Consider the following 114,415-nt stretch of genomic DNA (forward strand, 5'->3'; position numbering starts at 1 on the left):
GGTAAGCTGAATAGACAGTTTCTACGGCTTTCCGCAGGGTGCTGGACTCCACCAGTCTAGCTGAAAGGAAGAAAATGTGTGGTGTTTTTTAATTAGAAGAAATTATGAAATCCAAATTGCTTTATTAGTTCCAGTTCAGCAACTTTATCAACCACAAAAGCAGTCTATATAAAACTATAACGAAAGAAACACTTCCACATAAGAATCACACCACTGTCCCTCAATCTTTTAACCAAGGAGCTCCATCAGATGCACAATTAAATTCTAAAACTAAGTGCAGTGCCCATTTTAAAGGCTAAACTGGCCAATGGAGCAAGTCACAGTCACACCTGGATTCCTGCAACAAGCACACCCATGCTATTCCCCCTGTCAACTTGTGGCAGATGTAGTGGTTTGCAGCTTATTGTTCAGGCTTCATGGTGAAGTATCCAGTTGCACAACAATAAAGATTACTAACTGCTATTTTTTTAAGGAGCACAACTGTCTTGGTGTATACCTTTAAATGAAAATGGTACTATAGCAATAGATTTACAGTTCTTTGGTTTTTCTCCCATTCACCATTACTGAGGGAAGGCAGTTTTAAAAGCCATTTCTGTATATAAAGTAATGCTTCATGTAAAGAAATATGTGTGTATAAAACTGTGCATCCGATGTAGTATTACACACATACACCTTGTACGTTTATAACTTTACCAGAACTGAGTTAAAGTGTCAGGGTTGAGAAGGGATCTACACTTATGCATATACTTTTGAAAATATGCATATATATGTGTAAAATAACCCAGACAAATTGTGTGTGGAAAAGAGCAGGAGATATAAATAGTTCCACTTTGAAAATTACCCCAAGGAATTCAAGTACATACTTTTGTTCTGAAAATTCACCAGTACCCTAAGTCATCAACATTTCTCACTCATACCTAAGAAATAAAAACTAAGGTATGAATTTTATTTTACTTCAGAATCTTGTATGAGATACAACAACAGCAAGTGCTCAAGTTCATCCCACCAGTTCCCTGAGCTCTTTTATTACCTACCCAAAGCCCCCAAACCTCACATTTGGGGCAGGATGTTATCTTCCTATAGCATCCAGATAGGTCTTGCACAAACTCGGGAGGGGCCAATGGAGCATCACTGCTGTAAATCAGCTCAAGCTTTTCTGAATTTGTGGGTCTCAGCCCAGGCACGGGTGAATATGGAACCGAGGCAGCTAATCTAAGCCAGGGGACTCATCATGAATCCAAAAACATAGGCAACGGAACTATGCTACTGACCCCTGGCTTGTAGCAGAATTGATGATTTGCACAGGACCAAGCTCTTGCCTGAAAACTTTCACATACCCTCACTATTCCAGCAGCATCCTCTTAAGTACAGGCTTACGTGTTTCTTCATCTGTCAGCATCACAAAGATGAAGAATTTTCACTCCTTCCTTCAAAGATACTAAAGGTCTTAATTTTATAACAAGATCAAGGTCCAACAAGTTACTTATTTTAAACCTATTTTACAAAGACAATGTAGGCGCCTATTTGTTTTCATAAAATAGGCTCCCAGATCCAGCCAAACAACACACAAATTTACATCTGTTCCAAAGAAGGTGCCAATATCACAGCCCTCCTTCCGCTCAGTCCAAATCACACCCAGGGAAGGCCTACATGCTGATCGTGTAAAAGTAGGTGCACACTTTCATGGCATGTACATTTTATGTGCTCATACAATTTTACAAAACCCCTTTTTCTACATGTGAAATAAGTTTTAAATGCAGAAAAAAAATCAGCTTAATAAAATTACTGCCACATAAGAAAAACTCTTTAAAACATAGGTTCCAATATTACTATAGAAATCAGCAGGTACAGAATGTCTTTAGTATAATACAGATATTTCAGTTGCTCACATTGGTGAAAGTATTGTGTATATTTTTCACTCCCCAGCCTTTGCAGAATTTTCAAAGTAAAACTACTTGTATCTTTCACTTTGAAAATTATTCCATGAAAAAGTACCTGTACATATTTACAAAGGATTTAATTTTTCAGATGAAAAATATGCTCATATTTTTAAGATTGAAACATATGCATGCATTTCCAAGCCTCACTCCCAAAATGCCTCTCCCTATAGCAGGTAAAAGTCCTCGCAAAATGGAAAAAAAGATTCATATTGTTACTTCCAGGTAAAGCAGGAAAGTTTTCTGTGAGTAAATTACTTTTACCAACAGAAACAGCTTTGACAATTACACTCAACACTCTTTGCTAAAGTAACCTTATAAGGAGAAATAACCACCCTACAAATGTCTGCCAACAACATCGTATGAAACTCTGCCTAGGAGGTCAACTATGCTCTAGTATTATGAGCTCTCAGCCCCTTGGGAACTACCCAGCCTTTCAAGATATAAACCAAAGCAATCACTTCTCTAAGCCCCGAGCTATTGTATATTTAGAGGTTGCTTCCCCCTTTTTTCGGTGACCAAACAGTTCAAAGTCTAGAGCTGTACTGAATAGCCTATTTTACTATTCTGCTGAATATGAATAAAGAAAAATATTATTCAGATGAATACGAATACTGAATACGAATAATAGGCATTGAGCTTTAACATAAAAAATAATTTAAAAAGCAACATAAAATCAGAGATCAAGTGTTTATTTCAGTAGGGTTTAGCACAGTAGAGCCCTGGATTATTCATATTCAAATTTAAATCAGTATTTGGCCAAATACGAATAATGTATTCGGGGCTGAATCAAATCAAATATGAATATTCGGTACAGTCACAGTACAAACAGATGATCTGATATGTGGACATCATTTGTCTCCTTTGTATAACACAAAAGCAACCTATGTACATACAAAACATGCAACTTACGAAAACTCTCACCACAGTCCTTCTTCCTGAAGCACAGCAAAGCGACCACCACTTCAGGCTAAAAGGATGACACTGTATGGAAAGAAACCCCGGCATCCTTAAACTGCAAAAATGGTTCTGTACAGGACAGTGGCTGAAATTCAGAAATCCAACATGCCAAACAGACTGGCAGGAAAACCGGCTTGAGTTAGATCCTTGAAGGAAGCTCAGTTCAAGGGCAAAGACACCGTATTCAAAACCAGATTGAAATCCAAATTAGGACACAAGCTATGACTTAGGGTGCACAAATGACCAACCTCTTTTAAAAAAACATCTGCATGCATAGCAAACAAACACCTTGAATTCAACCTCAAAACACGCCAGTGCAGACATCTAAATTTAGTCAACTCCTGGCCCAGCCTTTCCTGAGGCCATGAGAAACCTCAGTGGGCTAATTCTATAAACTAGGCATTAACAGTTACATATGTTAATGTTTACAACAACATATATGTGCACATCACTGCCTCTGGTGATCACTATCCTGGCAGCATACTGCTGTTTCTCCTGCGCTTCCTGGGTATTGCTACAGTTTCCCCAATTGTGGTCGCCATGCCGAGAACTGCTTGAGCCACTCAGGTCCATCTCAGCATCTGGATTTCCACCGTCCATCCTAGTCTCTCTTCCCTTTTCCTTCTTACCCTGTTCTTTCTCCCCTATCTAATGTAATTGTAATTGATTCTTCTGTGCATTGTAAGCCACTTTGCGTCTGCTTCAAGTGGAAAAAAGTGGGGTATAAATGTTCATAAATAAATAAATAAATAAATATGCATATATATGCCAGCATATGACCTAAGTGCTATTCTGCAACTAACCGCTTAACTTTTGCAAATATGTGCTATATAAGAGGGGCATAAATACTGGCAGGACAAAGGTAGGGCTCTCACTTAAGTACATAGCTTACAAAACACTAAGTTATGCAGGTACTTGCCGAACTCAGGTGCTCACACATACACTAGCTCTATGGCTAGCCTTAGTGCTTACGCCTAAATGTTAGGCCTATATATACCCAGATACACTAGTATTCTGTAAAGGGAAATGGGAATCTACTTTCCTTTACAGGATAGCCTCCCATCGTGCACCCTTCAGATGTTTATTTCTAGGTACCCAGATACTCCTCTCCCCAAATCAGGCTTTGAAGTTTGAACACTCTCCAGACCCTGGTGTATGCTAGAGATATGGATCTCTGTCGTGCCTGCAGCAGTGTAGTGATTACTTTGGCCAAGTACTCCTTTCACCTGAGCCAAGCCCTCTCAAATTCCAAGCCATAAAATAGAGGTAGTTCATCCAGGAATACCTGTACCTACATGAGAAGACCTCTTTGGTGGTGGTGGTGGGCTGGGGGGGTAAAATCTCAGACCCTCCACAACCTTGCATCTGACCAAATCCACATTCCATGGCCTCCTGGACCAATTGGGTGCCACCAAAATAATGAGCCCCTGATGTACCACAATTCACTTCGGGACTTGGTCCAGAAGAGATCACAAGGATACACAGAGCACCTAGGCCAGCTGATCCCCACTCCTTCCTTTGACTGAAGAACAGGGTGCCTTCTTGTTTGAATCAGCAAGAAGGCCTCCTTAAGATAGCTCCCACTCTCCTGGATCCAGGGCACGGTGGCTCAAGTAGTCTGCCTAAATGTTTTTCCACACAGTATGCCCATTTACTGCCTGCTGGAGACAAAGAATACTGAGTAGCTGTCGGTTGAATGGTGCTCTATAAGGGCAAGTTTCACAAGTTTCTAGTCTCTGTCTCCATCTGCTAGTAAGGTTGCAAAACCCATGCATTTGTACTGGTCTGTTAGGATAGTAAAGAAGAGTTTTAGATCTATTGACTCTTTTTGTGTGACTTTCAGACAGTCTTAAGCAGATTATGTAGTTTAGTGACAACATTAAACTGACCTATAACCAGGACAGATCTGTAATGGCAGGAAATGAGGCTCAGATATCCCCTAACAGTACTGGAATAAAAAGGGTGCAGCTCAGATAAGGGCTGAGATAGATAACAAATGTGTGGAACAGAGACATCCCAGGGTAGAACTGCTTTTTTCCTCACCTCAGCTGAGCATATTTGCATAAATAAAAGTAAAAATAATTCTCAAAATCTCATTCTGGCACAATATATGCAGTAGCATTAGAAGACCTTTAAAAAATGAGGAAAATGTGCTTCCTCCTTAATGGTACATTCTATAGGGCACAAAAGAAAGCAGAAGTCCTTTCCAGTTACCCAATCTTGGTTTCTACTTACAGTTGATGAAGAGGAGAAAAATGCATTTCTTCACAGAATAGTTGGCATTGGATATGTAGCCCTTCATCCTGAAAGCTAGCTTTGAATCTTCACAGGTCACTTCAATCAGTTCTCTGTTGGAAAACAGATCCATAAATAATCAGACTGGTTTTTTTTTTTTTGGGGGGGGGGGTTAATGGTCAACTACCCCCAACCTGCTTCTCATACACATTTTAAATAGACCTTGCTTGATCCTCCTCTAAGCAGGCTTTGTAAGGCAACGCCACTAAAAACATATGCACAATTCTCGCTTTATTGGAGCAAATTGCTCAGCAGCGGAAAGCCTCACTACTTATCAGCTTTGAAGCCAAAAAGGCCTTTGATAGAGTAGACCGGGGCTTCCTGCAAGGGTATTGCATCATTATGGATTTCAGGGTTTTTTTTAGGGATGCAATTATGGCCTTGTATCATGAGCCCAGCAGGGCTTGTCTGCGAGTGAACAGGAGATTGTCTACTCCATTCTTTATTCAATTAGGCACTCGACAGGGCTGCCCCTTATCTCCATTTTTGTTTGTGCTTACCCTGGATCCTCTTATTAGAAAACTTTTATCTTATCCAGACAGCTAGGGAGTCCGGATAGGCACATTTAAAATGTCCACATTTGTGGATGATGCATTGATTCATCTCACACATCCTCTTAGTTCATTGCTTACACTATTAAAGAGTTTCACGGAGCTTGGCGACTTTTCGGGGTTTAAATAAATTATAAATAAGTCTGTAGCACTACCAACAGATGAAACTCTGAAACATCATTGGGATGGGGGTTTTCCTTTACAGTGGGCAACTGACAAATTTATATACCTGTGTGTTCAATCGACTTCAGATTTGAAGAATCTATATAGTTATAATATTTCCCACCTTATGAATTCCACAAAGCAACAATTGGCTATTTGGAGATCTCTGCCTGTGTCTTTAAGTGGTAGGAGACAAAACACCCAAGTTGAAGTCTGGGTCCTTAGTGGAGAATTGGCATCATGAAGGTTTGGGTTTACTGGATCTCAAGCTATACAACTGGGCTTGTATTTTACACCATCTTAGAGACTGGGTCCTCAGTAGGGAGGAGTGTACTCCTTTGTTGATAGAGAAGGAGCATTATGCACCATTACATCTTTTAAAAAAAAATCTATTACAAGCTCCTCAGTGTCATTTACAACCACATATTAAAAACAGCGTACTTCTGAGGCTCTTGCAAGAGGCCTGGCATTCACTATTAAGTATCTGGGGGCTGAATCCTTTTTCCACAGACTTGCTCACTATAGGAGGGAATTTAGATTTTGTCCCAGGCATGACATCTGACGTGTCGATGGGCTGCAGGGGGTATTAGCTTATTAGCTCACGTTCTAAAAGGGGAGGATACTATGATACCATTTAACACTCTTGCTAAAAAATTCCCAAGTTTGTCAAATAGAGTTTTATGCCTATATTCAGATTTCTCACTATGTGCAAATTTTATGGTGATCAGCTCTTACTAAAGATGTTGGAAGCAAACTTAATGACTTCTTTAAAGCAGATGAACCTGGTAGATTGTCCGCCTCCTTGTTACAAAAGGCTGTCTGTCAGGTTGTCCCACCTAAAGGATATAGAGTGGTAGTTCATACTTGGAATGCAGAATTATAACTCTGAATTTGACAACAGTAGACATTAGAAAGGCTCTGCGTTCCATTCCTGGAGTGGTCCAAAGTGCAGCTCTGAGGGAATGTTATTTTCACACAATCACTAGGGCTTACTTTAAAAGGGAAAAATCGTTATCCAGTTTAAACAACTGAATAATACCTGTTCCATTACTGCGAATTTGGTTGCAGTTGATTGATATCGGAGTAGCTTTTCCCCAATATCAGTCGATGAAGTTAGTTCATTATTACAAAAGGTTTCTCATTCTTTTTGTACTTTAGATACTTATCCTGTTAATTTGTTTCCATCTATGCTACTGGTAATTGTTAATTGGATTGTGTCAGGTATAAACAATTTATTGTTGTCAAACAGTGCTTGAGGTCGACAGGTTATTCTATTCCAGTTCAACATTTCTACCACTTTTGATATGGTGGATCATGGATCACAAGCTGCTGTTGGAAAGACTGAGTGGGATTAGTATTGGTGGCCCTGTTTTTAATTTATTTTTATTTTTGTTACATTTGTACCCTACGCTTTCCCACTCATAGCAGGCTCAATGCGGCAGGCAATGGAGGGTTAAGTGACTTGCCCAGAGTCACAAGGAGCTACCTGTGCCGGGAATTGAACTCAGTTCCTCAGTTCCCTAGGACCAAAGTCCACCACCCTAACCACTAGGCCACTCCTCCACTCTAGTTCCAACACTTTTTGGTTAAGTTACTACATCAGGAAAAATAACTTGCTTTCTCAGTTTTGGTCTCTTGGTTGTGCAGTGCTCCAGGACTTTCCTCTGTCTCCTTTCCTTTTTAACTTTTTTATGTCCTTTTTAGGATGTATTAAGTTGAATGAGGATGAATTTTTGCTTTCATATGCCGATGACATTTTGATGTTGATACCTAAATGCGCACTATTGTCTGACACTCTTAAGAGACTGGCGTTTGGTTTTGATAGAATTCAACATTGAGCCATATCTAATATGCTGAAATTGAATGCTAATAAAACTAAGGTCTTATGGTTTAAGAATTGTGGCACCAATGTTCCTAAACTATCCTGTTATCATCGGGCCAATTCTACCGGTTGAGGAGAAATCCCAGGTGTTAGGATTTGTTCTTGATTATTCCCCGACTCTGGAATCTCAGGTGAAACATTTATGGCAAAGAACTTTTCATAAATTAAAACAGTTACACTTGGTTAGATCTTATTTCACATAAGCTTATACAGAAGTTTTTTGGACAAACCCATGTACAGTACATTACAGTAATCAAGGTGGGATAGAATAAACATCTGAACTAAAGGGCAAAGGATGCGTATGTGAAATAAGATCTAACCAAGTGTAACTGTTTTAATTTATGAAAAGTTCTTTGCCATAAATGTTTCACCTGAGATGTCAGATGCCGCTGCCATATTGAAAAAGATTACTGATGTCGATCTCTAACCTATGAATGCCTTAAGGATAAAGAGTTTTCTAAGTTTTTCAGGGACCATAACATTTTTTAAGAGTGGGATTTAAGAAATGCTCATATTAATCTATCCTCTTCGCAGAGACTTCTTCCCTGATGCAGCTGAAGGCAAAACAAAGCACTATGTGTTTATGTAAAGAAGAGGAAATTTACGAAAGTTATGTATCTTAAAAAATATGGATATATATTTTTTTTTAAATGAAGAGTTCCATATATTTTGATACACAAGTAAAACGAGATGTATGACAGTGAGTTATAAAAATTATATTATAAAATAAACAAGAGATAAAGGACCGATTAAGAACATAGGTGCTGGTATTGGAACAAATATTGAATCCTTTGAACCCAACTTCTGAAGATCCATATATCTATAAAACTACTTCAGATAAATGAAAGATTTTTCAGAAATATTGTCTGTAATGGAGACATCAAGTATTTTTCCATGCTTTCTTTAGACCTATCACTTATCCTTCAGATGAAAAATAATCTGATATGCCTTAGATGCTATTTTGGAGAAAGATAATAGGTACACTACAGCATCTTTCAGGGGCTGCTCTTTTGTATGTGTAGCCAAACCTATTTTAGCAGCAAAAATGCAATGTTGCAACTGTATCCATGCTTAATATTGAGTTGTAATGAGAGACTGTGGAGCTGTGAGTGGCATGTTTTGTGAAGGGAATGTGCTGGCGTTGGATTCCATCACCCCTCCTTCTCAGCTGAAACTTTTGTGTGAATTTTTCCTTTATTTTGGGTGTTAGCTATCTAATCTTGTCTCTGGAGCCAGTGAACTTGGTCAAAAATGTTATTTATAGTCAGAAAATAATAATATTGCAGGTCAGGTATTTGATACAAAAATTGATAGGAAATATCCCTAATGTTTATGTGTGGCACATGCCAACACATAGCTGCTCTGATCCTCCTACCTGTGGTGCAATGACACAGACAAACAGAAAGTAATTGGAAAAATCCTGAGTCTAAAAGACAACACTTGCTTTATTCAGTTTTAAGAGGCCTTGAGCACGGACCAGGTACATAATATTGATGTAAACAATCACATCTGTTGGAAGGAGATTTCTCTGCTTCATGCACCAGGGCCCCATTTTCTTCTCATCTTACTGCATGTCCTGCTTTAAACCCGTAAAAAACAATTAGCATTTGTGAATTTACCACAAAAAAAGTATACAGTGCATTTCTCCTACCTGCTCACAGCATTTCCAAAAATGGACCGTATATTGTCCACAGCTGTTGCATTTGAAAGGGTTCTAACATCTGCCACCGTTTCACCTTGCTGGAATTGAATATAGATAGATGAAATTCACAGAACTGAATGGGATGTTACTAATCTAGCAGCTGTATGTATAATTTAATTACATTTTTGAAAAGTTCTTAACAGCATTGCCGATGCTAGGAATATGCACAGGCAAAAATAAATTTGGTTTGTTTTCATTTTTTTCATGAAAAATTGGTTAGTTTCACACATTTATTTTAACACTTATTTTTCCAATACATGGTATGGCATTATACGTTAGTGTGCACTAAATCAGTGCATCAAAATTCTTAAAGGTACCTAAGCCCCCTTTTATAAAACTGCACTAGTGTAAAAGGGGGTCCAAAGCAGCACTAATGAATGCATATCCCTAGTAGATGCCAGAAGATAACCACTTGGATTGTTCATTGTCTCATTACTCTTTTCCAAACATTGGGAATACATGCTATCTGCCAGCTGTAGAAACTTGACCACTTCTGAGAATGTGTGTGTGTGTGCTGGGGGGGGGGGGGGGGGGCATACGATCACACAAAATCCCACACTTAATCTAGAACCTGAACGCCCTCCCCTCCCAATATTTTATCACCAAGCCTTATAATAAATCTAAATAGCTACTGAAGCTGTTGCCCCAACCACCAATATCCACTTGGTACGGATATGGAGTCTATTTTCAGTTTTAGTTTGGATAATTTTATGCATGTAAAGAATGCACACTTTCCCCCAAATAATTTACAAGGTCCTCACACTTACTTTCAAAGCATTCAGTTAGGCCATCTTTTATACCCATCCAAACTTACCACCCCTTACTCCCCAACACATCTTCTCCACTCACTCAATGACCACCGTTTCAGTCTTCCCATTCCCCGTTTCGCCCAACTGGAATCCAACCAACACTGAGCCTTCTTTTTTGTGGCCTCTTCTCTCTGGAACTCCCTACCACTCTCAATTTGTGCTGAACTGTCTTTCAAAGAGTTTAAAGTAGCATTAAAAACGTGTTTTTTTCGTCAAGCATTTGACACCGCATGAGACTTCCCTATTTTTCATCATTGTTCCTACATAATCCTTTTCCTTCCCCCTCTCCCTGTCCTTTAAACCTGTTGCCCACTCCCCTTCTAATGCAGCTGCGTGACTGAATCTTTCCTATGAACATTGTAGTTCTCTTCTGTCTTTACTTTGTTTTTAGAATTGTACAAAGCTGTGATCTGCAAGTTAATTAACAATGGTATAACAAACTTGAATAAACTATAATTCTATAAATGGCTCTTTAACTTGCACATGCAAATTTGGGGGCACAAATTTACATACCTGGATTTACGCGGGTCCAAAAAGGGGGAGTATATATGGAAGAGTTGTGGATGGATCAGGGGTGTTCTTTTAATTTGTGCCCACTGTTACAGAATAAAAGGGTTTCCGTGCCTAATTTAGGCCCCAGGATTTACACCAGGGTCTAGTTGGTGTAAATCGTCATGCCTAAAATTCGGCTCAGTTCCCACTGAAAATGCTATTCTATAAACGACGCCTAACTTTGAGCACCATTTATAAAACAGAGCATTTTTTTTTAGTCAGCTCTGATTTTTCGGTGCCATTTATAGAATTCACCCCTTAATCAATTTTGCATTCATATAACTTTCAGATTAATGCACTTAAAGTTGATTTACATGTGTCAAAAACTTTATTTGTGTGAATAAAAATTTCACATATAATTTTTGGAAAAGTCAAAAATGATCAGATAATGAACCAGAAAATTTTTCCATGCACATCCCTACCACCTGGTTGGTTTCTAACACATCAGTTAGGAACTGATAAAGCTTATAAGAGAGATACTAAGATTAAGAATTATTTTGCTGACAGAGGCTCTTACAAATGAAGTCCCTCTTCAAGCGACATAACCTTGAAGAAAAGATGCAGACTAGGCTTTCTGGATTTTTCACCCACTGAGGACAATTTTCTTAGGCATTTCCACGGGTATAAAACATTTTACCCAGATAAAACTGGCTATCTAAAAACTGGCTACCCGGTGTATGTGTACACTCCAACTCATGCTGTAGTAAAGAGTTCTTGGGTAGGGTAAAGTTGGTGAACAAAATTAAATATGTTGATTTTGTCACAAAACAGGTGAAAACTTTTGCAGGTACTTATCCCTTAGGCCAGTGGTTTCCAACACACAGTCCATGAGCCGCATGCAGGCCCAGCAGTCCATCCGTTGCAGCCCTCAAACACCCCTCTTACTCCATCTACCCACCTCGGCTCTCTGAACGTGCCTCAAGTGCTACATGCCGTCTCTCCCACCGCCTGACTCCTCTCTGCAGTGTCTCGCCTCCTCTGACACAACTTCCTGTTTCCAGGCTGATGTTATGGAGAGAGATCTCGGGCAGTGGGAGAGGTGGAATTCCTTTGATAAGGCAGCACCTGAGGCAGGTTTGGAGGGCCGACGTGGGTGGGTGGACGGTGCAAGGGGGGGGGGGGTGGTACTTGAGGGTCGAGAGTAAGAGAAAGCAGACCGCGGGGGGAGGGGACAAGAATGCCAGAGGGGAAGAGAGAAAGAAGGGAAGAAATGGTTTCTATGGAGACGATGCCCACAGGGATGGGGCAGGAATGCTGGAGGAGAGGAAAGAAAAGGGAGAAATAGTCACTATGGAGATGGTGCCCTTGTAGAGGAGGGGAAGGGGAGAGAAAAGGCTGAAGATGGTGCCCATGGAGGGGAGAGGAAGGGAACAGGAGGGGAGAGGAGGTGTTCGTGTTTATGGATGGAGGGGAAGTGAAGAGATGGAAACTAGATAGATTTCAGAAGGAGGAAGACAAATTGAAGAAAGTTGAATGTGAAAGATGGATATAGGGCGGGAAGCAAAGGAGGAACAAAATGATTAGAAGGATAAAATCACCAGACAATAAAGGTAAAAATAATGATTTAATTTCTTATTTTAAAAGTTAAATGTGTAAGCCTGAAATCGGTTGGTGGCCCTCAGAGCTTTCTTGTGATCACTTTGCAGTACTTTACGTGAAAAAGGTTGGAGATCTCTACCTTAGGCTATTTTTACAGCGAAAGAACATAGGTACTTTCACTCTGAAAAATGAAGCAAAGACCACAGGTAAAGGGAAACTGCAGACTTTGCAGCAGTATGGGTAATTTGAAAACTGCCCCTTTCTAAGCATATAAACCCCCTCTTTTTTACCTTATTTGCTAAAGTATTCATTTTCAAATGTCTGTTTTCTCTTTTAAAATCGCCAAGGTGAAAAAAATACCCACAGAGATCTGTACTTGTTTTTTCTGCAGGTGTTGGATAAACCATATCATCTTTATCTGCCCACATTTTACTAAGTTTCTAAAAAACATGTGGATAGGTTTAAAAATACAAAAAAAAAACCCTTTACCTGTTGATGTCACACCTCAACCTAACTCTGCCTCTGAGCCACCTGCTTTTCCCATAGGTAAGCGTGCACACGTTCACTACTGCAGTTAGTTCTACTCGTGGTCAGAAGGCACAGGGTGACAGAGAGAGAAGCCAGTCTCACAGATATAAGGGGTAATTTTATGAAGTATATAGACAATATAGACAGTTCCAGAAACAGATAAAAACTTATTTAAGAAATTTGTATTGAATCATACATGATTCAGAAGGTTTAATCAGTCTGTTTAAAATTAATCATTTATGTATTTCCTGGAAATGTCCACTCTTTAATGTGATCCACGTTGAACTGGAAAGTATATAGCAGAATATAAATTTTATTATTATGTTATGTTATTTTTGGTCTGTAAAGCATGTTTTACACATAGAAAAGGTCTCTTATAAAATCATACAGGACTGTGCATGCCAACAAAAAGCAGGCATACTTTTACAAGATCTGGGAATAGGCATTTCCAGGGGGTCTAATTTGGTGCAATATTCAACGCTGCAGCACAGTTTACAAACATACACACACATAATTTACACCTTGCTAATAGGGATACTTCTGAGAGCTGACTCTATAAAGGCATGTATACTGCCTTAAAAAAAAAAAAAAAAAAAGGTATTCAGCCAGCAGCTGAACTGTATGTAAAAAAGAAAGGGGAGCCAAGACATGATTGCATTATATTCGGATTCATGTTATTGCAGGGTGCGTTATATTGGGGTTCCACTGTAGCTTCAAAACACAAATGGCTAGGTATGTTCTGAGCACTGGGTTGAGAACCCTTATATATTATTGTGATATGTTTTTCCCCGCATCTCTCTGTTCACCCTTTCCTCTCCTCCTTGTCTCATTTTTCTCTCCCATTCAATATTCCCTGTGATAGCTCAGGCATGGCCGTCACCACTGACTAAAAGTACGAGACTACTGCTACTACTTAGCATTTCTATAGCGCTACTAGATGTGTGCAGCGCTGTACACTTGAACATGAAGAGACAGTCCTTGCTCGAGAGAGCTTACGATCTAATTAGAACAGACAAACAGGACACATAAGAGACAATACTCTCTCTCTGGTACCCAACAATACTGCAGTACAAACAGTAAGTAACACTACTCCTATAGCACTCCTTGCTCCATGACTCCAGGAAAAGTTAGTATTGTGGGCTGGACTATGCACCCCTAAATACTGATAAGTGTATATACAAGTACTAAGCACAACTGTCGTAGACAGAAAAGTGAAGGTGAGCTAGACAGAAGTTGGGCTGGGTGCATGAATTTTTCGTGTAATAAGATTTGTATATAATTTTGTGTTATGTGAATTTGATGGTTCAATTATGTCATACATCACCCAGAGCAACAGCAGTGTTAACAGTCTGATTAAAAAAATGTAAAAATAAACTTTGTTTGAAGGAACAGATTCTTAGTACTTACCTTTTTAACTGAGAAGCTAATTCCCGAGTTGTGAATAGCATACCTATATTCCAAAAAAAGAATGAATTTAAAATGTATTTCATGAGAAAGATTACTGGCATTCTCCTACACCTGTTCTTAATTTCACAAGATCTCCCCAAATAACCTCACCCAGTCTCTTAACTGACACCTTCTAATGTTAATGACACACCTCTAAAGGCTACACCTCATCCTGTCCTAGTTCACAGAAATATTAGGTTTCATAATCTCTGTAATGCCCACAAATGCCTCTTCCACCATCATTTCAAATTATACATGTCAAAAAGCAAGCTTCTGAAAAATTCACCACCACAGTTAACACACCACTAAGACTCAGTCTCCCCAGTCCACTGCCTTGGAGTAATGCTCCATTCCTCCTTTCAATCCATCATCAAATCTTTCTTATTCCAGGACACAGTTTGGACATAAAGCACTTATCTGATCTTTGATCATCCTTTACACCTCAGACTTCTGCGTTCTCTCCAGTGTGTTCACTTCTCATAGTGATCCCTTCTAACCTATCCAAAACGCATAAGCTGGTATCGGTATTCCCTTTAACAGACCTACCTCTGCCTTCATCATTCAGCTGAGAATCCATTTCTTCACCCCTTGTAATAAATATTCCAGTCCTCTTCTTCCTCAGTTTTAAGATAATAATGCTCAAAACAGCCCATCCAGGTGCAAAGCTCATGAGAATGTATTACTATATATATTTTACGTAATTCACTTAGGAGGTCTTTACTAAAGCTTAGCTTGAATTATCTGCAGCAGGGCCCATTTTATGCCTAAGCTTTAGTAAAAGACCCCCTTAGAGATTGTGAATCATAGGCAAAACATCAAACTAAAATAAACCAGTGGACTTTGCACAAATTTTAGAAAATAAAAGTGTGCGCACTTTCTCTCTGAAAACAGTCCATCAGTACAACTGACCTAAAAAGTGTGAGTGCTGTTGTTGTTAAGGATATCTCACCTTAAGATGGAGGCCCTTGAAACTCAACAACAGTAACTAAAGATTTTTTTAATTTTCTTTATTCATGTTGTTGGAAGGTTTTGAAAATTCTAGTCTACGCAATTCTTTCTTCTACCACGGCCTTCTAAGGGATCTAACAGTGAATGCCGCGCTAGTGATTCCTGCACGACAAGTGAGAGGAAGCCCATTCAATTCCTATGGGCTTCCTTCTCATTTGCCGCACAGGGATTTCCAGTGCAGCTTTGTAAAAGAAGCCCTAAGTACTTGGAACAAACACTTGAAGGAGGGCTGGCTAAGATGACTTTTCATGTCCTAGAACCAGATCAGAACTGGAAAAAATAGTTGTTTTTCAGTCATAAGGACAATTTGTTGAGTGTTTCCTGATGTATGAGGCAACACAATCTAAGGGACATCAATTTCTGGTGATGCACCAGGAGATGGGACTGATTAAGTTGGCCACTGAAAATTTAACTTTATGAATCCTAAATAACTTAGGATTTGATTTTTAAATGTGTTATGTGCCTTTTCCAAATCAAGGCTTAAAGCAAGTTATATTTAGGTACAGAAGTTTTTCCCTACTCAAATGGACTCACAATCTAAGTTGCCCCCAAACAAAGGAAGGCTGAAGTGACTTGCCAAGGTCATCAAGTGTCAGTAGGGAATATGGGATTTGAGCCTTGGCTTCCCTGGTTCACCACATGCCTATGATATGAAGCAAAACAGCGAAGATGACTCAAATGCAATGGATGATGCTTCAGAGGAGAAAAACTGTTTATTAAGGATGATGGAGACTCGACACAGCTGTGTTTCGGCCGACTAGGCCTGCATCAGGAGTCTCTTGTGTTAAAACAAAATCATGCACTTGAGATATTTGTCATCATTAGTGTATCTAAACAACAAGTTGAGGCGCTCTGTGCGCCAAAGTAGAACAAGAACTAATGCAAACAGTAGAACTTCGAGAGTGAACCCGCAGACTGCTTTCCATTTTGGTGGGCCACCTGCGTGGCTCCCTCCAGCGCTCCGAGGCACCCCACCAGACATGCAGGTTGTTTCCTTGCTGAGGCCTCTGGCACTGATTCCCCTATTGTGACCTAAGATTTAAAAGACCAGTGGCGCGAAATTTACAGGACGCCAATGGTGGCATCATGAGCTGGGGCCCTTATAAGGGATCTTGGGACTCTTCTGTACTGCCTGTAATGGGTCTCCTAGCTTCCGCTTGGTGTGCTACGCTGTTCCTGTCCTTGCTTAGGCTTCTCCCTGCCATTGCCTGCCTTGTTCCTGCTTCCTTCCTTGGATTGACTTCTTGACTTTGACCCCGGCTTGGCTTCTCTACTCCTCCTAGTCCTGCGCCTGCCCCGACACCAGGTTGCATAACCGTGCCTTGATTGCAACCTGACCTCTGGAACTGCTCGATTTTCCTGGCCTTTTTCCCTGGCTGTGTTTCTGGACTTTCTTGGGCCTCTTCTGTACCATCGGTGGTATCCGCTGGTGTTTGCCTCTGTTACAGTACTTCCAGCCTACCTGACCAGTGACTCTTTAGACTTGAATAAACAACACAACAGCAGCAGCGATCCAGGGAAAGAACAGTGGGCAAGAGTTCATTCAAACAAGATTGGAAACAAGACTCGACCTGGCCAAGTTTCGGACAGACCTTCATCAGGAATCACACAGGTTTCCAAACCAAATCAATGAGGCATAAAGCAGGTGCTTCAATTCCTGCGTGAACAGTTCTTCAATAAAAATGCCCAAAAACAGCTGAAGCCGTTCTTTCCATGGATCACTGCTGCTGTTGTGCCATTTGCTTCTATTCTTCAGTGGGCTGTCTCCTGTTTGTTTTCGTTTTAGTCTTTAGACTTGGCCATCCTTGATTCTGCTTTGGTGTGACTCACCTGCTACCAGTCAGGGCCTACCTAGCCTTCAAGTTAGTTAGGCAGCATAAACTCAGCTGTGGCCCAAAGGCTCACTCTCCACGCTCGGTGACAATGCTGTAACTACAGGTGCATCAGGGAAATATTTGGCAGTTTCTCTTGTTTTTTTTTTTGCTTTATTATGGGGCTCATTTTCAAAGCACTTAGACTTACAAAGTTACACGTGGGCTCATTTTCGAAAGAGAAGGATGCCCATCTTTCGACATAAATAGGAAGATGGACATCCTTCTCACAGGGTCGTTCAAATCGGTATAATCGAAAGCCGATTTTGGACGTCCCCAACTGCTTTCTGTCACAGGGATGGCCAAAGTTCAAGGGGGCGTATTGGAGGCGTAGCGAAGGCGGGACTTGGGTGTGCCTAACACATGGACGTCCTCGACCCATAATGGAAAAGAAAAGGGCGTCCCTGACGAGCACTCGGACGACTTTACCTGGTCCTGTTTTTCTTACGAACAAGGCACAAAAAGGTGGCCAAAATGACCAGATGACCACCGGAGACAATCGGGGATGACCTCCCCTTACTTCCCCAGTGGTCACTAACCCCCTCCCACCTTCAAAAAACATCTTTAAAAATAAGTCTAAGTGCTTTGAAAATACGCCTCCACAAGTTCTAACATGTTTTTTCTACAAAGAGTCTTCCTTTATGTTGTAGGCTAAGGGAGTGTGTTGTGCATAATGATTTTGTTTGTTTGATTTTGTCTGCTTATGACCTGTTATTGTAAAAAGCTTCTTTTGCAAATGTACCCCATTTCAATGATTAAGCATCTGTCTACATTATTGTATAGTATGAATAAAGTGAAAAAAGTGCACACTTACCTCTTCTCCATTTGCAAACTCATGCATGTCTTTTTGGGGACTGAGTGTGAAAAATCATGGTGGAGTGTGTTTCTTAGGGTGATGGGGTTGTATGAGGCATGTATATGTTTGTCTTTGCCTGTGTTTGTTCATTTGTATGCATACGCAAAAACAGACAGAACCTAATTGGCACTATTTTGGGGGCAAAATGCGCCTAAAAAGCAAAAAGAAAATGCAGTGTATGCATACTTTTTTCCTAAACCTGCCCAAAACACTTCCCTCTTCCTGGGAATTTAAAGGTGGACAAGTTTCAGACAGCTCTTTTACCAGGCTAAATCTGTATTCTTCTATATAAGCAGGAACTGAGGATAGAGTTCTTCAGAGAAATGAAAGTCTCTAAAAGTCTGTGCGTTGCATACCCATCTCTTCTTCCCACTCAGATTTAAGCTCTTTTTGGAAGCAGAGAATTAATTTACCTCATAACTGTGTGCTTCTATTATGCTTTACAGCTTGTACATGGCTGCTAACACTATCAGCTCCACATAAAATTATAAGGAAAAAAAATATCTTACCTGCTAACAACATCTATTATTTTTGAATATTCTTCACTTGCACTTTTCAAAGCTTTCCTCCTTGTGGCCACATTGTAAAAGAGGTCCTCCACCTGCATCAAAAAATGCAAATTAGTCTGGCAAGGGAATGATGGGATCTGTAACAGATACTGTCCTATATTCTCACTGAAAAAAATCAAATTTACAGAGACTATAAAAGAACATCTGTATATTCAAACCAGTGCACCCCTTTTTTCCCCCCAAGTTACTTAAAATGGTTTTAAAATGTGAGGCTCTAAGTGTACAATCTCATATCTGCTTTACAAAGGGGAGGGGGGAAAATAAAACAAACTAGGGGTATATTGGGGGGCAGAATATAGGAAGGGAGAAGGAAAGGGAGCTTTGGGACAGAGAACTATGGGTCTTGTTAGGAGATAGGGAAAAAGAACTGGGAGAGAAGAGAGGCCTGGGGTCTTGCTGGGAGGTAGGACGAGAACAGGAGCAGACAGGAAAAGAAAGGTGAAGGTGCAAAAGGGAAAGAATCACGAGGCAGAGAGAGGTTGAATCTGCCAGGAGTAAGAGAGATAGCTTGAACCCTTCCTATACTCTGTTAGAGATAGAGAAAGCTAGGGAGGGGGTAAACCTGAAGAGAAGAAAGTTGGCATTTTGGTTGAGCTTTTGGGCCAATGGGGGACTAGAGCTCAGTGTGGTGAATCAATGGCCCTCACCTGAGCTTAGATTGTAAGCTCTTTGAGCAGGGACTGTCTTTCTTCTATGTTTGTGCAGCGCTGCGTATGCCTTGTAGCGCTTTAGAAATGCTAAATAGTAGTAGTAGTAGGGTAGTGGAAATAACAAGCTCTGTTTCTGGTCTTTTTAGGTCTCTGTTTCGTTCTCACTCTTTTGTTTGCCTTTGTATTATCACAGACTACTGTAAACTGCCTTGACATCACTAATGTAGGCTGTATATCAAATGCTATTAAACATTAAAATACCCCAGGGCCATTATGTGGGTTAATGGGTTTTTTTTCTCAGTCCTTTAGAATCCATCAGGGCACACACCAGAGATGTCCTTTATCTCCTTTACTCTTTGTTTTGGAAACTGATCCCCTTGTTAGGGACATTTTAGTAAATCTACTACTACTACTTATCATTTCTATAGCACACGCAGCGCTGTACACTAAACATGTAAGAGACAGATCTTCAAGACAGACAAATAAGGGATAAGAGAATTACTTAAGGTGGGAATGATAGAACAGACATGGATACTGAACAAGTGAATAGGAGTTAGGAGTTAAAAGCAGCCTGAAAAATCCAGATATATTGCAGGAATGACATTTAAAACATCAGAATTTAAAATTTCTGTCTTTGCCGATGACTTATTGGTACATTGATCTTACTAATCCCCAGCAGTCATTTGGGGCATTCATAGACACTTTTGAGGAATATGATGATTTTTCAGGTGTCCCTGGAGTTGGCCTCTTTGGACACGGTTCAACAGGGTTAGGAGCCCTTGCGTTGGGCTAAAAATTCTTTTTAATATTAGGGAATTCAACTCTTTATGAAAATATCAGCTTTATATTATCGCAATATTTCCCATTTACTGGACTCAAACTGCGGAAACCTTATCGGACTGGCAGAATACACCTTTTTAATATGGTTAAATTCGCAAGAAGGCGATATACTTTCAAATGCTTCTTCTTAAACTGTTGAGGAAGGATTTCTGCAATCTCCATCGACATCTCTCCCATTTCTGTTGGGGTGGGATAAAACCGAATGCTCCTATACCTCGTATGGGAGGTTTGGGGTTACCGGATTTGTACATGTATAATCAAGCCTGTCTTGCTCAACGCTTGGGGGACTGGATCATGAACAAAGAAGACTATACCCCAATCTGGCATTTTAATTTTTTATTACAGTCACCTGGGAAAGCACAGTTTGCAGGGAAGAATTTTGTTACGCTCTTTAAGGTATTTATGGCAAGATCTTACTAGATACAGTGGTGGAAATAAGTATTTGATCCCTTGCTGATTTTGTAAGTTTGCCCACTGACAAAGACATGAGCAGCCCATAATTGAAGGGTAGGTTATTGGTAACAGTGAGAGATAGCACATCACAAATTAAATCCGGAAAATCACATTGTGGAAAGTATATGAATTTATTTGCATTCTGCAGAGGGAAATAAGTATTTGATCCCCCACCAACCAGTAAGAGATCTGGCCCCTACAGACCAGGTAGATGCTCCAAATCAACTCGTTACCTGCATGACAGACAGCTGTCGGCAATGGTCACCTGTATGAAAGACACCTGTCCACAGACTCAGTGAATCAGTCAGACTCTAACCTCTACAAAATGGCCAAGAGCAAGGAGCTGTCTAAGGATGTCAGGGACAAGATCATACACCTGCACAAGGCTGGAATGGGCTACAAAACCATCAGTAAGACGCTGGGCGAGAAGGAGACAACTGTTGGTGCCATAGTAAGAAAATGGAAGAAGTACAAAATGACTGTCAATCGACAAAGATCTGGGGCTCCACGCAAAATCTCACCTCGTGGGGTATCCTTGATCATGAGGAAGGTTAGAAATCAGCCTACAACTACAAGGGGGGAACTTGTCAATGATCTCAAGGCAGCTGGGACCACTGTCACCACGAAAACCATTGGTAACACATTACGACATAACGGATTGCAATCCTGCAGTGCCCGCAAGGTCCCCCTGCTCCGGAAGGCACATGTGACGGCCCGTCTGAAGTTTGCCAGTGAACACCTGGATGATGCCGAGAGTGATTGGGAGAAGGTGCTGTGGTCAGATGAGACAAAAATTGAGCTCTTTGGCATGAACTCAACTCGCCGTGTTTGGAGGAAGAGAAATGCTGCCTATGACCCAAAGAACACCGTCCCCACTGTCAAGCATGGAGGTGGAAATGTTATGTTTTGGGGGTGTTTCTCTGCTAAGGGCACAGGACTACTTCACCGCATCAATGGGAGAATGGATGGGGCCATGTACCGTACAATTCTGAGTGACAACCTCCTTCCCTCCGCCAGGGCCTTAAAAATGGGTCGTGGCTGGGTCTTCCAGCACGACAATGACCCAAAACATACAGCCAAGGCAACAAAGGAGTGGCTCAGGAAGAAGCACATTAGGGTCATGGAGTGGCCTAGCCAGTCACCAGACCTTAATCCCATTGAAAACTTATGGAGGGAGCTGAAGCTGCGAGTTGCCAAACGACAGCCCAGAACTCTTAATGATTTAGAGATGATCTGCAAAGAGGAGTGGACCAAAATTCCTCCTGACATGTGTGCAAACCTCATCATCAACTACAGAAGACGTCTGACCGCTGTGCTTGCCAACAAGGGTTTTGCCACCAAGTATTAGGTCTTGTTTGCCAGAGGGATTAAATACTTATTTCCCTCTGCAGAATGCAAATAAATTCATATACTTTCCACAATGTGATTTTCCGGATTTAATTTGTGATGTGCTATCTCTCACTGTTACCAATAACCTACCCTTCAATTATGGGCTGCTCATGTCTTTGTCAGTGGGCAAACTTACAAAATCAGCAAGGGATCAAATACTTATTTCCACCACTGTATAGGAGCTTGCCTCCTCATATCTCAGCTCTTCTACATATTCGGGGGAATGCAGACTTTCTACATGGAGTAGAGAATGGGACATTTTGGAGGTGGGAGGGCTTAGGAGTTTCGTGTTTGAACATGTGCTGCAGCCGAATGACTTATTATTGTCATTGCAGACTCTGGGAGGGGGTTCTTTCATTCAATTGACAGATGTCTTCGCTTATCATCAATTGCACCATTATGTTTCCGCCCTGGACAAGTCTGCACTGTCTGGTCATTATAGATCTAAACTTAATTCCATTTCGGCTCTGAAAGATAAAACCGTTTGTCAGTGTTAGTACTCTGGAGTTCTCCCCTCTGAAAAATACATCAACATTGACAGACAAATGGGGAGCAGATTTAAACAGATCATCTGCTTCTTTCGATTTTAGTAGTTTGATTGCTTGAACCCAAAATCTGACAACAGCTATGGTAGGGAAGCCCCGCCCAGCGACTCCCAGGATGCACTGGACAGGGCGGGGTGCCACCATGTTGGAGGTGGCAGTGTTACTCCCTCCTCAAGGTACATTGGGGGGCACTGAACTACCAGGGTGGGTGGGGAGTAGGGTTGCCCACTGGGCCACCAGGGGTCAGTCTTTTGTGGTGTCGGGGGGGGGGGGGGGGGAGAGGAGGCCACTGGGCCACCAGGAAAACAATTTAAAATTACATGTGTAAGCCTAAAATCTTCTGGTTGCCCCCGGGGCTTTGAGTCCACTTTGTGACCCTTTATATGCAAAAGGTACATTTACCCAGTATCGTCCTACTTGTCTCCATCACTGTTTTACTTTCAAGAAAGGCAAGTTACTTCTCATCGATGTTTCTTCTTCTATCCTTACCTAAGTCACTTTGGCTTTGTATCTATCATGAAAACTGATATTCTGCAGCACCTGTTTTCCAAACAGATTGTTTTCCTTTGGAAGCTTGACTTTTGAGTACTGCTGTTTGGGCGCCACCGGTCTGGCACCCATGACTTTTGGGCAAAGCTGTATTGGCACCAGTCTTTTGAGCATCCAAACAGGAAGTCTAAAAGTCCTCTCCCTCCCCCGCATTGACTGTGATCTCAGCCAGGGGCCATCTGGACCAGCAGAGAAACAGTGCTGCAGGCGAGGTGGTCCTCGGCGCATAAGGAAATTAAAGCTGTCCCAGGCAGTGCCTGTGAGAGAGGACTGAACAGCCAGCATCCTCCGTCACAGGCATTGCCTCTCTCCACCCCCGGCTATTAGTCCTAATTCCAAAACAACTCACTGTTCACTCCACACTGCAGTCCTAACATTGCAAAACTCCTCTTCAATAATCTACTAATAATCATTCTGACTTAAGGGTCCAGTCTCTGGGAATGTCAGCCCAGCTCATCCATCTCTGGTCTGGAACCAAACCTCATCCTTTCCAGAACACTCCCCTTACTTCCAGATGGGGCCAGAACTTTCCTAGCTGGGCCCCCTTTCTTAAAAGGGAACCTATTCTACTCCCTGACAGGCCCCCCATATCTGTCAACCTTAGAAGTGCAAGAACATTTCCTATGAGTTTAGGAGTGGCCTAGTGGTTAGGGTGGTGGACTTTGGTCCTGGGGAACTGAGTTTGATTCCCACTTCAGGCACAGGCAGCTCCTTGTGACTCTGGGCAAGTCACTTGACCCTCCATTGCCCCATGTAAGCCGCATTGAGCCTGCCATGAGTGGGAAAGTGCGGGGTACAAATGTAACAAAAATAAATAGTCCTCCACCATTGTAATCAGAGACACAGAGCTCCCCCTGGTGGCATTCCAAAGACAGGACATGACCTATGCCCATCACTCAAGGCTATGTGTAGAGTTTTCCTGGTGCAATTTACAATTATTTCATGTTTCTTCCTGTCAAGCTCTAGCCAACAGGAAAGCAGCGGTGGCTACTCTGGAAAGGTTATGGGGCTTGGGGTGGTAATTCCTCTAACAAAAGAGAACGGCACAGACTGATACTCCATCCAAATGGCAAATGAAATTTAATGTGGACAAAAGTAAACTGATGCACATTGGGAAGAATAATCCAAATCATAGTTACTTGAGGCTAAGACCCACCTTAGGAGTCAGCACCTGAGAAAAAGATCTAAGTGTAAAAGCAGACAATATGTTGAAATCTTCTGCCCAGTGTGTGGCGACGGCCAAAATGCAAGGATGCTAGGAATTATTATGAAAAGAGATGGTAAGTAAGACTGAGAATACTATAATACCTCCGTATCACTCCATGGTGCAACCTCACCTCGAGTATTTTGTTCAGTTCTGGTCGCTGTATCTCAAAAGAGATACAGAGGAATTAGAAAAGGTACAAAGAAGGGCAGTCAAAACAATTAAGGAGATAGAACTCCTCTCATATGAGGAAAGGCTTAAGAGATTAGGACTCTTCAGCTTGGAAAAAGAGATGGCTGAGGGGGGACATGATGGAGGTCTACAAAATATTTAGTGGTATAGAACGTGTAAATGCAAATTGATTTTTTTTAACTCTTTCAAAAAGTACAAAGACAAGGGGACACTCAAGAAAGTTACATGGCAGTCTTTTCAAATGAACAGAAGGAAATATATGGAGTGGAGGAGTGGCCTAGTGGTTAGGATGGTGGACTTTGGTCCTGGGGAACTGAGGAACTGAGTTCGATTCCCGGCACAGGCAGCTCCTTGTGACTCTGGGCAAGTCACTTAACCCTCCATTGCCCCATGTAAGCCGCATTGAGCCTGCCATGAGTGGGAAAGCGCGGGGTACAAATGTAACAATAATAATAATTTTTTTCACTAAATGAATAGTAAAGCTCTGCAACTCATTGCCAGAGGATGTGGTATCCGTGGTTAGTGTATCTGGGTTTAAAAAAAGTTTGGACAACTTCCTGGAGGAAAAATCCACAACCCGCTACTGAGACAGGCATGGGGATCAGCAGCATGAATCTTGCTACAATTGGGATTCTGTCTGGTACTTGTGACCTGAATTGACCACTGCTAGAAGCAGGATTCTTGGCTAGATGGACCATTGGTCTGAATCAGTATGGCTATTCTTATATTCTTATTTTGTTGTCCAGAAGGAAGGTTCCTTTAGACCTATTCTGGATCTGAAGTGTGTGAATCCGGCACTGTGTATACCACACTTTTGAACAGAGACATTGTGATCAATGATTTCAGCAGTGTGCAGAGGAAGTTCCTAGAGGCCTTGAACCTCAAGAAAGTGCACCTCCATATACCCATTTGTAAGGCTCACCAGAAGTTCTTGAGATACGCAGTTCTGGGCCATCACTATCTTTTCCAGGTTCTGCCTTTTGACTCCTACAATAATTCCCATGCTGTCACGCTAATTTTATACCTGCTCTGAAGAAGATGCAAACGTGTGTATCGATGCACATATTTTGTGAAGTACATATCTGCTGTCATTTACTGTGTTACTTTGTAAATGTCGCAACCTCATCCAAATTCCAAACTACATCCCGGGGAATGCCTACGTGTGGTCCACCTAAAAGCTCACATGCTCTTGCTGGCAGACGTACTTGTATGCCCCTATACACTAGCGTGATTCTATGAGCCACGTTCTGTCTGTAAAACATGTTTTCCATGCAGAAAATGCTTTATAAAATTAATGTTATTTTGAATAAATAATATTTTACACTTCATGGATTGTTCCTGTATTCGCTAGAGTATGTTGGACTAGATCAACTTGTTTGGCTTGCCAGCACACCTGCGTTGCAGAGTCCAATGATAGAACTTGTTGTCCTCCACAATTTACAAAGGATTTCTCCTCTTTCTGGCCTAAATGTTATGCACGTAGAAAGCACCATACCAAAAGCTGTGCGAGCATATAGCTGCATTTGACACAAATATGGAGGGGAGCAAAAAAAAAGGTGCAAGCCCACCCTCTCTTCTCACTGGTGGTGGCGAAGCGAGTATATGGGGTAGGAGGGCACTAGTGGATGAGTCACACAGGATCAAATTATAGCTCGGTAATATCCTGCACATAGGTATCAGGCCCTTAATTTTTTAGCAACAGATCAGGCCTACCGTGATCTGAGTGCCTTGGTTCCCAGCACAAGGTTTAGGTGGAGCTTTCAGTTTCCCATCCGAATAACTTGCTCTAAGAAGGAAAACCAAAAGACTTTTTAGCAACAGCAGGTTTCCATTAAATAGAAGAAAATAATGGTGGTGTGGCTTCTAATAGAGATATTGCATGAAAATCAGCAAGACATCATTAATGAAAAAAAAAAAGAATAATGTTTCTAAGTTGAGGTCTTTATTTTTTTTATCAAGAACTACAAGCTCTCTATAATTCTTCATACACTTATTTTAAAGGTCTTAAGCAAGAAGCTATCAAGCTGCAGTAAAATGCACGCTTTTGACGTGCCTTGATTTACCATGGGAGTCACCAACCTGTGGTATCTTAATATTTCAGGCTGCAAGCCCTGTGGTCCTGGGGCACATCTTAAAGGGGCTACATTGTGCTACCCAACCTCCCACAAATCAAACTGCCCTCCTGATACCCCCAAATTAAGCCCCTCTAAATTAAGCCTTGCCCCCAACTAGAAGTTTCACTGACCCACACAACCAACTCTCCCTTCAAAGTTCACTGGTGTCTAGTGGGATAGAGCAGGTGTGATCCCTAATCATTCCTGCCCTTGCTAGTGATGGGATTCAAAATGGTACTACTCTAGAGTTGGGGACAGGGCTCAATTTTGGGGAGCTTCAAGAGCACAGCTTGATTTGGTGGGGTGTTATGATTGAAGAAGGGGTAGGGGTCTTGGACAGCACAACGTGGCCCCCTTAAGATGAGGCATTAGGCCAGCTTTGTGGCCTAGTAATCCTCGGACTTTAAAATATCCCCAGCATTTCGCTGGCATTACTTTTCCTTGCAAGCCGCATTATAGAACTTACATAGCAATGAGCTGGTTTATATACATTTGCATGTTTTGCATTTCATTACTATGTACCCCACGGTGACTTAAATAATGCTGGGTTTTGGCAAGCAAACCTGCATTAGTGCCCTTTAAGTCGTATTAAGGGCAAATAACAGGTTATAGCCCCAATGCAGCTCCCCCCCATCTATGCATTATGTTTGAGCACAATGCCACGTTACAGTTAGAGTTAATTCACTTATGGCCCGCTGTTCCCATAAGCAGATTACAGCAAGATTCTAGAACACAATAGTCTAGGAAATTACAAAGTATGATTACAAGATGTACTTAAACAAACAGTATCATAAGAGAAAAATAGATAATAAAGGCAACTGCAAACAATTGTTTCTTAGTCCACACATATCTGAAACAATAATGTTTTAAAGGCTTTCTTAAACATAACATAGTTAGCAATAAGTTGTAAATTAACTGATATAAATTTCCAAAATTTAGCAGCTTGAAAGGCAAATAGATAATTTAAAATTTTCTTTGAAGTAATACCTCGGGGATTCAGGAAATCAAAAAATGCCAACTTTTGAAAGATATATAAATAACTCAACAAATGAGTAATGCACAAGAGAAATCACGTGTAATGGAACTTATCCAAATGCAATTTTCTATAACAAATAAGTTCACAATGCCACATAATAAGCAAGGCCTCCAGCGAGAGGCTGCAATAATTTGCATTGGTAAGATCATGAAACAGATGAAGCAGTGGTGGATGCATTCTGATCTAGGCGGAGAGAAGGAGGCAGGAAGCAAGAAGCAGCCTGCATTGAAAGATTACACAGGAATTGCTTGAAGCAGTGGTTCTCAAGCTGTGCGCCATGGCACCCTGGTGCACCACAGCAAATCCCAACCTCCCTCCCACCACCACCCGAACTGCTACTGCAGACAGCAGCAGCGGCGGCGGCAAAACAAACAAAAAAAAAAAAGCAACAGCAGGGCTGCAGCAGCCTTCAAGTATGTATTGTCAGTTCTACTGGTCCTCTGCCCCCGGAACTAGAAGTTGACATCAGCCGGGGCAGGGCATCAGCAGAGCTGACAGCGCATGCCTGAAGGCTGCTGCAGCCCTGCACTTGCTTTTTTTTATTTTGTCATGGCCACTGGGGACACAGGAGATGGGATGAAGTAAAAAAATTGAAGCCAATAAGTCAGTCTATGTTTCCCCTTCCCATTCAAAACAAAGCAAGCAAACCTATGAGCTGCTGCATCCACGTTGTCATTCTTTATTGTTGACAGCATTTTTAATTTAATCTCACTTACATTTTCAAACATACTGGCTCGTGCAGCATACAGATGTACACAGAGGAAGTATAATAACGAAATAACTTTTCATAGGTAGAGTAGTAATTTATTATAAATCGTAATCAGTGTGTCATTTGGAGGGACTGATTATAGGGACACCCTAGCACTGTTATATTTGTGCAGAGAAAAAGATGGAGACAATTGCTCCTCAAGTTCTGTAGTGCGATATGTTATTTCTGTTAACACTGACTCTAAGCTCGCGAGCTGCTCCAATAGTTTACCGAATCGTGGCTCCATGGCTTTGCATACTGCTTCTGTTAGCTGCTGTACTTGCGATTGGGCAAACAGCGGAACCTCGGAGAACTCCACTGCCGCCATCTTTGTTTTGATAGTTCACGTCTCGTCTTTCCCTGATTTTGAGGCTTTCCAGGCATTTTACCCTCCTTTGGATTTAAAATTTTTTACATGTACCGGGCGCCAACCGTTATGGAACAAGTTCAGCTCAGTTAGACCCCCTTTTACCTAAGGCGCGCTCACGTTTTCAGCGTGCGTTAAATTTTAGAGATGCCAATGCATTCCTATGGGCGTCTCTAACATTTAGTGTGCACCAAAAACGTAAGCGCGCCTTAGTAAAAGACCCCCTTAGTTTTGGGTTGTAATTTCAATGGCAACAGAGCGCAGGACCTCAGAGAGAATCAGACTCGCGTCTTCACCTCTCAGCACATCACGTGATCTCCTGTTAAAATTAATTATAAAATCAAAAATATGTTATTTTGTGAATCGCCTAGAGGTTGATGATATGTTTACTTAATACATTTATAAACTAACCATTTCCCCTTCCTTCTGCAGGCCTCAGGCATATTTTCATGTATTTTAAAGAAGTGAGTTGATGTCTAAAAAAGCAAGCTTCTTAACACAATTGACATAGGTTTTTGACTACTAAAAGGTGGTAAGCCCTAATTTGCGCTTGGTAAAACATGAAAATGCTTACCACAAAGCACGTTAAAGTATTTTACAGTAAGCAATTTGTTTGTATGCGCTAAGTGTGCAATAGTTATTTGTTTTGTATTTACTTTCTGGAGGGGATGTCAAGGGCGGAGAATGGGCATGGACATGCTATCCAGCTAGCATGTTCTAATTACCACGCATTAACTGGTTAGCACGTCCATAATGCGAGAGCCTTAAGCATCTCCAAAATAGGAGTCGGTAAGTACTCCCCCATCAATTTTTTTTGAGGTTATGTGTGCTAATGCGAACATTAGTGCACGACCTGAAAAAGAAATACTAGAAATTGCTCGATTCCTAGGTGCACTAGAAATAGGCTTAGTGTGCAGGACAGTCTCACATTAGCACATGCTAAGCCCATTTGCTAGCACACTTTAGTAGACATACCCCATAATTTGATCAGAAGTCAGCTAAATAAAATTGGACTGTTACATGTGCAGTTTCAGTGAGGTATGCGAATAGTTCAAACGCCTGCCTCGACTCTGGCGAAGCTTTCTCCACTGACGTTGAGGGAGTGCCGGCTTGGGTGGCAGTCAACACCGGTCCTGCAGGCCGCACCACAGGCTGAGGACCAGGTGGGGCCACAACGGGAGGCAGAGTAGGCGCAAGCACCCCCAATGCCGATGCACACCGTTGCATGAGGCCATCCAGCAGCTCTCTAGAACTGAGCGATGTGAGGAGACAGTAAAAAAACATGCCCTCTCCTCACCACGGAAAAAGAAGAACAGAGGAGACCGCATTCTTACGGCGGGCGGGAAGGCACTCAAACATGCGCAGTGGAGTGCGTCTCGCACTGCACAAAGCTCTCATTTAGCTTTGGAAAATTCCAGACCGGGCGATGCGGGTCGGTGTCACTCACTTGTGAGAATTATGAGCCTGCTTGTCCTTGGAGGAAATATTCACACCTTGCAGGAAACTATAACTTTTACAGTATTATTACAGTGCTCGGGTATAAAAAATGCAAAATTTTCCTTTGATAGAAATAGTATCAGCTTGGGAAAATATACATGAGTCAGGTTTTAGGACACTACATTTTGTGGAGGTGCAATATAAGACAAGAGTTTTTAGTTAGAAACTGTTAATTGCTGAGAAACATTCTGAATGATTCCCCATTCTTTTTCTAGATGGTTTATTTATTTATGGTTCATTTCTACCCCACATTTTCCCACAAATGCAGACACAATGTGGCCTCCATGAATTAGGAGGGATAATTGCGGGCGGACTGTAAAAAGTGGTATTTTTAAATTTTAAAAGCATGATTTGATAGGGAATGGGAGGTTTAATTGGTATAGAAATTTTGGGGTGATTCGGATAAAGTTTTATTGGGTTTTTATTTAATTTTATTATTTTTCCATTAGTTTCTATGGGGTTAAAATGGGGATTTTGCACTGCTGGCCAGAATTCCGCTGGTCAGCAGTGAAAATTAGAATGTTGGTAATAGTCAGGGATTGGCTAAAAGGGTCTTGGAACGCAAGCCAAGGCTGATTTGGAAGGCAAGCTGTGGTTGCTTGGATTACTGAATTTTTGTAACTATTTTAATTGTATTCTATGAAATCTACTTTCATAAGTCACTTTGGGAAATCCTTCACGATTGATAAAGTTGGCTAAAATATAATACATCACAGAATACTTCAGTTAAACCAGTTATTTGTGACAATTGATCTCTTTACATAAGAACTAACTGCTTTCCCACCTGTTTATACAATTTTAAAGACCAACTGACAAAACAAAAAAAAGCAAATACAATAAAAGTCTTCCAAACAAAAATATTTACAATCATTCCAATTTTAAGGAAAATGTTATACAATTTTCTAGTGTCACTGCACATCAGATGCAGAATAAGCATCGTACTACTCCATACCTGTAAGCGCACTTCCCGTCAGCTGTTTTAGTAGTTATAGTAACATGGGCCACATGACTGATGCTCGCCAATGCCTAGAAGGGGGGAAAAGTTATGCTTGTTTCAGGAAACCTTGTTGAAAAAAACAAGCAAATAACGATCTATGCCAAAATACTGATTTCAGTTCTGAGTTCAATTTTCTTTATTGACAGACACTGATCAGTCAGAATTATAAATAAGTTAACACATATGCATCCAGTTTGTCCCACTTAGAAAGGGTATTCATAGTCCAAATGATGTACATGTAATTATCCTATAGGTAAGAGATTTCTGTAGTTTGAGAAGTCTAGAGATTTTATTCCTAACTGTGAACAATAAAAAAATGTCCGGGTCGATATCCAAAGCAATCTAACCAGCCAGAAACAGCTTCTGGTCAGTTAAATTGCCTGTGTGGGGCAAATCACTAATTTTCAGCGGCACTTAACCATTTAGTGCTGCTGAAAATAACCAGTTATCGCTGAACTGAAAACCAGCTATTTTAGGGGCGTTCCTGGCCGAGTCAGGACACATAACTAGCTATGGGGCACTGCATAAAGATAGGAATGAGTTTTTAAGTGTTGAATATTGCACTTAATCAGTTATGCATTAGCCAGCTCTGGAAACTTGGAAATTCAATGCCACTGCCCAGACATGGCCCAGCACTAAATTTCTGAGTTGAACAGCAACGGTGCTCAGAAAAACGCCGATTGCCGCCAGCTGAATATCAGACCTGTCAAGTCTTACAAGTCTAATATCTATTCCCACCATTAACCTTGACTTTAGACTTCTTATTCATGGGATCAAGTAAGCTTTGTAGAGTAAAACATAAGACGACTGTGTGATTGAAGCTGATGAAGTGTGCAGTGTCATGTATTCCAGGTCTGAGGATCTAGAGGATATTCCAATTTGTTCTGTCCCCATGTTTTTTCAACCCCGATATAGAAGTCCTGCTTTAATGTATTTATAAAAATTTGAACCCACCTTTGGAAAAGATCCTAGTTTGACTATAAGCTCTCTCAATATCCACTCTTCTCTCTGTTAATGATATCCTGCTTCATTTAAGAGAGTGAATTAGCTGGCAGATTATAGTCCCTTTGCAGTTGGATGAAGGATCTCACCTCCAGTTGTGGAGAAGGAGACATGTGTTTTGGGTTTTTGTTTATTTTTTTTTTTTTTGGGGGGGGGGGATGCTGCTGAAGCTTGTTTCTCTATTTATTTTATGGATAGAGTGAGTGCAGTAATTACCCTTTGTGGTAAATGCTGGGCAGATGCTGGGCACATTCCCTGCATGTACTGCTCAAGCTTTGCACTTAACTTGCATTATGTTTTGCACCAAACTCTTACTGCTCTTTCTAAAAGGGCCCCATGAACAGCCTAGGTAGCAAATCTAAATCCTCACAACCATCTGTTAGAACATGTTCATTCCCCATTTCAGAAAGGGAATGAATGTCCACCTATATGTTATACTCACCCAAAACATGCCCAGGCCACGTCCTCTGGGAATATGGATGTTCTCCAGTTTTAGAAATGTATGCAATATGAACTTCTAAATACCAGTTTATATAGTAACACAGTAACATAATAGATGATGAAAGATAAAGACCTGAATGGTCCATCCAGTCTGCCCAACAAGATAAACTCCTAGTACATATATATGATAGGATAATATATGCATACTTGATATCGAACTGCCCTTGCTATTTTCAGGGTACGGACATAGAAACATAGAAGCAGAGGGATCTTGGATTCTCTACAGGAAGAATTGTTTCAGCAGTGGGTGACGGAATCGACGCAGGATGGAGCTATTCTAGACCTAGTGCTTACAAACGGGGACAATGCTTCTGATGTTATGGTGGGAGATCATTTGGCATCTAGTGATCACCGAATGGTGTAATTCAATATTAAACAACCAAACAGCAGCAGTGATCCAAGGAAGGACAAACACTGCAAGAATGTATCCAAATGTCAACTTTAATGGAAACAGGATCCAGCCTGGCCAAGTTTCGGAAAAACCTTTGTCAGGGGTCACATAGGTTTCCACAATACATTCACAGATTTAATGCATGTACAGTGACTGACTTTTGGAACTGGACCAGAGCTTTTGCTGAGCAGGTATTGGTCCTAGGGCTGGCTCTTTTTAACATCTTTGTGAGCGATATTGCGGAAGGGCTGTGTGGTAAGATCTGTCTCTTTGCAGAAGATACCAAACTCTGTAATAGGGTGGACACCCCAGAGGGAGTGAATGGCATGAAGAAGGATCTAGCGAAGCTTGAAGAATGGTCTGAAAACTGGCAACTAAGATTTAATGCTAAGAAATGCCGGGTCCTGCCCTTAGGTTACAAGAATCCAAGGGCACAATACAATGTAGGGGGTGAAGTGCTCCTGTGTACAAAACAAGAGTGGGACTTGGGGGTGATTGTGTATGTTGACCTTAAGGTGGCCAAAAAGGTAGAAAAGGTGACGGTCAAAGCCAGAAGGATGCTTGGGTGCAAAAGGAGAGGAATGATCACCAGGAAAAAAGAGGTGATAGTGCCCTTGTATAAGTCTCTGGCGAGGCCCCACTTATCGAGTACTGTGTGCAATTCTGGAGATCGCACCTACAGAAAGATATAAATAGGATGGAGTTGGTCCAGGGGTGGCTACCAAACTGGTAAGTGGTCTCTGTCATAAAACATACAGTGATAGGTACGGTTAAAGAAGGTAAAGTTTGAGAATGGCTGTACATTCATTTTGTACTGTTTGGTTGAAATTGGTTGTTAGCATTGGGGTGAATGAGATTGTGTAATTTGTGGGGATCTCAATAAATATTTAGAAGTAAATGGGAGGGAGGGTCGGGCAAAATTGCTCAAAAATAATTGATGATGTAATCATTATCTTATTCGCACTCAGATGGATGTTAACTATGTTTTGGTATATTGAATGTGGTGATTGTTCATTTTGTTGATTCATCAATAAATAATTGTTGGAAAAAACAAACAAACATACAGTGATAGGCTCATGAACTTCAACATGTATATGCTGGAAGAGAGGTGGGAGACAGGAGATATGATAGAGATGTTTAAATACCTCAGTGGTGTTAACGTACAGGAGGTGAGCCTTTTTCAAATGAAGGAAAACTCTGGAATGAGAGGGCATAGGATGAAGTTCAGAGGAACAGACTAAGGAAGAATCTAAGACAATACTCTTTCAAGTATTGGGTGGTGGATGCGTGGAATGGCCTCCTGGTGGAGGTCGTGGAGATGAAGCCTGTGTCGGAATTTAAGAAAGTGTGGGACAGACTTGTGGGATCCCTTAAGAAAAAGATTAGTTAGTGGTTACTGTGGAAGGGCAGACTGGGTGGACCATTTGGCCCTTATGTGACGTCATGTTTCTATGTTACATAGTAAATGTCAGCAGATAAAGGCCTACATGGTCCATCCAGTCTATACGAAGAAGTATGGCCAGCACTGGCCTAACTTTCAACTACTAGAGTTGCCGTTGAAGTTTGCTCCAGTCCAACCAAGTCTATCTAGCCATAATCGAGACAAAGACTGTAGAAGTCTGCCCGGCACTAGTTTTACTTCCCAAATACTAGATTTGCTGCTTAAGCACAACTAAGCTGTTTTGATTCCATTCTCTTTTCATATAGAACTCCTTTGTGCTTAGCCCACGCATTCTTGAATTCTGTTACCATTTTCATCACCACCATCAGCTATGGAAGGGTTTTCCACGCATCCACCACCCTTTTCGTGAAAAAGTACTTCCTAACATTACTCCTATGTTGACCACCCTGGATGTCTATAACATGAATAGCGCTTCTAAAATAAGTGCCATGGGTACCTATGTCTTTATATAAAATAGCAGCACTAAAAAGCAGTCAAAATTATGGCTATACTGCAGCTGTGTATGTTTACATCTGCCTGGGAGCTGGTGTAAATATATGTGGTTGAAATATATGGATAGGTGCATATTTTATAACCTATATGCATATTTTGTGACTCTGCCAGTCCATCAAACTGTCAGTGTGAAAAATTATGAACCAAATGCTTCAAATCCGGGCTAAAGGCCTACCTGTTTGATGCTGCTTTTAATTCCTAACTTGTCACCTGCTTGTCACCTTATCTTGTCTTCCTCTCTTCAATAGTCCCTTTTCCCTATGTGTCCTATCTGTCTGTCCTACCCTTATCTGTCCTGTCTGTCTGTCCTGATTTAGATTGTAAGCTCTTTTGAGCAGGGACTGTCTTTTCTTCATGTTCAATTGTGAAACGCTGCGTACAACTGGTAGCGCTATAGAAATGATTTGTAGTAGTAATGATGTGTGCATTGGGCTCAGAACACAATCAGAAGAATAACAACTTATCAGTAACAGTGGGAATGAGCAAGAAGGAAGTGTCTTTCAATCAGTGTTTCCCAGTCTGTCAGGTTTTCAGATATCCACAATGAATGTGCAAGAAAGAGATTTGCATACAATGGAGGCAGTCTATGCAAATCAATCTCAAGTATATTCATTGTGGATATCTTGAAAACCTGAGTGGCAAGGGGGTACTCCAGGACCGACATGGGAAAGGTAAAATTATGTATAATCATACCTGATAATTTTCTTTCCATTAATCATAGCTGATCAATCCATAGACTGGTGGGTTGTGTCCATCTACCAGCAGGTGGAGATAGAGAGCAAACTTTTGCCTCCCTATATGTGGTCATGTGCTGCCGGAAACTCCTCAGTATGTCGATATCAAAGCTCCATCCACAGGACTCAGCACTTAGAGAATTACACCCACGAAGGGACACTCTGCCCAGCTCACCACCGCCGAAACGGGGGAGGGGAATTAACCCAGCTCATCCCCACACAAGTGGGGGAGGGGAATCCGTCCAGCTCATCCCCGTGGAGCGGGGGAGGGACACCACACCCGCCGATGCGGGGGGATCTGGCTTATCCTGCAACCGCAACCGCGGGAGGAGCTGACTGACCCGAACACCGCCGAAGCGGGAGGGGTACAAAACTGCCCTACAGCCGCACGAAGCGGGAGGGAGTGCCGGCAGAATTATAAGTCTCAATCCAGCCCCGTAAAACGGAGGGGAGAGGAATGCAGCAGCTCACTGTAACACAAACTCGTCTTAACTCTTGAAGAATCCAAGTGAAAAAACTTGAACACGAAGTCTTTCTGAAGTAACTGAAGACTAAACTTGAACCTGAAATGCAACCAGAATAAAACAATACAGATATCTGGGAGGGGCTATGGATTGATCAGCTATGATTAATGGAAAGAAAATTATCAGGTATGATTATACATAATTTTACCTTCCATATCATCAAGCTGATCAATCCATAGACTGGTGGGATGTACCGAAGCAGTACTCACCCAGGGCGGGACATAGAAATCCCTGACCGCAACACTGAAGCTCCAAACCGGGCCTCCGCCCGAGCAGCCACAGTCAAGCGGTAATGCTTGGAGAATGTATGGGCCGAAGCCCAAGTTGCCGCCTTGCATATCTCTTCCAAGGAGACGGAACCGGCCTCTGCCATCGAGGCCGCCTGAGCTCTTGTGGAGTGAGCCTTCAGCTGGATAGGCGGCACCTTCCCCGCGGCCACATAAGCCGCTGCAATGGCTTCCTTGACCCATCTTGCCACTGTAGGCTTAGCAGCCTGCAGACCCCTACGAGGACCTGCAAACAGGACAAACAGATGATCCGATTTCCGGAAATCATTGGTCACTTCCAAGTATCTGATGATGACTCGTCTCACATCCAGATATTTAAGAGCAGAGTACTCCTCTGGGTAGTCCTCCCTACGAAAGGAAGGGAGACAGAGCTGCTGATTCACATGGAAGCGAGAAACAATCTTGGGCAGAAAGGAAGGCACTGTGCGAATAGTCACTCCTGCCTCAGTGAACTGCAGAAAAGGCTCTCGACATGAGAGCGCCTGGAGCTCGGAAACTCTTCTGGCTGAAGTGATAGCCACCAAAAAGACTGCTTTCAACGTCAGGTCTTTCAGAGATGCCCTCGACAAGGGTTCAAACGGCGGCTTCTGCAATGCTCTTAGCACCAGGTTGAGATTCCACGCAGGCACCACTGAGTGCAGAGGAGGGCGCAGGTGATTAACTCCCTTGAGAAAGCGCACCACATCTGGCTGGGAAGCCAGGGAAGCACCCTTCAGGCGGCCCCTGAAGCAAGCCAGAGCCGCTACCTGGACCTTAAGGGAACTGAGCGACAGGCCTTTGTCCAGACCTTCTTGCAGGAACGCCAACACTGAAGAAATTGGAGCAGTGAAGGGAGAAAGTGAGCCTGCTTCACACCACGCTGCAAAGATACGCCAAACCCTGGCGTAAGCAGTAGAAGTAGAGCGTTTCCTCGCTCTCAGCATAGTGGCGATGACCTTGTCTGAGAAGCCCTTCTTCCTCAGACGCTGCCGCTCAATAGCCAGGCCGTAAGACCAAAGGGGGAGGGATCCTCCATCACCACGGGACCCTGATGTAACAGGCCCTGCTCCACTGGCAGCCGCAGAGGATCGTCGACTGAGAGCCTGATCAAGTCCGCATACCAGGGACGTCTGGGCCAATCCGGACCCACCAGGATTATCCTGCCGGGATGTCTTGCCACCCGGTCTAGGACCCTGCCCAACATGGGCCAGGGTGGGAACACATAGAGAAGCTCTTGTGTCGGCCATTGTTGGAGAAGAGCATCTACTCCCAGGGATCGAGGGTCCCGTCCTCTGCTGAAGAAGCGCGGCACTTGGCAATTGGCCGATGACGCCATCAGATCTAGGCTCGGCTGGCCCCAGCGCTTCGTGATGTCCAAGAACGCCTGAGCAGATAGCTGCCACTCTCCGGGCTCCAAGGTATGGCGACTGAGAAAGTCCGCCTTGACATTCATGACTCCGGCAATGTGGGCCGCTGACAGCTGTTCCAGGTTCGCTTCCGCCCACTGGCATAGACTCATAGCCTCCTTGGCTAGAGGGGCGCTCTTGGTACCTCCCTGGCGGTTGACATAGGCCACAGCCGTGGCATTGTCCGACAGTACCCGTACAGGCTTCAGCACCAGTACCGGGATGAACTCCAAAAGCGCCAACCGAATGGCTCTGAGTTCCAGGAGGTTGATAGACCACTTCGCCTCTGCAGGAGACCAGAGCCCCTGCGCTGTCCTTCCCAAGCAGTGGGCTCCCCAGCCCGACAATGAGGCGTCCGTCGTGACGACAATCCACTCTGGGGTCACCAGAGGCATTCCTGCAGACAACTTGTCTGTCTGCATCCACCAGCTCAGCGCCTTGCGCACTGCTGGATCCAAGGGAAGACGCACCGCATAATCCTCCGACATCGGAGTCCAGCGCTGCAGCAGAGAGTGTTGTAGCGGTCTCATATGAGCCCTGGCCCAGGGCACCACTTCCATCGTGGCCGTCATAGAGCCCAACAGCTGCACATAGTCCCAAGCCCGAAGAGGAGAGGCTACCAGGAACTGGTCCACCTGAGCCTGAAGCTTGACAATCCGATTGTCTGGCAGGAACACTCTGCCCACTTGGGTGTCGAATCGAACTCCCAGATACTCCAGGGACTGAGTCGGACGCAGCTGGCTCTTCTCCCAGTTGATGATCCATCCCAGGGAGCTCAAAAGAGCAACTACCCGGTCCACAGCTTTGCCGCACTCTGCATAAGAGGGGGCTCGGATCAACCAGTCGTCCAGATAAGGATGGACTTGTACTCCTTCCTTTCGCAGGAAGGCCGCTATGACCACCATTACTTTGGAAAAGGTCCGCGGAGCAGTAGCCAACCCGAACGGGAGGGCTCTGAACTGGAAGTGTCGGCCTAGGACTGCAAAACGCAGAAAGCGTTGATGAGGAGGCCAGATGGGAATATGCAGGTACGCTTCCTTGATGTCCAAGGAAGCCAGGTACTCCCCTGCCTTCACTGCCGCTATAACAGAGCGGAGAGTCTCCATGCGAAAGTGCCGCACTTTCAAGGCCCGATTGACCCCTTTGAGGTCGAGGATAGGCCGGACAGAACCTCCTTTCTTTGGTACCACAAAGTAAATGGAGTAACGCCCCTTGCCAAGCCGACTTTCTGGCACCGGAACGACCGCACCCAGGCGGATCAGATTGTCCAAAGTCTGCTGCACTGCCACAGCTTTGACCGGAGACTTGCAGGGAGAGAGTACAAACCCGTCTCTTAAGGGTCGGCAGAACTCTAGCTTGTAGCCGTCTCTGATGACTTCCAGCACCCAAGCGTCTGAAGTTATTGTGGTCCACTCGCCCAGAAACGAGGACAGCCGTCCTCCAATCTGCACTGGGGCGTGGACCAAGACCCCGTCATTGGGTACGAGACCCTGGGGGAGGACCGGAGGGAGCACCTCCGGGACGGCGGTCTCTGCGAAAAGAACGCTGCTTGGGGGAGAAATGCCTCTTAAAGGAAGAGGGGGCAGAAGAACCCGACCTGCCCGGGCGGTACCGACGGGCTTCCTGAAACCGTCCTCTGGAGGTACCGGGACGAGCACTAGCCCGAGCCCTGACCTCTGGTAACTTCTTGCCCTTAGACGTGCCGAGATCGGTCACGATTTTGTCCAGCTCGACCCCAAAGAGCAGCTTGCCTTTAAAAGGCAACCTAGCCAGGCGGGATTTAGAGGCGTGGTCAGCAGACCAATGTTTCAGCCAAAGCCACCGCCGCGCAGAGACTGTCTGAGCCATGCCTTTAGCTGAGGCTCTCAAGACATCATACAGCAAGTCTGCCAAATAGGCTAAGCCCGATTCCAGGGCTGGCCAATCATCCCTCAAGGAATGATCCGAGGGGGAAGCCCGCTGCACCATAGTCAGGCACGCCCTGGCCACATAGGAGCCGCAAACTGAGGCCTGCAAACTTAAAGCAGCCGCCTCAAAGGACGACCTTAAGGCCGCCTCCAATCTCCTGTCTTGGGCGTCCTTTAGGGCCGTGCCACCTTCCACCGGCAATGCCGTTTTCTTAGTCACCGCAGTGATTAAAGAATCCACGGTAGGCCACAGATAGGCCTCACGTTCACTCACAGCCAAAGGATAGAGGCGGGACATAGCCCTAGCCACTTTAAGGCTCGCTTCTGGGACATCCCATTGAGCCGAAATTAAGGTGTGCATGGCATCATGCACGTGGAAGGTTCTAGGCGGGCGCTTCGTCCCCAGCATAATGGCAGAGCCAACAGGGGCTGAGGGAGAGACGTCCTCCGGAGAGGAAATCTTCAAAGTGTCCATGGCCTGTAACAACAGGTTGGGCAAATCCTCTGGGCGAAAAAGCCGCGCTGCAGAGGGGTCATCCGCTCCATCCGAGCGGGGATCCGTCTCCTCCAAGGAATCCGCAAAGGACCGTTGGGAGACCTCAGACACGCTGCCCTCATCTACATCGGAGGAGACAAATTCCTCCAAGGCCTGGGAATCAACCCGAGGGCGTTTACCTCTGGGAACCTCAACCTCTTTACCAGACGAGGGAGCGGGGGCAGCGTTGTGCATGAGGAAGGCCTGATGCAGCAGCAAAACAAACTCGGGGGAGAAACCCCCCAGACTGTGCACTTCCGCAGCCTGGGCAACAGCCCTAGGCGCACTCTCAACCGGCGCTCGCAACAGCGGGGGAGAGGCCTGCTGCGCATCCAAAATGGCGTCCGGCGCGAAACTCCGCGAAGGAGCCGCGCGGGAAGAACGGCTCTTAACTTTAGCCGCTTCTGTGCCGTCGCCCAAATTAAGGGCGTTCATGGCATTAATGTCTCCAACCTCAAGGGCGGCCCAAGAAGAAGCCGTCCGAGCCGCGTGGCCGGCCAAAATGGCGGAGGCGAGGAGCGGGGGATGGGCGTTTATGGCGGGAAAAACCGCCACGCCGGAGGAAGGACCGGACATTCATCGGTCACGAAACTGCCACCCAACAAGGGCGAATCAGGCTTTAAGACCCCCGCATCCCCTCTAGAAGCGCTCAAGCGACCCGGGGAGCGACCCTTTGCGCCCTCGCCCTCCGACGCCATGTGCCACGAGGAGAAGAATCGGGGAACCCCCGCCCGCTATAAAAAGGTAAAAATTACCTGCTGTCCGCTCCGAGTTGTAACGACCTGGTGTCCCAGTGAGTAGCTGCAATAGACGCTTAAATAACGTCGAAATAAACGCCTTTAAAGACGTTTAAAATTTTTTTTTTTTTTTTTTTTTTTTTCAACGGAGCCAGCGGGAGGGGGGAGAAAAGGAGGGACCTGGCACCACCAGGTTTGCACTTGCTCAAAAGAGCCCTCAACCCCAGGCACTCAACAAAACCTAAAAATTAGGCTTGGAGGCCTAGCCAGAGCTGCTGCTGCTGTGTGTGACCACCACCTGCTGAGATAGAGAACATACTGAGGAGTTTCCGGCAGCACATGACCACATATAGGGAGGCAAAAGTTTGCTCTCTATCTCCACCTGCTGGTAGATGGACACAACCCACCAGTCTATGGATTGATCAGCTTGATGATATGGAACACTGCTTTAAATGCTTGAATAAGAAGTTTTGCCCAGAACTAATGAAATCTACTTTATGAGGTGCATAAAATTATAGCGGGGATGGGACGACTTCCCTATGAAGAAAGACTAAGGAGGCTAAGGCTTTTCAGCTTGGAGAAGAGACGGCTGAGGGGAGACATGATAAAGGTATACAAAATAATAAGTGGAGTGGAACAGGTGGATGTGAAGCGTCTGTTCATGCTTTCAAAAAATACTAGGACTAGGGGGCATGCGATGAAACTACAGTGTAGTAAATTTAAAACAAATCGGAGAAAATTTTTCTTCACCCAACGCGTAATTAAACTCTGGAATTCGTTGTCAGAGAACGTGGTGAAGGCGGTTAGCTTGGCAGAGTTTAAAAAGGGGTTAGACGGTTTTCTAAAGGACAAGTCCATAAACCGCTACTAAATGGGAAAAATCCACAATTCCGGGAATAACATGTATAGAATGTTTGTACGTTTGGGAAGCTTGCCAGGTCCCCTTGGCCTGGATTGGCAGCTGTCGTGGACAGGATGCTGGGCTCGATGGACCCTTGGTCATTTCCCAGTGTGGCATTACTTATATACATCTCCACATCTAACCCCCCCTCCTCAAAAAAAAAACCTTCTCAAGCATCCTCATGTCACCCTGATATGTGTGGCCAGAACAACAAACATAAAAGTTACTGGAATATACATACAGCAGTTTCCGATTAATAGGAACCATTTGAGCAGTTCTAAGCCTTTATTACTTAATATTCCCACTATAAAGAGCATTCATTTGCATTTCACGGAGCTAAAATATAGAACTGTATACCTGTTTGAAATTCACCTAATTACTCCTTACATTTCTTTTCGTAAAGCACTTAAAACATATTTATTTTCATCCCAGTATCCCAAAGCATAGTAATGACTTAGGATACATTATTTATTTTGTATTTTATTATGATATTTCTACCCTGCATTTTCTCATGAAATCTAAGGTTCAATGCGGCTATTATGATAGTGACTTTATAATAACGGATTTTTTTTTTTTTAATGTAATCTCTTTCCGGTTGGGAATTTCTTTTACTACTTTGTAATCTGCTATGCACTATTAGGTTAAAAGCAGAATAGAAATCAGAGAATAGAATAGTATCATAAGTTTCCTTTTCCTTCAGAATGGAGGCTAAAAGAATTGTTATCTCCCCAGGAGAGAAATATAAATAAGGTTACCCTATTTTAACTTCAACTGAATTATTTTTTAATGTGTTTTTTTACTGTTGCTTTAAAGGTAGCAAGAAAATACCAAATATAATCCGCTCTGTGCCCACAAACGCACACATGTCCATAAAAACACAGGGGGCAATTCTATAAATTGTTGCCAAGAAGTAAGTATCACAATGGGGCTCGCTTAGCACCAAATGTATAACAGCTTTTGGGTGCACCTAAGCCATTATACAATACTAATGCCCAGCCACTTTGACAAGCTGAAAGTTAGGTGCACCAACTTAATGTCATGTCAACGGCTGGTTTAAGCTGATGTGCCTAAGTGTGCCATGCAATGCGTGCAACCAATAGTATTCTATAAGTTGCATGCGTCATTTGATGGCACAACCATGCTCTGCCCAGGTATATGCCCCAATTGCACGCACCAGTTACAGAATAGCGCCTAGATTTTACACACACATAACTTTCAATTATTGGCACCAATCACACACACGGGCTAGAATTCTGTAACATACGTATGCGATTAGAATCTAAATTTAGGCACAAGCTTTAAAAATTGCCTTTAGACGATGACTGAAAATATCATTTTAAGACAAGCAGGTTGTTTTCAACTGGATTCCAGATAGACATGGATATGAAAGCATTTGCCCCAGATCTCAGAGAACTCATGACTCAGGAATTCTAAATAATACAACCAGTGCTCTAATGGACCACTAGCCCCAATCTGTCATCATTATATTCCAAGAGTTTAACCTCCCCACTAACCTCGCCTCTAAATCCATACGTAGAAATTCTGGAAAGATCCTCAAAGGTCTGCAGTTTGCTTGTTGTAAACCTTTCACAAACTATGTCCATATCTTCTTTCTGAAAAAGTCAAAAAATAAAAAACACTTCATGTCTCATTTTCAGCACATTTACCCCTAATTTTATAATCTTGCACCCCCATTTCCGTGCTTAGTGTGCAAAACTGCATGCACCGATGATAGAATATTGGCAGTTACATGCATAACTTAATTAATGCCAATTAGCATGTAATTTAACAATAATTGGCACAGTATTCTGTAACCATTGCTCACAGATTCTATAGCACGTAACTGCAAGAGGGTGGGGATGTGGGAGAGGCATGGGTGGGTCAGGGCATGTCCAGCACTTACTCACTAAGGTTATAAAATATTGTCAGTTACGCTCCTAACTGACAACAGCTAGGTGTGAGCATTTACATCAGCCATTGAATTAGCATAGGTGCTCGCACCTAAAGTTAGGCGTCTAACTGTGGACTTATGCTAGTATTCTATAATGGCAATAATGCATGTAATTGTCGTTATAGAATTTTTACTTAGTGCACACATTTTAAACATCTAACTTTAGGCACCCTTTTGAGAATTAACCCCTTAGTTGTGGAAAAAAATACAGCCTTGTCCTGAAAAAAATTCTAGTTTAAATTAGTGACAAAACAATCCTGTATTGCTAATCCAACAATGTTTTAGACATGGTGGGCCAGCTCCCTGTACTCACTCGGATTCCTGTTCCATTGTCCTGGATCTGAATTAATTTCAAGCCTCCTTCCTTTATAGTCACCTGGATGCTAGTAGACTTTGCATCTAAACTGTAAGCAAGACCAACAAAAAAGAATAACAATTGATTACACTCTTCATCAGAATGCCACTAGCTATGATTTAGTATTTTTTAAACCCCTGCTCTTTCTTTTTAAAGTGATTTGGCAGCAAATAGTGAAAGTTGTGCACATCAGTAGGTTTGTATTGCTCAACTGTTAGGGAAATGCCAAAGCCCTGAGGAGCATGCATAGCTTTTGAAAGCCTGGTGTCTTGTTATTTAACGGTAAATCTGTTTGGTGACCTGTTTTTTCCTGCTGGATGATTCTGACACCACCAGTTCAATTTTTGCAGATAATGCTTATATTGGAACCAACAGGGAAGCCTGCACAAAAGCAACAAACTCCCACAAAGCCTCCATGTTGAAAATGAAAGAGCATTTCAATAGCCTCCCTCAAGTCAGCAAAGCCACATAAGGAAACTCCACAATTAATCAAAAAACACTTTTAACACCCAATCCAATAGTCCCAGCATCAAGTAAGGGTATGTTTTCTGTACTCACTTCATCTCCAAGTCCTCTTGCAAAAACCTCTGGGGGGAGTAGCATACAGAAAACATCTACTCCCTCCAAAGTCAAGCTTGACATCTCCTCCTCCTTCCCCAGTTACAGCAATGGCATCTCTGCACATCAACTGTGTGTGTGGGGGGGGGGAGGGGGGCATTTTCTCCTTGTTCTGTTAGCGCCTACAGAAGAACTCACTCTTTGGAAAATAGCATCACAGCCTCTGGGCAGGGCAGTACATTCTCCATCATGGCAACTACTCCCTGCGAGAATGAGGCCAAAATCCTAGTAACCTCACAATAAAAGGCATCCACTGGACCTGAAGAGGAAGACTGGAGATAAAGTTAATCTGGAAGCAGGAAAGAAAACCCAGATCTTCCCCTTAAATGCTTCACCATACCCAGGTAACCTACTTGGAACACACAAGACAACAACAACAAACAGCAAGGCTACCATCTTGGGTATGTGCCTTGATATATTTTTAAGTTGGTGAGAATAAAACATGCTTCTGTATTTCTCACATCCTAACAAACTGACTCAGGCAGTTGAAGCTGTTGTGAACTAAAACAAGTGAACTAGGCCTTAGAAGAAATATTAAGTAAACTGACAGAAACATTCCAGCCATCTCTAGAAGTAAACAATTAATATTGTTTAATATTGAAAACGACATTGACCCAGACTCTATCTCCCACCTTACCTTCCTCCCTCTATCACCTGTCTTTACCTACCTATCCATCCTATTACTACCCATCCATCCTATTATTATGTTATACTTAATTTCCTACTTTACATAACAAAATTCTGTGTTACCTATTACAATGTAAGCTACATTGAGCCTGCTTTTAGTGGGAAAGTGCGGGATACAAATATAATAAATAAATAAATATCTTGTGCCAGGAACAGGTACATGATAAGCTGTGCTTTGCACATCCATGTAGTGACTATGCACAACAGATGCAGACCATGACAAGGTCAGACCCAGTAATAAAGTGCCAGCAAAGCACTTTATCTACTTTGACCTCTCTATAGCCAATGTCAGGCCAGTTGAAGATCTCCAGACTACAGCAGAAGAACCAGGATGTGACATAGAGGGGAAGGTGGAGCAGAGAGGATCTCGCTGTGGGCTTTGGTGATAGCTACTATACAATACTGGAAGACTAAGTTTTGCCACTTTTACATGCAAAAAATTACAGGAAACATTTGTTACTTTTACTTGCACTGAAGTAATAATTTCACCAATTTTTACTACTTTTACCTAGTTATCAGCAGTTAAAAACAAAAACTAAAAGCAGAAGAGAGACCTAAATGATGATTCCTCAGTAAACTAAATGAAACAGCAAAACTTGGAACAGGACTTTGCTATTGCAAATCTTGTCACACAAACAGTGGATCATCTCATCTTAAATTTTGCAGTTCAGTGAATACAGCCTATGAGAACAGTGGAATTGCCTGTGTTTATTGAATTGGTTACTAGTCTTTAGCCAAACAGAACTGATGAGTTTGGTCACTTTGAAGCAGAGACGAAGATAAAGCTGAAGCTGGTTGCAATTCTTGGTGAACAGACATGTCTCTACCACAACAGACTGCTGGACATCCCATGGAAAATTTTACAGAAAAATTATATGTTATCTGATCATTTTCTTTCCTTTAACAGTATCAGATGAATCCAGAGACATGTGGGTTGTGACCATCTACCAGCAGGTGGAGATAGAGAGCACTGAACTCTGTCTTATAGGACGGTATGCTCCTTGGCTAGTCAGTATTTCTCATAACAAAGCAGAAGGAATAGAGTCATAATAGATCCTCTTCCTTACAGAAAAGCAGCATGAACGGTAGAAAACAGCAAAAACTTTTAACACTAAAATGAGCCATTACCCTAAACAGAGAAATGAACAAACCATGAGAACAGAGAACTGAAGAAGGGTGGAGTTCTGGATTCATCTGCTGTGGTTAAAGGGAAAAAAATGATCAGGTAATACATAACTTCTCTTTCCTTAGCACCTGCGCCAGATGAATCCAGAGACTTGCAGGAGGTAGCAACGCAGTTCTCATGTAGGGTGAGAATCTGAAACTTCCACAGATAGCACCAAACGGCTGAAAGAAGAGTCTGCTCAAGCCACAACATCATGATAATAATGCTTGGAAAAAGGATGCAAGGACCAGGCAGATGCTTTACATACACTTTCGAGAGAGAAAACTCAGGATTCCGCCCAAGAATTTACTAGGGCCCTAGCAGAATGTGATCAAAGAGAAGCCGGCAGCTGCTTGCCAGAAAGAAGGTACGCAGAGGCAATACCTTCCTTAATTTAGCAAGAAATAGTCACCTTAGATGCTGCATGACCCCAATTCAGGCCTGAAAAAAGAAAAAAAAATGATCGGACTACCTGAGAAAATTGGTAGCTTGCAAATACCAGAGGAGCACTCGACGAACATCAAGGCAATGAAGCAAGTGAATATCCGTCTTGCAATCCCCTTCCATTAACAGAGGGCAGAAAAACAGGCTGGCTAAGATGAAAAGCCAAAACCACCCTGTGAAGACAAGGAAGGAAGAAAAAATTATGTTTCTTACCTGATAATTTTCTTTCCTTTAGTCCCAACAGATCAATCCAGAGACGAGTGGATTATGTACCTCTACCAGCAGGTGAAAATAGAGAGAATGCCAGAGCTCTGCCTCACTTTCAGCATGTTCGTGTCATGCTCCTCACCTCCTCGGTGACGGAGCACTCCCGCGACGTAAAGCGCCGACCATCTCGGCGGGCTCAGCGCTCCGAGCGTTGCTTGGATCCTTGGACACGGAGCGCCGGCCATCTTGGTGGGACTGGCCTAACGGAAATCGTCCCTGCCTGCTCCTGCTGGACGCGGGATTCACGTCGGTAAACTGGCTTGCGGCGTGGCGTGCCTTGCCCTCCTGGAGCGCTGAGTTCTTCTCCCCGCCTTCTGCTCCACAGGATTGGAGCCTCGCAGCCAGGCCCCGCCTCGGGAGGCTCCCTTCGCCAGCTGATCCTTTTCCCCCTGATAGTTGGGGCTATTTTAGGAACAGCTTCTCCCCGCTTCATTGCTTCGGCTTCTACGTTGGTAGGTTGGCTTGTGCTCTTGTGTGGTTTTCTACTACTCTCATTGCTGACTATCCTGTTGCTGACTACTGCCTGGACCCGGATAACTCTCTGCTTGCTGCTTGTCTCTGACTACTGCCTGAACCCAGATTACTCTCTGCTTGCTGCCTGTCTCTGACTACTGCCTGAACCCAGATACTCTCTCCTTGCCGCCTGTCTCTGACTACTGCCTGAACCCGGATACTCTCTGCTTGCCGCCTGTCTGACTACTGCCTGAACCTGGATACTCTCTGCTTGCTGCCTGTCTCTAACTACTGCCTAAACCCAGATACTCTCTGCTTGCTGCCTGTCTCTGCCTACGGTCTTAACTCAGATTACCCTCTGCCTGCTGCTTGCGGCCCTCTGACCCCTGCCTGCATCTGGAAGTCCTGTTGGCCGCCCGCCCGCACCTGGGGGCTCAACCCTCGGGGAACGGCGGTCACCACAGGTGAAGCCTCGAGGTTGTTAGACTGCCCAGCAGAGCACAAGTTCAAGTGTTCGTCTCGGTGCTCCGCCTGGCACAAGGACTCACGACCGTGACAGTTCGATACCAAAGCAGTAAGGAAACCATGAGCCCATGAATCAAACTCCTGCCTATGTCACAAAAAGGGGAGAGAATAAACAGCCCTGTGGTCAAGCCACTGCGGTCATTCCTCTGTATCATCCGTCCATTGAAAACGACAACTGCAAGAATTCAAGGCATCATCCACGGTAAACCCCACATCCAAACATGAAAAGGACAACATACACACCACCCACCCAATGTCGCAAACAAATCCAAGGGGGAGCCTCTGGATTGATCTGTTGGGACTAAAGGAAAGAAAATTATCAGGTAAGAAACATAATTTTTCCTTCCATTATGTCCCACAGATCAATCCAGACATGAGCGGAATGTACCAAAGCAGTCCCCAAGTAGGGTGGGGCCACAGACGTCCTGCAGAATGGACTACCAAGACACAAGCTTCGACCTGCAGCGCCAGAGCCAAAATCTAGATGCAGAGGCAGGACGAGAACTGAGATCCCGAGAGAATCCGCCACCTTGAGACAGCGCAAGATACATCCTCCTGAGATGCAGGAAGTGGATCCATCCAGAGCCATAAGAAAGCAATACCAGACAACCAGCCAAGGAGCAGCTCCCCCCCCCCCCCCCCGTCCCTTGGAAAAGGAAGACTCCATAACCAGAAAAAAAGGTGCCAGAGTAAATGACCAAAGAACGAGAAAGACCCGTCGCCCAAGATGAAGTAAGGCTCAACACCAGAGACGGAACCAAGCTCGAATCCTACAGAGAGAAGAAAGTCCGGCATCCAGAGACAGATCAAGCTGCGTCAGAGATGGATCAAACTCAACTGTCAGAGGTGGCGTATGCCTCGATAGCCATCGAAAAGGCCAGGCATGGCCGCTAGAGCCGGAGTAAGGCTCGACCTCCAAAATGGAGCAGGACAAAACCACTCAGAGACAGTAAGACTTGACCGCCAACAAAGAGGCCAAGCAAGACCCGACAGCCCGCAACGGTGCCAGGCTCGACAGCCCGCGATGGAGCCAGGCCTGACTTCAGAGTCGGAGCAAGACTGGACAGCCAGGCTCGGCCGCCAGGGACACAGCCAGGCTCGGCCGCCAGAGAGGGAGCCAAGCCCAGTAGCCAGCAACGGAGCAAGGCGCCCCCACCAGAGTTGGAGAAAGACCCAATGCCCCAGGCATCCTAAGGCCCCATGCCCTGGGACAGAGCAAGGCCTGACGGAGCAAGTCCAACATCCAAAAATACAGAGTCGGCCACAACACTCAAGGGGGAAGAGTATACCCCTCTGAAATGTTCACACGGGAGGATAGCTCACTAGATGCTTGCCAGAGACCGGACTAGAAAACATACTGAAGGACAGTCCTAGAAGAAACAGGACACCAGCCATCGAAACAGCTAGAGGGCAGTGCTGTCCAAGACAGGGCGTCAACGACAGGGTGAAACTAGGGAGGCAGGCACCAACACCACAAAATAGCCACTTGGAAGGCCAAAAAACAGAAAGCTCCAAAAAATGCGACCAATTCCTCAAACTTTGGAACTTCCAACGACCACCAGTGAATTCTGCCCACATTAAAGGACACGCCATAGACCTACTAGCATTTAGATTCTCACAGGAGAACAACTTCAAAATACAGAACCTGAGGTGGAAACAAACTCCCTGGTCTGAACACTTCAAACTAAACCTAACCTTTTATTGGAAAGAACACAAAACCTTACCTCCACAAACACGGACAACAAACAAAACTCGAGGAAAGATCAATGCCATCAAATTCTGGAGCACCATATATAAAGGTCAATGGTCACCAACAACAAACACAGAAGAATTCCTAGATGAATGGCACAAAAGAAGCATCAACAACTATCTCTCCAGGACCTTGAACATAAACGGCCGCGCCACTCTATCAAAGGCTTTTTTCACATCAGAACTAATAAGGACCGTATATTCATCCCTGACCTGGACTGCTTTCAAAGAGGCCTGGATCTGCCTAATTTTTTAACTGTGACGATCTCAAAATCCAACTTGGGGGGAAGCAATAAAGGATGGGAGTTCTCTAGCCAACCGATTGGCTAGCACCATGGCCAACAACTTAGCCTCAAAACAAAGAAGTGAGATAGGCCTATATGAGGCGGGTAGGGTGGGGTCCCTACGGGGCTTAGGAAGAACTATATGAGCCAAAGTCAAAGAGTCGGAAAGCCTTTTAGATGTGATAAACTCATTAAACGTGGCCACAGCTCCTCAGAATTTAAGATGGCGTCCGAGCAGGATGTGGACGGCGGATGCTCGTAGAAAGCTTTTAGAAAGTTCCTTTTTTCCTTCTTAATAATGCCGAAAAGGAAGGGTAAGACGAAGGGACCACCTCTCCCGAAACAGATCCCCTCCTTACCGGGACAACTGCCAATGTCCTCATTTTTGGTGTCGACCCCAACTTCGGGCGTATCCGTTGACGAGACTGGAAAGAGTCCCGTCCAGGAGAGCGATCTTTCGCTCAGCCCGCTGGGACCTTTGACCCCGCCGCCTCCGCAATCAGATGGCGTTGCTGTACCGAGGCCTGAAGCAGGAAGCTCGAAGGGGTGGCGAACTCCGTCTGAAGGGCAGGCTGCGGGAGCCCAACGAACACCGGAGATGGCAACTGGGGAGGCAACGGAAGACTCGACTCAAGATACAAAATTACAAGAATCTTATCTTTGTGCTATGGCGATTCAACCGCTGGTAAAGCCCCAAGAGGTGTCCTTGGAATCTATATGGACAGCCTTAGAATCTTTGCACAAGGTTTGTAAAGCCTTTATTTCCATATCTTTAAACAATTCCTCTCAAATAAATAATTTAAAAAAAAAAAGGAAGGTATTTCGGTGAAACAGACTAAACTTGAGACTGAAACTGCTAAGATTTTAGAACAACAAGCACAAATCTCTGGAGATAGAATGATATTACATAGAAAGATAGAAAATCTAGAAAATTCTTCAAGAAATTTAAATTTACGTGTGTTAAATTTTCCAAGAGATCAACTCATTTCTCCAAGAGATATGTTTGTAAAACTTTTGAAGGAGGTGTACAAGTACTCGGATCAATCCCTTCCACCTTTGCAAAGAATATATTATCTGAAAACTGTGCCAAAATCACTACAGAATGTTCTAGGAAATCAAGATAAAACACCTGAAGTACTAGATTTAACAGACTTTTTGGAACAATCGAAAGAAAATATTGAGCTCAGAGCTACTTTAATTGTTTCATTTGTATTCTTACAAGACAAAGAAGCTCTGTTGAGGCTATATTTTAAAAATATTCATCCGGAATTTAAAGGTAGTAAAATCTCAATATTCCCAGATATTTCTCGTTGGTCTCAGCAGAGAAGAAAGAAATTTCTTGAGATGAAACAAGAATCTTTGGCTATCAAGGCAAACTTCCAGTTACGTTTTCCATGCAAGTGTTTGTTGACTTTAAACGATAAAAGATACGTTTTCTTTGACCCAGAACAATTACGTACTTTCCTTAATGCGCAAGGTGATAAAGGTTAAGTCCATATAAAGAAAAGGTTGTATAATTAAAAGGGTAACCTCCTGCTTATTTTCTTTTTTAAATAATGTTATGTTTAAATTCCAACTTCCATTGGTTTTCAAACCATCTTGAATTCTCACATTGTTTAGTGGACTATAAACTAATATACTTATGGAATAGTGTTATTATATTTGATTACTTTTTGTAAAAAGCTTGCAATATTGGTGTATCTTATCAAAGATGTTATCTTTGTATATAATGAAAATTAATAAACACAGTTAAATATATATAAACGTGGCCACAAGGTTGAACAGTATCCAGTGACAGGAGTTTATAAAATTCCACTCTATAACCATCTGGACCAGGTGCTTTAAACTGGGAGCTATGTTTTATGGCTCAAGCAACCTCATCCTCTCCCATAGGTCGATTAAGGGAAACGTTAAGGTTGGTAAGTCAAGACTAGAAAGATAAATATGCTGTGACAAAGCTACATCCCCGATGTATAGAGTGAAGCAGCAAATCCATGAACTACATATCCCAGAATGCATTTCCAGTCCTAGGAGTGAGAGCACAGGGGATAGGCAAGCTGGCCATATACCGTCTCTGAACACAAGAGGGAGGGTAAATGAAGAAGCCAGTTACCCTGGACCCGCAATCAGTATATCATGCTGCCCACCTGTAATAGGGAGGGGTGGGGGAGAAGCAGGAGGAGGATTGGATGGAACGGGAATTAATCAGCCTGAGCAGGGGAAGAAAGCAGAACGGAATGGGAGCTTGAGAGCTGAGGAAGGCAGCCCCTGAAGGTTTGGGAAACCAACAGGATTTTGGAATTTATTTTGGTTTAAAGCCTGTTTTTCTTTTGGGAGACCTGTTTGCTTTGGGGAAACCATGAATGGTGGGGGAATTACTAACCTGTTTTGAAACCTGATTATGTGGAGAACCTCTGAAGTTGGAAGGCTTGGTTATGAAGGAGGGCTGCCTGGTGGGAAGAGGGGTTCAGTTTAGGAGGAGAGAAGCAGTTGCAGGCTGAAAATCCTTGGGCAAGAGAGGTTCCTAAAGTACTGTTCAGTTCAGGAGGAGAGGAGCAGTGCAGGCTGAAATACCTTGGGTTTGAGGAAGTCCCAAAAGTATTGCACCTCCTGAAAGGAAAGGCTGCTTGGTGATTAACTGTTTGTCTTGAGGGGAAATCCTGCTTGTGGGACAAGTACTATTTGTTTGCTACTGACTGCGACCAAAAAAAAGCAGGGATTTCCAAAGGAGTATTGCATTCCCCTCAGGGAAGGGGGCAAAGTCTTGGTGTAATTGGCTGATGTACTAAGCCAAGGCAGAACAGCCCTGCCTGAGAAGCAAGTCTCTACTCTGGAGTGAAGTTTTGTTTATTAATCTGGAAAATAAAGGAATGTTTTGAAGTATTCCCTGGTGGCAGTTTTGTGAAGTCTGGCTATTCATGGGAGGCAGCTTCCTCCCCCATACTGGAGCAGCGGGCCCGTTTACAATGCGGATCCAAGCCCCTATCAGGATCCCCTCTATATAAGGCTCGATAGAAACCTGTAAAAGCAGGCATTCCATGCCGGGTGTATCCCGTCTCTGCAGTGTGATGCCTGAGGGACAATGGAGAATACATTATCTCATGCGTTGGACATGTCCGACTATACAGGGCTACTGGCACCAGGTGCTTTCGTATATAAAAAAATCTTTTCCCTTTGCCTCCTAATTTTGCCCCCTCCAGTTTTCTGTTAGGGTTGGAAATATATAGGGGCTCACTTTCAAAGGGACACCGATATTTTCTCTATAAAGCATGTAGTGGGCGTGAAGTGTATCCTGCAGACATCGTGTGTGAGGGATGCTCCTAATCAGTGGCATTGACATAATGCGGTCCAGCTGGGAGGCCCACTCTGCTCGTCTTACAGCAAAGAGGAGGAAATGGTTTTGGCTGGTTTGGGAACCTTTTGTACAGCATCTCTCTCCTTGAGCGCACAGCCTACTCCTTAATACTTTGCTTTTGTGATTTTTGCCATGGAGAGTCACCCTTTTTTTCTTCCTTTTCTCCAATTATGCTCAACCTATTTAGATCATCTTCAGGAGGGAAGGGTGGTGGATACTTGGGTTTTGGGAAGGGTTAAGGTTGATTCTGTTGAGGGGACTCCTTCCTTTTGTTTTTTGTTTGTGAGAAGGGGAGAGTCAGAAAAGACAGAGCTCTCTTGTTATTAGTATTATTGCATTGCTTTAATTGATTGAGGTTCTCTGGGGGATTAGGGTTGTTATCAACTGCGTTATATTGGGACAGTGGGCAGAGGAGGGGGATAAAATTGATAAAAACTTGATGATGGGTTGTATGGTACTGTACTATAATTTTCTTTGTGTGTTCTGACATTGTCCTTACTGACTGTTATTGGCTTTGTCATCAATAAAAATTGTTAAGATAAAAACTACTTCCCAAGGGATGTATTCCGCACACTAGTACAATCCATGGTCCTCACCCATGTTGACTACTGCAACGGAATCTATGCTGGATGCAAAGGACAATCACTAAGAAAACTGCAAAGAGCACAAAACGCTTCACAAGTGTACGACCACTACTCCAAAAACATTGTATCCCAGTCAAGCACGAATATCCTTCAAGATATGCTTACTCACCTACAGAATAATCTTCGGCCTTGCACCAGCATACATGACAAACCGAACAGAATTACCTATACATAACACACTTCCCCAAATATCAAGGAATAGTATACAAATCTTCGTACTCAACCAACTTCACATACATCTGTCCCAAAATATGGAACACAGTACCAAAAGCCTTCAAAGGCATTAACTTGGCATTCAGAAAGCATATGAAAGCCCACTTCATCAAACAATCCTTCCTAATGACCCCTCCTAAACAAAACCAAACAAAAGGACACACAATGGTACCAGATCTCGAACAAGAACTGAACGAGACAAGCGCAAATACATAACTATATAACATGCATAACCAATGTAACTTGTAAGCTACATTGAACCGATTCCCTATTGGAAAATGTTGGCTACAAACGCAGAAATAAAATAAATAAAAAATGGTCTCTATTGTCATCACTTATTACCAGTACTTCTTGATTGTCCATATTACTACTACTACTACATTATCACATATTTTTCTGTTATTATCATAATGGTTTACTGTTTATTTTTCTATTTTTATATGAATATTTTCAGTAAAGAAACTTTGCCTCAAATAAGAGTTGGGGACATGGCCCCAGAACGATTGCAGACCAGCTTTCTTGTATGCCAATATATAATCGCCAGTATTAGGGCACATTTTTTTGCTCACGCTCGTTCCGTTCAGTCTGCGCATGCGGCGTAAAACCAGGCCTGGATTCGCAAGACGGAGGTAAGTGGAAGATGATCTGGTGGGTGCTGGACACAAACACACGAGTCAGAGACAGAGAGAGGAAGAGGTGTGTTTACCAGTTTTCTATCATCTCCTTGATAGCATTAGCGGGTCGCTGGATAATTTCCCCGGCCGCAATCCGGTTCACCACCGCCTCGTCCAGCCGCCGGATCACCCCCGCTGCCAGAAGCGCCATTACCTACCACCAGTACCCACAAGGATACAAAAGAGGTGCGCTAGGCTGGGTGCCACACGCACGGCAGTAAAAACCCTGATCAAACCACTGGCTCTAAACCAAAGGAGGTTGGAACGGCATGACGTCAAGCAGTTGAAGCCGGTTTCCCCTAGCAGCCGCTAATAAATAATATCCTTTATCCTCCTGCTTTTAAGGCATTTTTATCTAACCGGAACAGCTTTAGACCTTTTACAGATTGACCAAGCATAGACAGTCCGTTATTTCTAAAAGACGTTTTCTAATACTATATGCTATTGTTGTCAATAGCGTTTGCTAATGTTTTGGACAATCCAATATGGCGGCAAGCCCCGCCCACTGGCTCAGCTCTTATGAAGGGCGATAGGTTGGTCTTGGTCGACACACAGCTCTTAGCTACGTCACGGGGTTTCTCCTCTCGAACAGTAGAGGAGTGTGGTAGCCGTGTTAGTCCACTCTTAAGGTTTTCAATAGAAATCAAACAAAATAAAACATGGAAAAGAAAGTAAGATGATACCTTTTTTATTGGACATAAATGTATTAAGTTATGTCCAATAAAAAAGGTATCATCTTATTTTCTTTTCCATATTTTATTTTGTTTGATTTCTATTGATATCCTCTCGAACAGAAAGCGCGGTGATTATTGGCTTGAGTAAATGGCGGGAACCGGGAAGTGAGACACTAGGTTGGTTGGTTGGTTGGTTTTTTTTTGCTTGTCGCCAGGGTTGCCACAGGGTTTTCGCCTTTGTCCGCTTTTTTTTTTTTTTTTTTTAAGAGTGCGGGTGGGTTGCGAATAATTGGGCGGTTTTCCGTGCGGCCTGTTTTGGACTGTTTTAGGGGCGAGACGAGAGGCGGGCTATTTAAATGCCTGCAGCAATTTTCCGCATGCCCCTTCCTTTTCGTTTTTTGTGTTGGCCGGTGCGGACCGCGTGCGAGCCTTGACTCCTTGTTCTCTTTCTCTAGTCTGCTTCAGTGTCATGGAATGGTTAATTAAGGTTCCTGGAAGAAGGTACGTATGTTTGTGTTGGTTTTTTTTTTTTTTTTACCTTAACTCTAAATATATTACACTGGCAACACTTGGAAATTTTTGCTATGGTAATACGTTTCTTACTCGCTACTCAAAAAAAACCAAACACCTAATCAGTGGCTAACTTGTGGTGCTCTGTATAGAACTAGGATTTGAGGTATGAGACTCGTAAGTATACCGCAATTTGTCACTTTTCTTTGGTTTAGAGGGAGGGTTGGATATGTACGCATGAGTTAATATAAATGCAAAATAACAAGTGCTTGGGGGCGACATTTTCTAGGGAAGAGCCACATGTAGAAAACGAGTAGCTGCTTATGGTGGAGGCTAGTGTTGCCGTGCCTGTTGCACGGTCGGGTCTTCCCGCCCAATTGGGCCGTTTTTCAAAGCTGTTTGTGGGAATTTTTCGAGTTTTTTTCCTGGCTTTGTGTGTTTTATTTTGGGCAGTATTCGCTATTCAACGAGCCTGTTTCAGCTGTGCCTTTCAAAACCCATGCTGGGGCTCCAGCTTCTCTCGTTGTATTCCACGCCTTCATTCTGGTTTTCCAAGAAGGTCTTATGGAAGGAGACGGCATGTCAAAAAGTTGAAGCCTATTTAAGAGACTGAATATTTTATATCTCTCTATATAAAACGCACCTCCAACGTTCTAATGAAGCCTCTCTTAGCCAACATTCTAAAAGTGAAGGGGGTGAGATTGCTTTGTGTCTGCCCCGCCCACGCGTCAAACGTGATGACGTCGAGGGCGGAGCAATGACACTCAACCAATCGCATCGCTCGGCAGCGAAGCGTCAGGGAAGGAGGCAGCGCTCTCGACGTGTAGCCTTCCCTTTGCTGTGTTCCGCTTTCTTCTGACGTCAAGGATGACGTCAAAAGAAGGCGGAACACAGCGAAGGCAAACCTAGACTTCGGGAGCACCGCCTCCTTCCCTGACGCTTCGCTGCCGGAACCGCCACGGAGGTAAATTTAACAAGAAGAAGAAAAAAAAACGCATGTTGGGGGGACAGAAGAGGGTGGCCAGTAAAGTACAACAATGGGAGTGGGAGGGCAGGGAAGAAACGACAGCATGGATGCGAAAGGGGGGGGGGGGAGAAGAGGGCGGGCCAGGCTTGGACATGGGAGAGAGAGGAGCATGGATGTGAGGGGGGGTCATGGAAGGGAGAGAGGGGACTTGCTGGAAAAGGATGAATGGAGGTGGCAGGGGACAGAGGAGCATGGATGGCCATGGATTGGAAGGGCAGGACTCAGGGAGAGGGGAATTGCTGGATAGGGATGAATGGAGGGGGCAGGTGAGAGGAGCATGGATTGGAAGGGCAGGACTCAGGGAGAGGGGAATTGCTGGATAGGGATGAATGGAGGGCACAGATGGGCATGGATGCATATGGATTGCAGGGCAGGCCTCAGGCAGAGAGGGGAATTGCTGGATAGGGATGAATGGAGGGGCCAGGTGACAGAGGAGCATGGATTGGAAGGACAGGACTCAGGGAGAGGGGAATTGCTGGATAGGGATGAATGGAGGGGACAGATGGGCATGGATGGATATGGATTGCAGGGCAGGCCTCAGGGAGAGATGGGAATTGCTGGATAGGGATGAATGGAGGGGCCAGGTGACAGAGGAGCATGGATTGGAAGGACAGGACTCAGGGAGAGGGGAATTGCTGGATAGGGATGAATGGAGGGGACAGATGGGCATGGATGGATATGGATTGCAGGGCAGGCCTCAGGGAGAGATGGGAATTGCTGGATAGGGATGAATGGAGGCGGCAGGTGACAGAGGAACATGGATTGGGAGGGCAGGGCTCACACTCTCTCTCTCATATACAATGTCTTTCTGACTCTCACTCTCACACACTCTATCTCACACTGTATCACATTCACTCTCTATGTGCCACACAGTCACTCACACACTCGCTTGGTCTCATACACTCACTCTCACAGAGAATCTGTGTCTCACACACACTCTCTCTCTCGCCCACACACACACACTCTCTCTCACACTGTGTCTCACATACACACTTGCACACACTCTCATTCTCACACACACACTCTGTCACAAACACACTCACACCCAGACTCACTCTCTCTCTCACACACTCACACTTTCACTCTGACTCTCAAACAGTCACTCTCACATACACTCTCCCAAACATACACACTCCGAGGAAAACCTTGCTAGCGCCCGTTTCATTTGTGTCAGAAACGGGCCTTTTTTACTAGTATAAATATAAAACATGTACTCATCATACAGTTTTCAAATGCTTAACTGTAAAATATAATGTAGGTGTTCAGTTATCCACTAAATACCAATTAATAGGGTGTGGAAAAAAATCACTCTAATACCACTATAGTACATGCTAGTAGTATAGTGGTATTATATATTGTTTGGGTGTTCAGTTATCAACAGTGGTCTCACCTGCTATAGCTCTATGGTGCTATTAAAGCTGTTGACCCCCTCAATTCAATCATTGCACCATTAGTGGTTCTTAGAATGTTATATACTTAAATGCCACTTATCTGAACAAGGGGCTGGATAACACTTCTGCTATAATGTAGAGCTACCAAGGAGACCACCATGAATCTCTTCTCTCTATATAAAAGGCAACCCTAACGTTCTGAAGCCTCCACGGAAGTTGAGGCGCCCGAGATATCCGGTGTGCCCTGGAGTGTCTGCACCGCCCTCGCGTCAAAACATCATGACGTCGAGGGCGGAGCTATAACACTCGAGGCCCGAAACGCCACAGGCACGGCCACGGAGGCGCAGCAAACAAAAAAAAAACAAAACCCTACCCTCACACAGCGACGCGAACACCGAACAAGGCAAGTAGCTCGGAGGGAGGGGGCCCCTTGCTAGCGCCCATTTCATTGCGCTCAGAAACGGGCATTTATTTCTAGTGCTTCAATAGCACTGATCTACAAAAAAAACCCTTTTTTTTTTCTGTAACAAGAACAAAACATTTTCTGGAAGAGAATTCTTCCCTGAATCCAGATCTCATTTCAGAATTTCTGTATCAGCCTCGGTTTTCATGTGATGATGGTTTTTGTAAATGCTTGTGTCGGCGTATGTAGCTATTATATGTATCTGGCAAAATGACACGCTTCTGCTACAAGAGTTCCAAAAAACTGTCAGTTCACAAAGAAATCAAAGATATAAGCAACATAAGAGTAAAGAGAAGTGAAGAAACATACCTAAAGATTTCCTTCCTGATTTCCTGTGGTACTTTGCCTCGGGAACGTCTCTCTGTAAGGTCCAGCAGTAGTCGGACAACATTGCGGCATTCCATTTGCCTTGATGACGCTTTTCCATTTGAGAAATGTCCTGGTGGAACCGTTCTAACGGATTCGATATCATTACAAAAGACCATGTCACCTTCCTTGGAGAAATATTCAGAAAAAATAGCATGTCAGTCACGAAAAACACTCACTTTTGTATCGCAAGAAAGAAGATTCCATCCTTTTAATCACAATCCTAAAAGCTCAGCCTGTTGCTTCGACAAATTTAAATCACGAACAAGATCGTTGAGATTCCCTTGTGTCAAAAAGTGGGGCACATTTGATTCACAGAGGTCCTGAAATGATGGGTCCCCTTCTCTGTCTTCAGCATGTTCGTCACTGTATTCATCTTCACTCACTATCAAATTCTCAGGAGGCACTAGTATGGCAATTCTTCACTGTGACATACAGGTCTTATAGCAGATGGTAAGTTACGATATTGCACAGTTTTCCTTGTTTTTTAGGTAATTCCTGCTATTTTTGTCAGACAGAAATAAGTCTGTTGTGTGATCAGTTGGTTCCCTCCAAATCATGAGAACAGCAAAGGGCATGCGATGTCTTCCTTTTAACCAGCCTGTCAGGAGTGTAACACATATCGAACAGCAAATGTGGGAAGCCCATTTGCGGTCCTGTTCACCAACCTTACACCCGAAATATAGTTCGTAGCACTTTTTTACAAGAGGATTAAGTTTTCGCGATTTGAGTACACTCTCCACAGAATAAAAAGAAGTTGGGCTATTTGCACAGGTACGAGGCATTTCTTCTGAAATGACACAAAACACAAACTTTCACAAACGTAGAACTACAAGCAGTCACTTCCAACAGCAATTGTTGACTGAACTCTCAATGCTGAGATACAGGTGGCAACTGATGCAACAGAACGTGTTTGAACATGTTCGAGCATGACTCATGGGCAGTGTTGCCAAACCTCCCTTATTTCCTGGTGGTGGCTTTCTAAACTAAGGGTTTCGTATTGTAATTCCTAGTATATTTCAATTGTTTTTCCAACAATTACAACTGCTGAATTAAATTAATCCACAGCATCAGGGCTGCCGAGAAACTTGGCCGGGCCTGGGACAAGGCCGCCTCGCCCCCGCCGCTGCTGCTCCCCCAAGGGCGGGATACAGGAAGGGAGGGGTTCCGCCTCACAGGGAGGTGAGAGGGAGAGTTGCACCGCATGGTGATTTAAATACAGGTGGCCTGCCTCGTGGCAGACGGTCAGAGGGCGGGTGGGACTGGCACCGGGCCCCCCCCCCCTCTCGGCGGCCCTGCACAGCAGGGTACCAAAATGCAGCGTTTTAAAGGATTTTTATAAAAAGGGTAGCGTGTCACAAGAAAACTGAGCCCAACAGGCAAAAACTGATTTCATTTTCGAATTCAGCACCCATGACTTAGCTAAGAACACCATTCACATTCTTTGTAACAAAAATGCCGTTTACCAGTGTAATCAAAGAATCTTCTGTGAGAATATCACACCAAATCTGTGCTCAAAAAAAATCTTCAAGCTGCAGCAGCTACATGGTGTCAAACTTCATTACTTGACTCCAGAAATTGACTATCCTGCCAAAGTTGAAAAAAAAAAATTCCCAATCAAAAAGTAACAAATGGATATCTAAAAACTTGAGCAGCAGTCCTTCCAATAATTCAGGGCTTGCTATGAAATGTCACTGATAAATACCAATATCTCTGTCTATCACTCTGCTACAATAGTCGCCACGTCGTTTCAAATAGTCACAGTTCAAATCCCGTTCATGAGAAGAATCAAACATAAATTCCAATCTTCAAATAGTTTCTACCAAAAATTGCTGGTCTTAAAGATCTGTGCTATTTATTTTATTTATTACATTTGTATCCCACATTTTCCCACCTATTTGCAGGCGCAATGTGGCTTACATAGTTTTATTACATTGTCGTTCCAGGATATCAGATACAGTTAGTGATGTGCAGAGATTACATAAAGGAAGAAAGAAGGGAGTAATTAGGGTAGGTGTAGAAGGTGGGCTTTCATAACTGAGTTGGTTGGTGAGGTGGACTAGTGAGGTTATATGTTCTAATTGTAGGCCTTATTGAAGAAGTATGTCTTCAAAGATTTGCGAAAGATAGTTTCGTTGATTGTTGCTAGTTTCTACCGATCTCTACACGGTCCAGTGTTTCGCCGAAAGCGTCTTCAGGAGATCAGACTTATGCTGCTTTCTGAATCTAATAAGGTAGATCTAAAAGAGAAATTACGATTACTGATTTTCCTAAATATAGACTAAATGTCACATTTTTTTTCCTTGCCCACCACTGGTTCTCATTATGAACTTGAAGTTCCATTTAAATTATCTTTGGAGCAGACTAGTTAGAAACTCCCGCTTAGAGATTTCCCCGACTGAAAAGATGCCCACAAATGTGCTGTAAACATCAAATCTAACCCCACTTACTATATCTTCAGGACCAGTAGCTGTGTTCAAATATACTACTCTGTCTCAAGACCTAATGGGGTCACCGTTTGCCAATTCTAGATTATTCTTTGTTCCTTTAGTAAAAGCTTTTTGGATATGTCTCCCTCAGTGTTGCATATTTGCAGTAACACTACAAATTTTAAACTCATCAGTTGAAGGATTAGCATTCATCCAATGTTGGACTAAAGAAGCCTGAATGTGTTTGTTATGAATATGACACAGATGCATAGGAGCCAGCTCTGTGGCTGCCTAAGCACCCCCAATATTAAACAAATTCCTTTATTGTGTCCAGGGGGAAGTAATTTCTGTTGGGTTCAGCACCCCCAATATTTTTGAAAAGTTGACTCCTATGCACAGATGTTCAGCTATTCTTAATTTGAATTTCTTCTGGTTTGCCAATAGAAATCAAACAAAATAAAACATGGAAAAGAAAATATACCTTTTTTTTATTGGACATAACTTAATACATTTCTTGATTAGCTTTCGAAGGTTGCCCTTCGTCAGATCGGAAATAAGCAAATGTGCTAGCTGACAGTATATATAAGTGAAAACATTCAAGCATTACTATGACAGTCTGACAGGATGGGGGTGGGTAGGAGGTATGCATGGGGACATCAAAGCATATCATTGATATTCTAACAGGATGGGTGTGGATAGGTGAGGGGTGGGGTGATCAACAGAGACATACAGCTTTATGGTTTATAATGGGCTAGGAACCCCAGATCCTTGTTAAGTCCTTTCTGTTGGGTGTTAAAATATTCAATCATTCTGACTTCAAAGGTCTTACGTTCTTGTATGGTTTTAAAGTTACATTTCAGGATTCTCACTGTGAAGTCACTGGTACAGTGTCCTGGTCCTGTAAAATGTTGACCAACAGGTGTGGGAACCCTACTGGCACCAGCATTGTTCATGTGATGTCTATGTAAATTGAATCTTGTCTTAAGCATCTGGCCTGTTTCTCCAATATAGCATCCTTAGTTACATTTTTTACACTGAATGATATATACCACATTGGAAGATGAGCAAGTGAAAGATCCCTTTATGTTGAATATCTTTCCTTTGTGGATGACTTTGGGGTCCTGTGAAATATTTTGGCATAGTTTGCAACTGGATAAATTACAGGGAAGTGTGCCCTTCTGATCCTTTTCAGTCTGTGATGGAAGTTTACTTCTGATTAGCTTGTGTTTTAAGTTGGGTGGCTGTCGGAAGGCCAGTACTGGTGGGGATGGGAATATCTCTTTCAGTAATTCATCCTCCTGGAGTATAGGTTGTAGATCTCTTATGATTTTCCTCAGCTTTTCCAGCCCTGGATTGTATGTCACTACAAGGGGGATTCTGTCTGTGGCTTTTTTCCTCCTTGTACTGTAGCAGATTCTCCCTGGGTGTTTTGAGGGAGGAGGCAATATTCTTGGAGATTATTTTGGGGTTGTAGCCTTTCTGTTTGAAGGCTGCAGTCAGGCTTTTAAGGTGTCTGTCTCTGTCCCCTGGGTCAGAGCAGATACGGTGGTATCTTGTGGCTTGGCTGTAAATGATGGATCTTTTTGTATGTGAAGGATGGAAGCTGGAGTTGTGGAGGTAGCTGCATCTGTCTGTGGGTTTCTTGTATATAGATGTTTGTATACAGCCATCACTGATTGAGACCGTGGTGTACAAAAAATTGACTTTTTCTGGGGAGTAGTCAATTTTGAATCTGATTGTAGGATGGTATGTATTGAAGGCAGAATAAAATTGTTTCAGAGTTTCTTCACCCTTCGTCCAAATCATAAAAATGTCATCGATGTACCGGTAGTATTTTAGAGGTTTGGTCTGGTGTGTATTCAGAAATGTCTCTTCCAGCTCAGCCATAAAAAGGTTGGCATATTGGGGTGCTGTCCTGGTGCCCATCGCAGTGCCCATTACTTGTAGATAGATATCATTGTTAAAGCGGAAGTAGTTGTGAGTTAAAATGAATTTGATTAATTTTGTAATAGTTTCTGGTGAGTATTGATGGTCCAGTGTGGATTTTTTTTTAGGAGTCTTCCACATGCAGCTATGCCATCCGCATGTGGAATGTTGCTGTATAGTGATTCTACATCCATCGTGACCAGAAGGGTGTTAGGTGGTAGTTGCTTGATATTTTTCAATTTATTCAGAAAGTCTGTGGTGTCTTGTATGAAGCTGTTAGTTTTGTGTACGAGAGGTTTCAGAATTCCCTCTATGAATCCTGATATTTCTTCCGTGAGTGTGCCAATACCTGATATGATTGATCTGCCAGGGTTTCCTGGTTTGTGGATCTTGGGTAGCATGTAAAATGTGCCCACAGCAGGCTGGTTTGGTATGAGTTTCTTCAGGTGAGGTTGCGCTTGTGTAGGAAATGTTTTGATAAGCTTATATTTATTGAATTACTAGTAAAAAAAAAGCCCTGTTTCTGATGCAAATGAAACGGGGGCTAGCAATGTTTTCTTCTGTGTGCATGTGGGAGTGTGTGTGTACCTGCCCTCTGGCCTCTCTCCCCTCCCCCCTCTGAGTCCTTCACTGTTACAGAGCCAGCAATTTGATTTCGTGCTCTGCTGTTTTCCTTCACTGACTGTGTTACAGAGAGGGCGGGGCAGACACTCATAGGGAAACCGGATATCTCGCCCCCTTCACACTTCCGGCTGGAGGCTTCATAGAACGTTGGTGTTGCCTTTTATATAGAGAGATGTGCCACTTATTAAAGCAATAAGAAGGGACTTAAGTAGATGGAAGCTGAGTTGGCTATCTTGGTGGGGGCGGATAGCAGCTATAAAGATGAATATTATGCCTAGGCTACTGTTCTTGTTTGACTTTACCAGTCCCTGTCCCTAAGGGGGAACTACTGAAATTACAAACTAAATTGGGTGGGTTTGTCTGGAGAGGACACCAGGCTAGATTGTCACAGAAGACCTTGTGGAGGGCAGTGGAACAAGGAGGAAGGGGTATGCCAAATGTACTTTGGTACTACTGGGCAGCCCAATTAAAACAGATTGGGGTGTGGAGTAAAGTGGATCTTTCACCTGCAACAAGGTTAGAACAGATATTTGTCCAAGGGGGGAGGTTAGATGCCCTTCTGTGGGGATCCACTCCAGAGCTTACTTACAAGAGGATGTCTTTAAACCCATTTGCTGACGTTGTGGGGTGTACTCAAAAAGAAATTAAGTGGAACTCAGAATAGATCGACATATGCCTGGATAACTCAAGAACCTCGGTTTCCAGGAGGAGGGGAGAATAGGGTATTTCTCACATGGTTCCAAAAAGGACTGATTCGTTTTAGGGATTTTTTGGATTGGATGAAGGATCAATTCGAGTTTTGAGGTCCTTAGGAAGGATTATGATTTGCCGGAGACAGGTGAAAAATTATATTGTAAAAGAGAAGGGGTTAAAAGATGGTCCAACAAAAAGTGAAAAGTTTGAAAATCTGTGGGGGGACATAGATTTGGGTGGGAAAGGGATTACTAAACTTTGAGCACATTAGGGGAAGGGATTTCGTAAAATTACCTTATATGCTAGCCTGGGAACAGGACCTTGACAAAGAGTTTAGTGAAGCTGAATGGAGGAAAATGTCTGGAGGTAAAAAAAAAAAAAAAAAAGCTTCAATATGTGTACTAATAAAAGAGATTGCATATAAGATATTAAGTAGATGGTACTATATGCCAGACAAGGTAAAAGCAATGTATCCAAATACTTCAGATAGAGGTTGGAGATGTGAGAAGGGAAAGGGAACATACTTTCACATATGGTGGGAATGCCTGGTACTGCAGGTGTTTTGGGAAGAAGTAACAAGCTTATTAACCAAAGCGGTGGGTACCCTGTTCCCCTGTGATCCCAAGTGGTGTTTACTAGGTTGGGGAAACGGGGGGGGGGGGGGGGGGGGGAGAGAAGTGGCAATGTAGAATTAAAAGAATGGGGCTAGTGGCGTCAAAAACTATAATAGCCTTGAAATGGAAGCAAACAATGGGTCCAATGGGGAATGATTGGATAGAGAAATTTAAGATGGTGGTGGCAATGGAAAAGATGACAGATAGACATAGGGGGAAATTTTGCCCGTCTGCAGAAGAGTGGCTACACCTGGAAAATATTCTGGGTGGAGCTCCAGGACAACAGCCTGAATAAACCAAGGAAGAGTGGGGGAGGAGGGGAAAATGGGGGGGGGGGGGGGGGTTAATAGGGTGTAAGGGGAGAAAATACGGTTGATGGAAAATGTTAGAATATTTGTATATTGGAATGATATTGGAGACAGTGGCTCCAGCATGTTGTTAAATTGGTTGTTCGATACAATTTTATTAAAAAAAAAAAATGGTGAGATTACCATATATACCCAACTGGGCATTTAAAAGTCTGCCCTTTTATTTATTTATTGTTGCATTTGTAAATTTAAAACGAATCGGAGAAAATTTTTCTTCACCCAACGTGTAATTAGACTCTGGAATTCGTTGCCAGAGAACGTGGTACGGGCGGTTAGCTTGACGGAGTTTAAAAAGGGGTTAGATAGATTCCTAAAGGACAAGTCCATAGACCGCTATTAAATGGACTTGGAAAAATTCCGCATTTTTAGGTATAACTTGTCTGGAATGTTTTTACGTTTAGGGAGCGTGCCAGGTGCCCTTGACCTGGATTGGCCACTGTCGGTGACAGGATGCTGGGCTAGATGGACCTTTGGTCTTTCCCAGTATGGCACTACTTATGTACTTATGTACTTATCCCACATTTTCCCACCTATTTGCTGGATCAATGTGGCTTACATTGATCCGTCATGGCGATCGCCATTCCAGAGTAAAAGATACAAGCAGTGTTACATAAAGAGCATAAGTGATATAGTAGAATTAAGCAAACAGATATAAAGAAATCAAATTTGGAATAATAGATACAGTGGTAATGTGTTACCGTTCATATAATACATTAAAGTTCAAAAAAATGGGTCGATGCGGTATGCCTTGTTGAAAAGGTAAGTCTTCAGTAATTTCCGAAAGTTGGTTGTCGCCCATTTTTTTCACGTCAAGTAGTAATGCATTCCATAGCTGCGTGCTTATGTAGGAAAAGCTAGATGCATTTGTTAATTTGTATTTTAGTCCTTTGCAGCTGGGGAAGTGTAGATTCAGGAATGTGCGTACTGATCTTTTAGTGTTCCTGGGTGGTAGGTCTATGAGGTCTAACATGTAGACCGGGGCATCTCTGTAAATTATTCTATGAACCAGGGTGCAGACCTTGACTATAATACGTTCTTTAAGTGGAAGCCAGTGTAGTTTCTCTCTTAAGGGTTTGGCACGTTCGTATTTTGTTTTACCAAATATGAGTCTGGCTGCAGTATTTTGGGCTGTTTGAAGCTTCTTGATGATTGATTAGTTCTTTACAACCAATGTAGAGTGCATTGCAATAGTCTAGGTGACTTAGTACCATTGATTGTACCAGACTACGAAATATTTCCCTTGCGAAGAAAGGTTTCTCTTTTGAGTTTCCACATTGAATGGAACATTTTCTTTGTTGTATTCTTCACATGGCTTTCAAGTGTAATATTTCAGTCAATTGTGACTCCAAGAATTTTAAGGCGCTCTGATATGAGGAGGGTAAGATTTGGTGTGATTATAGTGATTTAATGATGCAACATGTTCAGAAATCATAGCCATAAGTATGCACTCACCAGAACAGGCATCCATCACACATTGTGTAAAAGTAAACAACTTCTACAGCACATCATAGTTTATACCAAATTGTTTAACCACCCTTAGGTTTTGCCTTTGGGTTTAATAAGCAATACCATGTGCATGTAAGTTCTGGATAAATTAAATAAAATAGTCAAAAGTTTAAAGCAAATGCCCATAATTATGGCTGTGAGGATTCGGAGAGTTCTCGCAGGCCTTCGTGGTCTGAGGAGCCAGAGTCAGGTGCAGAATTACCACAGGATCTGGATGATCCCTCCGCGGTGAGGATTTTCCACCGTGATGAGCTGCCAGCGCTTATTTCAGATGTCCTACAGGTCCTTTCTATGGAAGAGCCTGACAGTGGCACGGCCTCCTCTGTGAATCCTAGGATGGCTAGTACCAAAAAGCCTGCTCGAGCCTTTCCTTTGCATGACTCCATACAAGAGCTTATTTCCGCTCAGTGGGCTGACCCCGAGGGGCCTTTGAAAGTTTCCAGGGCTATGGGGCAATTATGCCCTCTGCGGGAGGAGCATTTGGCTCGCTTTGCAATGCCTAAAGTAGATGCCCTAGTCACTGCGGTGACAGAGAACTACCCTCCCTGTGGAAGGAGGAGTTGCCCTGAAGGATATACAAGACCGTAGGCTGGAAGCAGCACTTAAACGGTCCTTTGAAATTACAGGTCTTACCGTTCGGGCGTCTGGATGCAGTTGTTATGCTGCTAGAGCCTGCCTGGTGTGGTTGCAACTGGCAGTGGAACAGCCCGGAGATGGAGCGGAGCCCTTCTCGGATGTGGCTCCGTGGCTGGAGTCGGCCTTGTCCTTTTTGGCTGATGCCCTTTATGATATTGTCAGAGCTTCGGCTAAACAAATGGCAGTAGCAGTGGCGGCTCGCCGTCTTATTTGGCTGCGACATTGGGCAGCGGACATGGCCTCTAAGCAAAGGTTGGTGAAGTTGCCCTTTCAAGGCCTTCTCCTATTTGGTGAGGAGTTGGAGAAAATTGTTAAAGGCCTGGGAGATCTAAACCCCAGCGCTTGCCCGAAGATAGGCCGAGGCCTTCCTCCAAGGGCCAGGCAGTCCCACTCCTCTTATAGACCTCGCTTCCGTGAAGCTAGAAGGTACCGCCCGGGGCGTTCTGCTGGGTTCACTTCTCGTGCCCATTTTTCAGCAGAGGAACTCCTTTCGCTCGGACAAGCGTTCCGCAGCCACCGGCTCTAGGCCTGGAGTTCAGGGGCGACCCTCTCAATGATGGTGCGCCGGCCCCCTCCTCGCTTCCTGTCATCGGAGGACGTCTTTGCCGAGGAGTGGGCCAATATTTCCTCAGATCAGTGGGTTCTGGACCTGATCAGAGATGGCTACAGAATAGAATTCAATGCTCCAGTAAGAGACGTGTTTGTGGAGTCCCGATGCTGTTCTGCCGCCAAACGGGCGGCGGTAGAGGAGACCTTGCAAGGTCTGATTCAGTTAGGGGCCATGTCCCTGTTACCTCCCGCCGAACACGGCTACGGCCGATGCTGCATCTACTTTGTGGTGCCGCAAAAAGGTGGGTCTTTTCGCCCTATTCTGGACTTAAAAGCATTAAACAAGTCCCTGAGAGTGCGGCATTTCCACATGGAAACCCTGTGCTCAGTCATTGCTGCGGTATAGCCAGGAGAGTTTCTCACGTCTCTAGACCTGAAAGAAGCTTACTTGCACATACCAATTTGGCCCCCGCTCCAGAAGTTTCTGAGGTTTGCGGTGTTGGGAAAACATTTCCAGTTCCGGGCCTTGCCTTTTGGCCTCGCCACAGCTCCCCGAACCTTTTTGAAGGTAATGGTGGTAGTAGCTGCTTTGCTCAGGCGATAAGGTATCAGGTTTCACCCGTACCTAGACGACTGGCTCATCAGAGCAGACTCAAGAGAGCTATCAAGCTACAGCCAGAGTGGTCTCAGTACTTCAATCTCTAGGCTGGGTCGTCAATGTGGCCAAAAGTCACCTGACCCCCTCGCAATCTCTAGAATATTTGGGGGCCAGGTTCGACCAGACTCGGGCTATGTATACCTACCTGAGCTAAGGCGGTGCAAGCTTCAGAATCAAGTCCGTCTGCTCCTGAGGATGCCCCGCCCGTGAGCTTGGGACATTGTCCAGCTACTGGGATTGATGACAGCCACATTGGAAGTGGTGCCCTGGGCGAGAGCGCACCTGAGACCTCTACAGTATTCTCTACTTCAAAGATGGTCTCCAGTTTCTCAGGATTATCAATGCAGACTTTCTTGGCTCCCTGCGGCCCGACTCAGCATGGAGTGGTGGCTCTCAGACAGCATGCTGCGGCGAGGAATGCCGCTGGCGCTCCCCAATTAGTGTCTAGTAGTGACAGATGCCAGCCTGAAGGGCTGGGGCGCACATTGCAAGGGGAAGCAAGCCCAGGGTCTATGGACACCCGAGGAGTCAGAGTGGTCCATCAACCGCCTGGAGTTGAAAGCGGTGTTTCAGGCACTTCTGGCCTTTCAAGTGACTCTGGAAGGATTGGCTGTCAGAGTGATGTCAGACAACACGACAGCAGTGGCCTACATAAATCGACAAGGCGGCACTCAGTGCAGAGCACTGGCCGCGCAGGCCGAACAGATTTGCCACTGAGCCGAGCTGCATCTTCAGTTTCTGTCGGCAGCTCACATTGCAGGTCAGAGCAACGTGCAAGCCAATTATCTAAGCAGGCATCAGATCGATCCAGAAGAATGGGAACTAGCAGACGAAGTATTCCTGCAGATATGTGCCAAATGGGGCAAGCCCGTGATGGATCTTATGGCGACAAGTTCAAATGCCAAAGTCCCGTGCTTCTTCAGCAGATGGAGAGATCATCGCTCGGCAGGGTTGGATGCCTTGACTAAGCCCTGGCCTCCGGGCCTACTATGTGTTCCCTCCGTGGCCCTTGATAGGGCGCGTGCTCCTGCGGATTCGGCTGCACCCAGGAGAAGTGGTCCTCATCACCCCGGATTGGCCCAGGAGGCCTTGGTATGCGGACCTCCGACAGATGCTAGTGGAGGCTCCCCTTCCGTTACCTCTGGTACCGAACCTGTTGTCACAGGGCCCGGTAGCCATGGAGGACACCTGCCGCTTTGGTCTTATGGCATGGCAATTGAGAGGGCACAATTGAGGGACAAAGGCTATTCAAACAGTCATTTCCACTCTCCTGCAGGCCCGCAAGCGTTCCACTTCCGTGGCTTATGCCAGGATTTGGCGCCAGTTTGAGTCTTGGTGTGCTGCAAAAGCGATCACACCCATGTGGACTCCTGTCTTGCCGATTCTGGACTTTTTGCAGGATGGTGTACAAATAGGCTTGGCCTATAATTCCCTGCGGGTGCAAGTGGCAGCGTTGGCCTCCCTTCATGGTAAGGTTGAAGGCATGTCTTTAGCTGCTCATCCAGATGTGGAACAGTTTCCTAGTGGGGTGCTTCGGCTCCGGCCTTCTGTGCGAGCACCCTGTCCAGCTTGGAACCTGGGGCTAGTTTTGAAAGCCCTGCAGGCTTCTCCTTTTGAGCCGCTTCGGCGAGCATCGAAGAAAGATTTGACACTAAAGGCTGTTTTTCTTGTGGACATTACTTCGGCGAGACGGGTGTCAGAGCTCCAGGCGCTGTCCTGTAGAGACCCATTTCTGCAATTCTCAGAGTCCGGGGTCACGGTTCGGACCGTGCCTTCCTTCTTGCGTAAGGTGGTTTCAGCGTTTCACCTAAACCAGCCTATTTTCTTGCCCTCCTTTGATAAGGAGGAGTTTCTAGAATCTTTTAGGCAGTTGCACCTGTTGGATGTGCGCAGGAGTCTGCTGCAGTATCTGCGAGTTACTATCTCTTTCAGGATCTATGATCATCTGTTTGGTTTGCTATCAGGTCCTCGCAGAGGGTCTCCAGCGTCTAAAGCCACTATTGCCCGCTGGCTCAAAGAAACTATCTTTTCAGCTTATCTGCTTGCCGGCCGGTCTCCGCCTGTAGCCTTTAAGGCGCATTCTACCAGAGCAATTTCTTCCTCTTGGGCTGAAACTGGAGCACTCTCTCGTCAAGAGATATGCAGTGCAGCAACATGGGCTTCTAAGCTCTCTTTTGCCCGACATTACAAGCTGGATGTGGCTGCTAGGAGGGATGTGCGTTTTGGAGCACAAGTGCTAGCACGTGGTGTGACCTGTTCCCACCCTATATAGGGATTGCTTTGTTTACTTCCCATACGTAATGGCTTCATCTGCTTGATGACAAGGAAGGGAAAATTAGGTTCTTACCTTGGTAATTTTCTTTCCTTTAATCATAGCAGATGAAGCCATGAGCCCTCCCTGTATGATTGTCTGTATGCTGTGAATCTGTTTCAGGTTCTGTTCTTGTTTCCTGAAGTTCCTTCCTTGGGAGAAAGTTGGAAAACCAGTCTTCAGGATTCATGTTCACTTATAGGAGGATGAGTCCATTCCCTCCAGTTTGTTTTGGAGGATGCAAGTATTCCCTCCGTTTATACAAAGTGGAGGACGAGTTTATTCCCTCCAGGAGGATGAGTTCATTCCCTCCTTTTTTGAGTTCATGCCCTTAAGGGGCCATCGTTCGCTGTGAGGAAAGTTCATGTTATTCCCGTTGCGGTTTGCTATACTGCTTTGGAAGCTTCAAATACTGAAGAGGCAGTGGAGCTGGCTGGCCATGAGGCACTGTGGAAAGTTGAGTGCTCTCTATCTCCCCCTGCTGGTTGATGGACACAACCCATACGTAATGGCTTCATCTGCTATGACTAAAGGAAAGAAAATTACCAAGGTAAGAACCTAATTTTCCCTTCCCCTGCCTCTGGTTCCCTGAAGTCCCCCCGCACACCCGCAGTACAAAGTCTTTGTTCTCTCTCTCTCTCTCCGTCTCCCCCCTCTAAGACTTGACTGCAGGCCTCCTGAGTTCCCATTTCAAAAGATACTGCGGAAGGGTGAGGGAGCCAGTGATGCCAGGTAGTAGGTGATTAATTTATTAATTGCAATTAATGTGCAGCCCTACCCATAATATGTAATTCTTGGTAGCAATAATGAAACAATGATGGTAAAATTATGTATCATACCTGATAATTTTCTTTCCATTAATCATAGCCGATCAATCCATAGACTGGTGGGTTGTGTCCATCTACCAGCAGGTGGAGATAGAGTAATCTTTTGCCTCCCTATATGTGGTCATGTGCTGCCGGAAACTCCTCAGTATGTCGATATCAAAGCTCCATCCGCAGGACTCAGCACTTAGAGAATTACACCCACAAAGGGACACTCTGCCCAGCTCACCACCGCCGGGGCGGTGGGCGGGAAACCACACCCGCCGACGCAGGGGGAACTGGCTTATCCCTCTACCGCAACCGCGGGAGGAGCTGGCTTACCCTAACACCACCGAAGCAGGAGGGATACAAAGCTGCCCTACTGCCGCACGAAGCGGGAGGGAGCGCCGGCATAATTTAGTTATCAATCCAGTCACCGTCGAAACGGGGGGAGAGGAAGCAGCAGCTCACTGTAACACAAAATCATCTCGACTCGATGAAACTCCAATTGGAAGAACTTGAACACGGAAGTCCTTCTGAACAGGAACTGAAGACTGAACTTGAACCTGAAATATAACTGGAAAACCAGAACACAAACAATACAGATATCTGGGAGGGACTATGGACTGATCGGCTATGATTAATGGAAAGAAAATTATCAGGTATGATACATAATTTTACCTTCCATATCATCAAGCCGATCAATCCATAGACTGGTGGGATGCACCGAAGCAGTACTCACCCAGAGCGGGACATGGAAATCCCTGAACGCAACACTGAAGCTCCAAACTGGGCCTCGGCCCGAGCAGCCACATCCAAGCGGTAATGTCGTGAGAAGGTATGAGCCGACGCCCAAGTAGCCACTCTGCAAATCTCTTCCAAGGAGACAGATCTGGACTCCGCCATCGAGGCCGCCTGTGCTCTAGTAGAGTGAGCCTTCAGCTGAATAGGCGGAATCTTCCCTGCCGCTACATAAGCTGCTGCAATCGTCTCCTTGACCCAACGTGCTGCAGTAGGCTTAGATGCCTGCAGACCCTTACGAGGGCCTGCGAACAGCACAAACAGGTGATATGACTTCTGGAAATCATTGGTCACTTCCAAGTATCTGATGATGACTCGTCTAACATCCAGACATTTGAGAGCAGGGTACTCCTTTTCGGTAATCCTCCCTATGAAAGGAGGGTAGACAAAGCTGCTGATTCACATGGAAGCGAGAAACAATCTTGGGCAGGAAGGAAGGCACTGGGTGAATCGAAACTCCTGCCTCAGTGAACCGCAGGAACGGCTCTCGACATGAGTGCCTGGAGCTAGGAAACTCTTCTGGCTGAAGTGATAGCCACCAAATAGACCGCTTTCAACGTCAGGTCCTTCAGCGGTACCCTCGACAAGGGCTCAGAGGGCGGCTTCTGCAAGGCCCGCAGCACCAGATTGAGATTCCAAGTAGGCACTATCAAGTGCAGAGGGCGCAGGTGATTAACTCCTTTGAAAAAGGGCACCACATCTGGCTGCGAAGCCAGGGAAGCACCCTTCAGACGGCTCCTGAAGCAAGCTAGAGCCGCCACCTGGACTTTCAGCGAACTGAGCGACAGGCCTTTCCAGACCCTCTTACAAGAACGCCAACACTGAAGATATTAAAGCAGTGAAGGGCGATAAAGAGCCTGCCTCGCACCACGATGCAAAGGTACACCAAACCCCGGCGTAAGTAGTAGAAGTAGAGCGCTTCCTCGCTCTCAGCATAGTTGCGAAGACCTTGTCTGAGAAGCCCTTCTTCCTCAGCCGCTTCCGCTCAAGAGCCAGGCCGTAAGACCAAAGGGGGAGGGATCCTCCATCACCAAGGGGACCCTGATGCAAGAGCCTCAGAGGGTTGTCCACTGAGAGCCTGATTAAGTCCGCATACCAGGGACGTCTGGGCCAATCCGGACCCACCAGGATCACCTGGCCCGGATGCTTTGCTACCAGGCAACACGGGAACACGTAGATAAGCTCCTGTGCCGGCCACTGCTGGAGAAGAGCATCAACTCCCAGAGAGCGAGGGTCCCGTCCTCTGCTGAAAAAACGCGGCAATTGGCCAAGGACACCATCAGATTCAGGCTCGGCTGGCCCCAGCGCTTTGTGATGTCCAAGAACACCTGAGCAGACAGCTGCCACTCTCCGGGATCCAAAGTATGGCGACTGAGAAAGTCCGCCTTGACATTCATGACTCCCGCAATGTGGGCCGCCGACAGCTGTTCCAGATGCGCTTCCGCCCACAGGCATAGCTTCATGGCTTCCTTGGCTAGAGGGACGCTCCTGGTACCTCCCTGGCGATTGACATAGGTCACAGCCATGGCATTGTACGGCAGGACCCGTACCGGGAGAAACTCTAGAAATGCCAACCGAATGGCCCGGAGTTCCAGGAGGTTGATGGACCACTTCGCCTCTGCAGGAGACCAGAGCCCCTGCACTGTCCTTCCCAGGCAGTGGGCTCCCCAGCCTGTCAACCAGGCGTCCGTCGTGACGACAGCCCACTCCGGGGTCGTGAGAGGCATTCCTGCAGACAGCTTGTCTGGGCTCAGCCACCAACTCTCAGCACCTTGCGCACCGCTGGATCTAAGGGAAGGCGTTCAGCTTAATCCTCCGAAACTGGAGTCCACCGCCGCAGAAGAGAGTGCTGAGGTGGTCTCATATGGGCCCTGGCCCAGGGCACTACTTCCATCGTGGCCGACATGGAGCCCAACAGCTGCACATAGTCCCAAGCCCAAAGAGTAGAGGAGGCTAGGAACCAGTCTACCTGGGCCCGAAGCTTGAGACTCTGGTTGTCTGGCAGGAACACTCTGCCCACTTGGGTGTCGAATCGAACTCCCAGATACTCCAGGGACTGAGTTGGGCGCAGCTGGCTCTTCTCCCAGTTGACAATCCATCCCAGGGAGCTCAGAAGAGCAATAACCCTGTCCGTAGCTCTCCCACACTCTGCGTAAGAGGGGGCTCGGATCAGCCAGTCGTCCAGATAGGGATGGACTTGCACTCCTTCCTTGTGGAGGTAAGCCACGATGACCACCATTATTTTGGAGAAGGTCCGCGGAGCAGTAGCCAACCCGAACGGGAGGGCTCTGAACTGGAAGTGTCGACCCAGGACTGCAAAGTGCAGGAAGCGCTGATGAGGCGGCCAGATGGGAATATGTAAGTAAGCTTCCTTGATGTCCAAGGATGCCAGGAATTCTCCTTTTTTCACCGCAGCTATTACGGAGCGGAGAGTCTCCATCCGGAAGTGCCGTATTTTCAAGGCCCGATTGACTCCCTTGAGGTCAAGAATAGGCCGGGCAGAGCCTCCCTTCTTGGGCACCACAAAGTAAATGGAGTAACGTCCATTGCCAAGTTGATTTACTGGCACTGGAACCACCGCGCCCAGGTGGATCAGGTTGTTCAAAGTCCGCTTTGACTGGAGACTTGCAGGGAGCGTTCACAAACCTGTCTCTCAAGGGCCGGCAGAACTCTAACTTGTAGCCATCTCTGATGACTTCCAGAACCCAAGCATCTGAAGTTACCCTGGTCCACTCTCCCAGAAACGAGGATAGCCGTCGTCCTATCTGCTCTGGGGCATGGACCAGGGCCCCGTCATTGGGTACGAGACCCTGGGGGAGGGCCGGAGGACGAACCTCCGGGCCGGCGGTCCCTGCGAAAGGAATGCTGCTTGGGGGAGAAGTTCCGCTTGAAGGAAGAGGTCGACTTGCCCGGGTGATACAGACAGGCTTCCTGAAATCGGCCCTTGGAGGAACCAGGGCGAGCACTGTCGGCCCGAGCCCTGCCCTCTGGCAACCTCTTGCCCTTAGACGTGCCGAGCTCCGTCACGATCTTGTCCAGCTCATCCCCAAAGAGCAGCTTGCCTTTAAAAGGCAACTTGGCTAGGCGAGATTGAGGCATGGTCAGCCGACCAGTGCTTGAGCCACAGCCACCGCCGGGCAGAGACTGTCTGAGCCATACCTTTAGCCGAGGCTCTCAAGACATCATACAGCAAGTCCACCAAGTAGGCCAAGCCTGACTCCAGGGCCGGCCAGTCCGCCCTCAAGGAAGAATCCGAGGGGGAAGTCCGCTGCAAAACGGTCAGGCATGCCCTGGCCACATAGGAGCCGCAAACCGAGGCTTGCAAACTCAGGGCGGCCGCCTCAAAGGCCAACTTTAAGGCCGCCTCCGATCTGTCCTGAGCGTCCTTCAGGGCAGTGCCACCTTCCACCAGCAGAGCCGTCGTCTTAGTCACCGCAGTGATTAAAGAGTCCACTGTAGGCCAGAGAAAGGCCTCCCGTTCACCCTCAGGCAGAGGGTACAGACGGGACATGGCTTTGGCTACTTTAAGGCTCGCTTCAGGGGCATCCCATTGAGCCAAGTTTAAAGTCTGCATGGCTTCATGAACGTGGAAGGTTCTAGGCGGGCACTTAGTTCCCATCATAATGGCTGAGCCCACCGAGGCTGAGAGAGGGCCTTCCTCCAGAGAGGAAATTTTCAGAATGTTCATGGCCTGCACTCACTGGTTGGGCAAATACTCTGAGCGAAAAAGCCGTGCTGCAGAGGGGTCATCCGCTCCATCCCAGTGAGGATCAGTCTCCTCCAAAGAATCCCCTAAGGACCTTTGGGAGAACTCCGATACAGTGCCCTCATCCACATCAGAGGAGACAGTCCCCTAGGGCCTGGAGATCCACCAGAGGGCGTTTGATCATAGACGCCTCGTCACCCTTATCAGACAGGGGAGCAGGGGCAGCGTTTTGCATAAGAAAATCCTGATGCAGCAGCAAAATAAACTCAGAGGAAAAACCCCCAGACTGTTCACTTCTGCAGCCTGGGCCACGGCCCTCGAGGCACTCTCAACCTGCGCTCCCAAGAGCAAGGGAGAGGTGCGCTGCGCATCCAAAATGGCGTCCGCCGCGACACTCCGCGAAGGAGCCGCGCGGGAAGAATAGTGCTTTAATTTCGCCGACTTTTTACTGTCACAAGAGTCAAGGGTGACCATACTATTAACGTCTCCCACCTCAAAGGGTGGCCCAAGAAGAAGCCGTCCGAGCAGCGTGGCCGGCCACAACTGGGAGGGCGGCCAGCGGGGGATGGGTGCCTAAGGCGGGAAAAACTGCCGCACTGGAGGAAAACCCGGGGAACTCTCCCGACTCCGGAAAGGCGCCCAAAAAAGGTGTCTCTGCCTTTGAACCCCCCACTAGACGTGCGCACGCGGTCCGGGGAGCGTCTTTTCGTGCCCTTGCCATCCGACTCCATAGCCACATGGAGACCGTTCGGGGAACCCCCTGCCCGCTAGTAAAAGGTAAAATTACCTGCTTTTCGCTCCGAGCTGCAACGATTTGGAGTCCCAGTGAACAGCTGCAACCAAAGACGTTTTTCTCTCAGACGTCTCTTCTGGGTTTTTTTTTGTTTTTTTTAAACGGAGCCAGCGGGAGGGGGGATAAAAGGAGGAACCTGGAACCACCAGGTTTCACTTGCTCAAGAAGAGCCCTCAACCCCAGGTACTCAACAAAACCTAAACAATTAGGCATGGAGACCTAGCCAGAGCTGCTGCTGTGTGACCACACACCTGCAGAGATAAAGAACATACTGAGGAGTTTCCGGCAGCACATGACCACATAGAGAGCAATCTTTTGCCTCCTTATATCTCCACCTGCTGGTAGATGGACACAACCCACCAGTCTATGGATTGATCTGCTTGATGATATGGCGGGAATATTCACATAGCAAGCAGCCAACAGATTTATTTTCCACTGAATATAATTAACTTAGTATGAACTTGGTAATAGCATGCTACTGTATTTTGGTGGTGTATTGTTTGCCTGCCTGGGTAATAAAATTGCACATCTATGTACAAACACACAGCCAGGAGACAGTCCAAATAAAATAAAAAAAAATACCTTTTACAACCAAACAGACATGAAGAAGAAATAAATATGTACAGTAGAACTGGACAATGTTGGCACATTTAGACTGACTTTGGACTGACCAGCATGAAGGAAGCTCTTCCCCGTTATTGAATACCTGTCTTTGAAATAGTAAAAACAAATTAAGTGGTAATGGTAAACCAGTCTTTTATCCCGCTAATACCTCGCAATTCAACGTGGGTTACAACTTAATAAGAAGCTAGTTTCATTTCCTCAGTAGTTTTCAGCATGCGATTGCATACTTCTGGAACAAAAAAGTTTTCATCTTTTTCTTGAAAACAAAATAAGATTGAGAGGAGTGGAAAATAGTGGCAATCTTGCTCCACGCCCTTGCTGCTTGAAAGGCCAAGCATAATTTTGAATAAACATAATCTCTTTCCCTTTGGCTGAGGGAAAAGAGTAACCTACTGTACCAATGTGTCTTGTTCTCTGAACAATAGTAAATTTAAAAACAGAGTATAAATAATCCAGTGCCAAACCATACAGAGGCTTAAAAAGAAAACAAGCTAACTTAAAATGTATTCTGGCTTCAATGGGTAGCCAGTGTAACTTTAAATTAACTAGGATAAATGCTATCAAATTTGAACAGTCCAAAAATTAAATTGACTGCTGTATTCTGAATCGTTTGCAGTCTCCTAATAATATACAACTGCATTCCACAAAACAAAAGGAGCAAGTTCCCACATACCATCTTTTGATGTACGCACAGGAAAAAAAAAAGATGTTCCCAGGTTTCAACCTAATAATTGTTTAAAAAAAAACCCTTGTGCTTATAAATAGAAACTCTGAATGTTGAGCACCTGATTCTCATAACATAATGTCTGTTTTGGTGCCCTTTACCTGGTGAAAACATCTCTGCATAAATACAGAGTCCCTATAACCAGCCCCTCCAAATGACACACTGATTACGATTTAGAACTAATTTCTACTTTAACTGATGAAATTTATTCTGTTTTGACTGCTCCTCTGTATACATCTGTATGTTGCATATATGATGGCATTTTTGAAAATATAAGTGAGATCAAATAAAAATGCTACCAACAATAAAGAACAACAAAGTGGATGCAGCAGCTATGTTTGTTTTGGGTATACTAAAATGGCAGCTATGTGCAGGAGACTGCTTCAGCTTTTTTACGTCGTGCCATCTGTTCTTAGTCGAACCTCCTTGACTGGTAGTGAACTGGGAGATTCTATTGCCGTTTCCTGGCAGCAAAGCTTTTCTCCCTGATGGACTCTTTCCCATCTACAAACCAAAACGCCCCACATCAGCTGATATGTTGAACTGGCTGAAGGAGTAGCTGCTGGCTGCATGCAATGCAGGAAAGATGGTCGTGACTACTATAGAATAGTATATGCTCAAACAGTGGAGGTTAGTAGTATATGACATCATGGTAGACATTGTGTTGTTTGAGAGCATAGTGAAAATTTGATAAGAGACATGAAGGATTATGTGTGGTGTAAATACAGTTTTAATACTCTTGAATCACTATTTATGCAAGGCTAATGTTTTATCTTCTATGTTGAATAAAAAGTTTACTTTGCTTTTAATTGGGTACCTTTAAGTACTGGAAATAGTCATGCTGTGAAGATTTATATTTCATTGTTTTTCTTTTTTGGCTAGGTGTGTCTCCAGGAGAAGATTGAGAAGCACTTCTAAGTGCCACAAAAGTACATATTTGATTCTCCTGGATAAGGTACCCAGTAAAAGTTACTATGCTTTTCAATGATTTTGGACAAAATAAATTAAAAAAAAAAAAGAGAGAAAACAGGTTTTCCATATCATCAAGCTGATCAATCCATAGACTGGTGGGTTGTGTCCATCTACCAGCAGGTGGAGATAGAGAGCAAACTTTTGCCTCCCTATATGTGGTCATGTGCTGCCGGAAACTCCTCAGTATGTTCTCTATCTCAGCAGGTGGTGGTCACACACAGCAGCAGCTCTGGCTAGGCCTCCAAGCCTAATTTTTAGGTTTTGTTGAGTGCCTGGGGTTGAGGGCTCTTTTGAGCAAGTGCAAACCTGGTGGTGCCAGGTCCCTCCTTTTCTCCCCCCTCCCGCTGGCTCCGTTAAAAAAAAAAAAAAAAAATTTTGAGCGGCCTTAAAGGCGTTTATTTCGACGTTTATTTAAGCGTCTATTGCAGCTACTCACTGAGACACCAGGTCGTTACAACTCGGAGCGGACAGCAGGTAATTTTACCTTTTTATAGCGGGCGGGGGTTCCCCGATTCTTCTCCTCGTGGCTCATGGCGTCGGAGGGCGAGGGCGCAAAGGGTCGCTCCCCGGGTCGCTCGAGCGCTTCTAGAGGGGATGCGGGGGTCTTCAAGCCGGATTCGCTCTTGGTGGGTGACAGTTTCGCGACCGATGCATGTCCCGGTCCTTCCTCCGGCGTGGCGGTTTTTCCCGCCATAAACGCCCATCCCCCGCTCCTCGCCTCCGCCATCTTGGCCGGCCACGCGGCTCGGACGGCTTCTTCTTGGGCCGCCCTTGAGGTTGGAGACATTAATGCCATGAACGCCCTTAATTTGGGCGACGGCACAGAAGCGGCTAAAGTTAAGAGCCGTTCTTCCCGCGCGGCTCCTTCGCGGAGTTTCGCGCCGGACGCCATTTTGGATGCGCAGCATGTCTCCCCCGCTATTGCGAGCGCCGGTTGAGAGCGCGCCTAGGGCTGTTGCCCAGGCTGCGGAGGTGCACAGTCTGGGGGGTTTCTCCCCCGAGTTTGTTTTGCTGCTGCATCGGGCCTTCCTCATGCACAACGCTGCCCCCGCTCCCTCCTCTGGTAAAGAGGTTGAGGTTCCCAGAGGTAAATGCCCTCGGGTTGATTCCCAGGCCTTGGAGGAATTTGTCTCCTCCGATGTAGATGAGGGCAGCGTGTCTGAGGTCTCCCAACGGTCCTTTGCGGATTCCTTGGAGGAGACGGATCCCCGCTCGGATGGAGCGGATGACCCCTCTGCAGCGCGGCTTTTTCGCCCAGAGGATTTGCCCAACCTGTTGTTACAGGCCATGGACACTTTGAAGATATCCTCTCCGGAGGACGTCTATCCCTCAGCCCCTGTTGGCTCTGCCATTATGCTGGGGACTAAGCGCCCGCCTAGAACCTTCCACGTGCATGATGCCATGCACACCTTAATTTTGGCTCAATGGGATGTCCCAGAAGCGAGCCTTAAAGTGGCTAGGGCTATGTCCCGCCTCTATCCTTTGGCTGTGAGTGAACGTGAGGCCTATCTGTGGCCTACCGTGGATTCTTTAATCACTGCGGTGACTAAGAAAACGGCATTGCCGGTGGAAGGTGGCACGGCCCTAAAGGACGCCCAAGACAGGAGATTGGAGGCGGCCTTAAGGTCGTCCTTTGAGGCGGCTGCTTTAAGTTTGCAGGCCTCAGTTTGCGGCTCCTATGTGGCCAGGGCGTGCCTGACTATGGTGCAGCGGGCTTCCCCCTCGGATCATTTCTTGAGGAATGATTGGCCAGCCCTGGAAACGGGCTTAGCCTATTTGGCAGACTTGCTGTATGATGTCTTGAGAGCCTCAGCTAAAGGCATGACTCAGACTGTCTCTGCGCGGCGGTGGCTTTGGCTGAAACATTGGTCTGCTGACCACGCCTCAAAATCCCGCCTAGCTAGATTGCCTTTTAAAGGCAAGCTGCTCTTTGGGGTCGAGCTGGACAAAATCGTGACTGATCTCGGCACGTCTAAGGGCAAGAAGTTACCGGAGGTCAGGGCTCGGGCTAGTGCTCGTCCCGGTACCTCCAGAGTACGGTTTCAGGAAGCCCGTCGGTACCGCCCGGGCAAGTCGGGTGCTTCTGCCCCCTCTTCCTTTAAGAGGAATTTCTCCCCCAAGCAGCATTCCTTTCGCAGAGACCGCCGTCCCGGAGGTGCTCCCTCCGGTCCTCCCCCAGGGTCTCGTACCCAATGACGGGGTATTGGTCCACGCCCCAGTGCAGATTGGAGGACGGCTGTCCTCGTTTCTGGGCGAGTGGACCACAATAACTTCAGACGCTTGGGTGCTGGAAGTCATCAGAGACGGCTACAAGCTAGAGTTCTGCCGACCCTTAAGAGACGGGTTTGTACTCTCTCCCTGCAAGTCTCCGGTCAAAGCTGTGGCAGTGCAGCAGACTTTGGACAATCTGATCCGCCTGGGTGCGGTCGTTCCGGTGCCAGAAAGTCAGCTTGGCAAGGGGCGTTACTCCATTTACTTTGTGGTACCAAAGAAAGGAGGTTCTGTCCGGCCTATCCTCGACCTCAAAGGGGTCAATCGGGCCTTGAAAGTGCGGCACTTTCGCATGGAGACTCTCCGCTCTGTTATAGCGGCAGTGAAGGCAGGGGAGTACCTGGCATCCTTGGACATCAAGGAAGCGTACCTGCATATTCCCATCTGGCCTCCTCATCAACGCTTTCTGCGTTTTGCAGTCCTGGGCCGACACTTCCAGTTCAGAGCCCTCCCGTTCGGGTTGGCTACTGCTCCGCGGACCTTTTCCAAGGTAATGGTGGTCTTAGCGGCCTTCCTGCGAAAGGAAGGAGTACAAGTCCATCCTTATCTGGACGACTGGTTGATCCGAGCCCCCTCTTATGCAGAGTGCGGCAAAGCTGTGGACCGGGTAGTTGCTCTTTTGAGCTCCCTGGGATGGATCATCAACTGGGAGAAGAGCCAGCTGCGCCCGACTCAGTCCCTGGAGTATCTGGGAGTTCGATTCGACACCCAAGTGGGCAGAGTGTTCCTGCCAGACAATCGGATTGTCAAGCTTCAGGCTCAGGTGGACCAGTTCCTAGTAGCCTCTCCTCTTCGGGCTTGGGACTATGTGCAGCTGTTGGGCTCTATGACGGCCACGATGGAAGTAGTGCCCTGGGCCAGGGCTCATATGAGACCACTACAACACTCTCTGCTGCAGCGCTGGACTCCGATGTCGGAGGATTATGCGGTGCGTCTTCCCTTGGATCCAGCAGTGCGCAAGGCGCTGAGCTGGTGGATGCAGACAGACAAGTTGTCTGCGGGAATGCCTCTGGTGTCCCCAGAGTGGATTGTCGTCACGACGGACGCCTCGTTATCGGGCTGGGGAGCCCACTGCTTGGGAAGGACAGCGCAGGGGCTCTGGTCTCCTGCAGAGGCAAAGTGGTCTATCAACCTCCTGGAACTCAGAGCCATTCGGTTGGCGCTTTTGGAGTTCATCCCGGTACTGGTGTTCAAGCCTGTACGGGTCCTGTCGGACAATGCCACGGCTGTGGCCTATGTCAACCGCCAGGGAGGTACCAAGAGCGCCCCTCTAGCCAAGGAAGCTATGAGTCTATGCCAGTGGGCGGAAGCGAACCTGGAACAGCTGTCAGCGGCCCACATTGCCGGAGTCATGAATGTCAATGCGGACTTTCTCAGTCACCATACCTTGGAGCCCGGAGAGTGGCAGCTATCTGCTCAGGCGTTCTTGGACATCACGAAGCGCTGGGGCCAGCCGAGCCTAGATCTGATGGCGTCATCGGCCAATTGCCAAGTGCCGCGCTTCTTCAGCAGAGGACGGGACCCTCGATCCCTGGGAGTAGATGCTCTTCTCCAACAATGGCCGACACAAGAGCTTCTCTATGTGTTCCCGCCCTGGCCCATGTTGGGCAGGGTACTAGACCGGGTGGCAAAGCATCCCGGCAGGATAATCCTGGTGGGTCCGGATTGGCCCAGGCGTCCCTGGTATGCGGACTTGATCAGGCTCTCAGTCGACGATCCTCTGCGGTTGCCAGTGGAGCAGGGCCTGTTACATCAGGGTCCCGTGGTGATGGAGGATCCCTCCCCCTTTGGTCTTACGGCCTGGCTATTGAGCGGCAGCGTCTGAGGAAGAAGGGCTTCTCAGACAAGGTCATCGCCACTATGCTGAGAGCGAGGAAACGCTCTACTTCTACTGCTTACGCCAGGGTTTGGCGTATCTTTGCAGCGTGGTGTGAAGCAGGCTCTCTTTCTCCTTTCACTGCTCCAATTTCTTCAGTGTTGATGTTCCTGCAAGAAGGTCTGGACAAAGGCCTGTCGCTCAGTTCCATTAAGGTCCAGGTAGCGGCTCTGGCTTGCTTCAGGGGCCGCCTGAAGGGTGCTTCCCTGGCTTCGCAGCCAGATGTGGTGCGCTTTCTCAAGGGGGTTAATCACCTGCGCCCTCCTCTGCACTCAGTGGTGCCTGCGTGGAATCTCAACCTGGTGCTAAGAGCATTGCAGAAGCCGCCGTTTGAACCCTTGTCAAGGGCATCTCTGAAAGACCTGACGTTGAAAGCAGTCTTTTTGGTGGCTATCACTTCAGCCAGAAGAGTTTCCGAGCTCCAGGCGCTCTCATGTCGAGAGCCTTTTCTACAGTTCACTGAGGCAGGAGTGACTATTCGCACAGTGCCTTCCTTCCTGCCCAAGATTGTTTCTCGCTTCCATGTGAATCAGCAGCTATGTCTCCCTTCCTTTCGTAGGGAGGACTACCCAGAGGAGTACTCTGCTCTTAAATATCTGGATGTGAGACGAGTCATCTTCAGATACTTGGAAGTGACCAATGATTTCCGGAAATCGGATCATCTGTTTGTCCTGTTTGCAGGTCCTCGTAAGGGTCTGCAGGCTGCTAAGCCTACAGTGGCAAGATGGGTCAAGGAAGCCATTGCAGCGGCTTATGTGGCCGCAGGGAAGGTGCCGCCTATCCAGCTGAAGGCTCACTCCACGAGAGCTCAGGCGACCTCGATGGCAGAGGCCGGATCCGTCTCCTTGGAAGAGATATGCAAGGCGGCAACTTGGGCTTCGGCTCATACATTCTCCAAGCATTACCGTTTGACTGTGGCTGCACGGGCGGAGGCCCGGTTTGGAGCTTCAGTGTTGAGGTCAGGGATTTCAATGTCCCGCCCTGGGTGAGTACTGCTTCGGTACATCCCACCAGTCTATGGATTGATCAGCTTGATGATATGGAAGGTAAAATTATGTATAATCATACCTGATAATTTTCTTTCCATTAATCATAGCTGATCAATCCATAGCCCCTCCCAGATATCTGTACTGTTTTTATTCTGGTTGCACTTCAGGTTCAAGTTTAGTCTTCAGTTACTTCAGAAAGACTTCGTGTTCAAGTTTTTTCACTTGGATTCTTCAAGAGTTAAGACGAGTTTGTGTTACAGTGAGCTGCTGCATTCCTCTCCCCTCCGTTTTACGGGGCTGGATTGAGACTTAAAATTCTGCCGGCACTCCCTCCCGCTTCGTGCGGCTGTAGGGCAGCTTTGTACCCCTCCCGCTTCGGCGGTGTTAGGGTCAGTCAGCTCCTCCCGCGGTTGCAGGATAAGCCAGATCCCCCCGCATCGGCGGGTGTGGTGTCCCTCCCCCGCTCCGCGGGGATGAGCTGGACGGATTCCCCTCCCCCACTTGTGTGGGGATGAGCTGGGTTAATTCCCCTCCCCCGTTTCGGCGGTGGTGAGCTGGGCAGAGTGTCCCTTCGTGGGTGTAATTCTCTAAGTGCTGAGTCCTGCGGATGGAGCTTTGATATCGACATACTGAGGAGTTTCCGGCAGCACATGACCACATATAGGGAGGCAAAAGTTTGCTCTCTATCTCCACCTGCTGGTAGATGGACACAACCCACCAGTCTATGGATTGATCAGCTATGATTAATGGAAAGAAAATTATCAGGTATGATTATACATAATTTTACCTTAGTGCGCCACTCAGTGAAGATACCCCCCTGGCTGATTATCCAATATACTGATGAGTGGTAGAGAGGGTGCAGAAAAGGGGAGTAGATGAAAGCAGAGCAATTCTGGATCACGCTTGGCTAATGACTTTCTCAAATGGGTATCTAGTGGGGAGGAGTGGAGTCAAGGTGAGGAAGCAAGATGATGATAGTATCAAGACAGGATTTTGCTGTGGGGGGGGGGGGCATGAAGGAGGTGTGTTATGCTACAGGACCGTTTTAGAATTTTTATTAGTCTTGCCATTTGTAATTTGTATTCTGCTGTATAGGTTTTGAAGAATGGTTCTGATTTTTGTCCTTATGTTTTACCACAGCTTGTTTTACAGATAGCCGTGCTGTTCTCCCGTAGTTGAGCTGACATGTGAACATCTGAGTTGCTATTACTCATCATGGGAAAGTGGGCACAGTATGGAAAACAGTACAATAAGAACTGGGAAAAAGATGATGCCTTAAAGGACTGGATACACAGTGTGCCTGGTGACAATAGCAAAGCTTTTTGCCGATATTGTAAATGTGACATCCATGCGTATCATACCAATTTGCTTAGCCATGCTTCAACAGTAAAACATAAACGGAACTCGGCGCCCTTTTCTAGTACGAGGACTTTATATGATGTCGACTGTCATTCAAAGAATGTAGACCACACTGTCAAGATAGCAGAGCTGAAGTTGGCAGCACACGTTGCATGCCATTCCAGTACTCCAACAATTGATCACTTAGGTGAGGTCATTAAGGACATTTCAGGCAAAGACATAGCTCTACACCGAATGAAATGTTCTGCACTGATCAAGCATGTTCTTGGACCTGCAGTCCATGAAGAATTAATCTCGGACTTGGACAAAAATGAGACAGTGTACTCATTAATTATTGACGAAAGCACAGATATTGGCCCAGAGAAGCAGCTCTGTGTGATGGTGCGCTACTACAGTCGTTCCTTGAAATCTATAACCACCACATTTCTTGGAATAATATCGCTTGATTCTGTTACAGCAAATGAAATATTCAATACCATTACCAAGTTTCTTGCAGCAAATCGTCTTGCAATAGACAGGTGCTTAGGCTTAGCAACTGATGGCTGTAGTACCATGTATGGCAAAATTAATTTTGTTATAGCAAGGTTCCGTGAAGTGTGCCCTGACATTGTACACATAAAGTGTATTTGCCATTCAATTCAACTAAGTTCTTCACGTGCGCTGATGGTGATGCCAAGCAACGTTGAATTCATGATTGCAGAGACCTATAACTGGTTCTACCATAGTAGTATTCGCCAGCAGAAATACAAACAGTTATATGAATGCATTGATGTTGGTGAAGAACCAATGAAGATTCTGAAGTTGTCAGACACTCGCTGGCTGTCCATAGCCACTTGTGTTCAGCGAGTCCTTGAACATTATGAAGAACTAAAGCTTCACTTTCAGATTGTGAAAAAGGAGGCGTGCAGCTATACTGCTGAGCTGCTATATCAGATGTTTAGCACACCTGAAAACAAGCTTTACTTGGTATTTTTAAGGCCCATACTGCAAGAACTAAGCCAAGTTAATAAGTTATTTGAATCAGATAAAGCGAGCCCTGTCCAGCTGGTTACAGAACTGTTAACGTTGTATTGCAACATGCTGCAGCGAATTCTGAGGCCAACCACGTTTACGTCATGGGGAGCTACTTTAGCGTATAATTTGGAAAATGGGTCTAATTATCTACCTTTGGCAGCTATTAACTTTGGCATTGAATTTCAGTTGTCATTGCATGAATCTCAGATTGAACGCTCATCTGCAGAACAAATAAAAGAGCACTGTCGTGATTACTTATTAGAACTTCTGAAGGAAATACGTCAGAGGTTACCAGATAACATACAGCAACTGGAGTCTCTAGTTGATCTTTCTCCATCTGTCGTCCTTGGAGCCCAGAAACCTCAACTGTTGAAGTTGTCATTTTTACCTTTGTATAAGGGGAATCTTGGCGATCTGGAGCAACAGTGGATGCGAATCAGCACATTGTCATGGCCAACCTTTAGTGATAATGACATTGAGCAGTTTTGGGTGACCGTAGTTAATCACATAGATGCTTCAGGAAATCACGATTTCCTTCAGCTGGGGCATTTTGCGCTATGTATGTTGGCATTACCTTTCAGTAATGCAGCCGTTGAAAGAACTTTTTCACAGATGAACCTCATTAAGTTGAAACTGAGAAACAAGTTGCGACGAGGCACTCTGGAAGCCTTGTTGCATATTCGCAGCTACATGAGGCGCAGAGGAATATGTTGCAGGGAGTTTACTCCAACCACTAAAATGCTGAGTAAATTCAATGCGGTTATTTATGCAAGTGATGACGACTCTATACCCGAGGAGTATTTTACATCTAGCTGACAAATTCTATCAAGCTCAGAAAAGTGACTATTATAATTATTTGATAGGTCCAATCAGTTTCTCCACCCACTATTTCCCCCAACAGAGCCAAATTGTGTCTCCATGGATGTAGTTTGAGGGGGGCATTGCCCCCCAAATGACTTGCTACCACTGGCATTGCCCTGAGTGCTGCGATAACTCCCTCTCTCCTTCCACCCCCTCTCTCTAGGATCCAGTGTCACTCTCCCGTCTCCCCCATTCCCCTCCTCTGGTGCAGCAGTCTTCAATCTGTCACCAGCAGTGTTAGCAATGTAAGCATGCTGCGGTAACTCCCTCTCTCCTTCCACCCCCTCCCTCCAGGATCCAGTATCACTCTCCTATCTCTCCCCTTTCTGTTGCAGCTTCCTGTCGGGACGTTGCAAAGAGAAGGCTTCCGGAAGCAGGCTGAAGGCAGCATGCTTACAGTGCTGGTTCTGCCAGTGGTCCGGACATTTTGAAGATTTCTGTTCCAGATGAGGGAGAGCAATACCATGCCTTATAAGAGGGGAAGGGAGGAGAGAGTGACACTGGACCTCATGGGGGAGAAGGGAGGAGAGAGGGAGGGAGATGCCCCACCCATAGATGGGGAGGAGAAAAAAATATGCCAGATCACAAGGGTTAGGGAGATGGTAAAAGCTAGTAAGTAGATGAGACATGAAAAAGAGATTAAGGACTTAAAGGTTGAGAGAAAAGGGGGGGAAATATAAAAAGACAAGAGGAGAGAGAAGAAATAGAAAAAACTCAACCTTGGAAAGAATTTAGGAGAAGACTGACACGTGGAAAAGAGGCTGGGACCATCCCATTTAGAAAAATAAAATGCTCCGTCACCAAAGGTAGAAAAGAAAAAAAATATTTTTAAGGACTAATATATGCTTGCTTTGTGAAATGTACATTTTTGGCTGTTTTTGTATTTTGTAGAATATAGTAGAAAATAAACTTTTCTGTTTCTCTTACCAGTATTCACACTGCTTAGAGCCTGGTTTTCTTGAGGGGATCTCTATTTCAGTTTTTGTGTGTGTATTTTTTGTGATTCCTCTGTTTTGTATCACGTCCGAGGGTCTGTCCATGTTCTGTATGTGTGACTTGAAGTGATGGATTCTGCTAGCATGTAGTGTCTGGGAAGAAATGTGTAACAGTCCAGCTTGGTCCAGTTTTCCAGTAGCAGGTATATTGGTGCTCTAGTGTCCTGTGTAATATTTATAGCACTGTCTTTTCATAGGTGGGTTAGGGCTGCTGTTTAAGTTTTCTGTATAGGTTTTGAGTGTTTCTTTCTATTTGAAAGTAGTCAGTGGGGAAAACAAAAACCCATCTGCTTTAAACTTGTGCTGTTCCTGAGGTGGTAATCACAATTTGAATATTTCTGTATGGTGAGTTGTAAGGGGGATAAAGCACTTAAGCAGCTAAGATAACCGCTTCAAACAGTACTATCTTAATTTGGTTAATCCTAGCCGGTTAAGTGCTGAGTATCGCACAAAGCTGTTTTATCAAACCACGTATGCCTGGATATTCAATGCAGGCGTATGGACATGGTTTGGCAATGAATATCCGGGAATAAAGCCGGCAGTGGTCAGCAAAACACTGACTGCCGCCAGCTGAATATTGGGCCCAATATGTCTGCCGGAGAGAGGTTATTTTGCTGATACTGAGATGAAACCAGAATCAGATTTTATTTTGTATGGTGAATTCTATGGGGAAATGCTCTAGTTCAGCTCTGCACTCATTGTTGCATGAAGAAGGCTCCTGTGGATGCAGAATATATGCTTGCATTTAACACTGACAATGCATAGTCATGGGTCAGTATTTTTAACTCAATTTTTATTGTGTATAGTCCATGTTGGCAGGTTTTTTTTGTTTTTTTGTTATTTTATATAGCTTGGGAATATAAATTGCATTATTTTTTCCTGGGGCAACTGCCTGACCTAGTGTTCAGAGCCGGGTTCTCAACCCAGCTTTAGCCAGTCATGTTTTCAGGATACCCACAATGAATATGCAGGCGATAGATTTGCATGCACTACCTCCATTCTATTCAAATCTATCACCTGCATATTCATTCTGAATATCCTGAAAACTTGACTGGGATGTGAACCACTGATTTAGAGTGAAGGGACCTCCTCACTCTTCTTCCTGATCAGAGTTTTCAGGGGGCCCTTTCTTTTTGTTGCACTGGGGGGTGCCATATCACCCCACGCTTCAGGCAGCAGACTGCCGTGAGCTGCCCCTGGGGGTAAATGCTTGCCTGTAAGTGTGTGGGGGGGGGGGGAATGCTGCCTGTAGATGGCCCTAGGAAACAAAGTTGTACCTTTTTGGGGGGAAGGGTATTTTAAGGAGGAAGAAAAAAAAACTGGGCTTTGGAGAAGGAGAAAAATGGAGGTGTTGGTGTCAGACCTGGGGAAGGGGAGAGGCAAAGTGCACTCTCCCCTTTTTAATTTGTGTGAATGTGAGAGAACGCATAACGAGAGAACTTTCCTATGGTGCTGGCTCATTAAAAATATGTGTTGGATACCTATGGTTTCAACAGCTGGTTTGTGCAAGCAATTCAGGCACTATATTCCTCTCCCCGAGCAAGGATAATGGTGAATAGAGGGAGGTCTGAGGACTTTGAGATTAGTAGGGGGACCAGGCAAGGCTGCCCGTTGTCACCGTTGCTGTTTGCGCTTTATTTAGACCCTATGGTTAGAGACATCCAGGCTTGGAGTGAGGATAAAACGGCAGGAGTTCAAAATTGCGGCATTTGCTGATGATTTGTTGGTTATGGTCACAAATCCGCAACCGTCCTTTGAGGCCCTATTAGAAACCTTTAGCTTATTTGGAGATTATTCAGGCTTTAAATTAAATCTGGATAAGTCAGAGGCCTTAGCAGTTACATCGGGCACTCGCCATTTGTGGACTGAGGGTTTCCCATTAAAATGGGCGAATGTTTCTTTTCGATACTTGGGGGTCCTCCTGACATCTAACCCTAAAGATTTATATAAACTAAATGTCAACAGGTTATTAGGACAGAAAGGCAACTGGATGCTTGGAATGTATTGACGGTACCCTTGGTGGGCTGCATTAGTCTTATCCAGATGGTAATCCTACCCAGATGGTTATATGCATCACAAACATTACCGCTACGGATCCTTAAAAAAACATTAGACAATTTTATAAGGTTATGATGAGATTTTGCTGGGCAAAAAAGAAGGCGAAACAAGTTGCAGTTCTTGATGGGAAATTGGAATCAGGGGGGACTAGGCCTACCTCACGGTATTAGAACCTGGCCTGCCTTTTGAGGTCATTGAGACACTGGATCTTTGGGTCTAGTGTACACGTGCCGCGTGAGTTGGAAGAGGCCTTTTTTCATCGCTTTTAACTTAATCACACTGTTACATATCACAAGACATATGATACCAAAAGCTTTTAGTAAAAGTATCTTACTAATGCCCTTCTGGGAAACCTGGCAATTTCTAGGGAGAAGTCTGGGGGGGTGACCCAAGTACATCTGAATTGATAACAATCAAAGGGAATCCAGAATTTTTACCGGGACTGGAATACACTGTGTTTAAGCAATGGGAAAGAGGTTATTGTAGGTTAAACAATATACTAGATGCCACAGGGACAATTAAACCATTAGACCAATTAATACCACATGCCGATCCTGTCGCTTCTTTCTCTTTAACATCAGCAAAATTCGCCCTTTCCTCTCTAAGCACACCACCTGAACTCTCGTCTACTCTCTCATTACCTCTTGCCTTGACTACTGCAACCTACTCCTCACTGGCCTCACACTTAACCATCTATCCCCCCCTTCAATCCGTTCAGAACTCTGCGGCACGTCTTATACTCCGCCTGGACCGATATGCTCATATCACTTCTCTCCTCAAGACACTTCACTGGCTTCCGATCAGTTCAAGCTTCTCCTACTAACCTACAAATGCACTTAGTCTGCAGCCCCTCATTACCTCTCTACCCTCATCTCCCCTTACGTTCCCACCTGTAACCTCCGCTCACAGGACAAATCACTCCTCTCAGTACCCTTCTCCACCACTGCCAACTCCAGGCTCTGCCCTTTCTGCCTCCCCTCACCCTCTGCTTGGAATAAACTTCCTGAGCCTTTGTGCCAAGCCCCCTCCCTGCCCATCTTCAAATCCTTGCTCAAAGCCCACCTCTTCAATGTTGCCTTCGGCACCTAACCTATTCAGGAAATCTAGCCTGCCCCAATTTGACTGACTGTACATTTGTCCTTTAGATTGTAAGCTCCTTGAGCAGGGACTGTCCTATGTTAAACTGTACAGCGCTGCGTAACCCTAGTAGCGCTGTAGAAATGTTTAGTAGTAGATGGGGGGATGTTTATGCATATCAGATACATTATGTTCGGCCCCTGGATATAGGAAAGCTTGAGTTTAGGCTGGGGGAAAAGGTACAGGCTTTTTATGATGAGATTTCAACAGAGACCCCGTCTATTTCGGGCATTCACAAAAAGTTATGGATTTTGATTCTGAGGGAGGAGCCAGCCCAACTCCGGCAGAGGTGGGAAGCAGATCTGGGGTCAGATTTAACCAAGTGGGATATTGAAAGGCAAATAAAGGGGATTCCTAAACTAATTACGGGCGCATGGTATAGGGAATTCGGACACTCCATAGGGCATACTTTATACATACTCAATTATTTCGAGCAGGAGGGATTCAATCACCAGTGTGCTTGAAATGTGGCCAACAGGAAAATACATTTTACTATGCCTTTTGGGAATGTGTAAAGATACAGGGATTCTGGCACCGAATAGTGGAGTTTCTGTCCTTTATATTGTCAACACAGATAAAGGGCACCCCGAATCAGTTAATTCTGGACTGTTTGGGGTCATTCGGGAGCTTATCAGCAGATAACATACTTCTGTGCCGCAAACTGAGTTTAGTGGCACGGAAATGCAAATTACAGGTCTGGGTGTCGAAAACTCCACCAGAATATTGGCATTGGCGCAATCAAGCACATCAATTGATGACATGGGAAGCGTGAGCAGCAAGAGGATCTTGCAAACGCAAAAAGAGCTTCCTTAATATCTGGAGACCATTTTTGGGGACCTTAACACAGAGAAGTAGAAGCCATATTCTTAACACGTTGTGAATTTGTTTGGGTAACACACACAGTATGGAAGAACATTTTGCTGCTCACAGTTACACACACATATGACCATACATCTGATTACTGCTATAGCTAGGGTAGGGTGGGAAGGAGAAGAGGGTAGGGGGCAGAGGGGCTACAAGTATTCAGTCACATGACAACATAAGAGATGCGTGCTCATGGGACATGGTATGGGTTTGATTAATGAGTCACGTGGGAACAGTGGTACATTTGTTCGGGTTTGCACCAAAATGGAAGAAGGGCAAATAACACCCAGGAAAGGGTTGGGGATATTCATAATAAAGTTGTATGATGGTTTATAACCTTTGGCCCTGCTGGACATAGTTCATGTCTGACTTTTGTATATTTAATGGTGATACGGTTTACAATAAAAATGTTGGAAAAATCAGTGGGGAAGGGGGGGAGAGAAATGTTAAAAGATTAATGACAGAATATATGTGAAGGGTTCTGTTGAAGATAATCAAATTTGAGTGTTAATGATGATATATGGTTCATCTAGATCATTGGTGATGTCATTAATAAAAAATTGTTGAATTCTAAAAAGATTATATATATATATATATATATATATATACTAGTAAAAAAAGGCCCGTTTCTGCCGCTGACGAAACGGGCCTTAGCGGGCAGGTTCGGGGGAGGGGGTGGGTTTTGAGGGGGCTATAGCACGGGGCGGGGGGGGGGGGGGGGGGAATTGCCTGCCTAAGGCCAGTTTCCTTGCCTACAGAAACGGGCCTTTTTTACTAGCATGTGTGTATATGTGTATATGTATATATATGTGTATGTGTGTGTATATGTGTATATATATATATATATATATATATATATATATATATATATATATAAAAAGGCACCTCCAATGTTCTATGATGAAGCCGGAAACTTAGATATCGGGTTTGGCCATGAGTCTCTGCCCCACCCTCGCGTCACAGATGTTGAGGGTGGAACAGTGGCACTCAACGAATAGCATCGCTCAAACACCCCGCCCTCGCGTTAAAATGTCATGACGTCGAGGGCGGGTAATGAAAAAAGAAAATAGGAAAGGAGTTACTTCCTGCCGCAATGCTGCCGCAAGCCCCCCTACAAACATTTACAATGCAAGGTACCGACCTAGGCTTCTGTTGAAATTGGGCGTGCATCGTTAAGATTGTCCAATGCTTCCTAATGATGTGCATCATCTTTTTACACATATGTGTATGAGGTAAGACGAGACTCCGCCTCAGTCACAGCTGGAACCGGCGCCTGAAACCATTCGCCCTAAACATTCTATGCTCTTCTCATCGATCTACAGACTACAGTAGATGGATAACCTCGATATGTAAACCTCCCCGCCATATAAGCTTGCATGCGGAACCGATGACGGGAGCTACACTGTCTATGAATCCGTAGGAACTGCCCTGCAGGGATACTATCTTTCAAACGCTATGGGATGCTAACCCTGTAACTGGGAGGGAGGGGGAGGGAAAATAGGAACTGGGATGAAAAACCCTGGAACTGGGAGGGAGGGGGACCAAAAACCATGGAAATGGGAGGGGGGGGGGGTTGACGATCCTACAACTGGGAGGGAGGGAGGGAAGGCGTTGAAAAACACTGGAAATGGTAAGGGAGGGGGTGGAAAACCCCTACAACAGGGAGGGAGGGAGGGGGTGGGAAAAGCCTGGGAGGGGAAGGGGGGGGGGGCCCTGGCACAAACTCATTCTCACACACACACACTCTTGCACCCAGTCTCACTCTCTCTGTCACACACACTCACTATCACACACTCTGCTAGTGCCCGTTTCATTGGTTTTAGAAATGGGCCTTTTATCCTAGTATGTGTGTGTGTATATATATATATATATATATATGTGTGTGTGTGTGTGTGTAATCTTCATTGTTTTGATATGCTGGCTTCATATTCAGTCTGGTGGGGGGGGGGTGTTTGTTTTAAATAACCATAATGAATATGTATGAGATGTATATATGCAAATATTCTAATATCCCAAGCCACACACCCCTCTCCCCAATGAAATAAACTATGCCCGTGAGAACATTACCACAGAAAGTAAAGCTTAAATGACTTTCCTACATCAAAGAAGGCATAGAGGGAGTACAGAGTGGTAGGTACAACCATAAAAACAAAGGCGGTGGTAACCTGCACAGAGTGGTCAGTACAATGCTAAACCAAGGCATAAAGCAGGACAGTCAGAATGGAGTGGCAAGAATAAAGTTCAGGGTTTACTATTTGTAACTAAAGTATTACAATTGAGTTTGCCACTTCCATTGATGTTATCTTCTATACAACAGCACGGCAGGTGACATGCTTCTTACAGTCTCATGATATACTGTTTCTTCTATGCGAACAATAAAGACATCGTCTCCTAGGTCTTGGGCATTTTCTATTTGCAATCTTCTGTCAGGCTCTGCATGCGTTACATGTTTTTTAATTATTTATAATTTTGGAAACACAAGATATACTTGTTTAAAGAAACAGAGCAATTCATAAGGAAATAAATCTTACTTAGATCATTTTAATAGGTGATGAAGAGATCTCCAAAAAAAAAAAAAAAAGCTAGGAACAAGCACAAAAAAAGGCAAAAATCTCAATATAAGACTCGTAACCACCACTTTCAGGAATCTCCAGGCTGTTGACCCTCCCACCTTATCCTCTAGTATCTCTAATCTCCTTTCCATCATATCCTCCGAGTCTGTTGACAAGGCTGTCTCTGCTTACAATGCCACGCTCTCCTTTGCTCTGGACACCCTTGCACCATCCATCTCCCGTCCCACAAGGCGTACTAATCCCCAGCCCTGGCTGACCTCTTGCATCCGATACCTTCGCTCCTGCGCCCGATCTGCTGAACGCCTCTGGAGGAAATCTCGCACCCATACTGACTTCATTCATTACAAATTCATGCTATCCTCCTTCCAGGCCTCCCTATTCCTTGCCAAACAGGACTATTACACCCAATTGACTCATTCTCTCGGCTCCAGCCCTCGTCGTCTCTTCGCCACCCTTAACTCGCTCCTCAAAGTGCCCTCCACTCCCACCACCCCTCACTCTCTCCTCAATCACTGGCTGACTACTTCCGCGACAAGGTACAGAAGATCAACCTTGAATTCACTACCAAGCCACCTCCTCCTCTTCACCCTTTAACCCACTCCCTCAACCAACCAACCCAGGCCTCCTCCTCCTCTGTTCCTGATATCACCGAGTAGGAAACTGCCCACCTTCTTTCCTCCTCAAAATGCACCACCTGTTCCTCTGATCCCATCCCCACCAACTTACTAAACACTGTCTCTCCTACTGTCCCCCCCCCCCCCATCTGTCATATCCTCAACCTCTCTCCACTGCAACTGTCCCTGACACTTTCAAGCATGCTGTAGTCACCGCTTCTCAAAAAACCATCACTAGACCCTACCTGTCCTTCCAACTACCGCCCCATCTCCCTTCTACCCTTCCTCTCCAAGATACTTGAACGCGCCATTCACAGCCACTGCCTTGATTTTCTCTCCTCTCATGCCATCTTCGATCCGCTTCAATCAGGTTTTCGCCCTCTGCACTCGACAGAAACGGCACTCGCTAAAGTCTGTAATGACCTGTTCCTTGCCAAATCCAAAGGTCACTACTCCCCATCCTCATCCTCCTTGACCTATTTGCTGCTTTTGACACTGTCAATCATAATTTACTTCTTGCTGCACTATACTCATTTAGGTTCCAGGGCTCTGTCCTCTCCTGGTTCTCCTCTTATCTCTCCCACCTTACGTTCAGAGTACATTCTCATAGGTCTTCCTCCACCCCCATCCTGCTCTCTGTTGGAGTTCCTCAGGGATCTGTCCTTGGACCCCTTCTTTTTTCAATGTACACCTCTTCCCTGGGCTCGTTGATCTCATCTTATGGTTTCCAATATCATCTTTATGCTGACGACACCCAGCTTTATCTCTCCACACCAGGCATCACTGTGGAAACCCAGGCCAAAGTATCGGCCTGCCTATCTGACATTGCTGCCTGGATGTCCAACCGCCACCTGAAACTGAACATGGCCAAGACTGAGCTCATTGTCTTTCCACCCAAACCCACTTCTCCTCTCCCTCCACTCTCTATTTCAGTCAACACCTTCATCCTCCCTGTCTCATCTGCCTGCAACCTCAGAGTCATCTTCAACTCCTCCCTCTTCTTATCTGCCCATATCCAGCAGACAGCCAAGACCTGTTGCTTCTTTTTCTATAACATCAGCAAAATTCACCCCTTCCTCTCTGAGCACACCACCCGAACTCTCATCCACTCTCTCATCACCTCTCGCCTTGACTACTGCAACCTACTCCTCACTGGCCTCCCACTTAACCATCTATCCCCCCTTCAATCTGTTCAAAACTCTGTTGCCCCTCTTATCTTCCGCCTAGACCGATATGCTCATATCACCCCTCTCCTCAAGTGACTTCACTGGCTTCCGATCAGTTCAAGCTTCTTCTACTAACCTACAAATGCACTCAATCTGCAGCCCCTCATTACCTCTCTACCCTCATCTCCCCTTAAGCTCCTAACCCTAACCTCCACTCACAGGACAAATCTCTCCTCTCAGTACCCTTCTCCACCACCGCCAACTCCAGGCTCCACCCTTTCTGCCTCGCCTCACCCTATCCTTAGAATAAACTCCCTGAGCCCATACGCCAAGCCCCCTCCCTGCCCATCTTCAAATCCTTGCTCAAAGCCCACCTCTTCAATGTCACTTTTGGCACCTAACCATTGTACCTCTATCCAGGAAATCTAGCCTGCCCCAATTTGACTGACTGCACTTTTTGTCCTTTAGATTGTAAGCTCCTTTGAGCAGGGACTGTCCTTTTGTTAAATTGTACAGCGCTGCGTAACCCTGGTAGCGCTTTAGAAATGTTAAATAGTAGTAGTAGTAGTAGTAACATGATCAAAATTCCTATTACTATACATGCAATTCTAACTAGCAGTTGTTACAGGAATCTTCAAATACAGAACATTTTTCAATTGCTCAGGAGCAAAAAATACATTTAACACCAGCATATTGTACCAGAAACTTGCGAAGATAACTGAAAGAAGGGTCTCACCCAGTTCTTTAATTTGCTGTCTCAGTGCTAGCAAAACCTTTCTTTCTTGCATTACGCTAGTAACATCTGGAGACCCATATATTTTGCCCAAATAATAATTCCTAAGAATTATGAAAATATCCACAAAACTCAATTAAGATTATGATCAAAAATAAAGATGAATAAGAATTATAAAAAAAAAAAAAAAAGAAAGATGAATGAAGTAGCTCTTTCTAACATTTCCAATGTAGAATCTTCTAGCATTGCATTTAAAATAAGTTCAGTCCTACTTCCTGACCTTACTCACTGGGTTTAGTTCTCGAGGACTTCAACAGGGGAATTAACTCTGAGGAATATTTCAATATTTCCAGCAGATCTCTTTTTAAAGCATTCTCCATGGTTACATCCAGTAGCTTGAGGAAATTCAGGACATGTAAATTCAATCTTCTGTTGTGATTCTCAAGCTGTATTAGATGTTTATCTGTAACCAAAGTGTTATATCCTGGATAGTGAGCTCTTGGGCCATTATATGGGCCCTACTCTGAAAAGCAGGGAAGCTCCAGGCTATGACTATCCAGTCACCAGGAGGCTGAGCAGTGCGGGACTGAGGGCTAGACACAGGAGCAGAGCCTGACAGGAGCGTAGAGGAAAGGCTGACACTTGCCTTAAGTGAGGCTGGAGCTTAGCTTTGTGAAGGCAAGGAATGCCACCACTGGCAGGCTAAAGTTTATCCCTAAAGTGATGTTATCCAGGGTGCCCAGTAGAGCCCTACCAACCAGCTGCGAGGGAGCACATGCGTGCGTCAATGTGTGAGACTCTCGTCTTGCCAGCTGTTCATAAGTACATAAGCACTGCCATACTGGGAAATGACCAAAGGTCCATCAAGCCCAGCATCCTGTCTCCGACGGTGGCCAAGCCAGGCTTCAAGAACCCTGCAAAAACAAACAAAAAAAAATTTTTTTTTTAATAATGTTCAATGGACTTTGCCCTCAGGAATCTGTCCAAACCCCCTTTAAATTCCATAAGGCCAGCTGCTGTCACTACATTCTCCGGCAACGAGTTCCAGAGTCTAACTACATGCTGAGTAAAGAAAAACTTTCTCCTATTTGTTTTAAATCTACCATATTCTAGCTTCATCTTGTGTCCCCTGGTTTTGTTGTTGTTTGAAAGTGTAAACAAACGCTTCACATCTGTCCGCTCTACTCCGCTCATTATCTTGTAGACTTCTAACATATCACCCCGTAGCCGTCTTTTCTCCAAGCTGAAGAGCCCTAACCTTCTCAGTCTTTCCTCATAGGGAAGTTGTTCCATTCCCTTTATCATTTTTGTTGCTCTTCTCTGCACCTTTTCTAATTCCTTTATATCTTTTTTTGAGATGCAGCGACCAGAATTGGACACAATATTCAAGGTGCGGTCGCACCATGGAGTGATACAACAGCATTATAACATCCTCGTGTTTGTTTTCCATTCTTTTCCTAATAATACTCAACATTCTGTGTGATTTCTTAGCCGCGGCAGTACACTGGGCAGATGTTTTTAACGTCTTAGCCACGATGACTCCCAGATCCCTTTCTAGGTTTGTAACTCCTAACGCGGAACCTTGCATGACATAGCTGTAATTCTGGTTCCTCTTACCCACATGCATCACTTTGCACTTGTCAACATTGAACTTCATCTGCCACTTGGATGCCAAATCCCCCAGTCTCGCGAGGTCCTCCTGTAATCTTTCACACTCCTCCTGCGACTTGACAACCCTGAATAATTTTGTGTCATCTGTGCATTTAATTACCTCACTAGTTACTCCCATCTCTAGGTCATTTATAAGTATGTTAAAAAGCAGCGGTCCCAACACAGACCCCTGCGGGACCCCACTAACTACCCTTCTCCACTGAGAATACTGACCATTCAACCTTACTCTTTGCTTCCTATCTTTCAACCAGCTCTTAATCCATATTAATACCCTACCTCCAATCCCATGACTCTCCAGTTTCCTCAGGAGTCTTTCATGAGGCACTTTGTCAAACGCCTTTTGAAAATCCAGATACACAATATCCACCGGCTCCCCATTGTCCACATGTTTGTTCACCCCCCTCAAAAAAAATGCAGTAGATTGGTGAGGCAAGACGTCCCTTCACTAAATCTGTGCTGACTTTGTCTCATCAGCCCATGGTTTTGTACATGCTCTGTAATTTTATTCTTGATAATAGCCTCTACCATTTTGCCCGGTACTGACGTCAGACTCACCGGTCTATAATTTCCCGGATCTCCTCTGGAACCCTTTTTAAAAATCGGCGTAACATTGGCTTCCCTCCAGTCTTCTGGTACTACACTCGATTTTAGGGATAGATTGCATATTAATAACAGTAGGTCTACAAGTTCATTTTTTCAGTTCTATTAATACTCTGGGATGAATACCATCAGGTCCTGGTAATTTACTACTCTATTTGTCCGCTATTCTACCTAGTAGAGCCAAGGGCAGGCCTATCCAATTTTGTAATAGTTTCTTAGGGCCCCTTTTACTAAGCTGTGTAAGTGTCTATGTGCGCCCAACATGCGCCAAAATGGAGTTACCGCATGGCTACCGCGTGGCTCTTGTGGTAATTTAATTTTTGCTGTGCATCCAATACGCACAGACAAAAAATAATATTTTCTGCCATGCGTATCGGATGCATGCCAAGTGGCATTTGGTGTACTTAGGTCATTACTGCTTGGTTACCGCGTGAGACTTTACCGCTAAGTCAGTGGCTGGCAGTAAGGTCTCAGACCCAAAATGGACTTATCTTATTCTCCTGGCTGCTGTTGCGTGATCTGTCAACTCCATGGAGTTGACCATGCGACAGCAGTCAGGAGAATAATATAAGTGGGGGTTTACCTGATATCATTTAAGATAAAGGCAAAGAGTACCGTTAGAATTGATTGAGATTATACAATAAGTAAGGTATTCCTAACAAATGCTCACCTGAAGTTTGTAGGTCTTTCTTTATTTGTGCCAGCCTTAGGGTTTTCTCTCCACTGGCTGAACCACACCCTCCCTGCTGAGCACTCTAGGCCTAGATCTCTTAATATGGCCTTGTGTGGGAGTGTGCTTAAGCTAGACCAGCAGTTTCATATACACTCCCTCACAGTGTTATTTGACAGGAAAAGCTAGAGCCATAGAAGCCAACTCTCTAAGAGCCAGTGGGTGCTGAGCACACCCAATATTGAACAGCCTCCATTTTGATTAAGGAGAGGTCATTCGTGTTACATTTAGCACCTCCAATCATTTTGAAAGTTGGCACCTATGGCTAGAGCAGTCCATCTGGTGCTCACCCAGAAGAAATAGCAAGCAGAGTTAGTACCAGACCAATACATTGAGCAAGAGAGGAGCCAGAACTACCAGCTAGATAAAGCATTTGATTCCAATCTGTAGAAGAAGCAACCTTTACATCTACGTTAAGGAGATCCTTAAAATCCAGGAAAGAAAAGCCATAATCCCAGTGACGTGTTAAAGGAAGGAACTGGATTTATTTATGGAATATTTCATTATGCAGTATGGATGCTACACAAAGAAAAGTACCAGATGGAAATGTTATTGAAAAAATTCCTCAATAAAGTTTATAGAATAAAGAAAAGGCTCTCAAAACAGTAATTCTCCCTGCCAAAAGAATCCTGGGTCCACAACTTCAGACAGGGGCCCTTTTTATAGAGAAGATGGTAAGCCCAAAGTGGGCTTACCACTCATTCTTCCAGGACTACCGTCAGAAAAAGAAAACCCCCGGAAATGTCTTGCGTGGCAGTAACCTGGTGATAATCTGGCATCGCCACGTGCTGCACGATTACTGCTGGGTTAGTGCAGGAGCCCTTATTGCCACCTCAATGGATGGTGGTAAGGGCTCCTCACCACATGGCCAGGCAGTAAGAGTTCTCTTACCGCAAGGCCATGTGTGTCTGGGGGCTTTTTACCTGCTACGGTAAAAAGGGCCCTGGCATGCGGGGAAAAATGGCCCCCACCGCTAGCACAGGGCCCTTTTTCCTGCAGCTTGGTAATAGGATCCCAATTATGAACAAACGTGCTAACAACAGACTATGTACCATGAAATGCATAACATGTGAGGTGTGGGAGAGGTTATGGTGCCAGGAGGGATTGCTGCTCTGTGGGATAGGAATAGAGTAAGAGTACATAAAACATCTGCTGTCTGCTCCTAGGTTGGCATTTGCTCTGAAACAGAAAATAAAAATGGGACTAATGGATCAAAATTTGAAACTGACCGTTCAGAATACTTTTTACTTTTTAAAATACAGCCTCTTTGAGTTGAAGTAATGTCGTTACCATGTTGGTCCATTTTAAAGATAATATCATCCTGACGTCCTAACCTGAGAAAGGTTGTGGCCTTCAAAAGCTAGTCCAAATGTATTAAGTTAGTCCAATAAAAAAGGTAATATCTTGTTTTCCTCTTTCTGTTTCGTTTTATTTCTATTTAATTAGTCTTGTTAAAAAAATGTATACCTATGTCTAATGGTGTGTCACCTTTCCTACAAAACCTGCAAAATGATGTTGTAATGGATTTAAAATCAGACAAGCTTGCTGTATTTCTGAAAGTGCCCCTGTGAGTCACTTGTTCTTAGGATTACACATACCCAGTTCGTATGTGGGCACACTTGCCTCCTCCCCTATCACATGTTCTAATTCTGTTTGGTTTCATTAACCTTTATTTTGTTTGTCTCTGGAGTTGGATGTTGCAAGACTCAGGGGTAATTTGAAACTATGAGTGAAACTGAGAGTTATCTGATTAAGGGTATAATAGGACAGAGATCACCTGCATTAAGATATAAATATTTCCTTATAATGCTAAATTGTGGCAAATACTGAGGGGCTGATGCTCAAAGGCATGCTGTAGAGCTGCATATGCCTTCTGCAAGTGTAATACCATGCAAGGCATGAGGGCAAATATATGCAGATTTTATGCATGGAAAATTTGTGGCTAATGGGGGGAGAAACATGTCTGGCACATGTGCACAAAGGTTTTATGGTAAGCATGGCTCTTGTGTGCATGCCCAGAAAACAACTGAAGTGTCAGTACACATTTGCAATGTTTCTTCTGCATCTAAATATAAACCTCACAAAAAAAATGTGAACAGAACAGGCCAGACACATGTTTGTTACTTCCTATCTGCCATTAAAACTTGCAGGAGTTTCCTTCCACTTGTAACAGAAGACAAAACAGCTGAATCTAAAAAACGTTACAAGAAATCCTGTCCTCTAAATCTTGTACACTGCCCCGGATCTGGTGGAAAAATTCTCTGGTTGCAAGCATGTCAATAAAGGTCTCGGCATTAAGGGGAATATTCTCTGTCTTGCACTGAATATTTGAATAAGCTCATTACCATGCATTTGAATAGAATAGGCAGCCATGGCTTTTGCTCAAGTCCTCTCTGCATTCTGCGCCAAGGTTTGCCAACTGGCCGATTTTTGCAAAGGCCAGGCCAGCTGCCAGCAGACCCTTAAAACCGGCACCCAAAAAGCTGTTTTTTTCTGCTACTTCAGACTCCCTGCCCCGCAGTCTGGCAGATCTCTCTCCCTCCCTTCTGTCCTCTTAAGTCCAGGAGTTCTCCCTTCTTCCATTCCCTCCTGTGGGTCTGGAAGCTCTCCCTTCCTTCATTCCCTCTCAGCTCCTGCAGCATCCCTTCCTTCCTCCTAGTCCTGGAAAACCAATGAGCCACAGACAGCACTAAAGATTTGCTGTTTCCAGCTGCCCCAGTGCTTCTCTGTTTGGTCCCACGCACAAGAAGTTGCATTACAAAAGGTGGGACCAAACAGAGAAGCAACTGGAAGCAGTGCATCTTTAGCACTGTCTGCGGCTTGTTGGTTTTCCAGGACCAGGAGGGAGGAAGGGATGCTGCTGGAGGTGGGATGGAATGGAGGGAAAGCTGCCAGACCTACGAGAGGGAAGGGAAGGAGAGCTGCCAGACTATGGGGCAGGGGAATACAAGCTGAAATAATCGAGGGGTGGGTGAGTAGGAGAGAGATACGTTAAACCTGGAGGAGGGAACAGAGATGGAGATGTGCTGGACATGGGGGCGTAGGCAGATGGGAGATGTGCTGAACGGGAGGAGTGGAGATGTGCTGGACATGGGGGGTAGGGAGATGGAGATGTGCTAAACTGGGGGGTAGGGAGACAGAGTTGTTCTGGACAAGGTCATTTGGGACATGGAGATGTGCCTCAGGGTATAAGGGGGAGTGTGGAGATGTGTTTGACATGGGGGGGGGGGGGTAGAAAGATGGAGATGTACTGCACTTGCCGGGATGGAGGGGGGACAAGAGGAGACAGAGACCAGACTGGAGGATGGGAAGAGATACTGGACCCAGGGAGGGAGGACATGAGACAGGATTGGGGGGACAAGACAGAGAAAAAGGAGAAAATTCAGGACCCAGGGTGGAGGGTGTGGGAGGAAGGGAAAAGGGAGGGACAGGGCACAGAGAAGAGATTATGGTAATGGGGCAAGCATAAGTACAGGAATTCAGAGGGGTGGGGTAGGGACAGAGAGGGTCACTAAGATTAGATGCTAAACATGGGATAGGAGTGGGCACACAAGAGAGATGCGGACAAGACAGGGACACAGAGAATATGGAGAGAAAAGAAATGTAAAATGTACAGGAGATCCTGGAAAGACAGGAAGAACAGAGAAAAGAAGAAGAGACACTTGGACCAAATTGAATGGAAAATAAAATGCTCAGATTACAAAGGTAGAATTTTTTTTTAATCAATTAGAGCATGTCAGCATTGGGAAATGTGCATCTCTCATATCTTGCATTTCAGTTTTTGTTTCTCTAGAATTGCAATATATGCAAGTCTGACTTCTTGAAGTTTACTTTTTTTTTTTTTTTTGCCTTCATATCTCTATTACTGATCTGTGGTCCCTTAGTTCACATTTGTTGAGAACCTGTCTATGTTTTTGCGTGTGTGACCAAGATACCATATTCTGCTAGTATGTAGTTTCTGTGTAGAGATCTCTAGCATTCCTGTTTGTTCTGCTTTCTCACTAGATGATGTATTGGTGTTTTAGGATGCGGTATAATATTTACAGTGCTTCCTTTTCACGGAAAAGGTTCTTGGAGTCACAATTCATCTGCCTGGCTTGGCTAGACGGCTGATAAAAGGGTATGTGTGTGGTTTTGGGGGAGGGGGAGGGGGGATAAAGGGGGGGGATGGAATTACTCTAGGTAACAAGTATTGGGAACTAGATTTAGACTCTCCAAATGGAATTGACACAAGTGTAGCTTGTAGGGGCCTAACTAATGGTGTATATATAGGGCCCACTATAACAAACGACTCCATGGCTAACGTGAAAAGGGAATACACATTAAAACACAGACATGCCACTCAGAGTCATAACATGGTATGTGGGGGGCATAACGTCTCCTATAAAATGGAGCAAAATATTGACGGCCCTTAAAAGACATCGGGCAGTCATAGCCTGTTTACAAGAAACGTGACTGAGTGACGAACACACTAAGTTACAAAGATCTTGGGTGGGTGACTGCTATGTGGTAGCTGCCAAGGGACGAAAAGGAGGAGTAGCAGTGCTCTTTCGTAAAGGGTTAACGTGTAAGGTGTCAGTGGTGGTGAAAGTGAAATGGACGGTCCATAACATTACGAATGTGGGTACAAGGCTTTGAGTTCTTACTGGTTGGAGTATATGGGCCCAATTAACATGATAAAGAGTTTTATCGGACCCTGGGGAGTAGATGTCTTCAACACCAAATGGGTAGGATCATGGCTCTTGGGGACTTTAATTTAGTTCTAGATCCAAAAGATTATGTCACTAACCCGCAGTCGGCACACTATTCAGGGCAGAGGGCAGGAAAGTTGCAAATGTTTGTAAAAACTGTAAATTTGGTAGACATGTGGAGGGAGTTGCATCCCGGAGAACATGACTTTACACACAGATCCAGGGCCCACGGCACGTTATCGAGATTGGACTACATCTTTTTAGAACGAACCATGTTCCATCAGGTGAAAGCGGCTAACATAGGACCGGAGGAGATATCTGACCATGCCCAGGTGTGGCTTGACTTAAAGATACCGGGTGACAGTGTAGGAGGGGCAGGATGGAGGTACCCAGCATACCTAGACAAGGACCCCCAATTCCAAGAATATCTGTTGACTAAATGGGGAGATTATGCATTTCATAATAAAGAACATGCACAAACGGACCCAGTTTTATTCTGGTCTGCCTCGAAAGCGGTTCTTAGAGGGGACATTATTGCTTACTGTAATATGAGAAAGAAACGCCGAGCGGCGACTATATTACATATGGAAAAACAGCTATCTAGAGCCAAACGTGCCCACATTCACAGACCCACCCAAGCTACCTTAGAACAGCTGAAGGCAATACAGGTCACTCTCAATACTCTGCTCCATGAAAACGAGCTTCGATCCTCAATATATTATAAATACAAATTACACTGATTTAGGAATAAGGCGGGGCGTCTACTGGTTAAAGTAATAAAGAATTGGGGAGGATCTCGGGTGATGGCAGCATTACAGGACGAGCGAAGTAAACTCACTGTACCACAAAAAGAAATAGGACAAATTTTCACCAAACACTTTGCTAAACTATATTCAGAATATTTAGCACAGTCGGGTCTTACATCAATAACTCAAGAAGAACTCGCAACACTTAATGCTTTTTAGATTGTAAGCTCCTTGAGCAGGGACTGTCCTTCCATGTTAAATTGTACAGCGCTGCGTAACCTTAGTAGCGCTTTAGAAATGTTAAGTAAGTAGTAATGCCCCACTAACACTAAAAGACTTACAACAGGCAATTAAAAAGCTAAAATATTGCTCTGCGCCGGGCCCTGATGGGTATACCAGAGAATGTTATAATACCTTACCCCTAGAGGCGCAAATAGCACTACTGGAATATTATGAGGAGATGATAGCCACAGGGGTATTCCCAAAATACGCTAACACAGCTCTAATTACGGTAATCCCCAAACTGGGGAAATTATTGAACAAAGCAGAGGACTTTCGCCCAATATCATTGATAAATGTTGATACCAAACTATTGGCAGGAATACTGGCAGAACGGCTGGCACAATGTCTACCTAAGCTGATCCGCCCTGAACAGGTAGGATTTGTCAGAAATAGACAGGCAACACATAATGTCCGCCGTCTGCTGCTGGCTATGGCGACTTGTCAGGAAAAAGAGACTCCCTCGGTAGTAGTGAGCGCGGATGCCGAAAAGGCGTTCAATAGGGTGGGATGGGGATATCTCTTCCGGACTATGAAGGCGATGGGGATCGAGGGTTGGTTCACACAGGCAGTTAAATCTCTCTACTGTAGGCCAGGAGCGAGTGTTCTGGTTAATGGTATAAAAGAGACTGAATTCAGCATAATGAGGGGGCCTAGACAAGGATGCCCTCTCTCACCCGCTCTATTTGCGATATCATTAGAACCACTCTTACGTACATTAATGAATCAGGAAACTATAACAGGAATACAAGTGGCCTGCCAGAATATAAAAATATTGGCCTTTGCTGATGACTTATTGATGACAATGACGAATCCTCCTAGATCCATGACACTATTATTACAGGAAATAGAACACTTTGGTCGGATTTCAGGGTTCAAATTAAATTTATCTAAATCAGTAGCCCTTGAAATAGTAAAGGGCCCGCACAAGGGATGGATAGACAAATTTCCCCTTATTTGGGAGACGGAATCTATTAAGTATTTGGGAGTGCGCATACCAGCAGACCTTTCTCAGTTATATTAACTTAATCTGCACAAGCTGCTTAATGAGACTAAACAGACTTTGCGGGCTTGGGGTACACTTCCTGTGTCCTTACTAGGCAGGATAGCGTTATTTATATTTCAAACAATACCTTTATATTTGAAAAGGGGGGATTAGCGACTGCTACACCGTCACTTACAACAATTTCTCTGGAAAGGGAAAAAGAGCCTGACTACCAATTTCCCTTTTGAGTATACCAGTGGAATACAGGGGGCTGGGATTATTAAACATAAGATTCTTGAGTGTAGCTAGTGGCATGAGACACATAAACGATTGGTTCAGGCACACAAGTGATTATACCAACACATCCCTGGAACTGGGTTTAACATCAGGGATACATTTCAGCAACTATTTACACAACACAGATGTACCCATGCCTTATCCCCTGAAACATTCTGGGATTCTGACAACTGCAAAGGCAGTTTGGGGCTGGATATGTCGCTTGCACCATTTTTCTGCAAAAATAACACCATATTTATCTATATGTGATAATTGCTCCTTTGTACCTGGACAAATGTACTCTGTATTCCGGAGATGGAAAAAAAAAGGTATTGTGTACCTCCTCCAGGTGGTGACTAGAGAAGGCCATATTAGACCATTTTGTGAATTACAAAAAGAATATGGCTTGCTTACCAGTGATAATTTTTTCTATGGACAGCTGCGGCATTACATATCATCTTTGCCGTGGACATCACTGACAGAGGACGTGCAGAAGGAACTTTCCTCAGCTTATTCCTTGGAGTCACAGCAGAAAGTGCCCATGTCATACCACCACAGACATATACGATACACAGCTCTGGAGTTGGATTACCACAGGCTGGCGCAATCCTGGACCATGGACTTACAGATTACAGTAACAACACAACAGATACAAACTCATATCCTGCAGATCAGAAGAGTTACAGACTTTGCCGTACACTGGGAGTTACAATATAAGATGGCCCTTCGTCTGCATATTCCACCGAGGAGAGCATTTCATATGGGGTTATCACCCTGGGGTGCATGCGCAAAGTGTGGTGCCCTCGGAGCAACAGTGGGCCACATGTTTTGGCATTGTGCAGGTATCCAGAAATTTTGGAAACAGATTATGGCCAGGGTGGTCAATATATGGGGACAGCCATGACATTATGAAGCCTCTTTGCTTTTTGGCCATCCAAAACTGGGGAAGAGGCCTAAACGAGGCTATAATGCATTTGTACTGAGAGCAGTACTTGTTGGTAAGCAAACAATATTGTCTGAGTGGATGTCATACCAATCTCCCACGTGGCAGCAATGGAGAACACATATGATACATCTTTTGCGTATGGAGCGTATGGCCATAAGAGACCTTGACTCAGAGAAGGGCATAAAATTCCAGCAGCGATGGAGTCCTTTTTGGAATACAATGACATCGACAGCACAAAGCTGTTTATTGAATTGCTGAGTACATTGTTTTGTAAAAGGAGGGTACTATAAGATGATTGGAGTAGGGTGGGAATGGGGAGGGTAAACGGGGCTAGGGGAGGGAAGACAAGATACTCACAATATGATGTTAATTTACATGTCGGTTATTAGAATAAAGAATATGTTAGACTAAGGAAGGGGGGGGGGGGTGAAACATAAAAATTTACCTGGTAGAATGTAAAATATTGAGAGTACTTGTTACATTTAGAGACAGTTGTTGAATGTATTTATCTCACATGTTGCTTTATAATAAAAAATGAATTTAAACATAAAATCTAATCTGAATCGTCAGCATAGCGCCAGCATGCAGTGTCTGAAAGAAGCGGGTCGCTTTGGGCCTTTCCTCATTATGTCCACCCTCGTGGAAATAGGAAGCTACATCAGAGGAGGGTGGGACACTGTGAGGGAAGGCCCGAGGCAACCTGCTTCTTTCACAGACACTGTATGCTGATGCTGCGGTGCTGATTCAAAGATTTAAGAAAATGCAGGGCGCCAGGTGGCAGAAACTAGAAGGGGACTGTCAAGGATGCTGAGACTGGTGGCTGGGGCTCAAACTAACAGCTAAAATAGGGGCTAGGGCTGGAAGTCAGAGGGCTGAAATAGGGGGCTCAGATGGGAGAAGGGGCTGGAACTGGGGTCTGAGAAGGTTGTAGGTGGGAGAATGGGGCTATGGCTGGGGCTGGGGCAGGTGGGAGATGAGTGGGCTGAAAATGGCGCAGATGGGAGAATGGGGCTGGGTCTGAAACGGGGGCTATAATGTAGGGTAGGTGGATGAAGGGAACTGAAACTGGGGCTAAGAGTAGGTGGGATAAGGGGGCTAGGACTGGAACTGGGGGCTGAAAAGGGGCAGGGAGAAAGGGACTGGGGCTGAAACTCAGGACTTGGGAGAAAAGGGCTGTGGCTGAAACTGGGGACTGATGAATAATGGGCTGGAACTGGGGGCTGAAAAGGGAGGCAGGTGGGAGAAGTGGGCTGGGTCTGGAACTAGGGGCAGGTGGGATAATGGGGCTGGAAATGCGGTCTAAAGAGAGGGCAGAGGGAGCGAGATGGCAGATCGTGGATGGGAGAGAGAGGGAGGGCAGACCCTGGATGAATGGGAGAGGGAGTGCAGAAGGTGGATGGAAGGGTCAGATAGAGAGGTAAACCCTGGATGGAAAGAGGGCAGACATTGGTTGGAAGGTGGAGAGATAGAGGGCAGATGAGGAGAGACTTGCCAACCTGAACATGTATACCATGGAGGAAAGGAGAAACGGGTGACATGATACAGATGTTCAAAAAGGTTTTAATCCATAAACGAACCTTTTCCGAAGACGGGAAGATGGTAGAAATAGAGGACACGAATTGAGGTTGAAGGGGGCAGGCTCAGGAATAATGTCAGGAAGTATTTTTTTTTACGGAGAGGGTGGTAGATATGTGGAATGCCCTCCCACAAGAGGTGGTGGAGATGAAAATGGTAATGGAATTCAAACGTGCGTGGGATAAACACAAAGGAATCCTGTTTAGAAGGAATGGATCTATGGAATCTTAGCGAAGATTGGGTGGCAACACCGATATTTGGAGAGTAAAACCTGTGCAGGGCGGACTTCTATGGTCTGTGCCCTGATTGTGACTGAATGGATATGGATGGGCTGGAGTATAAATTTTAAGCGGCTTCAATGTTAGCTTCAGAACCTTTAGTACAGGAACAGTGCTGGGCAGACTTTTATGGTCTGTGCCCTGAGAAAGGCAGGGACAAATCAAACTCGGGTATACATATAAAGTATCACATACCATGTAAAATGAGATTATCTTGTTGGGCAGACTGGATGGACCGTTCAGGTCTTTATCTGCTGTAATTTACTATGTTACTATGAGAGGGAGAGAGAGGGCAGACAGTGGATGGAAGGGGCATATAGGGCAGATACTGGATGGAGGGGGAAGAGAGAAAGGGCAGACACTGGATGGCAGAGAGAGAGAGAGAGTGAAGAGAGGATGAGGGAAGCATAAACCAGAGACAACAAACTGTAAATAAATGATTGTCTTTCTTGTTTTGCTTTAGGATGCAGTAGTATTGTAGCCGTGTTAATGAATGTTTATAAATAGAAAATGGAAATAAGGTAATATTTTTATTGGACTAATTTTAATAAATTTTGACTAACTTTCAGAGACCAAAACCCCCTTTCTTGGGTCAGGATAGGATACTGTAACAGCAGTATACCGTATTGTCCTAAGGAACGAGGTTTTGGCCTCTGAAAGCTAAATGTATTATAAAATTATATTATCTTATTTCTATATTTATTTTATTTCTATTTGATTTGTAAAGTGGTGATTGGTATTCATGAGTTTTTTTTTAAATTTACATCTGCCATATTTATATTTTGCACAGTACTAGGGGACATTTTCTGCTTCTGTGGTGTTGCATTGTATGCAGAATCTGGCTTCTTGGGGGTTCAGTTTAATTTTTGTCTACATATTTCTGTTTTGTAGTTTGTGGTTACTTATTCTATAGTGGATTAGGGTGTATCTGTGTCTGTGAAAAAGACATGGTTTTCTGTTGGCATTGACTGTGCAGGATTGACGATCTGTATTATTCTGTCAGGTTTACTTTTACAATAGGTGAATTGATGTTCTAGTGCTCACGGCAGTGTTTAAGATGCTTCCTTTTCCTAGGTACACCCTTGTGTGACTTGTAGAAATTGCTGCTTATGGTAAGGTAGAATTGCTTTGTAGGTCCTGAGTGTTTTGTATTCTCAGTATGCCTAGTTCTGGATTTTGGAGGAGGGTGTTAAAAAAATGATTATCCCTGAGTATCAAATACCCTAGGTATGCCACTGAGAAAATGTAGCAGTTTTAAAATCTGAGATGGCAACCCTAGTGTGGAGAGTTGGTTGTAGAGGGGTGGGTGGGAGAAGGGTGTAACGGTAGATGTGGCAAGGGACTTGGGGCAGGGCATTGGGAGTGGAACAAGGAAAGGGGTACGTACAGGTGGAGCAAAAGATGAGCATGGAGCAGGGCAGGTGTTGCTTTTTCTCTGTCAAAGTTAGCAACCCTATCTGTGCCCAGTAACATGCACAGTGGTAACCAGTCAGTAAGGCTCATGGTAGCTTTGTGCACGGGCCCCTGAATTAGCTGTCACATAATGTGTTGTGTCGGTCAGCTCTATGATGCCCAAGGTTTCCTAAAATGAAACTTTGAATAGAGGCAAAATTGAAATAAAGAAAATGAGCTTTTAAGAGTGTCACAGTCTACAAAATCTCTAAAAGATGTTTTTAAAGCAAATACTTTAGAACAAAGGCAAATTTCCGATTAAAAATCATTAGAGGAGATGGAAGAAGAGCCTGTTCTCCAGGGTGAGCCCTGCTTTCTTTTTCTATTTCGCTTTCTGTAACGCCGTACATCTCGAGGTCTTTGTTTCCTTTCTACGATAGCTGTCGTTTGCCTTTGAAACCGAAACTAAACTGGGCCTTGCCTTCGTTTCCCAGAAATGACCTCAGAAAAGCAGGGGAAGGCTCCGAATGAGCCTGCGCGGGGGACTTTATTTACAAGCAGCTGCTGAGGGTTTTGCACTGCTGCAAGCAGCAGGCGTGCTAGAGAAGAGTTCAGATCTGCTTCTGCAGGATTTGCTGTTCGTTTTTTTAAATTGTCGGTACTGGCCTTCCAATCGCTGTAGGATCCAGGTATGTGTCGCTGTTTTCCGTTCAGAGAAGTAGCACAAATAAGCTTAAGCTAAGGTTAGTGGATAGAAACAGCAGCTCGCGGTGCATGTGCTGTTCACTAATTGTGGCACGGTTTTGTTTTAAGTCTGTGCAGCAAGCAGAGACGCCGAAATGATGAATAGGTATATAAGTGGCCGGACTCCGTGGTATAACCACGCCAGATCGTCCCTGATTAATTAGGACAGTATAGATAGATCTACGCCATTGCTTTTATCCTCCGACTTTTCTGCTCGCTTGGCTTAATTACAAGGAAATCCAAGTTGGTGGTACAGTACAACTGCTTGGAGTCTGAGGTGGGCTTTTGGAAACTGGTTTGCAAAATTAGTTGAAATGTTAAGATTAGATCCGTT

At 44.9% G+C, this 114,415-nt stretch overlaps 2 protein-coding genes across 4 annotated transcripts; one reads left to right on the top strand and one right to left on the bottom strand.

Moving 5' to 3' along the window:
- Window positions 1–7: 7 nt before the first annotated feature.
- Window positions 8–56,071, bottom strand: LOC115459230 (DNA mismatch repair protein Mlh1-like; the record flags this gene model as incomplete). Its single annotated transcript, XM_030189085.1, has 10 exons — window positions 55,523–56,071; window positions 44,371–44,461; window positions 43,621–43,719; window positions 31,204–31,277; window positions 26,203–26,275; window positions 18,608–18,699; window positions 14,325–14,367; window positions 9,439–9,527; window positions 5,133–5,245; window positions 8–60 (listed from the first exon to the last, which is right to left on the bottom strand). Coding segments are annotated over exons 1-10 (846 nt in total), but the record flags the coding sequence as incomplete, so codon positions are not given.
- On the top strand, window positions 55,272–89,877 carry LOC115459228. 3 transcript variants are annotated; one of them, XM_030189083.1, is made up of 4 exons: window positions 56,234–56,341; window positions 56,620–56,665; window positions 80,569–80,641; window positions 86,935–89,877. In XM_030189083.1, exon 4 carries the CDS (start codon window positions 87,010–87,012, stop codon window positions 88,981–88,983), a length of 1,974 nt encoding a protein of 657 aa, XP_030044943.1. In that variant the 5' UTR covers window positions 56,234–56,341; window positions 56,620–56,665; window positions 80,569–80,641; window positions 86,935–87,009; the 3' UTR covers window positions 88,984–89,877. The 3 variants fall into 3 exon arrangements, with proteins under 3 accessions (XP_030044944.1, XP_030044943.1, XP_030044942.1); XM_030189084.1 differs by lacking the exons at window positions 56,234–56,341; window positions 56,620–56,665 and adding an exon at window positions 55,272–55,445; XM_030189082.1 differs by lacking the exon at window positions 56,234–56,341 and having other exon boundaries at window positions 56,462–56,665.
- The last annotated feature ends 24,538 nt before the right edge of the window (window positions 89,878–114,415 follow it).

The sequence above is a fragment of the Microcaecilia unicolor genome, unplaced genomic scaffold (assembly GCF_901765095.1).
Source record: "Microcaecilia unicolor unplaced genomic scaffold, aMicUni1.1, whole genome shotgun sequence".
Taxonomy (NCBI): Eukaryota; Metazoa; Chordata; class Amphibia; order Gymnophiona; family Siphonopidae; genus Microcaecilia; species Microcaecilia unicolor.

Bases quoted from the DNA above. Each gene is read 5' to 3' on its own strand.
- LOC115459228 (XM_030189084.1), top strand. From the start codon at position 87,010: ATGGGAAAGTGGGCACAGTATGGAAAACAGTACAATAAGAACTGGGAA.